Here is a 144179-nt window from a genome sequence, read left to right as displayed (position 1 = left end):
GCAGTCGGCGGAGCTCTGCACTACAGACAATAAAAAGGCACGTAAATGTCACATTTTATAAACTTAATACATTTAATATCACCCCCATTGTTGTATAAAGAAATCGTGTACAAATTATACCTATATACAGAACGGTAATTTATGCATCAATTAAACATGCCTGTACACTTCCACTGGTTCGAACAGGCTCCGTCTGCATGCCATGACTAGCGCCATCTATACGAGCTGAGGCCAAATTTAAATAACAATACGCTATTTAAATAACAGTGCAGCTCATGCTAATGAGATAGTGCCGTTTCCTACCAATTATTCCATGGTATAGAGCACAGAGCATACCTTGAGAGGACACTTGGCTCATTTGCATGGCAGTCGGACTCTCCATTGTATTTGTTCATTTGTGTATGGAGAGCAATGGCGACCCTTCATTGTATTTGTTCATTTGTGTATGGAGAGCCATTCTTGGAGTCCATGGGACACAGGCTAGGTCCTCAGGTAGAGTCAGACGCTGTATATACTAGAAACGCTCAAACGCACATTCTTAATTCCGCGTTTATTCAATGTTAGCACTAAATTTGTATTGCCCGGCGGCCCCGCGCAATGGAAAAACCTGAATTTGTTACATAGAAAGAAATGAAAATTAAAAACGTCGGGTTCCACCTGAGTACATATTAAATGGGTGTAGTAATTGTTCTGAAAATATTAATTAATTTAGACAAACATACGGGATATAATGAACCTTTGACATGACGCCATGATGACATGACTTTATTAGTCGTTTTATATCACCTATACCGTGTGTCATAATACCAATATTTTGTAATTTTATATAAGAACTAATATTTTGCATCATAAATGCGCAGTCCATTTGTACAAACGAATACTAATCTTCAAGATATTAAGCTTTAGAAGACTTCAAAATAACATGTCACTAAGCAGGTCATAGGTGCTGGCATTGTCCTATTGTACTTGTTCATTTGTGTATGGAGAGCTCACTGACCTGTATAGAGGTCAATGGGAGAGCTTCTTTACGGGGCACTTCTCCATCGGTTTCAGGGCGTAGTTCATTGAACTCAACGGGCTGGTATTTGAAGTGCTTTTATGTTATTGCAAAACGGATCGTGGCGAAAGCTAATAAATAATTCATACCAGGGTTTAATTGATCTGGGATGCGGACATTTCATTATTCGCAAACCACCGGAATTCGATATAGGTTTGAGTTGCAAAATAAAAATCACAGAGAACCTATTCTTGAGAGGGCACTCTATTCACGTGGTTTCTTTTCCAACGCTAAAAGATCACGAATTTTGGTGGTTTGCAAATGAAAAGTGTCCGCACTATCGATTGATTACGTAACTGTTATGAATAATGTATTAGGTTTTTCAATGCAATCGCCTCGACCCATTAATACATATTATCTGTATTATCAAAGTACTTGGAATAGCAATCCGGTGAGTTCACTGAACTACGCCCTAATACTGATGGAGTTTTAATGGCGTTAATCCTCTCCATACACAGATGAACAAATACAATAGATGAAGGTCAACACGTATGACCTCCTATGTGACATGTTATATGTGATGTACAAAACCTGAATATCATAAAGATCAGTATTCGTTTGTGCATATGAAGTGCACATTTACGTTGCTAAATATTACTCATTATATATTATGACAAATATTGGTATTATGACAATACGGTATATACATTGTATATAAAACGACTAATAGATCCTACTATCATGGCGTCAGGTCAATGTTCATCATATCCCGTATGTTTCTTAAAATTCATTCATATTTGAGACAAATTGCTGTGCCCATTTTAAGGTGCACAGGTAGATCCGTGTTTCTTTTAATTTTCATTTCTTTTTAATGAAAGAATTAAGGGTTTCCACTGCACGGGGGCCACAAGGGTGATACTAATTTTAATGCTATATTTTCAAAACGAATACGTGTTCCCGGTTGGCTCTATAGCGATTTCATAGAAAAGGTATTTCTAGTACAATGCAGTGCCGGACTCTAGCAGAGAGCGTAGCCTAAGTCATTATAGACTCCAAGAATGGCTCTCCATACACAAATGAACAAACACAAAGGAGGGTATAGTCTCCTCCGTGGCCAGCTTAATTTCGATGGAGCGAAACCAAATTGGCTGCGGAGGAGACGGGTAATTTTGCCATGCAAATTATTCAGTGTCATAGCCCTGTGAAAATGTGAATAAGAGTGTCATCCCCTTGGTATACAGTCACCCTGACTCCATTACATGGTCACTCCGACAGTTCGGAAAGTATATACCTAAAGGAATAGGAGACTTTACCATGGAATAATTGATCGGAAGAGGCACTTCCTAATTAGCATGAGGCCGCACTGTTATTTAAATAACGTATTGTTATTTAAATTTGGCCTCAGCTCGTATAGCTGGCGCTAGTCATGGCATGCAGACGGATACTGTTCGAACCAGTGGAAGCGTACAGGCATGTTTAATTGATGCATAAATCACCGGTCTGTATATAGGTATAAGCTGGTATATTTTGTACACGATTTCTTTATACAACAATGGGGGTGATATTAAATATATCAAGTTTACAAAATGTGACATTTACGTGCCTTTTTATTGTATGTAGTGCAGAGCTCCGCCGACTGAAGCTATAGATGGTGCCAGCGTGGCCGTCCCTGGCTGCATGTAGAATTCAATTCCAATAAATATTGAATTATATCAGATTCATTTCAAGCAAACACCATTGGTCTACATTTAAAAGAAATGTTAATTCCCAAAGATATATAATCGAGTATCACAATGTCATTATATTATGTCAAAACAGCCGTAGATCTTAAAATATTCAAGGACATTGGTTTCGTAATTCCCACAACAGCGTTTGGTCAGGCGGCTGACACTGAAAAATTTGCATGGAAAAATGACCCGTCTCCTCCGCAGCCAATTTGGTTCCGCTCCATCGAAATCAAGCTGGTCACGGAGGAGACTACCCTCCTTTGTGTTTGTTCATTTGTGTATGGAGAGCCCTTTTGGAGTCCGGAATGACTTAGGCTACGCTCTCAGCTAGAGTCCGACGCTGCATTGCACTAGAAATACCTTTTCTGTGAAATCGCTATAGAGCCAACCGGGAGCACGTATTCGTTTTGAAAATATAGCATTAAAATTAGTATCACCCTTGTGGCCCCCGTGCAGTGGAAAACCTTAATTCTTTCATTAAAAGGAAATGAAAATGAAAAAAAACACGGATCTACTTGTGCACCAATAAAATTGGCACAGCAATTTGTCTCAAATATCAATGAATTTTAAGAAACATACGGGGTATGATGAACATTGACCTGACGCCATGATAGTAGGATCTATTAGTCGTTTTATATACAATGTATATACCGTATTGTCATAATACCAATATTTGTCATTATATATAATGAGTAATATCTAGCAACGTAAATGCGCAGTTCATATGCACAAACGAATACTGATCTTTATGATATTCAGGTTTTTGTACATCACATATAACATGTCACATAGGAGGTCATACGTGTTGACCTTCATCTATTGTATTTGTTCATCTGTGTATGGAGAGGATTAGCGCCATTAAACGCCATTAAAACTCCATCAGTATTAGGGCGTAGTTCAGTGAACTCACCGGATTGCTATTCCAAGTACTTTGATAATACAGATAATATGTATTAATGGGTCGAGGCGATTGCATTGAAAAACCTAATAAATTATTCATAACAGTTACGTAATCAATCGATAGTGCGGACACTTTTCATTTGCAAACCACCAAAATTCGTGATCTTTTAGCGTTGGAAAGGAAACCACGTGAATAGAGTGCCCTCTCAAGAATATCAACTCTCTGGTTTGGTGATAGACCTATGAATAAGGGATTAAATAGTCTTCATTTCTGATCGGTCAGATGTGGTGTAAAAGGTTTTTGTATTTCATACCTTAAATTTGTCTCGAATTTCCATCGCATTTTTTGACAGCAAGTCCTAATTTCGACATTGCTATTGCAAAAAGTCATTCCCTTCTCAAATTAGCAGACTTTCAATAAAAAAATAATATCTGGTGCCTAATGGAAATACCAGTCCGCCATTACGGGTGCAGAGGTCAGTGGTCTCAGCCCGTATAGCGGGCGCACTTTCAAGCTTGGTACTCGCATTGAACAGACAAAGTTCGCAAACTGAATGGCGGCTTTATTTGTCAACCCTAATTAACATGATCAAGGGGTCGAACATCAATATTCATAACCGATCGATAACTGGACTCATTTTCTACCAAGCAAACCAGCTGGATTTGTCATTGCTTTGCGTGCTTAATATAACAACCGTGAGTTTAGGGTCACCCCCTTGGACTTTACTTTGAGTTTCATGCCATATAGCCGATCGTCAGACGACAGGTTTTAGAAACTTAGGCTGAACCACCATTCCTTAGGAATGGGAGAATATACATTCCATGGTGCCAAGAGCCAAACTATTCTAGAGTCTGAATCTCTTGAAGAGTCATACATTTCTTGTCTCCGTCGATGACTCTGTATGTAGAGTCAATTGTCTCCACAGGTAGAGTCAACTGACTCTCTTGTGACAGTCAGGTGACTCCGTTGGAGAGTCAGTGCTAGTTTACTCCACTTATAGAGTCACTTGACTCCATTCTCAGTGGCGTACCGTGGCCGCCCCAACCACGGGTGGCTGAAGAAAATTCAATTTTGCCGCCCCTTCCTCAACAGCCCGAAAAGGTTGACCCAATGTTTTTCTCGGTCGTTTGAAAAAGTGAAGAGCAAAAAAAAAAAAAAAAAAAAGGGTTTCAGGCGCTAGCGCCCTAAAAGCAGCACATTTTGATATATAGTACCATTTTTAAATTTTTTTTTATGCTTTATCAAATTTTTATTTACTAATTCTTTTTGCCGCCCCTTCTTTTCCGCCGCCCCTGTCTTCTTCCGCCGCCCCTTCATTTTTGCCCCCCCTCCTTTTACCCCGAGGGGCTGGCGCCCCAAAAGCCCCCCCCAATACGCGCATGATTCTGCACTTTATCTGTGATCATAAGAGCATAAGAGGGGCTTACCTACCACAGCGATAAATAAAAAAGGCCGCCTTCTTTTTTCAGGCATTATTCTATATGCTAAATGAGTAAATACATGGCCCAATATAGGTATGTACACCTATATTTCGATTTAAAAAATAAAATAAAAGGCTCTCCTCCTCCTCTTTTTTTGTTTTGAAAACCCGGACGATAAACATGTTTTTTTATTCGGTCTATATGATGAAGATGATGTCAATGATGATGATTATGATTGATTGCAGAGGTGGTGGTGGTCAATGATCATGGATATAATTCGGATGATATAATGACGTATCATGAAAATGGCTTTTTTGAGATGTGAAGTGTTTGCAACTTTTAACTGTTTGTCGTATCTTACCTCAATTAAAATGTCCCCTTTTTGAATAGGTATGACCGGGGGTGAACTTCTTGGGATTTCGCGATATAGACCCAAAATGGGAATATTAACCCAGGTCTAATGGAGAGTGTTAGGAAATTATTTTTTTTATTATATTCTTTACTTTGACACCACTTTACCTTATTGGCACTTCGAAATATGAAAAGGACCCCAAAATATGAATATTGACCCATGTCTTATGGGAAGTGTCGCCCCCGGTGGGGAAATCATCTTTATTATATTCTTTACTTTTATCTTTTTCATTTGAAACCACACGGGGGATCATACCTTCTTGGCATTTCAAGATATGAAAAGGACCCGAAATATGAATATTGGCCAAGGTCTTATGAGCAGTGTTACCCCCGGTGGGGAAATTATTTTTATTATATTCTTTACTCTGTTTTCTTTCATATGACACAACTTGGGGGTCATACCTTCTTGACATTTAGAGATATGAAAAGGACCCAAAATATGAATATTGACCCAGGTCTAATGAGGAGTGTCACCCCCGGTGGGAAAATTGTTTTTATTATATTCTTTACTTTTATCTCTTTCTTTTGACACCACTCGGGGTCTTTCCTTCTTGGCATTTTGAGATATTAAAAGGATCCATATGACTATTGAGTTGACCCGAGTGTCACCCCGGGTATATATTTTTTTTATATTCTTTACTTTTTCCTCTTTCATTTGTCACCACTGGGGGAGGTCATACCTTCATGGCATTTAGAGATATGTCCATTTCAGACCAAAAGATTAGTCAATTACATAGTAACCAAGTAACCCAGCGAACACAAAAATGTTCTTAAAACGTTTATTTGAAACGTTTTAATAACATTTAAATGTCGGGTATATAAAGATCATGAATACGTTTTTAAAAAGTTATTGTAAAATATTCAACAGTTAAATAACATTCCGTTAGAATGTGTTACATTACGCAAAATGTTTCATGAATGTTATTAAAACGTTTTTATACCCTTTATATAACCCGACATTTAAACCTTTTCTGTAAAACGTTGTGTTTGCTGGGAAGCTAGTAAGCTCTAGAACCATTTCATGGTTCAGCAAAAAATAGATATTTAAGTTACATTTAATGTATAACTAGAGCGGTTACCGCACCATAGCAGAACCATGTGGCTTCAGCTGTATATTGTGGTATACCACTATCACCCGGGGGCCGGGTCATACCTTCTTGGTATTTCGAGATAGGGACCCAAAATAGGAATATTTACCAGAGACTTATGAGGAGTGGCACCCCGGTGGGGAAATTATTTTTTATTATATTCTGTACTTTTTATCTTTTTGACCCCACTCGGGGAGGGGGGTCATTCATACCTTCTTGACATTTCAAGATATGAAAAGGACCCACAATACGAATATTGACCCAAGTCTAGCGAGGAGTGTCACCCCTGGTAGGAAAACTACTTTTATTATATTCTTTACTTTTATCTCTTTCATTTGACTCCACTCGGGGGGGGGTCATATCTTCTTGGGATTTCGAGATATGGAAAAGGACCCAAAATAGGAATATTGACCCGGGTCTTATGAGGAGTGTCACCCCGGTGGAGAAAATAATTTAAATACATTCTTTACTTTTTACTCTTTCATTTGCACCACTGGGGGGTCATACCTTCTTCGCATTTCGAGATATGAAAAGGACGCAAAATATAAACATTGACCTAGGTCTTATGAGGAGTGTCACCCCCGTAGGAGATATTATTTTTTATTCTATTCTTTACTTTTATTTGGCACCACTCGGGGTCATACCTTCTTGGCATTTTGAGATATGAAAAGGACTCATATGAATATTGACCCGGGTCTTATGATGAGTGTCACCCCGGGTGGGGAAATATTTTTATTTCATTCTTTACTTCTTCCTCTTTCATTTGACACCACTCGGGGTGTCATATATTCTTTGGGATTTCGAGATATGGAAAAGGATCCAAAATAGGAATATTGACCCGGGTCTTATGAGGAGTGTCACCCCCGGTGGGGAAAAATAATTTTAATACATTTTTTGCTTCTTTCTCTTTCATTGATAGCACTCAGGGATGTCATACCTTCTTGGCATTTCAAGATATGAAAAGGACCCAAAATATAAATATTGACCCAGGCCTTATGAGGAATGTGACCCCCGGTGGGGAAAGTATTTAAAAAAAATTAGATTCTTTACTTTGTTTTCTTTCATTTGATACCACTCGGGGGTACATACCTTCTTGACATTTTGAGATATGAAAATGGCCCATATGAATATTGACCCAGGCCTTATTATGAGTGCCACCCCCGGGCACTCATATATATTTTTATTATATTCTTTACTTCTTCCTCTTTCATTTGACACCACTTGGGGTGTTATACCTTCATGGCATTTAAAGGTATGTCCATTTCAGACCAAAAGGTTGGTGTTAGTAAGTACCACACACACTTAATTAATATAGGCTGATATCATTTCATGGTTCAGCAAAAATGTTCATAAAACGTTTATTCAAAACGTTTTAATAACAATTAAATGTCGGGTTGTACAAAGATCATGAATACGTTTTTAAAAAGTTACTGTAAAATATTTTGGGCAAACATTTTTGCAAAATATTTTGTCAACAGTTAAATAACATTCCGTTAGAACGTGTTGCATTAAGTTTTCAAAAATGATTTATGAATGTTATTAAAACGTTTTTATACCCTTTATATAACCCGACATTTAAATCTTTTCTGTAAAGCGTTGTGTGTTTGCTGGGAAGCTCTGATACCATTTCATGGTTCAGCAAAATATTGAAAAATGTTTTTTTACGGCTATCGTGTCATGCAAAGATTTGCTTGTAAATTATACAGAATGTGTAGATGGGCGAGAAAAACTCACCTGCCTAATTTTAATTTTGCCAACAGAGCGTTTTTGACTTGCATCATTTTTTGTGATTGGAAAACGACATAGACCTTGTACAGGGAGTGTTTCTGGCATGCTGCCAAGTTCCTCAAATCAGCTTAATTTATGAAAACAGATAATTTGTTTAAATGTGATTTTCTATCCTTTATACACACTGTATAAATCTGGATTTTGATTTATTTTATTGCAAAAATGCTATTTTATAAGGACAATGATTTTGGTCTTAACAAGAAATTGGTCTTAACAAATGAGATATTTAATGGTAATGTTAATATCTTCTTGGGATTTCGAGATATGGAAAAGGACCCAAAATAGGAATATTGACACGGGTCGTATGAGGAGTATCACCCTCGGTGGGGAAAATAATTTGAATACATTCTTTACTCTTTCATGGCTTTACGAGATATGAAAAGGACCCAAAATATGAACATTGACACAGGTCTTATGAGGAGTGTCACTCACGTTGGGGAAATATTTTTCATTATATTCTTTACTTTTATCTCTTTCATTTGACACCACTAGGGGGTCATACCTTCTTGGCATTTTGTGATATGAAAAGGACCCATATGAATATTGACCCGGGTCTTATGATGAGTGTCACCCCCGGGTGGGGAAATGATTTTTCATTCAAAAGTGACATACGACACATGATACGTGTGCTATTCATATCCGTATTAGCCACACAGTCATCATAAGTCATGATATGGACTCAAGTCTAGCAAGTTGTACCCCGGTATAGCATAATTATCGACATACTTTTAAAGTATGATGTTTTGCATAGACTTTTTGTATCGAGTTTGGTGATAATATACGTGTTCGTAACTATAAAAATATTTGTCAACTTGTGAATCAAATGTGAATTAAGAAATATATTGCATTATATCCTAACAATTTTGATTAACCTTTTGCGTGGTTCGCAAATAATTTGAAGAATTTTTGCAATTTTTAGGAAATATTCCACCCAGTTATGTATCACCACGTGGTCATTTTAATTCAAGGGCTTAGACCACTAAATCAGACTTCTGCCAGCTTCTGCCCAAGTTTATCAGTCATATAGTGCCATCTTTACATTCAAAATGTGACAAATTGATATAATATTAGCAATTTTAGTGTTCAAAATCGTGTTTAAATACAATTTCTTAATGTGAATGTCACACAGGTTAAAAAGAAACGGGAATATTCGGGCAATATTTAAGACTATCTGCGCATGAATACACAAGGGAAAAATGTAGTTAGCAGTCGTCAAATCGGTCTTTTATGTATCGCTGATTTTCTCAACAAGTAGCCGAGCAATGTTAAAGCTAATGCATACCATAGTATGCAAAATGTTCTTCTCTAAGATGATATACATAATTTATACTTTAAAACTGGGAAAATATCTACTTTTGCACATAAACGTGAACTCTACTTTCATAACTTTGCGTGTATAAAATCAATGCGAAGAAGGTTTTTGTGGTGTGTTCTCTTTATCATCACACAGCTTGTCTCCCTACGCAATGATGAAAAATTTCCACACGACGGTGACGCTGAGCGAACGGTAGTGCGTTGTTTTGCAGTGTATTCGAAAACATTTCATTTTCTCAAAATTTTTGAGAATCTATTACAGTCAAGCCAGAGAAGTAATTGGTGTGGTTGATGCATTCCTAGCCAGGTAAGCGTTTGAGTTTAATTATTAGCTATTTTAAGCTCACTATCATGTCATGACATGGTACATTGTGTACAGCTATGTACATGTACAGTACACCCATCGTATGGCTCGACATTAGGCTACACAATAATTGTCACACTATGTCAGGCTGACGAGGCTGTGTCAGTGTTCATTCAATTGAAAATGTGTCCTTGCTCGAGAAGTCAAGTCACAAATTTGTGCACCGCAGTGACCGATGAGCTTCACATTCGATATTCGAGGCTACAATGTACACTGGATTTCAGAGAACAACGGCAATCCCTTGCTCAGATTGGTGCGAGCGCCCTGTTAATGATCGACGTACGCGGAACTTTGTGTTCACTTCAAGGGTGCCGATCTGCGATGAGTAACGATATGATGCACAATCAGCTAATCAGATTATCTGTCTGTTGCTATGATTCAGCCAATCAGTACCCCACCTCCGTAAATACTCAAGACTGTGCACACGCTCTCAAAATGTAAACAAGTGACATTCATACATTTGTGCTATATAACGGCGCGCGCGATTGGTCGAGAGCCGGGCATATTCAGCGTTCATACATTCACACTATGTAACGGCGCGCGTGTGAGGTCGAGAGCCGGGCATAAACAGCGTTTATGCCCGGTGTCCCGGATGTGCGATCGCCAGGTAGGAAAAATGAAGGAAAATCATAATTTTTGATGTACGGTAATGTTGCTTGTACGTTTTTGTTATTATTTTTATGAAATAAGAATCACAAAATGTACTGGTATGAATGAAACTGGGTTCATTCATATATTTTCATGACTAAAAACCATTTAGTCATGAAAATATATGAATGAACCCCTAATTCATGCCCGGCTACTTCAGCGTGATGATTTCGGTATAGAAAAGAATGCAAGAAAATCGCGTTAAGAATCTTACATCTTATTTTTTGTTATTATTTGATGAAAAACAATCACTGAATGTTTGGGAAGGTATTAACGGGGCTTATTCATATGCCTCAGGCATAAACAATCAATCATGCGGGCCCTCAAGTTCATGAATGAACCCCTAATTCTTCTCTGACAAAAACTTTACGAGACCATTGCATTTGAAATCTAAGCATGAATGCCATGTACATGTACATTTTACTAAGCGACAGTTCAAAATAGCCAATTCTCTTGGTCAGGGTTGTTCCATCCATTGCACTTATTGCGATTCTGTCGGTCAACATGATGTCACTTTTGCCATGATTGGGCTATTCCATCTCGCCCCTAGTGTGACACAAAGGGGACACTTACCGTTGCACTCAATGGGGGAAATCACAAAACATGCAACAAATAAATACTCTTGATGAAATAATTTTATTCTCGATTTCTTATCAGGGAAATCAACTTTTAAATAAATTACCATACTAAATTAATTGGTATTTTCTGTGCTGAGAAAATTTTCTTGAACTGAAAGGCCCTGTACAAACCAATAGGGATTTCGTGAGGGTGTCCGCTTTGACAGACGTGGGAAGAAGTACATACTTTTACTAAATTCCAAAAGTACGGTATGTGTTTTTGTATACAATTTACAAAATTTATGTATATATACAAAAGTACATACTTTTGCAACATACTTCCATGTGTGTACGTAGTCGTTCTCCTGCATGCAATTTTTACATACGGTACAGTAACCACCGGGTATAAGCCCACCCCATTTTTGAAGTGAAATCTGCCATCTAGGGGGTGGGCTTGTAAATCTGAGTGGTTACTGTATATGCTAAAATGCATACTTTGCATAATTCAAGTATATACATTTGTATATTATTGACTGAGAACTACCTCATGTGCTGTGTGCAAAACTACAATGTACATAGTATTTAATACATACCCGGAACTTTGGCAAAAGTATGTGGTTTTGCATATGTATGCAAAAGTATACAGTACTTTTGCAAAATATGCAATATTATATAGGCCTATACGCCATATAATGCAATTTCTACATACATGTACCGTATAAGCACCCAGGGCACTTAACAAAGTCATTTTGGGAGGACAGTTATTTTTAACCTGTTTTACCTAATCTTTCGCAAGGGGCGTTTATTAGAGACGAATTACGTATGTTATAGGTCCTGAGACGTTCTAGTAGCTTTTCTGGTGCAGAAAATGCATTGCAAGTTTACACTAGACTTGTAGTCCTCCAACTATTTCACTGTATTGATGACTTGACGTCTAACTGTCACTTCAACATTACATGTAATGTTACCCTTAATTGAAAATACCCTAGGTGGGTGCTTATTGGGGCATGGGAGCTATTGGAACAAATTTATACGGTTTATGCAAAAATACATGCTAGTTTTTTTTTGTTTAGCCAGGGCTGAGTATCCCCATTTTGAAGGACTTTTTTTTTTGCACCAATTTTCGCTCAAATTTTGGGACTTCAGGCAGAAATATGCCTGTACAGTGTTATGGGGAAAATTTTCAAGTTGATAAAAAATGTTTATGTCAGATTCAGTTTCTACACAAAATTTCACCCTAGAAAATGTTCCTTTTAATTAGGATATCTTTCACTTTATTTCCACCATTCTGGCTGCCAAGCGTATAGTCAAAGCTTGAATGCTGTTTTATGAATATTAATTACGGTACAAATCAATGCATCAACCAAAAACACGATGGCAATGGACTCTAGCATCGAATGCGTAACTATGTGCCAATTTGAAGATTCCACAGTTCACAAGTAACTCAGTTCAGGTCACGAAGGCGAAGCCCCGGTGGCGAAGCATATCAGTAATGCTAAGTGCACCTGTAGTCGTTCTTCTATAGCCACACCACATGCAATCTATTCAAAAATGCATACTGTGCAAAGTATTCAAAACTGCCTTATATCTGCATACAAAACCATGTACAGTTTGATGTACAATGTACTCACTACTAGCCTGTATTTATTTCATATTTTTTGCTCAGGTACACCTGAGTGAATATATACATTCAGTTTAGACCTTGACCTTTGAACCTAAGTAGCTCCAAGTCAGGCTTCTTCTGCAAATGCTTTTGCTTTGTCTTCACTAGAAATATTTTATAGTATAATATTTGATAGGATAATGCCTGGTAATGGAAATGCAGACTATAAATGCTAGCTACCAAATTAACCTCACTCCCTATGACATAATATATATGCAGCAGTGAGATATCTAACTTGAGGTGGACATATAATATTAGCCTCATTTCCCATGAAATTATTTATAAAACTGTGTTCTGTAACCCATAGTGGAGGGTTTTTTTTAACCTGGGGATGATATTAATCATAGGTGTTGACAGATTGATAGTGGTCTGGAAGTTCAAGTTAGTAAATTACATACTGCTCATGAACTTATCAGATTTTGTTTGCCAGCTAGGTCAGTGTACATGGCCAATACAATGTACAATACCAAATACCCATGAACTTCTTACTTAAATTTGCATTGAGAGGTAAGAAGGCTTGTTCTGACCAGGGTATGGATTTGATATAATCAGTCCAGCATTTAACAACATTATTAACAACATTGAATTTTAAGGCCAAATGTTTACCTTCTCCATTACATTGCACACAGTATTTTGATGCATTACCTGAATAGGTTTAGTTTCATTATTACCTTCAACTTTTACTTTTACTCTCTAGTTGAAAGTAAGTGGCACTAATGAGGTTTTCAGCATTTTAATAGATCCAGTTTTAAACCTTTAACTTTCACCTCATATCCCTGCTTTTACCCTCTTTCAAGTTGAAGTCCAGTGCATAATGAATATCATCAAAATGTTGTTTCCCTGTTTATTCTTCTAGATATTATATTAATACATATTCTAAGCTAACTGTATTCTAATTCAATATTTTCTAAAATAACACATTGCCTTTTGATTTATTCTAAAGACTATGGTAAGTTCTGATGTTAAAGCCACAATGTACCATCTTATACATGTAATATGAAATTGGTTAATATTTTTCAAACCTGATTTTTTGGCATATTTGTAATGTTTACACATGTCACAACTTGCACCTAAATGGAATCAGCCAAATTGGTTGTGTTTGTAGGTCAACAGAACAAAGTTTGACATAATGTCATTTATATAATTCAAAGAATTGTGACATTATGTCCTCCTATAGAACTGCGTGTTAAATGGCCAAAATAACTAACCAGCAGGGTTTCTTTCATTTTACCTTGTTATTTCAGCTCAAATGGGACAGAAACCCTTCCGATAATTATTACTAGCATTATTTCAGCATTTTGAGTATAAAACAAATTAAAAATTTGAAGGAAATCATCTTTAATTAGAGCCTTGTTGTTTTCATACAATTTTAATTGAGTTTGTATTAAATTATACAAGTTTTTGGTTATTTCATGATCCCCTCCAGCTTCATCATAATTTTGCACTTCCCTACCAAAAACAAAACAAAAATACCAAAAACAGACTAAATGGGATATTCTTATCATTTTGGACAATGCTATAATCAGCCTTCTGGAACGTTAAAATTTTACTGTATTTTCTAAAACTATTTATGAATCATCCAAATCATAAGAAACCTTATCATTATCTATCACACATCATATCCTATGTACATATCCCAACAGGCTCTACATTAGTAGATATGCAGTCTCTAAATATTGAAGAGCTATCACCTAGTGGAACGTATTTACCCTTTTAATCAAAATGCTTAAGGATCTTCACAATCTGATATCTTAATCTAATGTAGGCCTACATATAAAACAATATCATTAGCCCTAATTATAAGAAACGCGACATTATTCAACACCAACGACCTACTTTGCACAACCATGTGTTCCAATCATGCCTGAGCACTCCCTTTTAAAGGGGTTTTTATTATACGGTATACATGTATGTACAATTACTTAAGTGTGCAAAAGTACATACTTTTAATACAAAATAGGCATATTCCTTTCCGATAGCCAAAACCCATGATTAGCGTTAGGGTTAGTAGGCCTACATTTTCCTTCATTGGGGCATGCTTAACTCTATAAAATCTTACAAAGAAAACCACTGCACATGTATGCATTGTCATACCCCGGGAATCGATGGCTGATGGGCCAGTGACACCACCGTAGCTACAAGTGGGTGTCTAAGGTTCGAATCCCAGGTTGCCAAGTGAAAAATTTGTTCATCTTCTCCTTTTTTCATTCCTCTTCTCCTTTAATTTCTAATAGCCAAAAACCATATTTAGCATTAGGGTTTATATTCATAAATATGCCAATAGTATATGATGCAAAACTATACAGCACATCGGGCCACCATGCATATCGCAATATACCAAGAATGAAGTTGATTGGTTGTTGCGATGTTGCGTTAAATCTGCAGAGTGGATTATTAATGAAAATGTGGGTAAAATATGCAATAAAAGCTGCTGAGTAGATTTATGAAAATGTAGGCAAAATATGCAAATTAGCTTATTAATATTCATAAATATGCAAATAAAACATGACATAGAACTATAATACAGCACATTAGACCACTATGTCCTATCACCATACCAAGTTTGAAGTTTAAGCTGCAGAGTAGATTAATGGTTTTGCTTCCGCCCGGAAAAGCCAAAACAAACAACCATTTGGATGATAACACAAGCTCCACATATGTGTGGAGGCCAAAAATTCTAATATGGAGTCAACAGGTTTACAGAGAGAAACTCCTATCTTATAGCTAGGCAAATCAAACAGTACGGTGCTGCTCAGAGATAAAATCAAACATGTATGAATATAGTTAAAGGCAAAAAAAATGAATGGAAGACTACAAACTGTGGATGGTAACATAAATATATTATGAGAAGTTCTTCTTCAACCTATTTTTTTTTTCTTTTCCAGATTTTGCTTGCTAAATATATGAAAGGAGATTACAACAAGAGTGCTGTAACAGTTGCAAAAATACTCTTCTGTTCTCTCTGCCAAACCCCACAAGAGCTGCAATCAGACAATGTTGTACATTTTACAGGTGTTTGGCTCAGGTAAGGTGTTCATCTAGCTCTATGAGCAGGGCTGCAAGCGGTCCTATATTTCCTATATTTTTAAGATTTTCCTATATTTCCCTAGAAAGTTTCAAAAAGCCCTATAATCCCTATATTTTCATATTTGGAATGTTTTTTGCTGAAGGTCTTTGTATTAAATATAAATGCCTCCCTGGACCCCACCAATCAGGTTTATTTGTATCCATTTCTATAATTCCAGGTTGCATTTTTGCCCTGCAATTTCAGTTAATTCTCTAACTTCTTGGGGCTTTGACATATGAACCTACACTAGACCTTTTCACAGTTCATGTTGAGATTTTGCATATAAAATAGAGATAATCAGTGTGGTGTTGAATGCTGACATCTTGAGCTATCTTGTGGGTACACGCTGCGATGGCCGTTCGTCGTTCGATCTCCATGAGTGAACAGCAAAATCACCGTGTTGATGTGTGGTCGTGCGTCTTGAACTCGCCACTCAAAAAAGGTGGCAATGTTACATTTTCCCAAATTCGACTCAAATTAAATGATGATATCTCTGCCAAGCAAGAAGTTATTGTCACGCTTGTGGTCTCATTTTATTGCTAAATAAAATGCACTTTCAACCCAGTAAAAAGAATTCTGTTAGCCTGTTTAATACTGACACTGCTTCATAGAATTCAGAATGGGCAGAGTGGCGGAGGTGGGGGATGTGGAGGTGGGGGATGTGGCACACACAAACTCTATGGGATTGATATTTTTAGTGCATAATCTGTTTCTGTAAAGACTGTAAATTGGATTTTTACTCTATTTAGCATCTAAAAGACTCATGAACTTACAGCTAAACAATTCTACTTATTGGTTTAGTCTAGAAAATACAAACTTTTCCATACAAAACTACCCGTTTTCATATCAAACACTGTAGGGTGTCTTCAAAATCTAAAAATTACTGTAAAATTTTAATTACCCGTACTGACGCGAGTATAGTCCCACCCCGTTTTTTGGGTGAACATTTTTCAAAATTGGGGGTGGGACTATACTCGAATTAAAAAAAAAAATTGAATTTGAATGCATTTTGAAATCATTAATAGAGTATGACATGAATACAAAGTATCAATTTTCATATTATAAATACAAAACATCTTGAATTTTTTTTTTATTTTTTTTTTTTAGGTCAACCATGAATGATCCTACCATGTAGGTCTAGGTCCTGGGACACTCCAAAGCCGAAAAAATAAATAACTTTTTTTTTTTTTTTATAGTTTCACTCCCCAATTTTGATAATTTGGGAATGGGACTTTACTCGAAGGTGGGACTATACTCGCGTCAGTACGGTACTTATCCTACCACAGTCAAAGTATAGATTTTCTGAAGGGGAATTTGATGAGGAATCTAAATATGGACTTACTTTTTCTGTATGGGGTAAGGGCAAAATGTTTCAGTTTAAAATATGTTGAATTGTAAAAAAAATCTAACATACTTTGGGACACCCTGTATTCTGAGATTGCCAGACAGCTGTGATTTTGGTTTCTTCTAAAGTCAGTGGGCTCCCCCCATTTCGCATTTGTTTTTAAATTTCTCGTGAGCTTTGAGACAAACCTTTTTTTTTTTTTTTTTTGGCCTAATAAGCATGCATTTAAAGTAACCCATTTTTTATCTGAATCTTTTTTATTCCACCCTGTATAACTTGAAGGTCACCCTCTATAGTGAATTGAAGTGTGTGTATTTGAATTGCTTATGCCTTCAGCTTTCCAAAAAAATGTATACTTTTGCTAGTTTAGGGTTGATAATTATGGAGATAATTAGAAACACGATTGGTGTAAAAGTCATAATATTTGTGATGTAACGTTAAGGGTGGCGAGTCCAGGACACATGGCCGTGTGGCAAGCTGTGACCTGCGCGTAGTGTCTGATGCATGAACACACAGATCAGTTGTACCCACAAGATGGCGAAATTGGCTGACAGCCTCTATTAATCCCTATATAGTTAAAACTATTTCTTGCAACAAGACAAAATAATTTGAGACTAGTTTCATCAAAATCAGAGCAAGTTCCATTTTAGCCCATAGCGGGGAAAAATTGGACCTATGACGTCCCAATTTTACTCTTTTGCCCATAACTCCATAACAGTACATCATAGATTGGTCAAAGTATACCTTTTTGAATCAGAATTACCAGTGAGTCACGATAGTGTGAGTTTTGAACTGAGTAATTTTGAACTTGACCCTTTGTGCAAAGTTCAATGACCCTTTTCTACTACATGTGTATGTAGAATGAGAGTAGGCCCTCCCTACTGTTAAATTGCCTCCATAGCCAGATTAATTAGCACTATAAGGCCATGTGTTTTGAACTCGCCACCCTTGGCGTTACATCACAAATATTATGAATTTTTACACCAATCAAGTTTCATATTAGAATATCTCCATAACTATCAACCCTAAACAAGCAAAAGTATACATTTTTGGAAAGCTGGAGGCAAAAGCAATTTAAATATACACATTTCAACTCATTGTACGGGGTGACCTTGAAGTTATACAGGGTGGAATAAAAAAAAATCCAAATAAAAAATGGGTCACTTAATGCATTGCTTATTACTAACTTGCAGTTATAAACTGAAAGTAAACAACATTGATTTGGTTAGAGGTTAGGGGAGCCTACTGACTTTGGAAAAAAAAAAATCACAGCTGTTTGGTAATCTTGGAATACAGGGTGTCCCAAAATATGTTCAAATGTTTTTACAATTCAACATATTTTGAACTGAAACATTTTACCCCTAACCCATACAAAAAAAAGTAAGTCCATAATTAGATTCCTCATCAAATTTCCTCTCAGGAAATGTAAACTATGACTATGATAGGATAAGTAATTAAGAATTTAGGGCAACTTTTAGATTTTGAAGACATCCGCATTGCTTACTACAGTGTTTAGTATGAAAACAGGTAGTTTTGCACATAAAAGTTTGCATTTCATAGACTAAACCAATCATAAAGAGTTCAAAATGATTAAAACAATTAGCAGAATAAATAATTTTTCAAAAGAGCTCTTAACCATGTCTGTAGCCCATATGGATGCAAAGATATGATCAGTTGATTCAACAGCGCACACACAAAATCTTTATTTCCCATAGACTTTGCACATACCGCCACCGCCTCATCCGCCACCGCCTCATCCCCCACCTCGGTCATTCTGAACTCAAACAACTCTAACTCCACTATCTTAGCTGATAAACAATTCTCCTTTGGAGGTCTGTTAGGGCACACATTTAGCTACAACATGACACCAAACACACTTCAATACCTGTTTAAGCAGAGATATAACAATTTGAAGGAGTCTCAATTTGGAAAAGCGTAACAAAACCACCATTTTTGGGTGGCGAGATTCAAAACGCTGTGGCCATAAATACTATTCATCTGCCAAATATGACAACTGTAACATGATTTGCACGATTGTAGTGCATGTAAACTGAAATCTCATTGCACTATTTATTTCATGTCCTAAACCATAATCCCCCGAAGCTGTAAATAAAGTTTTAGCTCATTTTGGACTTAGCGTACATTATTCTCTTCCAATTTATTTAATATGGATTCCCGGAAGTAAATGACTGCCCAATTTACCCTTTACTAATCGTTTGTTTTATAGGTATTGTTATATGCAGTATTTTTAACTTTTTATGGCCCCACTGAGCCCACCATATGCATATGGGTGACCCTGCCCCGCTTCACAAATTTGTTTGTCTCCTTTACTATTGTAAGGCTTGCAGTCCTGAGATTAGGTTTGTATGTAGCCAAGACACATGGCTTTCATATGGCTCAGTCAGGTCCCTTCTAACCTTAAAATTGACATCCCTAGACTAGTCAAAAAAAGGGCAAACACTGCTCGGTCACCCCTATTGCACTATTTGAAGTTGCTTTGTCCAATAAAGCCTTGAAATTATTGTAATATTCTTATTCCAGTTATATTAGCAATTCTGTAAACAATATTATCCGGATACGCAACACAAATATTCTTATGCATGTCATTTTAAGTGTCCATGTGCCATTTTCGAAAAACTACTATATTCACCTAGTGAATGTAATACAAAAGCAACCCGGTTCCAAATGCTTTTGAACTATGTTTATTGAAACAAAAGAAAGGAATTCCACTATTGCTGGAGTGTGGCTAACATGCAGTACAAGCAGATCAGGAAATAAAGTTACATTAATTATAACTGTTCCAAAATGCTAATAACACATTCATGAGTATCCACAGTCAATTGTACAAATGTATGTATTTCTTACTATCTTCTTTTTCTGTGACTCTTTTTATCCATAGAATCATTTGATGCCCTCGTTGATGCTACAAGGGAACAAGTGACAACATCTGCAGCGACACAGTCAGTCATGTTAGCAGAGGGGAAACTTTCTCAATCGTCAACATCCACAGATGCGTATAAAAATGAATGATACAAGCTGCATAAATATGATGAACAAATACATTCACTTTATCTATTTAGAAATGAAAGGCTTTTAAGACCAGCACATTTACATGGATTTGTTTCAGTGAGTGGTCATTTCATATTACCAGTGTTAGCAGAACTCATTGTAAAGCTGACAATGTGGCTATAAATTCAAGTCAAATCCCTACTTTATTAGAATGAGAAGCATGTTCTTAAAACATATGGAAACTATATTTGGCAAATAATGTGAACTATAATATAACCTTTCTTAAGATTTTGTGAATGATTAGCATTGTTCGAAATATGCCTCAAAAGTTACAGGCCAGCCGGGCTTGACCTTAAAAGGTTACCGGCCAGCCGGGCCGGCAACTAGATGCCAGTCAGAAAAGTTACCGGCCAGGCCAAAAAGTTACAGGCCAATGGCCTGCTGACTGGCCCTATTTCGAATGCTGATGATTAGCCAAGTCAAGTCCAGACAAGTCAAGTAATACTTTATTATACTATTCAGCAAATTACTTCAGCGGTGTCGATGTCCTTCTGCTTTGTCTGATTATCACATAAAAACTACAATCTTAGAAATAATTATTCGAACACTTTTAAGGGCTTATTGGAAATGGTCGCCCTCTCTTCCCCTGTATAATGTTTGCATGCCCAATATGCTCATCTTCACCATATCTTCTCCCAACATTGTTTGGTGGGGAAAGGGAAGGTACGTATGCTGAAGATGAACATTGAGATAACACTACTATAATCCTTAGTTTCCAGTGACTCATATAGCGTGCGCACAGTACTAAGAAGAACAGGGGAATTGGGTGTTCGAACACATTTTGTCCGGGATTGTAGGTCACACGTTGCTACGCAGTTTGACTAGCGAATGAGGTGCCAATGTGATTCTAGAGTTCAGTCTTTGATCAAGTAATCTCAGGGGCGTAGCAAGAGCATCGGGGGGCCTATGGACAAGGAGCAGTACGGGCCCTTTTAACCAGGACGGGATTTAGCCTACCTTATTGGGGCCCTGGACCAGGCCAAAATTTGGAGGCCCCGAACTCACATGCCGAGGAAGGTATATGCACTCAAGTCAGTGGCCAAGTTTTGGTTTAACTGGGGACTAACATATTTTGTTGAATTCAATTTCAGACTATCTTGGCCCCAGATCAACATAAATTTTTGAATTTGAATGAGCGCGAAGCGCGGAAAATTTTACAATTTTGCCCTATTTTGCCCTGGACCCGGGCCCATCTTGCCCAATGCTATAAAAATCCGGCCCTGCTCTCCATTATCAGCCCTTATTTAATTTTTCGCTTTTGTGCTCGGGCCCCTGAACCCTCGGGGCCCATGGACTTAAATCCATCCTGTCCCCCACTTGCTACACGCCTGAGTAATCTTCATGTGTATGCCAATTGAGTTTGTCATCAAAATAAATAAATAAATTTCAGAATTTATATAGCGCTTTTTCCAGAGGATTCAAAGCGCTGTAATTTCGCCGTGGTGAATCATCACAATCAGATCGCATCAACTAGGCTAGTTGCAGCCGAACCTGGCGCAAACCTATCCGCACTTAGATTGTAACATCCACCCATTTTCTGCAGCTCCCCAAATTCCATTGGGTGAAGGAAGTTTTTGATAACGAAACAACTAATCACCGATTTTGAAAGCAGGAGGAAACCGGAGATCCCGGAGAAAACCTGCGAGAGCAAATATGGATCGGGATAAACCAAGTGCACGAGTCCTTGGGCCGCGCCGGGGCTTGAACCCGGGACCTCAGTGGTGCAAAGCGAGGGAACTACCGCTGCGCTAACTCGCCCTCCCTCAATCATAGTGCCAAGATATTTATATGAGGACACATGCTCCACATTACTACCCTTCACCACTAGGGTTTGGAGTTGTACTTGACGTCCTAAAATCAATTATCATTTCCTTAGTTTTGGAAACGTCTCAAGCTATGCAATGTTATTTTGCGTATGTATACGTGGGAGCACGTGTGGCCGAGTGGATAAGACGCCCGACTCATAATACATAGGTTGTGAGTTCAAGCCCTTTCGTGCTAACGTGTTGTGTCCTTGGGCAAGGCACTTTATCCTCATTGCCTACTTGGGGATGTGGTTGGGTTGGATTGGATGTTTGTATAGTTGTTTGTTTCAATGTTGCAATATTGGCGCTGATTAAGCTGCTGCCTACAAATTGCATTGTGTCTGTTTAGGTGTGTTTAATGTACAATTCTAGCAATTTGACCTGCGGGTCACGATTAGAGTTTGAAATAAAACCTTCTTTTTTTTTTTTTTTTTTGTATACAACATGTCACATTATCCAATTCATTCCATGGCATAGGTTTTTAAACCTTTAGACACATCTGCTTCTGCTTGAGAACATATTACTGTAGCACTGAGTAATTCAATTTGATCATTTATCTTACAATTTAAAGCTACTTCATGAAAGTTGGGAATTCCCTTTACCGTGTAATCACAGTAAACAAAGTCAGGACTATTTATGTACTCGGAATCCCTAGAATGTAAAGTGGATATTACATCATTTTGGAAATTCCCCAGGAAGTGGTGTAATATGAAAGGTTAATGTTTAAAATTAGTCTTGGGAATTTTCAGATTACATCTTATTTTGTAAAAGAGTGCTATAGAACGGGACATTTATTTATGTTTATGTATCAGAAGATTATCATGTTTTACTTTCATTTATTCAGATACTGTTAACTTTTCAAACAGTGTGTTTTCTTGTGCACTCTGAAGTGAATTTGGGTGAAAGGTGTGTTTGGCCTTGACGACTCGGTAACAATATTTGACTCACGTTGCAGTTGAATCGCACCTGCTGTCCCAAATCTACAGAGTGTATACACATTATACACACATACAGATAATACAACTTCTTTTGAATAAATTAATGTAGTTTTAGCCGACAGAAAAAGCATAATATAAAAAACATGTTGTGCATCTTCAGTGTTTTAAGGAAATCCATTCAAGCTATTTTAAGTTAAGAGCAGTCCTTCTAATTTCATGCCATTGCAACTCAAGTTTTCAAATTTTTGTTAACTGCTCTGAAACATGGGAAGCATCATTACATAAAGGGTTCACAAAAAATAACTCCCCCCTTAAAATTACAAAACATTTTTTTGCTTAACTTGACATACATTTCGTTGATTTGAAAAATTTAAAAACATGTGGATAAAGGAATTATTTTCCTACCCTCCCAAAGTTCTTTTTAATAAAAATCTGTTTGTTTTGGCCAAAAATAATCACATTTTCCAAAAATGATGCTTTCAGAAAAAGTTGAACTTTTCCACATCCTATACATGTAAATGTACAAAAACATTCTCGATATCAATGTTTTGATTGATTTAATGGTGTTTTTGTGTTCTTTCATTTTTATGTATACGATAACCCAGTCACCCATACAATCATCTTGCAATTTAAAACAATGATTTATTGACATGTACGGGGTATTTCTAGAAGCTTTTGAGCCGCTGTGTCAAAAATGGTAAAATCAATTACAAAACATTTCTTTGCATAACTTGACATTCATTTTGTTGATTTGAAAAATGTATAAATCTGTGAATAAAGCAATCTTTTTTTTATCCTACTAAAGTTATCCCTTCTCAAATTCCTTTTTTTTTTTTGGTAAAAAATAATCACATTTTTCAAAAATAATGCTTTAAAAAAATTGCACTTTTCAACATCCCATACATGTAATGTACAAAACTTTCTCGATTTCAATGTTTAATTGTTTTGATTTCCTTTACCTTTCTGTCTCTGATCCCTTAATCACCCATGTAACCATCGTTTAGTGCAAAGTAATGATTCGTTGAAGCTAATTTTGACATAAATGAGGATGTTGAAAAGTGCAACTTTTTCTAAAAGCATCATTTTTGGAAAATGTGATTATTTTTGGCCAAAACAAATATATTTTTAAAAGAAAAAAACATTGGGAGGGTAGAAAAACGATTCCTTTATTCACAGGTTTTTAAATTTTTCAAATCAACGAAATACATGCCAAGTTATGCAAAGAAGTGTTTTGTAATTTTAGGGGGAGTTATTTTTTGTAAACCCTTTATTTAACACTGAAGATGCCCAACATGCCACAATTACCATGATTACATAATCGGTTGAAAAAAACATTTATGAGGGGAAACTGTTAAAAGTTGTGTTACCTGTATGTACAAGGGCACTTCGTGAATACACATAATCTTGGGCCATGTAAAATCACGGACGTCACTTCATTACCAAATACAAGGGGAAACAAAGTATTACCTGCAATTTTTGTCACATTGTGTCGATCAACAGTGATTTGAGAAATAAAAGTTATTAAAACATAATGTTATTTGTGAAGTGTTTACTTGTGTGATTCAATGAGTAACATTACAGCAGAGCATACAAGCTACCAGTTCCTGGTTATTTGAATACTGTTCTACTTGTCAGTGCTTTGAAAGAAATGAATAATATAGCTGGCTTAAATCTTTCAAGTGGAAAAATGCACAAGGAACATAATTTGTGAGAAGTGCAACTATGGATTAGCTCACAGATTTATTTGGTGTTTGTTTAGGCTAAAAAACGGCAAATTCATTTTTTAAAACTTTTTGCTTACACAAACGAATATATAAGACCCCATTTTTGCCAAAACCATGCAAAATTACATACTTTTCCAAAAGTGTGTGCTTTTGCTTATACAACTTAGTATATACTATATTAAAGGAGTATTTCGTGATCCTAGCATCCTCTTTTTATGACATTTTTCAGTACATATCCACGAAAAAAGCATATTCCCAAAATTTCAGTTGATTCCGATATTGCGTTTGCGAGTTATGCATGATTATGTGTATTACACTGCTCCATAGACAATACGTTGTAATTTCGTTCTGGTGCACCAGAACGAAATTCAAATTTCACGATATCTTTGCTAAACGAATTAATCTGCAAGAAATATTTTGTACATAAACATTATGTAGCCAGAGGTTTCCAGTGATATAAAAATCTCAACTTTTTTTGAGAAAAGTGGGGGATGAGGCTGTGGATCACGAAATGCCCCTTTAATAAACGTATATAAGACCCAATGTCTTACAGTACATTATGCTTTCGGTGGTGGTTTATGCACCGCTTTTTACCCCCATTTTTTGCCAAAACCACATACTTTTGCAGAATATGTCATTTTGCATGATTATGCAAAATTACATACTTTTCCAAAATTGTGTGCTTTTGCTTATGCAACTAAGTATATACTATATTAATAAATGTACAAGACCTAATGTCTTAGTACATTGTATTTCTGGCGGTTGTTTATGCCACCTCCCCCCAAAAAAAAAAAAAAACACTACATACTTTTTCAAAATATGTCATTTTGCAGGGTCATAATGGTTATACAAAATTACATACTTTTCCAAAAAGTGTGTGCATTTGCTTATGCAACTTAGTATATTCTATATTATTGAATGTATATAAGACCTAATGTCATATAGAACATTATACTTCTGGTGGTGGTTTATGCCCCCCCCCGTTTTTGCCAAAACCACATACCTTTGCAAAATATGTCATTTTGCGTGGTTATATAAAATTACATACTTTTCCAAAAGTGAAAAGTGTGTGCTTTTGCTTATGCAACTTAATATATACCCCCCCCCGTTTTTGCCAAAAACACATGGGCTACTTTTTGCAAAATATGTCATTTTGCATGGTTATACCAAATTACATACTTTTCCAAAAGTGTGTGCTTTTGCTAATGCAACTTAGTATATACTATATTAATAATAATAATAATAAAAACGTATTATAAGACCTTTCTTACACATTATATTTCTGTTGGGGGTTTATACACCGCTTTTTACCCCCGTTTTTTGCCCAAACCATGTACTTTTGTAAAATATGTCATTTTATTGTGAATATGCAAAATTACATACTTTTAAAGTGTGCTATCTGCATATATTATATGCAATATGCAACTTAGAATATAATATATTAATAAATGTATAATAAGACCTTATGTCTTATAGTACATTACATTTCCGGTGGCTGTTTATGCAGCACTTTTACCCCTAATTATGCCAAAACTTAGTATACCGTACTAAATTGCAAGATATGTCATTTAGCATGATTAGGTCTATGTAAATTTAACATATTTTTCCAAAAGTGTGCTTTGCATATGCAACTTGGTATAAAGGCCTACTTTATTAATAAACGTATCTTTGGCCTATAATAGTACATCATCGTGGTTTATGCACCCCAACGTTTTTGCCCCGATAGTTTTTTACCCGTAGTCTTTCACACAGCGTGCCAAATCTAATTAGTAAAATTGGAATGAGAAAAGTATGACATGTGTAGCCAAATCTCAGTTTGGAAGGGATACAAGCGAGAGATGAGACTGTTTTGAATCGTTTCAAACACCAAATTGCCTGGAATACCTCCAGCTACCGTGCAAAAAGCTCCGTGAAATGAATGTTCATACATACTCACGATATAACGACGTTTCTGATTGGATTTGCGCTCTTTTTTGCTGGTCATAAATACCGTTTATGACCAGTACGCAGGGCATAAACAAGCTGCGTCACGCAGCGTTGGAACCGAATTAACACGATCCACGATTTGCTAGTGTTGCGTATACGCGCATGTCACCGCGCCCATCTCACGCGGGCGCAAAAGATGACGCGTATCACGCGTTGACTCCCGGCCGTTGACCTCATGAGCCGAGCTGCTCCTGCAAGAGGCCTACTCATTTTCTTCCAATTTATGAAGGAAAACGGTATGGAAATGTTATTTAAACTTGTAAACCCTTATTATTTTCATCTGTATTGAATTGCTAAGAATGTTTGGTATGTATGAGCGGGGTTCATTCATAGGATTTCAGGCATGATCGCTGTTTATGCCCTCGGCTCACGCCTCGGGCATAAACAGCGATCATGCCCTCAATCCTATGAATGAACCCCTAAGTAACGGCGCATTATTAAGTGGTGTGCTCCCGTTTTGGTAGTATGCGCCCTGATTCCCTATAGCCAGCCCGTGTGCTTTCTATACAAAACATCTATTTTTGTATACGTACTGTAAAGTACGGTAAAGTATGATGTTTTGCATATGCAAAACTACATGTTTTTCGTAAGTATGTGTTTTTGCATATGCAAAAGTACATACTTTTATAAAGTATGTAGTTTTGCATATGCAAAACATCATATTTTGCGTAAGTATCTGCTTTTGCACGCAGCACCGGGAGTTGTACCCATTCGGTAATTGTACCCAATTTACCCATTGAATGAGATACGCCAAACTAAAATTTCACATTAATTAAGGGATCTGGAATGAGCGTTTTGACAGTATTTTTTGTGGGACATGAGAGCACATCAGACATATCGAATTGCATTCTGAATACGAAGAATGTCTTTCTGATATCAAATAATTTTCATTTTTGAAATTCACGATATATATAATACAAATTTTATGACAAATTATTAAAATTTGACATTTTTCACATTTTGATATTTAACAGTCCTCGAAGTAAATTTTTTTATAAATCTAATGATATATTCTTAAAGTGTATGTAGCTAGGAGGAAAAGCCGACGATCAATTGAAAATTTTGACCTTTCATGTTGAAGATATGGATTTTTTCCCCAAAAACGCCTATTTTATAGGGTGTTTTCTGGAAAAATCCATATCTTCAATACGAAAGGTCAAAATTTTCAATTGATCGTTAACTTTTCATCACACCTACATACACTTTAAGTATAAAGCATCAGATTTATAAAGTTTACTTCGAGTACTGTTAAATATTAAAAATATAATTTTTTTTATCATTTGCCTGTGTATTACATTGCAAATTTTTTTTTTTAAATCAAAATTATTTGATATCAGAAGGACATTCTTCGTATTCAGAATGCAATTCGATATGTGTGGTGTGCTCTAATGTCCCACAATAAATACTGTCCGCACGTTCATACCCCATCCCTTAAGGGCTCTGGTATGACCGTTTGGACAGTATTTTTTGTGGGACATGAATGCACATCAGCTAGGCATATCGAATTGCATTCTGAATACGTAGAATGTCCTTCTGATATCATTAGATGTTTTTAAAATTCGCGATATAATATAAATTTTATGACAAATTATTTCATCCCAGCTGCATACACTTTAAGTACATATCATTAGATTTATAAAGTTTACTTCAAGGAAAAATATCAATTTTAATCATTTGCCATAAAATGTGTATTATATGATCGCGAATTTCAACAAATCAAAATTATTTGATATCAGAAGGACATTCTTCGTATTCAGAATGCAATTCGATATGTCTGATGTGCTCTCATGTCCCGCAAAAAATACTGTCCAAACGCTCATACCCCACCCCTAGTGACATGTTTGTCTTGAATGTTTTTCAGAATTATACAGCGTGTCCCAAAAGTAACTTAACATTGTGAATTGGCCATATCTCAAATATTTCCTACTTCATACCAAAATGGAGAACATATTCATAGATTGATCTTTTAGAATTATTCTGATACCAAAAACAGCATTATTGATGACCCTTTGACTTTTACTGTGCGACTGTACATTTGTGTGTACCAAACCCACAAAAGCAAGCTCGTGTCAGCTATCGTGTGTTATTTGTTCAAAAACATGAATGATGTGCTTCCCTGAACAATAGAGTTGGTTCACTCACTGTGCACGCTACATTTAGGTATGAACATTCATGGATTACATGGTTTAGCTTAAGCGTGACTGCTGTTTTAGATTATAATTAGGGTATATTGACAATATTAAACTTTACTTTAAAACAGTTGAAGTGAAGATGAATTTCCTATAGATCAACGGATTCAGGTCGTATGGTTCTTTATCTTTGCCGAGACAAAGTCGGACAAACTCACTGAAGAAATGTTTAAGGAACAGTTTAATGTAAATTATGCACTACCCAGCCGAAATACAATCCAGCAACTAGTGCTGAAATTCCTATCAACTGGATCTGTTCACGATCTACTTCGGGCAGGACGTGGAAGATCGGCTACAAACATTGATGTCATACGAAGAGCAGTGGCGAAAAGCCCAAGGCGATCAGTACGTCGACTTTCAATGCAGAACAACGCACCGCGTACAACTGTTCATCGAATCCTCAGAAAAGATCTTAAGTAGTTTCCATATAAAACCCAGATAAAACAGAAAATACAGATTACGCATTGAAAACAAACAAACAATCAATCAAACAAACACAGCCAAATTAAACAAAACATATTTTAAAATGATAACACGTTATATCGTGTTCACGTCTCAAATGACGAGACTTATTTTGCTTTTATAAAAGTGGGTTTTACGATACGGTAGATATCCATTAATTTCATGCCAAAGGGTCATGACCACATAGGCATGTTTGGTATCATAACATTTCTAAAAGAAATATCTACATACTGTGCAATTTTTGTAACAACACTATTAACCCAACGCAAGTTATGGCAAATTCACAATGTTAAGAGACTTTTGGGACACCCGGTAGAACTTATGCGGCCCATACACAATCAATTTGATTGATCAATATTGGAAACCCTATGCAGGATTGGATACAAAATAATATTTCTCTTCAATATTATTGAAGGAATCTAATCTAGTTTGATTTTATTGACGGTTGGACAATAAAATCACTATTATTGTTCGTGTGTACAGTGCACAAAGATAGATTTTGTATCCACTCTTGTATTTAGGGTCTTTAATATTGATCAATCAAATTGATCGTGTATAGGCTGCATTACGCTCGTATAATACAGGGTGGGCCAAAAAAACTTTACCCAACTAAAAAGTTTCATATGTCAACATTAAAAAGTATGCTTCAAATTGTTTTTACATATTCGTAAAATCGTAAAGAACATCTTCTTAAGAGTATTTGGTGAAAAAACTATTCAAAAATGTATTAAATTAAAAACGTTACGCTAGTTTTAAATCAAAGGGTCAAAATTAACTTTGTCCGCGCGAAGGCTTAGTGGCTGTCGCTTCACATCACTTGTAGTGTAGTCAAAAACCTCAATTCCGTGACCATTCTCTGACAAGTAAGGTTTGACGACTGATTTGACTTCTATGGACTATTTAGAAAAAAATTAGCCCCATGTCCCTCGCGAAAATCCCGGCATTTTTCGCTAGAGGCCAAAATCCAAAATGGCCGCCGCCACCATTTTGAAAAATTAAGTTTTGAACCAGAGCACCTATAGGCCTGATCATGTAGAAAGACACTTTTTCGGGTATGTCGAGCACAAGGATTCCGATTCTGACATTATTTTGACATAACGGCATCATTTTCACCTGGCCGGCACCATCTTGAAAATTTTAGTTTTGAACCAGAGAACTCGTGTACAAAGACACTTTTTTGGATAAATCGACCCCAAGGATTTCAAATCTGACATTACTTTGACATTACGACCTCATTTTTACCCAGAAATCCAAGATGGCGGCGGCCGGTGCCATCTTGAAAAAATAAGTTTTGAACCAGAGTACCTAAAATCGTGTATAAAGACACTTTTTCGGGTAAGTTGACCCCAAGAAATCCGAATCAAATCAGTCGTCAAACCTTACTAGCCAGAGAATGGTCACGGAATTGAGGTTTTTGACTACACTATTGCAATAGCGATAGAGAATGAGAACCAATTAGTATACGCACACATTTGTTCAGCAATTTTATAAACAATTTAAATGCCAAGCTACGATATTTCGTCATGATATGCAGCTTTCATGCTATGCTGTAAAGATATAAAAAATCTTCAAATATGCGCAAAGCAATTGGAACCTCAGACCTCATTTTTGTCATTACGAAATTTTGAAGTTATTGCACTTATTGCGTTCTTGGTATGTTCAGCAAATTGTTGCGTCGAGAACTGACTCTGGGGTTAGCTGCAAGTTCCCTTTGAACTGCTGCAACATTTGCAGCTGAACGGCCAGTTCTTGGATGTCCACTTCGTGCTTCCCCTTTGCATCTATTCATCACACTTCCGAAGTTGTGAGCTGTTGTGAAAGTTGTTCATATGTAGAGTTATGGTAGGTTTCGGCGTGACTCTTACGTTCAGGAAACGAATCCGAAATTGACGCTGCACTTCCAAAAAACTTTCTGTTCTTAAGTAGGCCTATACCTCTGCCATAAAAATCATCTCTTCTGTTGTGAATTGCCTTATATTGACACTTTGCAAACCTATTTAGAAATAAGCCACGCAGTCACAAAATGCACGAAGGCCTATTATTGTTACAGTCGTACTTGACTCAAGGCCAAAATCACCTTTTACCCGAACTCACACGAATGCACAACACAAATACACTGTTTGATTAAGCTAACAAAATCTAAGTCTTTAATTGAAAGCACGTTATGGTTGGTACAATATATGACAACAAATGCTCATACACAATAATCAAATATAAACACTCTTTATCTATTTAGTACTTAGCCAGCATTCTTCTTCTTGGTGATCATAAAGTTCTTGCAATGTTCTGGACGACTGATGTAATATATCCTTATTCACTTGTCCTGCGAAAATCAGTGAAGTCCTTTGTACACTTGCATTGATAAATATCCTTGTGAATAAAATCCTCACACAAAACTCTTATCTCCTTGCGCCGTTCTCCAAACGCCTAACTCCTTGCGCTGTTTTCTCCAAAATTGGTGCTATTTCCACCTTTCACGCAATATCTTCAGGAAGCAGGACTGCGATGCAGTTGTCCCTACTTATATTGACAGCTGTGTTGCTCCTTTAACCAGACTTCAGCAAATCGGCAGAAGAATATATATTCCTTTCTTGGAAGAAATACGTTCTTTGACGTATTCTAGATCTTCTCCGACAACACCGGCAGGCAGTAGTGCATTGACTACTTAAATTAATTCTGGTTCGCAATTTCCTTTCTTTGAAGGAATTGGACTGTAAGCATATTAGCTAGCTAGCCCAGATCAACACTACAAACTGTGAATAATAATGTGTTTACATTCTCTTATATATCAAGCGCTGGGAAATCCCAAGCATTAATAGCTGAATGTGATCTTGGGAATTCCCAAGCCTTAATTATAACATTAACCTTTCTCATTACATCACTTCCTTAGGGGCATTCCATGACATCATTTTCACTTTACAACCTCAGGGGACTTTCCAATTGTGCAACAAACTGAAAAGGGGAATTCCCAGCTATCCATTTAATTTGCTGAGAGGGGAATCCCTAAAATGTCACCACTCATGTAATTTTGTAAACAAAGATAAATAATCAAATTAAATTACTCAGGGCACATCACACTATTTAAATTCAAAAATTGCTCCAGGTGAATCCTTTGTAATTGTGTAATTGTAGGTCAATGAGAGGAGTGAAGTTCGAGTACTTGACAAGTAAGCGCGGATTAAAATCGATTGAATTTCGTGTATGCATGTAAAACAATCATCACTTTTCAAAGACAAGCCAAACGTGTTTACTAATTACATGTACTAGCGATCACCCGTCTTGCGCGGTCAGAGTCTTTCGCGGTTTGTAAATTTTTTATATTTTGTGAACATGTAAATGTTTTATTTAATGTGATTAATGGTATGAGAGGAGATTATATATATATCATTACATTTAGAAATATAATATGTAGTATCCTTTCCATATAAATGAATGGCTTGAAATTGCAATTACATCGTGATCGAAGCAAGTCTTCTTGCCACCATATCATATCCACCGTGAGAAGTCTTGCCCCATGCTGGCCGCCCTGATATTTAAGATTTGTATGCATTTACAGTACTTTTTAGCCCATTTTGGACAAATTTGTTGTACCTTTTGGCCATTTTGTACCATTTTCGTCCAAGTTTTAAGTTGTCCCCCACCTTGAAATGTACCTTGCTGCCCCCTGCAAAAGTCCTGGCTACATCACTGAGCGGATGAACACAATTTTATTTAATTCCCTCTTGGCCCCCTGTGGTATGCTGGCTGACAGATATTTAGGATTTGTACTTTTTATTTGTTAGCCCATTTTCGATAAATTTGTTGTACTTTTTACTTTTTAGCCCATTTGTGACAATTCCCCCCATGAAATTTGCCTTGTACCCCCTCTCTCTCTCTCTCTCTCTCTGAATAAGTCGATCCTGCCTACACCACTGTGCAGATGAAACAATTTTATTCACATTTCCTTACACTGTTTCATATTATTAAGTTATGATCATACAATGCTGATAACAAAAGCATTACCACAAAGAGCAGAGTAGGCCTATTCATGGTAAATAAAATTCAGTGGTTTGAGAGGCAAATAGGCAATTGCACCATATTATAATTAGCACAATTAAACTATAATACCCTCCTCACTTTGCTACACCAACAGCCCTTAGGGACGCATCATTAGATTCTCAGGGTGGGGTATGAAGATTTTGAAAACAAAAACTTCACCCACTACTTGAGCAAAAAACAACTTTCCCCACCAACACTAAAAAAAACCTTTTCCCCACCTAACTGTGTATAAATGCATGAAATTTAAAAAGAAACTTGCCGCCAGGCGGCAAAAAAAAAAAAATCGTCACCAAAAGCAATTCGCCGACAAAAATTTCTTTCCCCGACCCTAACTTCCTACCCCTCCCCACCGAGTATCAAATGGTGCGTCCCTTATAGGTATGAGACGTTCATGATGGCAATCTTGACCTACAAAAAGGACATTATGAGATGTTGACAATCTTCCAAAAAGGACATTTCATCCTTTTGAGTAAATGTTGACTTTATTGATGTGTGACTAATTAGGTGTTCATAAACAGTCCCTGGTATTATATAATACTGTGTGATTGTATAACAGATAATTCAATGGCCATCCAGACTACAGGCATAGTATCTTCACACCAATGCCAAAACAGAAGGCCAATTTCAGGCTATGTCAACATTAGTGTATTGTGGTAGCATGCAGCTGCGCTGCCACTGCCTTTGCCCTGCCTTTGAAACTAATTAACATAATTTGACACCCTTAACGTAAACAAAAACAAAATTGGACGTTTTATTGGGGTGCGGACAACCTTACTCACATAGCGCAAAAATCCGTTTTTCGAAATAATGTAAAAGCGTAGAAGTTTTAGCCTTACCAATTCGCCAAACTCAGTAATTTATTATAGATATGCCAAACGCATGTGTTTGCCTCAGTTCTCTTAGCAATTCGAAACATCCATTGAGTTACGTGTGGACAAAGTGATTTTTAACCCTCGGACGTAAAACTAGCACCATTTTGTTAATTTAGCTTCTTTTGCTTTCATTTTTTCATCACAAACTCTTAGGAAGACATACATTTAGAATATGTAACAATATCATGAATAGCTCTTCCACAATTCAAGCAAGCACCCTCTGAAATTAGGTAAAGTTGTTTTTGGCCCACACTGCAGATCATAAACTTAACTTCTCTCATTTTGTCTAAAATGACTGATACGACGGTTTATGTCATCCGAGCGATGAATTATAATGACAATAATGATGATGAAGATGGAAGATGATGATTTATTTATTTATTTATAACATTTGGCACAAGTCCAGAGAGATGCAATATGATCAGACAATAAATAAGGATTAAAATCGAAACATTACTTGAAAATACATATAAGCAAGACAGTATAAAATAAAGCAAAAAATAAATGAACGGAGAACTTGTTAGAGGAGGTGGGAATGAATGACCAATTTAAAAGCATAGAGGGAAGAAGCATTGACAATAGCCTCAGGGAGATAATTCCAGATGGAGGAGGCAAACGGATAAAATGATCTGTGGGACAATGAAAGCCAATGAACTACAACATCGCGGGGAATTGAGGTTTCGTAAACCAGGTCTGGGATGAGGCTGGAAAGGGTTGGGAGAAGAACAAAGGTTGGCAAATATTTCAAATAAGTTCAAGTTCAATCAAGTTCAAGTTTTTTTCACCATCATCATATCATATATAGTAATAAAATATCAAAAAAATGACCAGGGAAAAGGATGGTAGGACAATCACAAAGCTCGAAAGATGTGATCCCCTTCAGTGCAAAAGCAAAAAGATGCCTATACCCAGCAAACACACAACGTTTTTAAAACATTTTAAACAGGTTATATTTTGGGCTTTTGGTTTTGGTAAAAATGTTTTAATAATATTACATGTCGGGTTAAATAAAGGTCATGAAAATGTTTTAAAACGTTCTGTATGAAAACACACTACAAAAATATTTTTTAAATGTTTTCAAAATGTTATTGAAAAATATATTCTGCAAACATTTTTTGCCAAATATTTTGTCAACACTGAAATACGAGGGGCGGTCAATAAGTTCGTAGAACAAGGTACTTGAAAGAGTATGATGATTGATTATGGTGGTATCATGTGATCATTATGATGATGATGATGATTATGATGAAAATGATGATCATGATGATGATGACATACCTGCCAACATTCAAAACCCAGAAAAAGAAGTAGATTGAAAATCTTTAAAATATATGACCTGTATTCACTTTGTAAAGATATTGACCTCTTTCCCTGTTTGCTAAACTAATGAGGTAAAGTGAAAGAAAAACTCATCTTGGCCGCTTAACTGTGCTGTTCAACGGGGGATTTTAAGTCATATAACTTGCTCATTTGTCCTGAAAATACAATGTGACTGAATCCAAGTTGGGACATGTCTTGTAAACATATATATGCCAAAAAATCAGGTTTGAAAAAAAATTGACCGAACTTAGTTTAAAAGATCGTACGTTATGGCTTTAATGCTACAAATCATTTTGATTTGAGCTAGCAAGCTAGCTCTCTTCCTGTAAAGACGCTATTATATTTGGCTTGGTAGTTTTGATATTTTGCTATAAAAAAAAAGTATAATTTGATTAATTTTTATGCTTTCTGCCCACTTGTAATTAGATTCAATCGTTTGCTGTATATATATTTTGTCATTGTTTGCTGAGGAAGGGCAGTTTATCTGCTCGAAATGTCGGTAGTATTTTTGTTTTACTTTGTCTACTATCCCTGCTGTGGTTTTGGATTTTCATCTGGTCTTTGTCTTGTTGCCTACACCAAGGAGAAGGAGACAAATTCGCGCGAAGCATGCAAACATTGAAATTTGAAAGTGGCGTTTTGCTCTCAGATTAGGTTTCTCTAAATAACTTCCGCACGAAGTGCAGACAGTCTGCCAATTTTAATACCAATTTCAACCTAAAATGATCAAGTATGAAAATTGAATGGGACAATACGCGTGTCTGCGCGTGAAAATGTGCAATTCGGAAAGTTAAGTAGCGAATTTTGCTCCCAGATTAAACTTCTTGGAATAAATTAAAAAATTGCCAATTTCAAGCTAATGATCAAATATGAACATGTGCGCGAAAAGTTGCAATTTGTCGGCTAAAATATTAGCCTAAATTTGGTCAGAAACACTAACTGGCATACAGGGGGACTGCATGGACTAGGCCTATACCCCAGAATTTACGCTAGACATACTAGACAGGTTCTTTATTCCTTGACTGACATTTTACTGCGGTCTTGCTTCCATGGAGAAATGTGCCCGATAGATGGGCTAAATTTTGAAAAACTTTACACTGTCTGAGAATAGCTATAATCAACACCATAAGAGGGTTTGGGTCCGGGTGTGGGCGTATTCGTGGGGAAACGCTTTTCAAGTCTAATCTCATCATAACAACTCCCATCTAAAAGAGTTCCCACGATTAAGCTGCACCACCCTTTTTCTCAAAGTACCTATGACCATTGTGGCAAAAGCAGACAGTAACATAAGGGACCGTTCATTATTTAAAGGGGCCGGGAAAAACATAGGGGTCATGTAATTTTTAGTTGGTCAAATAGGGGAGGGGTCATGTCTTTTTTTTATGGATTAAGGGGGAGTGTAAAAATGCATTTCCAAACCCCATAAATTCATCAGATATCAAACAAACTATCCAGATATCAAACAATGTTATTAATCACCATCTTTAATAATATCAATCAAACTCTACGCATGTGCCACTTCACTATGGAGTTCCTCAAGGATCCGTGCTTGGACCTATACTCTTCACCATCTATTCCTCCCCTATCGCAAAACCTTGCTCGGAAACACGGTTTGTTTGTTCATGCGTATGCAGACGATACACAACTGTATATACCCTTTGATTTATATGATCCAAATGATGAAATGTCATCTCGCAAACAAGCAGAAGCTTGTTATCTTAGAAATAAAGTCATGGATGTCAATGAATAAACTCAAACTAAACGATGAAAAGACAGAATTTCTAATCATGACTTCAAAATATCAGCAGCATAAAATTCAAGATCATTCCATTCACGTCGGTACCGCTACAATCCATGTTTAAAAAAGTGCCCGTAACCTGTTTTTGATGATAATTTGTGTATGGATCAACATGTCAAACGAATATGCCAGTCTGTATACTTCCACATTAGGAATGTAAATAGTATTAGAAAAATCTTAACAGATGAAACTGCTGCAACCATCATTCATGCACTTATTACATCACGCCTTGACATGGAAATTCTCTTCTAACTGGCATCGCTGACCGCTTACTTCACAAACTTCAACTCGCACAAAATGCTGCTGCTCGTATTCTTACAAAGACAAAAAAATTTGATCACATAACTCCTATATTAAAAGACCTTCACTGGCTACCTATTCGTGAGAGAATTTACTTCAAAATACTCATTTTAACTTAGAAAGCTTTGAATGGCACTGCACCAGAGTATTTAATGAATTTTCTTCTTCCTTATATTCCGAGTCGCACACTTCGGTCTTCTGATAAACAATTACTTGTCATTCCACGGGCTTCATCTACATTTGGAGATCGAGTCTTTTCAGTTGTTGCACCCACGCTGGAACTTGTTACCTCTGAATATAAGACACTGTGATACTTTTCAGACTTTTAAGAACTTCTTAAAGACTTATTTATTTAATAAAGCATAATATACAAAACATAACGTAAACATAAAACATGATGTAATGTATGTATGTATCTTAATGTTTAATTGTACTTGTACTTATATGCATGTTAATGTTTAATTGTACTTATTTGTTTTTCATGTCTGCGCATGTGAATAGTTCTACTAGATTGATGGCGCATTACAAATGCTTATTATTATTATTATTATTAGGCAAAAAAAAAAGGTTTGTCTCAAAGCTCACGAGAAATTTAAAAACAAATGCGAAATGTAATTTTTTTTCCACAATTGTTTTATGTCAAATCGTGGGATTTTAGACAAACCTTTTTTTTTTTTTTGGCCTTATTACAAATACAATCTGTTTAATTAATGGTACACTGTAAAAGTCATAGAACGCTTGACACTAGTGTTCTGTCTGTTTCCAAGATTAGTTATGAAAAGATGTCTGCATATCCATACTAAAATTTGCCTTAAATGGTGTCTCCTTACGATATACCTAGCACTATCACAAAAAGGAAACATTGTTACATTAATATTTGATTTTGAAAAATAAGACAACAGTTTCAAAACTTAGAACACATACAAAACACCTTTTGAACACCTGACACATGTTCTTTTTTTCCTTATGTCTATCTTTGTTTCATTTGAACACTGGTGTTCTTGTAGTTTGAACACTGATGTTCTGAAATATTTTAGAACACTTATTACACATGTGTCATGTGTTCAACTGTATCTTATGAACACGTCTCAGGTGTTCACACTATAGTGTTCTCTAAATAAGTTGTTCCATGTGTTCTATGACAGGCAGCCAAATTGGAGATGGAGAAAACATTGGTATGGTGGCACTGTTATGAAACTGCCTGGATCCGGGGAGGGGGGTAGGCTAAGCTTATGATTTCATCAACATGATCAAAGACCCATGTAATTCAACACTTGTATAATTCATGCATTGCATTTGTGGTCATGTTTTTCCTGCTTCTGTCATATCTGTGTGTCTGTCTTGCTGTCTGTCATACGTTTAGCATACCCACTCCCACCCCCCACCCCCCTTTACACACACACAAGGTAAGTTTACCTGATCCAGGGACCCGTGTCATGAGCTCCAGCAGGCTTTATGTTTGTTTGTTTGCGTGCATTACCAAATTAATTTCATGTCTCAGACATTATAGGCCTACAGATGGGGATCAACATTAGCAAAATAAATTGATTTTAATTTGTTCCATTACATGTGCTATCTACAGTAGATAGCACATTATTTGAATTTGGTGCCAAGTTGAATTTGCCCCAAATATGTCAAACTTGTGATCGGTTACTCAAAGTGAAGTTTATAATGTTAATTAGTATTTAAACTCTTAATATCTCCTGGGGGCTCTCGTCCTGATCTGAAGTGTTTTTACATTTTGGTAAAAGTTACCCACCTATAAATCAATATTAAAAACAAAACAAAATTGTGCAGATTTTGGGAAAAATTTGTGCCAGATAATAAATGTAGGCTTGAATCTAAGCATCTGCCAAGATTGGGAAAGATTCTGGCTTTTATTCAGATTTTTCATGTATTTCTCAAACCGGCTGCTTCTAGGTAAAATCACAAGTGCTTCTATTTTGAAAATTGGGTGAAAAAAGTGTATTGTATTCGTGGTCCAGTAACTCAAAAATTCAATGGTCACCAATGTTTATACTTGCTTGTTTGTTTGTCAGTCAGGAAAACATCACTTTGAAAAATTGAGTCGCTTCGTAAGGTAGGTAGAGCCATTTGAATAGAGGCCATTTTGTACACAAAGTATAGGGAAATTTATTACTATTGTGCACCCTGAAAGACTAAGCCTGAAGTGCTTTAATTACAGTAAAATTTAAGTTTTTATAATAAATCCAGAGATCTCCAGGTTTATTCCGAGTAATGGCTGAGATATCTTGTGTGCATCCGACACGACACCCGCCCCCCCAAATCCATGGGGGTCCGACCCACCCTAAAATCATAACGCATTGTAGAAGAAAAAATAAAATAATAATTGCCCTGCGCATCTTCCTTTTTTAGCATGAAAAATACAAAGTTTTTGGCCCAAATACTGGTAGCATTGCAAGCGCACTGACCCATACAGTGGCAAACCACACCTTCATTTGGGGCAACAAAATAGTTTGGGGCTAAATATTTTCATGCCCGCAAAAGAGTCTAGGTAAAACCAGAGCAAAATATGCTTGTTCCCGACCCCCTAAATTGCAATGCTTCTGCTGCCACTGCATAAAGCTCTTTTATAGATGCCTTCTTTTTGAGCACAACTCGTAACACTTCTTTCAGTGGTGCTTGGTAGGGTAACAAAAAACCTTCTTTGTATAGGTCATTAAGAGGCATTATCTGTTAATTTGGAGAATTTTTGAAAAAATTTTGCCACCGTCAAAAAATGGATGTCCTTTATACTTTCATATTTGATGGAACTTGACCTGAAACAAACACACATGAAATAAATTTTGGAAAAATATCCCCGTTGCCATTGTAACAGCCAAATTTCCATTTTAGGCATATTTTCACAATTTTTGCATTTTTTAGCAGTCAAATTGTCCAGTTTTGATGCCAGTTTTACTAATATAGGCCTACAGGATATATATATAATATTTTCTTTATAAGGCCAAAAAAAAGGTTTGTCTCAAAACTCACGAGAAATTTAAAAACAAATGCGAAATGCGATTTTTTTAAATTTTTTTTTACCGACTTTTTTCATGGTATTTTGAAAAAAAAAGTCTGATTTTCGCCGATTTTTTTCTGGAAAAACTAAAAAAAATTATTATTTTTTTTTTAAATACAAAAAAAATTTCAGCATGTCTTTTTTGATTTTACAAACGCGCGCCCAAGCTTTGAGACAAACCTTTTTTTTTGGCCTAAGGTATCAATAGGTCAACACAATAGGTCAGGGTGGGTTATACCATTTATTTGATATAGGGATGTTTTTCAATTTTTTCAAAGTATGAAAATATACCAACTTTGTATAGCTCATAAACCATATGGCAGTGCTCCGATTTCAACATCGACCACAGCATGTTGAGATGATACATTGGTCTTATGAAAAATTTACATTTGAGCTTGGGGAAAAACATCTGTTTATATAGTGTTGCCAGACATTTTCCTATTTTTTTCTCATCTTAAGGGATCTAAAATGAGCGTTTATTGCGTTTCGACAGTATTTTTTGTGGGACATGAGAGCACCTCGGACCTGTCGAATTGCATTCTGAATACTGAAGCATGTCTTTCTGATATCAAATAATTTTCATTTTTGAAAATCACAATATAATACAAATTTTATGACAAATTATAAAAATTTGATATTTTTCAAATTTTGATATATAACAGTCCTCGAAGTAAATTATATAAATCTAATGATATATTCTTAAAGTGTATGTAGCAGGGAGGAGGAAAAAGCCGACGGTCAATTGAAAATTTTGACCTTTCATATTGAAGATATGGATTTTTTTCCCAAAAGACCTAATTTTTGGTGTTTTGGGAAAAAAATCCATATCTTCAATCTGAAAAAAGGTCAAAATTTTCAATTGATCGTCGGCTTTTCATCCCACCTACATACACTTTAAGTATAAATCATCAGATTTATAAAGTTTACTTCAAGTACTGTTAAATATCAAAAATATCAATTTTAATGATTTGCCATAAAATGTGTATTAAATTGCGAATTTCAAAAATCAAAATTATTTGATATCAGAATGACATTCTTCGTATTCAGAATGCAATTCGATATGTCTGATGTGCTCTGATGTCCCAAAATAAATACTGTCCAAACGTTCATACCCCAGCCCTTAAGTTAAATGATGTGAAAATGAAACTTCACCCTTTCAAGGAACATTTTTTTAGAAAGAAAGTTAATTTCATATCAAATTTGATCAGTTATTATGGTTAGAGTTGTTCTAAACCACATGAGTGTTGCCATAATTGGGGTCTAATTGTAAGATATGATATTTTTCAGCTTTTTACAAGTCTTAAAAATACTAAAATACAATGGCATGCATTCCTAAAATAAAGATGTGAAAATGAAACATCGACCGCATCATGTTGAGATGATACATCGGTCTTATGAAAAATTAACATTTGAGCTTGGGGAAAAAATATCTGTTTATACAGTGTTGCCAGATATTTTCCTATTTTTTTTCAAAATTCAGCACTAGTCTCACCTTAAGTTGAAAATGAAAGTTTATTAGAAAGAAATTTACTTTCATATTAAATTTGATCAGTTGTATATATAAATGGTCAGTGTTGTTCCAAACCACATGGGTGTTGCCATAATTAAAGGCTCGAATAGCGATGTTTCACATATTTTTTGTGGGACCTGAGAGCACATCAGACATATTTTGAAATTTGCGATATAATACAAATTTTATGGCAAATGATTAAAAATTGATATTTTTGAAATTTAACAGATCTCAAAAGAAAATTGTATAAATCTAGTGATATGTACTTAAAGTGTATGCAGCTGGAATGATTGAAAAGCCGTCCATTATATGAAAATTTGACCTTTGGTATTGAAGATTTTTTTAACCAACACACCTAAAAATGTAGGTCTTTTTGGAAAAAAATCTATATCTTCACTAAGAAAGGTCAAAATATTTAATTAACATTAATTTATTGATTAATGGTCGGTTTTTCATCCTAGCTACATACACTTAATACACATCATTAGATTTATTTAAAAAAATCAATTTATAGAATTTGCCCTAAAAATTGTATTGTATCGCGAATTAAAATAAATCAAAATTATTTTATATCAGAAGGACATTCCTTATATTCAAAATGAAATTCGATATGTGCTCTCAGGTCCGACAAAAAATACTGTGCAAAAGGTGGGTGAAAGACCCCTTAAAATATAACACACACAAAAAAAAACATGTATACTTTAAAATTTTCATAAAAGGCATAAAATTATTACCAATATACACATATTAGCTAGGCTAAAAGAAATTTAAATAACATAAGATTATTACATTAAAAAAAGATGCATATAAGAGTAAGATAATGTTTAAATTATCCACAAACCAGCTATACTTGCAAAAAAGATATGGGGAAGAAAAGGGCAACAAAGTGCAAACTAGATCCAGCAAATATCTCGAAAGATATAAGGATAGTCAAGGACAATGCACAGAACCAGACAAGTGTCCAGTTACGAGAGTCAAGAGTAGTCATGCTGAAGAAGAAATGACCATTGAAATATTGCATGATACTGTTGCTTATTCTCTGTCATTCAAGCATCCCCTGCTCATTGATGACATGAATTTGTGTGAGCTTGTGAAAAGGAAGCAGCTAACTAAGGGAGTATACTTTAGTGGGGGGTTGGAAAATATTGGGGGGATCAAAAAATTGTGGGTCCTAAAAGGGGGGGATTCCGGGGTAAAATGTACGAGAAGGCATGTACATTCCAAATTTTTTCCGCGCTCCGCGCGCCTGAATGTTAAGTATTCAATTTTGTAATCTCAAGCTACAAATCAACAAAATGTGCGCACTTAACAATTTGGGTGTAACACTATGACTCCAATGAGTAATAACTCCAAACGGTATTTTTAGCTAATGACCATAGGGGTAGATCCTGGGGGATAAATCCCTCCAATATTTTGATAGGGGGATGGGCCATACAATCATCCCCCAATGTTGATGCCTGTATATGGGTTTCTAACCAAAATTAACCTAGTTTTGAACTATATTTCACTACTTTAGCTTCAATATGACAATTTTTTAGGCGCGCTTCGCGCGCATTTGTACGAAAAACTTATTTTGTCGGGAAAAGGTTCTGGATTCACTGGACTTCTTGAAATTTTCTCCAACCCCAATGTCAAAAGAAAAAATTTATGCCACTGTTAATGATGTATATTTTTGGTTTCTTTTTTAGGACAAGGAGGGGTCAAAAAAAATTTAGACCATAAAAAGGGATAAAAAATCCACCCTTTTTAGGAGGGAACAAAAAAAATTTGACGTCCGAGGTTCCAACTTTTCCACCCCCCCACCAAAGTATTTATGAACACTCCCTAAAATTAAGCTTTCAAGACTGAAGGAGATTTATATGAACACTTTTGCAGATACTTCGGGGTTAAAGCAAAATAAAGAAAATCGCCAAATGTTGATAAAAGTTGTCTGAGGAAATATCCGTTTCAAGTAAAAAAAGAGGACTACTGGGCACAGTACCTCTGACTTGATGCCGGAGGGGGTTCTCCCTGGTTGAAGGTATACGGGGATGTGCCACGGTTTTGGGGCACCTTAGCAATTTTGGTATATTGATTGGTGGGTTTCCAGTGGAGCAATACGCCCAATTGGGCGCATAAGTGCCCATAAAAGCGCCCAATAAGGGCAAATTTGGGTGCTTTTTGTGAAAAATTGGAATACAGATGGGTGGCAAAAACAGCAAAAAGTAGGTATAGAGACAGTGGGATTAAATTGGGATGAGTGTGGGTTGTAATGTATGATGCAAAACGTTAGTTTGAAAAGGACTCCTGTCAAAACAAAATTATAACACTGACCATCAGAGGAGAGCTACTTGAATTTAAGAATTTTTTTAAATTTGTATTACGATATACCGGCAGTGTAATAATAGCTAGTTGGATAGTGGTTGAAGTGAACATAACAACACCTATTAGCTATAATGAATCATTTTAAAGTTGAAAATATATCCACATATCTCTATTAACTCCATTTATGACATGATTCATGTGGTTAATTCATGGAAGCGATTTAAACAATTAAACCTAAAGTGAGACATGCGTTGAATTTTGAATATAATTATGTGATAACATCTGGAAGGAAATATAAATTCACTAAGTGTTTTTAGGTTAATTTTTAACCTTAATATACAACAATTTTAGGGATGTGTACTATTTTTAAAACTTGTGAAAAGCTGGAAATATCTAAATTGTCATATTAAACGCCAGCTATGGCAACACCCATATGGCTTAGAATAACACTGACCGTCCCAGATGATCAAATTGAATATGAAATTAACTTTCTTTCTAATAAAATATGTTCCGTATGAAGGTAAAGTTTCATTTTCATATCATTTAACTTTGGGTGAGACTTGTGTTGAATTTCGAAAAAATAGGAAAATATCTGGCAACACTGTATAATCAGATGTTTTCCCCAAAGATCAAATGTAAATTTATCATAATGCCAATGTATCATCTCAACATGATGAGGTCGATGTTTCATTCTTACATCTTTGTTATAGGAATGCATGCCATGATATTTTGGTATTTTTAAGACTGGCAAAAAGCTGAAAATATCCACATCTCACAATTAAACCCCAATTATGGCAACACCCATGTGGTTTAGAACAACTCTGACCAGAATAACTGATCAAATTTGATATGAAATTAACTTTCTTACCAATAAATGTTCCTTGAAAGGCTGAAGTTTCATTTTCACATCATTTAACTTAAGGTGAGACTTGTGCTAAATTTCGAAAAAAATAGGAAAATGTCTGGCAACACTGTATAAACGGATGTTTTTTTTCCCCAAGCTCAAATGTAAATTTTTCATAAGACCAACGTATCATCTCAACATGCTGTGGTCGATGTTGAAATCGGAGCACTACCATATGGTTTATGAGCTATACAAAGTTGGTATATTTTCATACTTTGAAAAAATTGAAAAACACCCCTATTTCAAATAAATGGTATAACCCAACCTGACACCTGGTGATTATTTTTAAACTTTCAATGCAGCATCTAAGTGTTGACCTATTGATACCTTATAAAGAAAACATTATATATATATCCTGTATATTAGTAACACTGGCTTCAAAACTTGACAATTTGACTGCTGAAAAATGCAAAAATTGTGAAAATAGGCCTTTTAGAAATTTGGCTGTTACCATGGCAACAGGGATATTTTTCCGAAATTTATTCAACGTGTGTTAGTTTGAGGTCAAGGTCCATCAAATATGAAAGTATAAAGAAAATCTTTTTTTGACCGTGGCAACTCTATTCTCAAAAATAACAGATAGTTCCTCTTTTCTTGAATTCTATTGTTGTGGGGGTACATATTTTTTTGGTGGCAATAGGGGGGTTATGTAAATTTAGATGCTGCTAATGGGGGGGGGGGGTTGTGTAACTTTATGAACTTGATTTTAAAATCCAACTGTCCCTAATTTAAGTGAAATATTTATTAGAAAGTACAGAAATTCGAGTCAAAGGCTATCTTTCTTGTATTGTTAATACACGTCTCTTTTCTTTGATTTTACAGGCTCGCTACTCTCTTTTGTTTGTTTTTAATGGGCCGTAAAAAGAGCAAAAAGATAACTTAAATGGACCCGTAAAAAGTAAGGAAAAGATACCATAGTGGGCCTGTAAAAAATCAAAAAAAGATACCATGGGCCCGTAAAATGAAGAAAAGAGACTATAGTCGACTTTTAGTGGGCATGTAAAAAAAGCAAAGAAAATACACCTTAATGGACCCTAAAGATAAAAAAGAGACCTTAGAGGGCACGTAAAAAAAGAAGAGATACGTTAATGGACCCGTAATAAAAATTACCTTAAAAAAGGGGCAATGGGCGCTTTGATGTGATGTGCTGAAATACAGGGGGCGTAAAAAGTACAGAAAAGAGACCTTAATTAGCCCATATAAAGCAAACTAAGATGCCTTAAATTACATGGTATCTTTTCTTTACTTTTACGGCCCCCTAATGTCCATTTTCTTTGCTTTTATGGGCCCCAGGTACCCCGTCAACACTGGCGGTACCTATGCATTGAACCATATCATGCTGATCACTTGCTAAAATTTGATTTTAGAATTTTACAATTAAATACGGCATATCTGTGGCAAATATGATTTGTTTATAACCAAGTATTTCAATATCATCAATGAAAAAGATGATATCTTCATTTTTGAGGCCCCCTAACTTTAGGGGCCTAAAACTAAATCATTCAAACTCATTACGTGAATCATTACTTCCAAATTGTTATACATGTAATTATCTTTTAGAAAAAAAGGAAAAGCTACCTGCAATGTTCAAATTTGGGAAAAAATCAGTCCATTTATGGAGGGTTAAGTCAAATTTTTCTTTAACAAAACTGGTATGCATTTTGGAAATTCCAAACGCCGGTACATGTGCTGATCGTGGATAGGCCTATTCTTTGTTTCATTGTATTTTACAGGCTGATAAAGTAATGGCTTATTGTAATGAAAACGTATGCCAATTAGACAAATGTGTTTAAAGGTCCCGTATTACCCACACCTACGTTTTCATATACATTTTAACACTGTCCCATATTACCTTCATGTGAAGGTACCATTGTTATGACGTCAATTATTTAAGAAATAAAGGGTAATGCATGATCCTTTATACGAAAATAATGTCGAGGCAGTAAAACGTAAATAATGGGTGAGGCGAGCGAACCCATTATTTAAACGCTTTTACTGCCGAGGACACATTATTTTCGTAAAGGATAATGCTGCACCCTTTATTTCTATTCTATTACCACAAAATAGTGCGATTTAAAGAGAAAATATCACATTTTTTGCCCAAATATTTCAAGTTGTTTACCTCAAGGTGGAGCGCCTACGCGTATCCAAAGCGTATGCACATTCCAATAACACAACCTAACATTCCATTCTCCCCTATAAGCAGGTATGCACATACAATAACACACCCCTGGCATTCCATTCTCAACTACATAAGCAGGTGTGTTGTGCGCTTTGCTGTGCGCTGTGATGATAGAAGAACATAAAGTTTGTTGCCCTGGTCACTTTATCGCTAATTAATGGTCCGTCATGTGATGCGTTTCAACAAATCACAGTGCGCGATTTTGAATAATGGGTCGTGGGGGTAATAGAATTGTCAATAACCACCTGCTAAACATGTCATCAAAAATCAGATCTTCAATAAATAATTAGTCATTCAATTAGTAGTCAATTAGTAATGCACGTAAATGACAAATTAAATCATGATAAATCGCGAAGTCAAAAAATTCGTCATTAGTCATGCAAATGTAATTTCTTATTTTTTACAAATTAAATATTATAAGTCATGAAAATATGTTGAAATTATGCAAATTAATGTGAAATGATATTACTTTTCTTTTAGCATTATAAATACATAATTTCAGCATTATTTTCTGTGAATAAAAAAATTATATCTTGTATGACTAATTTTAGTTAGTGGAAAATAAGTCAAATTAGACCTTTTTTGACTAACTTAAGTTTAACAGAGAAAAGGTCGTTGAGGTATTGCCCTGTGCTTGATCGGACTATTTTGATTTTTTTTATTTAACTTTGCCGCCATCTTGGATTTGACCCCCTTAACCCCATCAAAAATTTGGCAGCATGGTTCATTTGATTCATTGGATACCAAGCTTTATAGCTGAATACGTCTTTCAAGTGCCAAAATGCGATCCAAAAGTGCGTCTTTTTCCGTGTATTTCAATGGTGTGTTTAATGGTAATGCGCTCTATGGATTTCAGTTCAAAAACCAAAATGAGCATGCAAGTCCTATGGGAGGCGTTTTTGTGACGTAAGGCCCTGGACTATAATAGATCAGGCACAGAAATCTGTGACAATGTGGGCGAAGTTGGATTTTCGCAGGAGAATTCTGCAAGAATCCTTGATTCGTGCAAATGATAGAATTCCTCGATTTATGTATCCACCTCCCGCTGCCCAAATTAATGATAAAACAACAAGGTAGATAATGATATAGCGCCCTGCTCGTCGAACCGATAAGTCGTCTGCTCAAGGTTGCTTGTTGCCGGTTCGTTATAAATCAAAACCTGAATGCCCGCTATGAAATAAAACACGGTTCTAAAAGCAGCACAAAATCTCACCAAATTAGCCAAGAGATCTACTCTTTAGTGTATATATAGACGAAGTTGAACAAATCATGTATTTAAACGCATTAAATTTCCCAGTGTATCCTCATTTTATGTAACTTATTGCTGAATTAAAAAAAATGCGAGTACATCCTCTGAATCTAGTCCAAACTAGGTTTCGTCAGTGTTGCCTATTATATCTCTACCACTTTTTGGCTTCATTCGCCGTTGTGGTAGCAATATAGGCAACGGGACGAATGAACTAGCTTTAGGAGCATGCTTAATTACCTTTAATGTTTTGTTAAAACAATGGTACACAGTAAAGATGAAAAACATGCAATTAATTTAATTTTATTAATCTATACATGCTAGAGTGAATTCTGTTACCAATTTAATAGTATTTGGTGCTATTTTTGTTAGGTCCCTGCATTTCGTAACGGGTTGCTCAGTTTGTGATTTTCAATGAAATGGCAACGAACTAGCTCGAGCTCAGCGATCTATGTTTAATACTGCCTTCTATCACAGTTACCAAATCTAATTATTGCGAGCGGAAGATTCACAACTTTTCTACCGTAACCGAGGGGCTGTTTTTGATGTTAACCCCACCCACCTCAAATCAGTATTATTGTATAATTATATAAACGATTGAGATCAATTATACCATATGGGGGTTCAGTTGCTTCAAGAAAGAGTATCAGTATATATTAAGTATAAGTCGAACCGGGAGTGAAACTTGGTGCTCCATAGATGGATAGCCATGTTATTACAAGCTGGCAATCCTTTGTTTCCCTATAAATCACTCTGTATGGAATGGGGTGTTGCCAAAAATACACATTTCGTTTTTAATAATATTTTGGTCACTTTGCCCAAAATGTGTGATTTTTAGACCTCTTTTACTAAATACTAGTAAGCAATGTAGTGTACTTAGGACACACATTTTGTTAAAGTGGCAATAAAAAAAACCTGGTAAAAAACACATTCAAAAGTGGTTGTTGCTGGCCTTTTTTTTTCTGAAACCCACAATTTTGTACATAAATTTTAATTTTATTTAATCTTATATTTTCCTTATAGTTTGTAAGAAGCTGGTAAACCATTTTTTATGCACATACTTATAGGCCTACCACTTGATATGTCATAATAAAAATGTGTCTAAGCTAACAATTATTTTGCGTACAATACGTACATAGTTGATGTGTAAAATTTTACACAACTTGTGTATTTTTTTCTGTGTGTGTATCGATATAATCATTCGCCCACCAAGTAATTAGGGCACAGATGGGACAAGAAAGTAAGAAAGAAAAAATATGTCTGGTTATCTGACCCCCCTCCCCAATAATATACATGAAATGCTACAACTTTCCAATAACCACTTGATCATGAAAATCAGACACCTTTTTTTCTTTCTCACCTTGCAGTCAGTCTGTGAGTACCTTCTCCACGTACGCCATTTTGCACATGAAGCTAATTTCACTTCTCGATTAAATTTACCACAATGTTGCACCAGGATTATGTATTTTGTGCATGTCGATTTATAAAACATATTACGTAGAAAAACTTTTCTCCAATCAGTGATGAGCGAAGTATTTTGGGGTGACATTTTACTTCACTTCATGCAATGATTACACAAACTAAGTAAACTAGCTTTGTTACAGTTCAAATATGTATTTGAAGCATTTTACAAACTGTTATCAAAATTTTACATATATTATGTATAATTTTATTTTATATCATGTTTTTTTACATAACATGTGTGTGGACGATTTTCTAGGTAACTCTGGAAAGGTATCTGGCACTTTTCTTCTGTTTCTTGAGTGTTAAGATAGAACGGCAGCATCTATGATACAGAACCTTCTCAGGAAGTGTATCTTTTTGTTCACTATATTTGAGGATTGGGTCAAATTGGTTCTGGCTACATACTTGCCCGGTGGGTGGGGGGGGTGGTACTCAGTACAAATGACCATATGGGGACGTGCCGCAAATATGGGTAGCATTTTCAGCCTCTTGGTATATCAATGACCCCCTTTTCAAAGCCTTTGGTATATGAATGGGTCCTTTTTTCAAAATTTTCTCAATTTTTTCGGAGCCAAAATTGTCAAAATTTTCCCAAAATTTTGGGAAATTTGTAAAAACTAAGACAATTTGGGTTAAATTCGGCCGAAAATTTTGACTTTTGGTATATCAATGGGTCCAAATTTCTTGAAAAATTGGTATATTTATGGGTCCACTTTCAAATTCTCAGCGCACGTCCCTACCAAAACCAAACTTGAGTACCCCCGGGCATACTTGTAAGAGTCTTTGCCAGTACATGTACTCAGCATCCTTTTGTTCTTGTTAGTTCACTATATGGGGTCTTTTCGTGACAAATAATACACTCTTGCATGTCAGTTCTTGACCTCTTGACTCCATGTCTTTAGTCTTGATCTTTAATAATCTATTTGGAACACACAAATAGTAAAGAGCAAAATATAAGGCATGGTAAATATGAGAACACAGGAAATATAAGGGATGCGTATTCTGCGATTGCAAGAAAAAAACACCCCAAATATCTTTTAAACAGAATTAACAACTATAAGAGATTAAAAGGTAACATTCTAGGGTGACAGAATTACAATCAATGACAGCATATATTAATACCGGACATACTCACTTGAATTTGTGTCTAAAATGTGGAGATGTCCTTAGAGACATGCTTTTGGTGTCTTCCTGGGGAAGCAATACTGAAACGGCTTCACAGGACTTGCCTTGCTATGGCATTATTTTACATTCATGACAAAGTATTCAGACTCATACGCACACAAAAGTACACATACTCATGAAAAGTAACCAGCTTGCAAGTCAGGATAGAGAGAACAATCTTAAAAGTTCATGTAGACTTACCTTACTCAATCCTGTTGATGACTTTTCATGCATTATATTGGTCATGCGATCATACAAGTCTGCGATTCGTTCTGGGATTCCATCCTTGCCTTTTGTTTGGGTCCAATACCAACTCAGAAGTAAAACTACTAGAGGTGTGTGGGTATCTATAGTCAATTTGTTGCTATCAATGTACTCCAGCAAAGATTTCCCGAGACTCTTGGTTTCCTCATTCAACCCAAAGAGCTTTTCTATATACTCTTTGACATCTTTCCTGGTCATCTTCTTCAGTTCTAATCGCTTGTATCCAGGGACTTTCTTCAGGATTTCGTCTTCTCTCCAAGGTCTTGTCGTAACAAGTAGCCGGCATTCCGTCAAGACATCATTTTTCATGATTTCGACAACACCAATATCATCATCCCTTAAGAAAATGTCCTTAGGGGCTTCATCAAGTCCGTCAAAAATGAAAAATATGGACTTATCAAGAGATTGGATAACTTTGCGAATTTCGGAGTCACTGATTTGCATGTTTTTAAGCAGCTTTTTACGAATTTCTTCTTCAATGCTGACTTTGCGGTTAACTGATGCTAATTCTAAAATAAAAAGCAGCCGAATATCTTCCATGGTTTTCCCACAGCACCAGTCATGAGCTAGTTTTGCACAGAAAGATGATTTTCCTTGGCCAGGACTTCCAACTAAGAGAAAACGTGTGTGCTTTTTATCTTCTTCAAGCTCAAACAAATCCTGATAAGATTTCAAGCTCTCTCTGATAGGTTTTAGTCCCGACTCAACGATGCGATCTATGGTAACGGGTATATAAACTGTGTCGAAGTCTATACATTCACCAGTCTGCCACGGATACATTTGCTTCTTGCAAATCGTGTTCTCATAGCGCTTTCTCAGCTCTATTGCTATCTTCTCTATCAAACCTATAAGAGAAAGATTAACATTAATATTATCATGTATATCTTTCTGTTTAAGGATTTGATTTTCATTTTTATTGGCTTGGTTGTTTTTTATTACTTTACTTTCCTTACTTCTTCTCTTTTTTCAATGTAACATTTCTTTTTGTATATTTAATGGCTTTTTCATGCATTAGCTCAGCTTGTTCTAACCCTAATTAAATATTATATACCTGTGTATGTAGGGGTGAGTGTGTGTAGATGACATATCATAAGATGTACTTCTAAAACAATATTGTTCTTTATAATTATATCATGTTTGTAACTACGCCATTTGCAGGCGCATGTGCATGTGTGGGGTGTTTGTTTGGGGGTAGTGGTTTGTAAACACGGGCAAACAAGGACACAATTTGAAGTCTCTGTGGGGTGTGAAATGGCATAGAATAAGCATATAGCAGCTGTTCTTTGACCGGGCTGGTACCTAGCCATAGTGAAAAGGAGGGCATTCCATCATATGGTATATGCCTCTACCTTTGCAAATGCCAAATGTAGCACCCTAGCGAAAGAGCAGGCAGAGTGGGAGATACGACTATGTTCCATGCTCCAAAAATAAAATGTAGGCCGGACCAGCCCAACATAAGGCTGGTGACCCACCTTAATGTTTGTCATATCAAGATCTCACTTGACTGGGAAGTCACTGATGGAGTGCCCAGTATGTAAGCAGATCATAACTCCTTTGAAAGTAGCAACTATCAGTGGTGTAGCGTAGGTCATCATATTGGAGGGGCACCGACTATGATTGGGGGTGCACTGGGTCTGATTGGGGAGGGGGGGGGGGGGGCGCACAAGCCGATTTTTGGCAATTTTCCTTTGGGATTTTAAACATTTTGCAATCGATGGGGGGGGGGGGCATGTGCCCCCATGCCCCTATGACGCTACGCCAATGGCAACCATGAAAGTCAATCCCCTGAAAAGGCCATGTGTCCCGGTGGCTGTTACTCGGTAACATAGCGGCCGGGGTGCGAATAATCCGCCTTTTGATTCGTTGCCAACTTTTTCATGTAAAGAAGACGACAATGGCAACCACATTGAGAAGAAGCAAGTCATCAGACACGTAAGTTACCCAATTATTGTGACAAGATGATTAAGTAAGCCATCAATTAATATGACCACTGTTAAGCCCTCCATCAAGAAAAACATAATGAGCTCCAGTACTATCAACATAGGGACATAGAATGTCAGAACCCTGAAGAACACAGGGCACTGGGAAATGTTTCTTGAAGAGTCCAGGAGATTTGATACAGATTTAAGATTCACTTGATGAACAAGGATAATATGATCAATACGGATGAATTCTCAGTCCTGTTATCCAGCAGAAAGGATGGAATCAGCAGAGAAGGTGTAGGAATACTTATCTCACAATCTATGCTACGTTGCCTGGAGAGTTTTGAGTAAGTATCTTCCAGGATGATAACAGCAAAAATCAATTTGAAAAATGGCATCCTCAACATAATCCAAGTGAATGCACCAACATCTGCTCATAGTGAGGATGAAAGTGAGTTTTATGATGCCCTACAGCTATACTTATTATCATGGGATACTCCAATGCTAAGATTGGAAAGGACCACAATCTTTGGAATCCAACCATAGGGAGATTTGGGCTTTGGTGAAACTAACAGCAGAGGAGAGAAATTGCTTGAATTCTGCACCAATCACAATCTGGCTGTAAGTTACACCTTCTTCCAGCAAAATGAAACCAGAAAATCTACCTGGACATCACCATGTTGTAAATACCAGAACATGATTGATTTTATTGTCACACAAAAGGGTGATCTGAAGAAAATCCTCATTTGTTGGTCATACTGTTCTGCAGACATAGGTTTTTACCACAACTTAGTCTTTGCTAACTTAAGTCATCAACCATCATCAGATCTCTTCCAAAGAAATTTCATGTTCCAAGACAAAGTGACACCAAAATCGCAAAGGAATTTTAAGCTAAGATAGGTGGAGCCTTTGAATCCTTGCTCCATGTGGAAAATATTGACTGAAGAGCTCTGGTCTACATTCTGAAACACCACCAATCAGATTACAGAAGAGACAGTGGGATTTAAGAATGTCAGGCATGTCCCAGGTCTCCCTGATGAAGTTAAAGTAGACTGTGACCAAAGGAGAAGGATATGATAGCTATATGCTCAACGATCCCTCATCAGCTAACAAAGCCACATATGGAGCATCAAGCATTGGAAGAGGAAATTGCATGATGGAAGTTGAAGTTGCGAAGATGGAAGAAGCCCACGCAAGAAATAAAAGCCATGAACTCTTATGAGTTAGAAACTTGGGCAAAGACAGAAAGAAATTTCCAGCAGCAGCCAATGATACCCATGGCACTCTAAAAACAGCCCAAGCAGATATCATGAAATGCTAGCAAGAATTCTTTAGCATAACATCTTAACACTGAGTTTACAAGAGGTACTTTGGTCCTGGACTCAGTCAATACCACAGTCTCCTACCAATGAAGTCCTACCTAGCCAGCTGTTTACACTAAATGAAGTAGACAAGGCAATAAAGAAAAAAATCCGAACAACAAAGCCTGGGGTCTGGATAAAATCTCAGCTGATATACTTGCAGGTGACAGTTCAATGAGGTAAATGTTGTTAAAGATTGTAAAATACAGCATGGAATCAAGGCAAAATTACCAGTGGACTGGAGTGCTGGCCTTATTACACCAGCAGTATTTAAGAGAGGTGCTAAGTTGGACCCAACTAACTACAGAGCCACCATGCTTCTCTCAATCCTAGGTAATGTTTTCTGCATGATGGTCCTTATTAACAGAATACAGGACACCATTGAAGACAATTTGTCTGAGTCCCAGTGTGGACCTGGTATTGCCCTATATTGCCCTCAAACTACCAATTGCAACATATGGAGCAGAGTCTTGGGTCCACAAGATCTACTAAGCAAAAACCCGGAAGTCTTTGAGATGTGGTGTCTCCCTGTGAGGGGGGGTGTCTCAAGTCTGGTTTTGGTAGGGGTTTGCTGCTGAGAATTTGAGAGTGGACCCATCAATATACCAATTTTTCAAGAAATTTGGACCCATCGATGTACCAAAAGTCATAATTTTCGGCCAAATTTAACCCAAATTGTCTTTTTTTTTAATTTCAAAAATGTTGGCTAGATTGAGGCAAAATTGGGCTATTTTCCGGAAAAATTGAGAAGATTAAAAAAAAACAGACCCATCCATATACCAAAATTGGCTTAGAAAAAAAGGGTAATTAATATACCAAAAGGCCGAAAATGCTACCCATGTTTGCAGCAGGTCCCCTATGTTCATTTGTACTGAGAACCGCCCCCAGTGTCTCACCACTCCGTACTTGGTATATCATCTTAGAGATAGGATGAGAAATGTGTCAGCTTATAAAAGCCATATTGTAACATTTTTATAAAAAATAGATCAGAATTTCTTTTCCATAAAATGTTAGCTTTTACTGTCAGATACATGCATGTAACCCTTTTAATTTTGAGCCGAACAACTGAGGTAAAGCGAAGAAAATTGGAATGTATTGTGTTATGAACATCGTGTATGTGTTCGACCAATATTTCCTGCATTTTATTCAAAATCTCGAATTTTGACAAAACTACAGCACCTAGAGTCTTGATTTTCACAGGGTAGTTTAATTTAGTACATTATAATTGTATAAAAACAGACTTTTGAAAAATATTGAGGGTGTCCTCATCAGCAAATGTTACAATATGGCTTTAGTATGACAGAAGCTGTGTACAAACAACATCTCAAGTGGTTTTCACCAGGATTTAATTCACACAACCAAAAGGAAGAGGACGTCCACACTCCGCCACTGCATTGGAAGCGGATTGGAAGGGCAAGGCAGAAAAGCATGCAAACAGCAGACAGGAATGGAGGCGGCACTCTCACAGGAAAAACAACCAAACAAACAGTAAGATCTACACCCATAAGTCAAAGTAAGTAAGTCAAGTGTAACAGTCAGTGGTGGTGGAAGTATTCAAATTTAGGGGGAACAAGCATATGCTGTGCCTTTTTAACTGGGACATTTGCATAAGAAGTGCACAAAAATGTTTCAATTTCAGACTGCTTTTGCTTAAAATTTAGGTAAAATTTGGTGTTTGATGAGTCTATGCATACAAAATTGTGCAATTTAAAATATTTTGGCCCACAACACTGTTTCATGTTAAAAAGGAGGATACACAGGGCCATTAATTAAATTCAGGGGGAAGTGTCCCCCTATGACCTCCCTCCACCCATGATAACAGTGGACATACTGGATGTAAAATGACATAAGTTACAGCCATTGACCAGTGTCGAGTCTACATCTGTATAGTGAGTATACAATTGGATAGTAAACGCTCAAACCCCGGGCTCAAACCATGTCCATGCTAAGATATAGCCATTGACCACAGCCATGCCCATGCTAAGATACAAAACCCAAACATGTGTGTCCACAGTTGGCTAGTGTACAAATATTAACTGTCTACGAGTGTGTTGGATGAAATTATAATCATGATATGAAAGATGGATTGTCAAGTAAAATGGAATGATCCACCTTGTTTTATATTACTCATACATAAATTCTATAACTTTTCAAGAATATTTCATACTCATTTATTAACACAGCAATAAGTTTTGCTGTGACATAACATATTCAAAATAATTTACCCATAACTAAATCGGTGAGTCTAAGAGGCAGTATATGCATGTAGTGCACATGATGTGCGTGCCACGCATACTACGTCTGGCTAAGGTGCAAATATCAAAACGTGTTGCACGGTGATGGTTGATGGCAAAGAGATTGAATGGTAATCAACCATTGGACTGTCTATAATTTATGTATGAATGACATAATAAAAATTCAATGGGGGTTGACATCCTTGTTTGCCTGTGCTTACACGTTGGGGTGTATATGTGAGGTGGTGGGGGTGGGTGCATATGTGTGTGCGTTTGTTTTCACAGACAAACGTGGACCCACTTTATGCCATTTCACTCATAAAGGGCAGACCCATGGAAACAGAGGATGTCCATAGTCGTAAGAGAGCGTTGGGCAGAAAAAAACCTCCTATAGCCCATGTTCAGGAGCCAAAGACACACAGGAGGTTTTTCCTGCCCAACAACAATATCTTCCCACAAAAGTGCATTCTTTCAATAGTGAAATGTTAGTATGTAGAGGTCCATTATTATGCTGTTAACTATATAGGATGGTCATAGGGTCCATGTTTGTCAGTGAAATGCATTTGCTATTGGGGCTGCATGTTTTGTGCAATCTTATTCTTACCTTCATTGCTTTCTGGATCATGATCAGTTTGTCTTGTTGGCGGTTTACCTGTTTACAAATAAGGCAAAAAAGGTGTTTCCTTTAAAGCTTTACTTCCCAATACCTAAGTTATAAGTTCACTTCTTAGTTCTAAGGAGAGGAATGGCAGTGTGAAAACCTTTTATGCAGCTTTTCTTTGGCATAATTTTGAATAACACTTGTCCTATTGAGGCACAGTTTGAAACAGTGTTTTTTTTAAGAAGGGGTTGTTGCAACCCCCATTGCAACCCTAGTCTGGATTGTCTATTAAATGCCCTATACTGTTATATTTGGTATCAATGTATACAATGGAGTCTCCTCTTTATAGTGATACCACAATAAGTACACAATTTCCCACTTAAGGTGGCTGTGACGGCATGTGAGTGCACCCTTGCAAAATTGAAAAATCCCAGATATATACACTATAAAGTATAATAGGCCAACAAACTTTCGATTTTCACCAGACCTTTTACTACTTATGAAAGGGAAAGGTCTATTTAAATTAAACCAACCCCCATTAGACTCAAAGTTTGATGGTTGGCATTACCCCAGGGTAAAGTAATGTGTTAAAACAATCACTAAAATGATTGCAAAGGATTGTCCTACGATTATGGCAAAGGATGACATACATGTAGGTAAAGAAAGAATATGTCAAAACACAAATATGGTTTACTACATAAAGGAAGTTGGCCATATTTTATCAAATGCTATTTCTACCTTGGTTTATTGACCTTGACCTTTACTCATATTTATTTATTTATATTTATTTATATTTACAACAATTCGATCGGAGACCAGGCGAGAACCCAATAGTGCCTATGTACTAAATTAAAGGGTGGCCTAATTACACCAAACACAAATAAAAGGGACAGACATAAAATGGAGAAACCAAATGGATGAGAAAAAATAAATCAAGACAAAACAAATGAGGTGGAGAAGGAGATGGCTAGCACACCTGGTCATTAATGGCAGATTTGAAGGCAGCCAGGGATGGAGATTTGACTACAGTGTCAGGAAGGTAATTCCATAGCGTAGGTGCATATGGGAAAAAGATTTTTGAGACAGGGAGAGACGGGAAAACGGAATAACAAGGGCGCAGCTGTTGAGATTCGAAGGCCAGGCGCGGGTGCAGTTTAAATGGGTTTGGCGAAGAGCATAGCTTGTGAAGGATTTTGTACAGGTGGCAGAGTGTGGCCAGATCACGATGTTTGGAGAGGAGGGGGAGGTCTACTTTTGAAAGTACTTTTGGACGAACAAGAGCCAGATATAGAGAACGGCGGATATGGAGTGGAGCATTGTGAAAAGATCTGTGAAGGAAGCCTATTGTCCTATGAGCTTTCTTGCAAATGCTATCAACATGAACTTTCCAGGAAAGATTGTTACTGATCCAAATGCCAAGGAATTTTACAGAGTTTATTTATTTATTTATTTCATTCTTATTTAACCTGGGTTAACCTTTCAATGCACTAGCATTGTTCTCCCAAGGTGCCCAGGTTAACTCTTTCGATACGCTGTTGATTCATATAGAGCTGCATCTGAGGGTAAGGTTCCTTTTTGGTTGATATTATCATGGTCTTGGTTTTGCTGGCATTGGCTGAGAGATGGTTGGAACAGAACCAGTTATGGATGGCATTAATGTCCTCTTGGAAGCCCGTCAAATCAGAATTGCAAGTAAGAGGCTTATAAAGTGTGGTGTCATCTGCATAGAGCACCAAGGCACTCCCCATCTATGGAGTTGTGTACTTAAGTTATCCATAGAATACTACCCGCTTTCAACATATGGCTTGCAAAATCCAAGTAAACATCTTTCAACCCTATCGCACATAGTCAATGAGAAATGTATGGCATTTCCATTGATACCGAAAATCCATTTTGATGTAGAAAAGGGGCCACAGATACATGTAGTGTAGTGTTCAAAATTACAATATTGTCACTGTTCTTATAAATTCTGTACCTTTGTCAAGTTGTTCTTTGATCTTTGGTAGGTTTCCCATCATAGCTTCCTCAGTCTGCACATCATAATACAGCAGATTGTTAATCTGCAACCCCAGCCAACCAGTCGCTGTGTGGCGGTCATATTTTAATATGACTATGGGTCTCTTTAGAAAGAATGCGTACTGAGCTTCTGTATTTAAGAAAACATATTGTACAGATAGAGTGAGAAAAGAAGCATTTTTAAACCTTAATAAGAATACCACTCGATGGGGAGCTAGCACCAATGCCTTTGCAGGTTCCTTAGATTCAAGATTTCCCAAAAATTAACAAGTGGCCATAAGCACATAGGGGTGAATCAAGGGTCAACAGAGGGGTCAAATTTCAAACTTGCTCAATTTTTTTAACCATACCAAAGTATTACTCTCATCTTAAGGACTCAGCAAAAGATATAGTTTGACTTATCTGCGACGTACTGTTCTTGAGTTATAAGCAAAGAGGTCAATTTGTTTGGCCACACAGGGGTCAGAAACTAAACTTGCTCTGATTTCAATGAAAGATGGTCTCAAATCGTTCGGCATGTAAATTTAAGTGAAATAAGGAAAAGTTTGCACTATCTAGAGCATTTCATTACTGCCAAATTAAACAATAACATTGCAGCCTATTTATCCTCACTCAGTTTGCAATGTTTCTTAGTAACGAAACATCCTAGATGGTGAAACATTCCTTATTTGACTTGATTTTGCATAACAAACAATTTGAGTCTATTTTCGCCAAAATTGGAGTACTTGGTACTACATTGGTACTACACCCCCTGATAGATTTTGTGACTAATTTTGCATTTTGCTCAAAAATAACTACACACTGTAAACAAAAGTTAGGTATATTATATGGGCAAGGAATCCAATTACTGCACTGAAATTTCAGTGATTCAAGACAAGTGGTTCATTATATATGTTAAGAAATGAGGTACATTCTAGTGGTACCTCTTTTCTTATCATAAATAACGTACCACTGTCTTTGTGTCTTCAGTCACTGAAATTCCGGTGTAGTAACTGGATTCCTTGCCCCTATAATATACATAACTTTTGTTACCAGTGTGTTATTATTGAGATAAAAAATAGTCTCAAATTTATCAAGGGGTGTAGTACCACCTTAAGTTTCTGACCCATGTGAAGCCAAAAAAAACAAAAAAAAAACACCTACCATAGGCTATGACTTTTTGCTTATAGCTCAAGATAAGATAAACTATACTTTTTTTAAAAAATCCTTTACAGGGGAATATGGTTTAAACATAATTTGTTGAAAGTTTTTGAAAGTTGACACCCCACATGTTGACCTTTGATTTACCCCACTTTTTAATTTTGAGAACATCTTGAATGTGTTTGGGATCAACCATCTAACCCAAAAAGTAGGTTCGGGTTAATCCGGGAGGGGTGCAAATAAAGTGGTGTTAGCTCCCCGTCTACAGGTTCATTAGTGACATGGAGTGAAAAACTTGCAATTTATACCATTTCAATTCAAGGAACCTTTTGCTGAAATACCAAACTTTTCAAAATAAATGTTGTTTGGTGATCTCAAGATGTTGCTAAGAGCTCCCGATATAGAAGGCAAGGCAGGAATACACTTGAATCATGGGCTGACACAGGGGGAAAACAGGAAATGTCCAAAAATTTATTAAAAAGTTCTATAAACATGCTCAGAATTGACATGACAAGATTAGGCAGTTAGCATTTTTGTGCAGTTTTGTTAAATGTTTTGTAATGTTGTGCAATTTCAGGCACTTTCGTCAATTTTAGCTAACATCGGACATACTCCATATCTGTTTGGCAAGATTTTGTTTATTTTCTGTTCTAACCCCCTTTTGTCGATACTTATTCTGTGACCAATTCGTGGAGCGCATTACTGTTAGGCATTTATATCTCCTTGTGTCAGATATAAATCCTGGGATATAAATACCATGAAAAGTGTACTAAAAGTGAGCAGACCTATGGTTTTGTTAATAACTCGATTACATGTACATCATCATTACCTTTTTTGCAGTTGTGACTTGCTTGGTACTTCTCTGAAACACACATCAGAATTACATATGCATTTTCAACTGCTTCCGCCATTCTGTCATCCATGTTACCATCTGTATAGAAAAGTGTCAGTTGTTACTTTGGTATATGATGCTGTGTTTGGGGTGTTATTTTGCTACATTAGTAGCTATTAGTCGATTCAATATGTGTTGGTATCCTTACACCTCAAATAATAAAAATAGAATTAGTTTAATTTTTCTATATGCACCCTATGCTTCTCTTGAGGGGTCGGAGGTCATTATAGAGCCAAAAACTACAAAATGGTCCTATATCATGTTGTAATGTATCTCAAATTGTTCCTCTCAACGTTATTGTAGTGCATATTCCATATCATGTCACAGGAGGCCATAATGTGGGGTGGAGTGCCGGAGGTCCACTGCTGTTTATCAGTATTAAAGCGTGCATCACATTCTGATTTTGGCAAATAAACACATCTGATTGGGTCTCATGTATGGCGTATATTCATGTGGTTATGAATAATTATCAATTATTATCATTACTAGTATTACTATGGTGTCTCAAAATGGGTGACACAACCATTTCAAAAGGCATTGTGTCAGTAAATGTCTGTATTGACGGGTGTTATTTGGCAATCTAATATGGTCTAGTAAAACGATGGGATGATGCTAATCATTATGATAAATTCATAGGGAGGCACTGTACCAGTGTCGAGGTGCTGAAAATAACCCTTTGCCAGCACCTGCACCAGTAGGTGCAGAAGCTGGATTTTTCCCTCATGGATTTATCTATGGGGGTGCTCCCAACCTACTCATCTCTACCTATCACTCCTTCTATAATCTTTTCTTGCTACAATTTTTTGCAATCCAGTTAGCAAGGATAGGTGAGTCAAACTAGTTGGCTTGGTAGGATGGTTAACATCAGGTTTTGTCTAGGACAGTGGGTTTTGTCCTTAGTATAGGGTATAGCGCCTGATCCCAGGGGCGATTACCGACTGTAATATCATTCTGGGGTACAGGATATAGATCCCCAGTTTGATGGTGAAGGCGAGCGCCACATGGGCACCTTCTTGTGTGCCATCCCCTGTATACCGTGTTCAGTTATACTGCTTATAGTTGCAGGAAGTGTGGACGATAACTGGTATTGTGTCTATCCCTTTCATCTTTCTCTCTTTCTCCCCAATCATAGAGTAAAAGTAGGTTTTATTAACATCTTGGGATGTAAATAACATCTTGCAATCAGGATGCGGTAACCCTATTAACCTCTACTGACAACACACATCCTGCCAGCGCGTCAGTATATGGCAGAAACCCCTCATGAATTATGAAGTACAAGAATAAGGAAGGCTGTAGAACCCAGGGCCATAATGGGTACCATCTAGAAGGTTCGAAATCGCCCAGTCATAACTACTCAGAGGCAAGACCTCAGAATGAAGTTCTGCAGTCAAAGCTCCAAGGCGGGGAAGAGTGGAAGCTTCAGAATGGAGAATAGTAGGAAGACTGGACAAGAGTTATTTGTTTACACATACAACACAAGAACAATCAGAACAGAAGAGTCTTTATAACATTTGTTGGAAGAGTTAGAGGAATTCAAGTGGGACATCATTGGTTCAGCAGAAACGAGGAGAGAAGTGGAAGGTTTGGAAGAGATTGTAGGAGGAGCTTGGTTGTACAACAGAGAAGCAACAGATGATGACAAAAAGGCAAGAGGAGTTGGTTTCCTGATACATTCAAAAATCAAAGACTACATTATAGAGGTGAAGAGTTACACAAATCGGGTCATCTTACTCAGACTTCAGCTAGCTGGAAAGGAAGAGATGTACATCATTCAGGTATATGCACCAACAAGTGACCATGATGATGAAGTGGAGCAGTTCTATGAAGATATCACAAAAGCACTGGAAGAGCACAAATCAAATTATACTATAGTTATGGGAGACTTTAATGCTAAAGTTGGTAAACAACAAGAAGGTGAAGAAAAAATCTTGGGAAAATTTGGAGTTGGAGAAAGAAATAGAACGGGTGAGACCATGATAGAATTTGCTGCCCAACACAGTCTTGTGATCACAAATACCTGCTTCAAGAAAAATGTGAATAGATACTGGACTTGGGAAAGCCCAAATGGCCATACCAAAAATCAAATTGACCTTATACTCAGTAGTCAGAGAGGAATTGTGAAAAACTGTGAAGTCATCACTAGAGTAGATATTGCTAGTGACCACAGAATGGTGAGAGCCTGCATTCACATCAGCAGAAAGTTAGCCAGACTTAAATTCATCAAGAGCCAGAGAAAGAAGAAAGTTAACTTGCTTAAACTAACAGAAAGGAAGGAAGAATTTCAAATCCAATTGCGAAATAGATTTCATATCTTGGAAGATGAACATCTCAACATAGATGACAGATGCAGCCTGATAACAAACATCATCCTAGAAGAGGCAGCATCTGTAGCACCTCCAAGTATAAGCTCCAAACAGAAGACAGAGGAGGATATTGAAATCAACCAATTGAACTAAAAAAGAAAGCAACTCAGGGAAAAAGATAACAAGTCAGCAAGAGAGAAAGTAGAATATGCCGAACTTGTTAAAACAACCAGAAAGAAACGAAGACAGAGAAATAGTAAGAGGAAGGATTCAAAACGTACTGGAAATGGGAAAAGGTCCCAAAGAAATTAATAAAAAAAAGTCGAAAGAAGGTCAGAATCCAAAATCTGCACAAAAAAGATGGTTCACCAACTTCAAATAGGGAAGAAATCCTCAAAATATGTTCAGACTTTTATCAAGAACTATACAATTCACACACAGAGGCCAAGAGCCAAGAAGCCAAAATAACATCACCAGAAAACTCAGAATTACCAGACATCACATTTCGTGATTAGATGAGTTAACAAAGGATATTCTCGAGGAGGGAGGAAGTGAAGTAATAACCCATCTAGCAAAACTGTTTAACCAAATCATCACCAAGAAATGCATCCCACAATCTTGGAAGGAAGCAAAAATCATTCTTCTTTACAAGAAGGGAGACAAAGCAGACTTCAAGAATTACAGACCCATTAGTTTTCTCTCACATCTGTACAAAAATTTTCACAAAAATTCTTCAAAATAGACTAAAGAAAGAACTGGATGAACATCAACCACAAGAGCAGGCGGGTATTAGAGAAGGTTTCTCAACCATGGACCACCTACTTACAATAAACCAACTCAAAGAAAAGTCGAACGAATACCAACTTGACTTATGTATTGGATTCATTGAATACGAGAAAGCATTTGATTCCGTAGAACACCAGGATCTTTCCAAGCACTGAGAGAAGGGTATGTTTGTATTCTGGAGGATATATACACAGATGCAACATCTCGAATCCATCTGGATAGTGACGTTTCTGAAATTGTTAAGATATCCAGAGAAGGAGATACGTTGTCACCAAAGATATTCACAGCAGCTATGGAGGCTATCTTCAAAAAACTACCTTTGGATGAAAGAGGAATCAATGTTGATGGAGAAAAATTAACAGACCTCCGATTTGCAGATGACGTTGCCTTTACTACCTCAACAGTGAAGGACATGGAAATAAAACTTAACTAGAGCAGTTCTCGGCTTTCGCGGTTCTCTGCATTGGCGGTTCTCGGTACATACGGGTTGTGGAAGTAGCCATGTGTGATTCTGGTTGGTGTGTTCTGATTGATTGGTTTAAGCATTCGTGCTGTCTTGGTCGGCATGTGATGTTTCTGTTCAGAACCTTGTATGAGCCCAATGTGTATTTTTTTGCGATGTTGTTTGTCTGTCTGTGCCATTTGAATATTAAACCAATGCAAGAAATTGATTATCAATTATAGTTTGATTTTGAGATGGATACTATGGTAGAGGGGAAATCCACTACCCACATCACTCTATCTCTACCACCTTACCCTTATAGGCCTATCCCACCCTCAAAAAAATAAAAAAACGCTCCCTAGATATTTTTATCTAGTTTTTAAAAATTAATAAAAAAATTTTTTGGCCAAACAATTTTTTTGTTACGTTGCACGAAAAAATTTGGGCCAAAAAACCCGTTTTTTGGGATTTTCTCCAAAAATGAGCATTTTGGCCCAAATTGGACCTCACAGATGAACTCATCAAGTCATTTCCATTCTAAAAATGTATATTTTTAAATTCTTTAGACTAATAATTTAGCAGTTATGAAGCCCGAAAGTTTCCATAATTCCAGGGTTAAGACCACCCTTAAGGCTCTTTTATAACGGGAAACAAGTTTATTTAACGAATTACCGTATTCGTCCGAGTATAGTCCCATGTTCGAGTATAGTCCCACCCCCTTTTTTTTTTTTTTTTTAAGTTTTTATTTCGGTTTTGGAGTGTCCCTGGACCTAGACCTAGATGCTAGGATCATTCATGGTTGACCTAAAAAAAAAATTTAAAAAAATTTCAAGATGTTTTGTATTTTTAATATGAAAATTGATCATTTGTATTCATGTAATACTCTATTAATGATTTTTTTTTTTTTGAAATTCGAGTATAATCCCACCTCCCAATTGTGACAAATTTTCACACAAAAAATGGGTGGGACTATACTCGGACCAATACGATAGATGAAAAAATGAAATCTTTTTTAGGCTTATGATATATAAAATAAATAATTTTTAATATTTTATTGACTGCTAGCTTTATATTATAATCATAAACCCTCGGTGGTCTTGAAGCAATGTCGTTGCATGGTTTTGAAGTTATATTGGGCCTATAATTTTAACAGCCCTCATGGTCCTAGAAGTCAATATTCGTTATTCCCGGATAAACTTGATAAGAGTTAAAATAATTGTAATATAAAGTTTTCTTTTTTTTCTTTGTCAATACAAAGTTTCCATGTGGCATTTTTTTTGTTACTAAATTTAATTTAATTTTACAAATTCGGCTATAGGCCTACAAAAGAAAACAACGAATATTAAAATAATTGTTTTTATGCACATACGCAGATAGATATAAATACAAAATCAAAGGGGAGAAACAATACTAATTTGTTTCTTAATAAATGTACATCAGGCAACTATGACAGCCAAAAGACCTCAAATCAAGCAAAGAAAGGTACTATTTTTTCATGTATATTTCAAAGGGATGCTTAATTTGTGGTGTGCGCCCTTAAGGTTACATTATCATGGTCGTGTATTTCTTTATTTTTGTTTCAAGTGTATTATCATGATACACATTTTTTTATATTCTTCATTATTTCACTTTCACTTGAGTACCGGTATTACTTTATTTACAAATTTATCATCATACACTTCACGTTATATGATTTTTTTCAGTGTTTTACCTAATTTTAAGTAATTCTTTATTGGGGTGCATGCTCTTATATAGGTCTATTTTGTTTGTTTGTTTTCATCATCAATTTCTCTAATCATTCTTGATAGATGGTTGTGTTAAATACACTAATATTGCTTTATTTTTTGTTTTAAGTGTATAATTATCATCCGGACACATTTTCAAATCAAGTTTTATACAGGCCTAATATGACTTATCATTCTTGACAAGATAGCACATGCTGCATAGGCTGTTTATTTACATGATGTCACATGCTGTATGCTGTTTATTTATTTGGGCCTAAATTATTTCTTTACTTTTCTTTTAAGTGAACATGTATATCATGATAGCGCATTATATGTTTTTATATCAACCGTGTTGTCTTTTTAAAGACAGTTCCTGTTTCACCGCTGACCGCTTAATTATGTCAGCATTCACTCGTGTTTGCTCTATTTATTATCAGGTCAGTATAGGGTTGCCAAACCCGCAATTTAATGGCCCAATATAGGACGACTTTTGAAGATTTTCTACGGGACAATATCCTGTCCTATAAACACCAATAATATTATTGATGGCTAAGAAAAAAGGGCTACTTTCCGACATTGGTTAAAGCGAATTCTGGCAGTTTCTTATCCCATAGGAACCAATGGTAAATAATAAAACAAACTATTGGGCGACTTTTCAATTATTTGACCAACCATTTGGGCTGGCAGCTTAACACAATGTCAAAATTTGTCAACATTCGCTCATATTTGCTTTGTTATGTACAGGCGGCGAATGGGATGATCGAGCCGGCAACTTGTGAAACCGCCCGGCCGTATGGCATTTTCCATATACTTGGTTAGTTTTGTGGGGTTCATTATCGAACCCCAACAGTTTTAGCTTGTATTTATATTATTTATTAACATAGGCCTATTTGTTTGTGATATTTCAAGCGTTTTAAAATTTCAAAATAATCCCATTCAATTACACAGATGAAAATTTACTGAATTTAGAGAATGCACAGCGACCACCACCTGGTTATGTAAACTATAGTTTGGTTCGCTTAGGTCAGTATAGGGTTGCCAAACCCGCGATTTAATGGCCCAATATAGGACGACTTTTGAAGATTTTCTACGCGACAATATCCTGTCCTATATACACCAATAATATTATTGATGGCTACGAAAAAAAGGCTACTTTCCGACACTGGTTAAAGCGAATTCTGGTAGTTTCTTATCCCATAGGAACCAATGCCAAATAAGAAAAAAAATATTGGGCGACTTTTCAATTATTTGACCAACCATTTGGGCTGGAATATTTTTTGGCAACCCTGGCATGTGATGCGCATGTACCAATTTCCGGTGACACAATGTTTTGTCATGTAAAACCAGTTTATTAATTGCAAATTTTAAACACTAAATAAAAGTACAAAATGCAAAGCCTGGTAGGCCTACTATTTAATATTATTGTAATGTAAAAGTAGAAAAATTCGACCTTGACACACACAAATTTTCCTTAAAATGAATTTATTATTATAGAATATAAATATCAATGTTAAATAATCTCCCCAATAAACAACCCAATAGCCTAAACCCCTTGAATAATTGGTTGTTAAAGCCGTGTTTTCACAACCCAATAACGATGCGTAAAAAGCAAATCGTTCATGACTGATCTTGCTATAAAAGCGCGGCATGCAGGCATGCACCAACTAGAGAGAGATATCGGCAACTATAGAACAATAGTCCAAGGTGCCAAAGTGTTGCTTGAACTTGCTTCTATAGGTGTATTTGGTCTATAATAAGGTACCGTTGTGCTCATTAAAAGCCAGTTTGCCAAACCTCTCTTTTTCACGAATTTCTCATTAATTATGTACTCGTTCAAGTTCAAAATAAACTGGTGTCTAGCTTTAATGACAGTTAACACACCAGGAAAATTTGAGATCATGAATCTACCGAATAGCACGTGCAGCTTGCGAACAACATATAGCTGTCGCTATCTCTTTGTATTGCGCTTTTGGGCTCATACAATGACTTGAATAAAGAAAGCAAGAAGGTGGTATTGAAAATGCACAAAGGAAAAACAAAATATATGACAAATATGGCAACAGATGAAAAGATCATCATTGAAGATCAGAAAATTGAAAGAGTTGAGGAGTATAAATATCTGGGCCAAACACTGAGGTTAAAGGATTGTTCGAAGGAAGAAGTATTGAGAAGGATAAAAGCAGGATGGAGTTGCTTTGGAAGACATAAAGAAATCTTATGCAACAAAAATATACCCATGTCACTCAGAAGGAAAAGTATATAATCAATGTGTCCTTCCAACAATGACATATGGCTCTGAAACATGGTCACTAACTAAATACTTAGAAACTAAACTACAATCCACTCAAAGAACAAGGAACGGCAAATGTTAAACATCTCACTGCGAGACAAAGTAAGGTGCTCAACCATCAGACAGCTGACCGCTGTTGCAGACATTTTTCTAAAAATCAAACAATCAAAATGGAGATGGGCTGGACATGTTGCCAGAAGAAATGATAACAGATGGACAAAGAGATTATTAGAATGGCAACCAAGAATGAGAAAAAGAAGAAGAGGTAGACAGAAGAGGAGGTGGAGAGATGATATAACATCATATATTGGTACAACATGGGCGAGAGTAGCATTAGATAGAAAGGTATGGAGTGATCATGAGGAGGGCTACATCCAACAGTGGATTTACATAGCGTAGATATATAGAAATTCATACCCTGTAACCGCGGTGATTGGTGCACCGATAAATTACTATCCTTTAAACATGTTTCCCTTTTTGGAAACAAAATCTTAAAACATGTTTCACATTTGTGTACATCCATATCAAAACGATGCACTTGTCGGCTGCTACATGTGTCTCATTTCGCATAATAGCTAAGAATAAATACCAGACTCATCTCAGTTGCAGGTCACTTCAAATCATCCCCAAGTCACATTGTTAAGGAATGTTCTCTGTATTCCTAAACTATGTGACTTGGGATGATTTGAAGTGACTTGTTCTTAGGAGATGAGTCTGGTATTTATTCCAAGCTATTATGTGAAATGAGACACATGTAGCAGCCGACAAGTGCATCGTTTTGATATGGATGTACACATTTTACTAATATATAGCACTCACCCATATCCACTACGTCCATCCATACCCGATAATTATCTGCTATTAGTTCATCCCTCAGCTTTATCATTCGCTGCTGGCACGGAAAGCCTTCCTCCTTTACCCCCCAATTATATGATATCATCACATGACCTAGGACAGTATAAAAAATTACAAAATGAAACTTATTAGGATATACACTAAATAAAGTGTTGCTGAAGATTTGCCAGTGATATAACAAACAAAACTTGAGGACCAATGTTAGACACCTGTGGAACGCTGCTGTGTGTCTGCGAAGACAGATCCTTTCACATAGAACTGGCTGGTTCTTAGCATAAGTATGACCCAAACCAAAAAATAGCCAATACCACATGAGGCAAAATCTGTGTGACAAGAGGAAAGGATAATCAGGGATGGGGTTAGAGTGGAGCGTGATGGGGGAATAAATGGTGAAGTTGTGAAAAATGCTATTTAAAAATGAACCCAAACATTCTCATGTTCACTTTAAAGGAACTATCAATGATTCCCACAAAATTGTAAACATAATAGTTGAAATTTGTTAAGATATAGCTTAAAAATTAAGATGAAAATAAAGGATAGCTCATTAAGTTGAGATAATTATCTTACTAAGTCAACTTCCTAGGGTCACGAAGATGAGATGACAAGATTCCTGAAACAGTCAGTAATCATGTGACAGAAGATGCCAGCTAGTACATTCCAACGCATGGAAAGAGGAAGCCTGGACGAAAACAATGGTCACTTCCAGGAAAGCTGGACTGAACAAAATCTTGTAACATAACAGAAAATCTTGTAACATAACAGATTTCCTATTTAGGTCATATAATACCATTTGCATTTTTGTTTTCAACCCCACTTTTACAGTATCTGGATTACATATATCCGCACTCTCTACTAGCAGAGTATAACCCATACACTAGCCATGGTGTCTGCCATAATGATGCCGGTATTTACCATAACTTAAGAACACATGCTTATCACTGTCTCTGAGAGGATACCGCTTGCATGCATCCATGATAGCCCTCATGTAAGTGTCACCACTATGCTTATCTAGCTGAATCAATACATCAACTACCACATACAAATAAGCAGAAATTGCTTCAATTCCTATACATAGTTCTATACCACTTCCCCAGGGGAATGTTGAACCACCAAGCCAACCTTTAACAATAGAGCAGGTACAAGCAAACACCTTAAGCTTGTCAACAATAATAATCAAACAAAGAGGTACAGGGCAACCTACTTTGTTGCAAACTCTCTGCAGTTGCCTCAGCAGATAGGCGAGGTCTGCTTGTTCTCTGTTGACAAGGGGCAGGGTTCAGTAAACGGCTCGTTTCTGAGCCCAAAAACATTTACATATAGGGGAGGTCTGCTTGTTATCTGTTGACAAGGGGCAGTCTTCAGTGAATGGCTCTTTTCAGAGCCACTACTTATTTACTGTTCTCTGTTGACAAGGGACGGTCTACAGTGAATGGCTCTTTTCAGAGCCACCATACTGTTATAACAGCAGATAGGCAAGATATGCTTGTTCTCTGTTCACAAGGGGCATTCTTCATTCAGTGAATGGCTCTTTTCAGTTCCATCAGTAAACAAGTGGCCTCCTACATGTCTCAATCTTTAAAGGTACTTTGTCTTGTAGAAGTCAGAGTTACTCCTGACGAAAGCTTCACAGTTCCAAACTTGGCTGATGGTGAACCATCTAAAGAACTAACTGATCGTTATGAAGTCCAGTCGTAAAAGCCTATCCCACAATTTAAACATAATGATGTCTGGTAACCTAATAACAGAAGATTAGAGTGCTGGTCTTATCCCCTGGTGGTCAAGAAAGGTGATAAGCTACAATGGTGCAAACAGTCTGGGAACACTTTGCTGCCAATAACAGAATATTGCCACTCTCTCTCCCTTGTGGAATTTATAAAAATGACAATGTCTTCAGCAATTTTCCAAAGTGTTTTAACACTGAATGATAAAAATTATTTTAAAAAATAAATGTTGGTATTTATACAGCATAAACATGTGCTTATGTATCAAAAGGCTTTATATTTATTCCGCTGTTGTAGAATACGTCAGCTGCCATAAAAGCCGGAGGCATGCTCATACCTTTGGGCAGAGCTCATTGGACAATATTCATAACAGCTCCCTTTTCACCCCTGAGTAGAAAGAGGCAAGTAAGGGAAAGTGCCTTGCCCAAGAGCACAACATGATGGCACCGCCGGGGCTCAAACTCGCATTCCACCGATTGCAAGGCAGAGCCCGTACCACTGTGCCCTTGATAGGGAGAAGGGAAGGGTAATCATAGTCCATGTCATGTCCATGATCATGCAAAACTCTGCATGGAATTTCAACAAAGTGTACAGTGTTCCAAGAACTTTTTTCCAAGATTGTAGACCCAGCCAACTAAAGAACCATTTCACTTCTTATGGTCTTGGGTAAAGTTCTCAGTAATATCTTGGAGATCCACATTAACAAGCATCAATGTGTACGTCCGTGGCCTGCATTGCATACCAAACAGGCTTAACGTGCAACAGCACTGCATGGTTAATGTATAAAAGCTACATTCTCTCAGCATGACTTTTCATTGCGTCTTGTAACAAAATGTGTAAGCTCGCTTCCTTTCCATTTATGTGCTACGGTTGGTTTCAAATGTTGCAACACTCCCACTATGGGACATGGACAAAATGGGACATTGGCCAAGTGGGACGTGGAGCATGAGAACATGGACCAAGTGGGACATGGGACTAAGCGCTAATTGGCCAAGTAGGAATTTGACAATACAGACTGGACTAAGTGGGAATGGGACTAAATGGGACATGGGCCAAGTGATATTGGAACTAAATGCGTTGTGACCAAGTGGCTTTGGACCAAGTGGGAAAGCACCATCCACATAAATGGAGATTAAGTAGCCTGTGTGGAGTGCCCCAATTGTTGCTATAATATACCACATAAATCCCGACTTATTATTTGTTTTTACGTATGTTGGCAAAATGAAAGACACTAATTTTACAGTAATTTTTACAGTGTAAATCATGATCCTACCTGGCTTTCCTGTGCCATCTTTTCCATCTTCTTTCTTGCTTTCAGCTGTAACATGGATAACATCTGAAAGTGGAAGACAAATAAATTTCTTAACTTTAAGTGGTATTAAAAACCCTAATCCCAAGTTTGATCCAAAGTTTCAATCCCATCTTTATATACAGACTATTTTCTAAATGCAACAACTTTTGTAGCTAATATACATTTGTTGTTGGGTATGCTTAATGGGCATTACTAGTGATATTATTATGTGCGATGATACCGTGATAATGGGGGACTCTATGTGTACTTCCCTGGCCTGCATTCTGGCCTGTGTTCTAAACAGGCTTTATGTGTAACATGGTGAAAGTGTAAAAGCTGCTCTTTCTCAGCCCAACTTTCATTGCGTCTTGTGATACGACAGCGCTTCCATTACACAGTTGCACATACATGCCCTACTGTTAATTTGAAATGCATAACACTGTGAGGCATGGTCCATCCTGGGACATGCCATGTGGGGCATGGGACCAAGTGGATCATGGACCAAAGGGGACATAGACCACTGGGACATGGACCAAGTAGACATGCACCAAGTGGGATTGACCCACATTGGAATGGACCAGGTGTGAATTGGCCCAAGTGGGACATGGAATATGTGTGAAATGGCCCAAGTAGGAATTGGTGTAAGTGAGATCGGACTAACTGGGAATTGGAAGAATGGGACTAAATGTACATATTGGACTAAATGTGGTATAGATCAAGTTTGAATTGGCCCAAGTGGGACATGGAATAAGTGTGAAATGACTCAAGTAGGAATTAGACATGGACCAAATGGGACATGGACCAAGTGAGATTGGACTAAATGGGACATGGAACAAGTTAAAAATCACTGTTCACACTGATGGGGATTTAGCAGCCACATTCTTAAAACAGCGATTGGATCAATTCTCTATGCAACTGTCACACCTATATAACAAAGTATTCCAGCCATCGTATTGTCAGCATCTTACTTGTCAATAGTCTATGAGCAAAGTAGCAGAAGGAATTATGCCAAAAACCTTAAGTTCAACTGGAGCCTGCTACAAATGAGGCTTTCCAGTTGACACTGCTGATATATTTTCAAGCCCTGATGAGGGATGACACACCAATCATCTCTGATGTCAGGTATGCTACGTATGAAAATGCAGTCAGAGAAATGCCCAAGGAAGTGTTGCTAAATGTGAACTATGTGGATACCAAGTTGAGTTTTATTCACATAATACTATCCGACTGAAATTTGAGAAGGATGAGGCCAAGAAGAAATACTCCGTCTCCAATTCTCACAATTCCAGAATTCTTAATAAAGTATACATTATGATCCCAGTCATACCTTGCTTTTCTGAAACATCTTTTTTGTCTTCCTTCTTGCTTTGAGCTGTACCGGGTTCAACGTCTGAAAAAGAAAGAAGTTGTTCCTCAGTTTTTCTTTAACGTTTATTAAAATATTCATTGACGTAGCCAGGGCTTTCCTGGTTCAGCAAGAGGCACACTCAGAGCAATAAGATGAGGGGAAATGTGGAAAAAGAGAAAGGGAAGGAGTAAAAGGGGTAGCAGCGAACAGGGGCGTAGCCAGCTTTCTTGGTCAAGGGGGGGCAAAAACAAAACAAAAATCCCGATTGCATCATTTTGACCCAGTATTATCGGAGGGTATTATACATGTTAAGTCTTTGAGCTTCCAAATAAGGCCTTAAGACAATGTGCACACACGAAAAAACTGGTATTTTACACTATTTTTGCTCATGATCTGGGTGAAAAGGGCTTCATTGGGACAATGTGTGCGGGTAGCACAGAACATTTTTGTATTTTACACTATTTCAGCCCATAATCTGGATGAATTTGGATGGAAAACAGGCTCCTTGCCCCTTTTCTTTTCCTTCCCTATTTTCTCTTTCATTTTTTTCTTTGAGGAGCACTTTTCTCTTTCATTTTTTGTCAGGGGGCACTCTGTCCCCCTCACTGGCTATGCTTCTGGCAGCGAACAAAAAAAGGGAACAGGACAGGTGGAGAAAGGAAGAAAAACAGGGAAAGAGAAGAGGACTTTTAGAAATTTAATGTACTCATTTTGGGCATATTCCATCCACTCACCAGTTGGCAAGTTCTTCCCCGATTGTGCTGGTTCAGTTGAAGCTGGTGGTGTGGGCTGCTCTCCCTCTTGTGCTGACTGATGTGTGGATTCAGCAGGTTCAACTTTGGGCTGTTGTGCTATTACATATAACAAAATGTGAAACATAGTAATTGTATTTTGTTGAATGGTATGAATGTTATACTCTACTCTTGAGCGTAAAATTTCACAACGCCCCATCAAAATGTTAACAAATTAGCTTCCAAAGATCAATCTTTGTGATTATATAGGAGTGATCATAAATGAAAGAATTCAGAAGAGGTAAGAGGCTTACATGTATGCTGAAAATGGAAATTTCACCATCTTAACATACATTTTAAACTTAACTTATATATATTCAATCCCAAAATGTCTGTTATTTATTTGTAAAACGGAAAAATTTACTACCTATTGCAGGAATTTATTGAAACCATATGGTGAAACTAAATTTTGAAAAGGCTAATCTAACTTTGTTACTGTAATGGTCTACATAGGTCATAAAAGTGCTGATGTTCATGATTTTATATTGAGTACGATTCAAAATACTGTTTTTTGTTCATTGTTTCATGCATGAAAGGTAAATTAGCTAATGAAGTCCATTACACCTACAAATTGCTTTCTGCTAATATGTAAGAGTATTAGAAAAAGAATAACTTACTTGATGAATCAAGCGATTCATCTTGAACTCTTTGCTGTGGATGTACAACTTGAATCGAAGGCTTCACTCCCTCATCTGCTTCCTGATTTGTTTCACCTGATGAGCCTAAACATGCAAAATATATATCAAGAATTTTAAAAACCATAAAATGTGTGTAATTAATTACAATAATATAGTAATATATTAATTATATAATTAATTTCGCTTGAATAATTATTTAATTAATAGTAATTAAGTAGGGCCTATATAATTTATTAATTAATTATTATATATTGATTAATTTAGAGTTAGACATCAATAATAAAATCACCTTCCTTTGTCTTGTATAGTGTGACAAGAAGCAATTTTACCAACCTTTATTGTAGTTGTGTTTGTCCTCGATAGGTTTTACTTTTTTGTCATAGCAATCGCTTGCATGCTTCATCAGCTGTGTCCTAAACGCTTTATAAGCCAATGCTAAATCAGGTTTCTTTTTCAGGAAGCCAAACAACTTCTTCAGCTGGTCTTTCTCTTGTGTTTCATCTATTACATCTCTTTCTGAATCATCTATGATATCTTCAAGCTGGAGATCATCCAGTACTTCGTCAAGTGGTAGGTTCTCCTCTGCAAGACCCCTTCTTATCTCTATGAGAATTTTGCTTAATATACCTTTATCATCCATGATAAGAATCTGCAACAAAACCAAAGAAGCAAACAAAATTAATACTTTTGAAGGAAGAATGTCCCAGGTTGACAGCCTCGATCATCATTCATGGTCTTTTTTTGTCTACCATATTTTTTTTTATTCAGAAGCACGCCATTTACTTGAACTTAGAAGTATTGGCTTCACAAATTGTGTATAAGACCTTTCAAGTAGGGTCGGTCAATAGGGCTTTTTTTTGGGAGGGGGGTGGAATGACCCAAAAACTCACCAAAATCTGTGTTGGGTCGGCATTCATTAGTACAGGAAATTTTTTCCCAATTGTTCAAAATCTGGAATTCGGTCGGGCCCGTGAAAAGGGTTTTCTTTTTAGTCGCCTAATGGGTGTTTTTTTAAGTAACACATTGTGTGCAATGCAGCGCGTAATGCAGCAATAGACCTTTTTCCGCAACGTCATCAGTTAAAATTGGGTCTAAGAGACAGCCTGTGTGAAAACACAGAATTCAGAGTGATCCATGTGCAAAATGCAAAGCAAATGCAAAGATCTGTTTGCGTGACACACTGCAACCTGCGTGTGTGACCAACACGAGATACGCTTTAAGTTCGTCATGCCACAATGCAAATAAACAAGCAATGAAAATGAGGTACATTATTTTATCAAATAGGAATAAAACGTTTTCATATATTTTCCATTTCATATGCTCAAAACATTTGAAGAACCTATTTTGTAAAAATGTAGGTGAAACTTAAAGAAACAAGAATTTGTCTTTAAAAAGACAAAGTTCACGAATCAGGTGTATAGTACTTTGAGCTACTTTGGTTTAAATTTCAATATTCATATAACCTACTCTGTACTGATTTAACAATAAATAAGTGATTTGAGGCATGATGATACTTGCATCTTGACATTTTGCATTTAGGTTTTTAAGCTACCTACAGGAAACAAATAAGGCTATTACACAAAGAAAATTATATCAAAATGTCTACTGTATCAGCCCATCAGATGCTATTTTCCGTTGGACACCCATTCCTTTTTAAAAGGAGTTTTATTTGGAAGCAAATCTCTTAAATGTGTTACAGGAACACTGCATGTCAAATTCCAGGGTCAAATTAGTTTGTTGAATAGTTTTCTATACAGATGCTAGATGCCTTATCACTAAAGTAAACATATTACAATACATTTTGGTCTTGCTAGCTTTTGTCAGGGATATTTGTCTCATATTCCAGCTTTATGAACACCAATTATTATTTTGTAACAGAAAATATATTATACATTGGATATGTTTATACACACATTGCTTGGTTATTACAAGAGTCAATAAACATTCAATTAACTATAGAGATTGGACTGAATTTCGTGCAATGTAGTTATTTTCTGAAGTAAATTGCCTATTGCAGCTTGCTGAATAGGTTTCTATACAGAAGATATGCCTAATCACAAAGAAAACAAATTATAGCTTATTATACTGATCATAGTGAACCTGCCTAGCTTTTATTATCAGCATATGACGGCTGCAAGCCAATTGCAAACATATTTAGTAAAAAAGGCTAAAATATTCCTACACTGAGCAGTCTCACTCAAGGTTAAATGTGCTAAATAGTCCTTGTTATGGGTAGCAGGATTCGATAAAGGTATACAAACGAATTATTTCCTAGCCTCTTAACCACATGGTTGGTGGGTTACAATAGCTATTCAAGACACAGGGTACATAAGGGATAAACTGTGCATATGAGATTTGGGTGCAAGTGGTGTTAACGTTCACTGAAAAAAAAAAAAAAATAAGCAGCAAGGTGTTTTTCACATTGTGTGTCTTTATTGTTTGCATCTACACCCAACATACTACAGGCTGTCTCTTGACCTAATTTGGATTAATTGTAACATCGTGGAAAGAGGTCAATACGTAAACCATCGTATAAGTAAATGCGTACATGTTTACATTTCATTCTTTTACATATTTACAGGGTTATTCATATGATGCAATACAATCATCACATTGTTTTATCTGGGAATTCCCAAGATCATGATAGATCTGACTGACTTTGTCTAATTGCAAATCAACTTGGTAATATGTATATGAAGCCTATTGTTGAATCCGATATTGTAAAAATAATTGATAAATTCAACATAAACAAAGGTGGAGGCCATGACAATATTGGCAATCTAATCATTAAAAAAGTGTGTAATGAAATTGCCAAACCTCTTAATATGATATTTAATTTATCTATATCTACTGGGATTGTTCCTGATAAATTAAAAATAGCAAAAGTCATACCATTATACAAAAAAGATGATCCTGAGGCATTCTCAAACTATCGTCCAGTTTCTCTCCTACCGTGTTTTTCAAAAATTCTTGAAAGGTTGGTTTTTAACAGATGTACGGATTACATTGACAATAAGCAAATCCTTAACCCCAAACAATTTGGCTTTCGGTCAAAACATTCCACCTTTATGGCTATAGAGCAAATGGTAGACAAAGTTACTGCAGCGGTTGAAAGAACCGAAACAACTATTGGAATATTTCTGGACTTATCAAAAGCCTTTGATACAATCGATCATAACATACTCTTACATAAATTAGAACACTATGGCTTTCGTGGTATTGTGTTAGAATGGTTCAGAAATTATCTAAGTAACAGAAAACAATATGTTTATTATAATTCTTATGAATCAGAATCACACAATATTATATGTGGTGTTCCACAAGGATCAATCCTGGGGCCACTTCTATTTATACTCTATGTTAATGATATAACTAATGCATCTAAAGTACTCGAATTCGTCCTTTTTGCAGACGATACCACCATTTTATACTCCCATAAAAACGTAGAACGCCAGACAAACCTTGTTAATGAAGAGTTAAAGGAAGTAAGCAATTGGTTTAAAGCTAATAAATTGTCAATTAATGGTACCAAAACAAATTACATGATACTTGGCACACCCAAAATGACATCGATGAATCAAGACCTGCAAATCACACTAGATCACACGGCTTTAGAAAGAGTGCATCAAACTAAATTCCTTGGTGTACTAATAGACGAATGTCTCACTTGGAAATGTCACATAGATTGCGTATCTAGAACAATTTCAAGAAATGTCGGTGTCATGAATAAATTGAAACATTTTGTTCCAAGTCGTATTTTATTTACACTTTATTATACGTTAATATTGCCTTATTTGAATTATGGAGTACTTTTATGGGGAAATACATGTAAAACTTACTTAAATAAAATTGTAAAAATTCAAAAATGGGCTATTAGAACTGTGGCAAACGTTCACTATAGAGACCACACAGTGCCATTGTTTGCTAATTATAACATATTAAAAGTTGAAGATATGTACACACTGGAATTAGGTACATTCATGTACAGGCACTCTATAAATGAGCTGCCCTCTTCATTTGATAATTATTTTACCAAACGTTCTGACATACATAACTACAAGACACGATATGTAAATGACCTAAATCTAACCAAAAATAAGAAAGTCTTTTCTGATCATGCTATACGTACAAGAGGTCGCATTCTTTGGAATTCTTTAGATAAAAATCTGAAAGCTTCAAAATCTGTTAAACATTTCCGTAATCAATTCAAAACAAAACTGATCTCTAAATATAATTAATCTTTTTCGTGAGCACCCCCTTTCCCTTGTCTTTTGGTTATGTTATGTAATGTTGATTTATTTTGTTAATTTCATTTGATTTCAGGGAAAGGCTAACTTTCAGACCTTTTTGGTCTTCCAGCCTTTTCCTCCATATGTACCGTGTTTTTATATATATTTTTGTAATGTCTTTGTTTTTATGGAAATAAAATATGAATGAATGAATGAATGAATACTTGAGAGGGAATTCCCATCTCTCAAGAAATAGTTTTGAATGTCAGTTCTTAACCCTAGTCCTACGGAGGGCCCCTAGGGTTTTTCATCCAACATAAAAAGTCAGGCATGTTTATGCCAAAACAACATACGCTAATTATAGATCCATCCCTTGAGCTTGTTTTAGTCATAAAATTATTACCCCAGCACCTTATTTACCCTGTAAGACCGATCATCAAAAATGACCATAGAGCAGGGGTTGGTGACCTCAACCATAGGTTTCTAGAGTAAAATCCATGATTTTTACTTTGCTCTTGTCATATTATTGCGAAAGATATCAACTTTTTATTTGGTAAAATAAGTAAAATGCCAATGTGAATGTGAATGCCCCTGGATGTTATCATGAATAATTATATTGCTTAATTTGTATGGTTACTAGTAATACAGCAGGCAATTACAACTTAATGCTGTTTTGTTGCCTTTTAATTTTACATGCTTACTCTCTTTATGAACACAAAAGTGTTAAGAGTGGAATGAAAAACAGCTCTTTTTTTAAGTGGTAAATTTCATTCTAGAAGGATTGTGACAGCTATTGTTCACTCTCAAAAGAGTGGAATATTTATTTATTTTATTCATAACATTCGGCCGAAGCCAGGCTAAGCCCAATAGTGCTCAGAGGCTACTGAATTCAAGGGATGCCAACCAGACTTTACGGGACAGGGATATGGGAAGAGGTCCGATTTCTGATGCAGGAGGAAATCAGAGCACCCGGAGAAAAACCTGCGAGGACGAGCATACATCGGCAACCATGCATATCCATTACCAAATGAAAGTTCATTCTTTTCAGATTGATTTTACTCTAAACAAATTGTGCCTATAATACCCCTTGAAAGAGTGACTTATTCACTCATTTACATTTACAGAGAAGAATCTATATAATAATACGGGTAGTATGTGACTCTGTCTGTGAGTCTGCCTGTCCGCCTATTTTCTCGGAACTGTGGGTAGGTGTGACTTGATCCGAGCCAGACCAAGTTTGCATTTGTTAGTGGATTACTACCCCAGGGACCCCATCCTGGAGTCTTCTCTCTTACTCCCCATAGGTTGCTAGTCTCTCTTATTTTCTCAGAGACTTGGGTCGCACATTCGTCAATTTTGGTGGGTGGGTGCATCTTGACCCCAGACAACAAATTTGTATTGGTTAGTGGGTCAATGTCATCCGAGGTCATCCAGGGTCATCTGAGGTCAAATTAGCAAAAACTGTCATATGAGCATGAAATTTGGTGGGTACAGTCAACATTTGAGCCAAATTTTTGGAAGGTCATTTCAGGGTTATCCGGAGTCACCCAGGGATCATCTGAAGTCAAATTACTCAAAACTGTCGTAAGTGCATGGAACATTCAACATTTTGAGTCAAATTTTGGAAGGTCATTTTAGGATCATCTGAGGTCAACATTCAGAGTCAAATTTTTGGAAGGTCATTTCAGGGTCATCCGAGGTCATCCAGGGTCAAATTAGTAAAAAGTGTCGTATGGGCATAAAACTTGGTGGGTACAGTCAACATTTTGACCCAAATTTTTGGAAGGTTATTTCAGGGTCACCAGGGGTCACATGAGGTGAAGTTACTAAAAACTGTCGTATGGGCATGAAACTTGGTGGGTAGTCTACATTCATAGTCACGTTTTTGGAAGGTCATTTTGGGGTCATCCAATGTCACCCAAGGGTCGTCTGAGGTCAAATGACTAAAAACTGTCATATGGGCATGTTACTTGGTGGGTAGTCAACATATGGAGCCAAATTTTGGAAGGTAATTTCAGGGTCATCCGAGGTTATCCAGGGGTCAAATTAGTAAAAACTGTCGTATGGGTATGAAACTTGGTGGGTACAGTCAACCTTTAGACCCAGATTTTTGGAAGGTCATTTCGGGGTCACCAGGGGTCATCTGAGGTCAAATTTGTAAAACTGTCAGATGGGTATGAAACTTGGTGGGTACAGTCAACATTTAGAGCCAAATTTTGGGAAGGGCATTTAGGGGTCACCAGGGTCATTCGCCTAGTATTATAATAATGTACTTACTTTTGCCGTGATCAGTTGAACTCCAATGAGCTTTCGCTTTCAACTGCGGCAATTTGTGCTTTTGCTCTGTAGTCTTCCTTTAGGTTTGCTTGCTGTTAAAATGTTTGAAAATACAGGTTTGATATTATGTTATAGTATTAAATAAATAATAAACAAATGTACATTTTACACAAGAATCTATCAAATCAACTGTATTATGAAATCCTAAATACCTTGGTACTTTATCCTGCTTCCCAAAAATATTGTTCAACAGGAAATATAAACATTGGACAAGGTGCTATTTTGTACATTTTTTCAGTAATCCTCTTTTGCAGCAAACAAAAAGCAAATAAGTCAATTAAATAATTAGAGTTAATAATTAAGTATAGTTGACCTTTCTTACCTGCTGTACTTGAAGAACTTGATATTTAAAACCATTGGGACAAATTTCATAAAAATGACCAAAATCATCCTATGCCACTAAGTTTTGTGACCGACAAGTGTTCAAACTTGCTTGTTAAATACAGTTCAGGCCAATAGTAATAGGGGGGGTCATTAGCACCAACTTTTTTACCCATCTTAAAATATGTAGATGAGCTATCTAAACATGAAAACAACAATGAATTTTTTTTAGAAAGTTTTGACCCCCCTGTACATACCCACTGAAAGTTTCAAATTAAGGTTGCCAAATTCGGCAGACTTGCATTGCTTTTAACACAGGGAACTCAGTGACCTACACACTTGTATTGCTATAACATGGGATATCGCTGATGAAATGGTAATTTTAGTGTCCACAATTGTTAGTTCACATATTTGAGCAGTTTATGGGTAATATCGTCGGGTGCATCACATACTGGTCTATCTTGGATTTTTGACTTTTCTGAGAAAATTGGTATATAGTTCTTTTTTACGGAGCTCTTCCAATTCAACAAATTACAGACCTCAATTTTTCCTAAATAATTAGTTATAAAATATTAAATTTGAACTATCTATGATTTTTTACAAAATCGTATTTCACATAATGATCTATCTCGAAAAAAACACGCATTTATAGAAAATCGCAATTGAAAATCTTCGTATTAAGTTAACCTTTCTATAATTTAATTAGACTATGGATTTTCATAAAAGTGGTTTTAAATTAAAGCATATACTTGTAAGATTTATTTAAGTGGAATTTTTAATTATATTTACGTATGCCATACTGCTTAAACCTACACGTAAGTTGTAGTTCTGTATGCGAAATGGTTAATTTCCCGATGTCGTATTTAAAGTGCATCATATACTGGTCTATCTCGAGAAGCTTCAAGATAGACCAGTATGTGATGCGCCTAAATTCACGCTACCGTTCAGCGAAATCGAGATAGCCCCAAGATAGACCTGTATGTGATGCACTTTAAATACGATATAGGGAAATTAACTATTTCACATACAGAACTACAACTTTAGTGTAGTTTTAAGCAATATTGCATACGTAAATATAATTCAAGATTCCTCTTGAATAAATCTTACAAGTATATGCTATAATTTTAAACCACTTTCATGAAAATCCATAGTCTAATTAAATTATAGAAAGGTAAACTTAATACGAAGATTTTCAATTGCGATTTTCTCGAAATGCGTGTTTTTCGAGATAGACCAGTATGTGATGCGTCCGACGATATGTACTTAATTTTATATAGTGGCATAGGGTGGTATCAATCGTGGGGGGGGGGCTGTGTAATATTTTCCACATGTAGGCAGCAACCTATATGGTGAGTAGTATCGACTGCAGTTTTTTGAAATCATGTTTTACATCATCAGCCTTTGATGTGACATTTCAAATAAAGTTTCAAGGTGAATAAGTGATTGCTGATGGTTTTTTAAAATGCTTCATAGGAGAAAATATCACTTGTTTTTGGCATGATTTAGCTGCAGTGTTCTCTATTATCTCGTTTCTTGTCTACACCACCTGCACTTGTAAAGGTTCTATTCATAGTTTTGAGTGAGTGTAAGTCCTTAATTCTCCTACATTCAACTGCATGCAATGTTTGAGATCTCTTTAACTCCAATGCCTTGTCCTCCTAGCTGTTTCATGTTCCAAACCTAAGTTATAGGCCTATTATGTTGTACAATTCGCTGTTCTCTTTGAATGAGCCTGATGGTCCGTTTTCTATTAATAGGCCTACATGACTTAAGTCTGCTGATTCAGCAGTTTTGTACTTACTTGATTTGATGAGTATATTTAGTTATTGTTCAGGTGGTCGTGTGTGGGGCCTACATATCGAAGATCCTACTACTACTGCCTGCCAAGGGATTCCTCCAGTAAAAAGGAGGTATAGTTGGATCATCATGCGTTTCAAGTATATGAATAGTGCAAAACATGAATAGGCACCAGTCCATAACATAGCAGTACAGTGTACTACTATGATAGAGAGAAGCTGGTTCATAAACTATGAACTTGGGTCTAGAGGGGCTAATCAACTCAAATCTGTTTCATCTTCACATTTAAAATGTATATCTGTAGACTTAATATAAAACAGTGCAGACCATCATGCCTCCTTCAAAGAGTACAGCATAATTGCACAACATGATATTCCAAAAATAATTGGAAGTTCGGACATGAAACAGGATCGAGGTCCTTTAAGCCGAAGAGATCTCATACATTGCAGTTGATATTAGGAGGATTACGAGTTACATTCGGAACTCAAAACAATAAGTGGACCCTGTACAAGTGCAGATATGGACAAGTAGGCCTATATCGAAAGCACATTGAAATTGATGACACTCAAGGTATACTGCATTGATACTGCATTATGCCGAAAATTATTTTAGACTGCTGAAGGATTATTTAAAAAAAATGCCAACAATCACCTCAAAAACCATGAAACTTTATTTGAAACAACATTACATCGTGTAATCATTGATGATTTCAAAAACAAAAAGGCTGGATTGCATGAAAAACAATATTTGGTTGATTACGTGTTTCCAGGGGAACTAGTAGGCCTATTATGCCCCCCTCCCCAGAAATATTAATTGACACCCACCCCCCTATACAAAAATACATATTTTATTACCTAAACTGCTCAAATTGTAAGCTAACAATAATGTGGACACTTAAATTATCATTTCATCAGTGATAAACTATGTTATAGCAATACATGTCTGTCAGTCAGAAATTCCCTGTGTTAAAAGCAGTGTAAGTCTGCCGAATTCGGAAACCTTAATTTGAAACTTTCAGAGGGTATGTACAGGGGGGTTAGCAGTTTGGAATTTTTTTCTTTTTTCTTGAATAATTATCTATTAGGGTTGGTACATATTTTGAGGAGGGTAAAAAAATAATAAGTGTAATTTTGTAAAATACTAGCCCCCACCCCTACTGAAAAAGTAGTGAATTCAACCACATAGGCTTTTATTTCCACAAGTTCTTTTTAACTTCCCTTTATTTGAACTTAAAATGTTTGAGATGACGCCAACAACCTGTGCCTCTGGAGCATAATTTGTTTTGTCACTTCAAAGAGGCACTAGTCGTGCCATTTATTATGCAAACTTATGCCGGCTCGGATTGAGTGGTTGAGTGGTGTAGCCGGTATTCGTTTACCAATTGTTGATTCAGATCTCAATGATTCACTTGATTCTTTCTCTTATAAACACATCCAAAAAAGAAAGTTCTCAGTACTTTGAGGGTCCATTACTTCGAGCACAATGAACTTAAAGCAATAGAATTGATATAAAAAAAATTTGTTTGCTTCAAGTTAATTTTGCTCAAAGTTATTGCCCCTCAAAGTAGTAGGGACTTTCTTTTTCTGGATGTGTTTACAATTTCTAAGGTAGATAGGTAGGGTGAAGTTATAGAGACCAGAAATACTAAATTCAAATATCAAGCTAAGATCAGGCTATACATGCTAGTATAGTGGTTAGTAAAGTAGTTGTGCTCCAGGATAACAGGTTTGTGACATAATCTCAAATATGTATTGTGGCACTTACCTGTTCTTTTCAGGTAGTATGTTCTTTGAATTCCGATGGGAGAGGGCCTCTACATGGAAAGAGGCCCTCCCAGCTATTACTGATTAGCTTGTATCATGTAGGTCAACTGTTTTGGAAATATAAAAAGAGAAAATATTAATCTTCATATAACTCATACAAATTTTCTTGTCATTTGATTGGCCAACTACTATTGATTATTTCTTCTATTTTTAGCGGCCAGCTGCAAAAGGACTATTGCACTCCGCGTCCGTGCAATATCTATTTTTCCATTGCACGGACGCGGAGGTACCATAGCAACGCTGACAGACACGCAAGCATATAGCGCGAGGTTTCCACCTCGACTCGCCAATTATAGGTGTGGGTGTTGCTTTAAAAATAAATATGCATTTAGATATCTTTCAATTTATTTTGTTTTCCTGGTGATTTATAAAATTAAGTGGAAGGGAACTTATTTATGAGTTATATAAAACAAATATTGAATGTTTTTATTCGTTCAATGGAAAGAATATTTTTATTTGGACAAATATGAACTGTTCCATTCAACTCGGCAAAGCCTCGTTGAATGGACAGTCCATATTTCACCTCATGAAAATATTCAAACATTGAAGTCATAAACATTCAATATTTGTATAATAAGAGTCTTTTCCTTATCACCAAAATAATAAATAAAAGTTAAAGTTGCACTGGCTCGTTCTTAAGCATATTGAGCATGTTCTTCCCCAATACTTGACAAGTCACAATCTCAATTTTGAACTGAACCCGTAAACTAGGATGGTTTGTGCATTTCCTTCCTATCTTTTCATTTTTTTTGTTTCTTTCCCTTTTCCTCATGTTCACTTTTACCCCTTTAAACTTTTGTGTTATATCCTCTTTTGGTTTTGTGCAAATAGAACACAAAATATGGGTAGGAAAAATTGATTATATATATGGAAATAGCCGTTTTATTCCTTCTTATTTTAATTTCTGACTCGGGGTGGGGTAGGCTTGCTCAGGCTACTACTCCTGTAAAAAGTACATGGCGCCATTAGGGAACAGAAGGCCTGCATCCACACCCTATTTATAACCAACTGCAAATCTATGCTTATTGATCAACATTTGTCCTTGATTTGATCATAATGATTGTGATCTTGATTCATGAAAGACATGAAGTTCATGAAAGACACATTTAATACCGAGTTGGGTGAAAAACAAAAATCACTTATTTATTTCTTCTTCAAGGACAGGCAATCTATGAGAAGCACTGTTCTCCCTTGCTGTCCAATTAGAGTGAAAATATTATACTAAATTTCTCTTACATGTGCTAATCCATGCTCTTTAGTCTTAGTACAATCATTGGCATTTGTTTCTTAAGCACCTAAATGTACATTAGATTACATGTATCTTTTATATATGAAGTTATCAACTATACACATGTTGAGCTATGTTTGGGTACGTGGCAATGACCTTTGCCACGAATGTGGAAGAAATCCACCATCGGAGGATCACCACGCAGTGAGTGGCAAACTTTCAACGTCAGATGAGCGCCAAAGCAGTGTGTGGAAACGGAAACCTGTACTTTGCCTTTGATAAAAATTATGCTAAGATGGAAAGCTCAGCCACCAAATTAACCCTAAATGCTACTATATTCAGGCTATTGTTGGGTCAGCAATTTCTCTTTTTACTTTATTATTATTATTTTTTTATTATCAAAGAGATACTCAGAGATGCATACTTTTTTGGCAGTTTTAGAATATTTACTAAGCCCCCCCCCCCCCGGTGCATGTTTGGCCTCACTGAACAGAACCAAATATTTTGAAAATCAATAATAATAATAATAATATGGACATTAATAATGCGCATCTGTGCAAATTCAACAGGAAACATGATCTGAAAAACGGACGTAACATTTCAGTTTTCTTCGTATTTTGTCAATAATTATTTCTAAAAAGACAATGGCTTAAGGGTATCCTACAAATAAACCAAATCTAATAACTTACCCCATTTCACATGGACAAGGACCTGAAGACACGTGTGGTATGTCTGTTCTGTGTTGGTTCACGTCCCTTTCCTTTCCACTCTGAATTAAAACAAAATCAAAGGAAACTTCATAACTTTATTGTCTTCACTACATTATTTCTGTAATAGCCATTATAGCTTTTTTTTTCCAACATTCCGTTCCAGTAAAGTGTCAAGATACATAATAAAAGTGAGCATGTTAACATTTCCGTGGTGACTAAACATTTCTTCATAGAATTCTATTTCTAATTTGTATTCATTTTTAGAAATGATGAATATTGGCTCAAGTAAAGAACCTATGGTATTCAGAACGTCAAGTTATGTTGACAAGCAGAAATACAGGCATGTAAATATGTACAGAAATAAGAAATTTTGACCTTGACCTCTGTTAACTAAGTTTGCCGACAAGATCCCAAAAATATTTTGTTGAAAAATGAAACTTGGAAGTGTTGAACTTCAAACATGGGATCTCGATTGTGCAGCCAATTATAAGGGTTTTTACACATGCATGACATGGGCGCTTTTCAGCAAATACATGGGTGGGTGGTGACTGGATCGAGTGCAATTGGATGGTGCTTGGGAGGGTCTACCATAAAGATTCGCCTAATGGCGAACTTAGGCTCCGTTGCCTTGGGGTAAATTTCAGGTGAAATAGAGAGCTCACTTCTCTGAAATCCCAACAAGAATTAAGGTTCCATGCCCGTATTTGCTGGTGGGAATTTTACTGTTAGGTTTTGCCTTAAATTCCATTTATGTCAATGATATATCATCAGCACTGGACAAGTTCTTATTACATCTATCACATTAGACCTGCAATATTGCTCTTTTTTGGCTATGTAATTTTTTTTCTTTAACAATGAGTGAAACATATAATTATTAGGAAATCACAAGTCCAAACTTGGTAAAGTGAAGCCCAGCTACATATCCATGTATATGGACAGAGTAATCATCCACAATGCGATAGCTCTAAGTATCCAGTTGCATGGACCATCCAAGTTTATTTCATTCCAATTTCATTTCCCTATAAATAAAATAAAGGTCTGAAAAAAATGCTGTGTGACTAATTCTTTGAGACCACACTGTTATGCCAGGTGGTCCAGGATTTATGAAACGAGCATCAGCCTAAAATATAGTAATAGTTCAATGAACAGAAACCTGCAGCGCATAGAGTGCTGCATAACCCATCCTGTGGGATGCTCAAATGCATATCAAAAACTGTCCATTTTCACAGTATCTGATCAAGTTTGTTTGTACTTCATCGCCTTAAACAATTTAAACAATTTAATGAGAACAGTAGTATGTGAGTTTGACCTTAAAAACACCTATTTGGAACCATTCAATGAGAGTGGCCCAAAACTTTAAAAACAAGAATGATCAAAATTGACAGTACAGGGTGTCCCAGAAAAAATTACCTGGCAAACTAATTTGGCCATAAGTTAAGAATTAAGCAACCAAATCGTAAAATTTAAAAAGCAGCGTGTAGCCCATTTTATTTTGCATCTTATATGTCAATTTTTTTGGAATCGGTTGACCAGTTGCGAAGAAATGAGCGATTACCTAACACATGCACAAATTCACTTCATTCCAAGTTTGCAAGAAAGTTCACTCAACACAATGCACTAGTGGTTAACATGCCTTATATTTTGTTTGGTGAAATCCTTCTTGTTCTTCTAAACAATCTGTTTCTTACAAACAAACTTTACAATATTAAAATGAAACCTTGCATGATACTCAGTACTTGTAAATATCTTTCTTTGTTTAGAAAATATTAACATATTGGACAACATAAAGAATGAATTCGAGCTGGTTAAAAATATCGGTTTTCTTTCGTATTTTTGGAATATTTCCAATAAAATGGTAATACAAACTTCTTAAACCTTGTAGGGATGGAAGGAAATGTCCAGACGAGTAACCCTGTTAAATGAGGATTTGGACATTATGTTGTTCCGCCTTGCACTCATTTTGGGATTGCGTTGGAAGGCTTGTCTGATAGCGGCTATGTTGTGCAAAGTACGTACAGTTCTTGGTCTCCCTGACCTGCCCTTTATTCAGTGACCTGTCCTTATTCAGGTTGAGGCTCGTACTTTTCTCCTGATACTTTTTGAAATTGTTCCTAATTATTTGTTCACAAGGAGGCCTTCTGTGATATAGCCGTCTGAAATCTTGCTGGGTCTGCACAGCGCTGTGTGTTTCTGCATATCTTAAGACAATGAAGGCCCTTTGACGGGCAGTAAACTGTTCGCCAACCATGTTTGACAAGAAACATTGAAGCAATGGGCATAGACTCCACTTCTATAAGTGAAGTACAATCTGAGTTTGACAGCTAGGTCTATGTGCTGGTTGTCCAGTTATTATCATGTTAATTAAAAACCCATTGTTAAACCATCATTTATAAAATAATGCCCACTCCAACCAACCTGTCGGAATATCAAAAACCCGTGTTGGAAGACGGGATGAGTTGTTGGGCTTGTTGTTATTTTTTGAGATGTAATGTCTTCATTCATCAGCTTTACCCTTATTCATTGACTGAATTCAGGTCGTCCACGTTCAAAGGTGAAAGCATGAATAACTAAACATTATCGATCATAAAATAGATACGAGGACTAGATTTAATGAGATACACAGAACTTAGGAAGAGGTGAGCGAATATGAAAAAGGGCCTGTTGATCAAACTTGGAATGAACTGCATTGACGCATGCATTATGTAATCGCTCATTTCTTCGCAATTGGTCAACCGATTCAAGTAAAATTACCATGTCAGATGCAACATAAGATGGGCTACACGCTGCTTTTTAAATCTTTTGATTTGGATGCTTAATTTTCAACTTACAGCCAAATTAGTTTGCCCGGTAATTTTTTCTGGGACACCCTGTATACGGCTACAAACAATAAATTGCAATATTAATAATACAATTATCAAAGTTAAAAGGAACTTAAATTCTCAAACATTAAAAAAAATAAACATTAAAATTGCAAAATTATTGCGAGTGGGTCAGCGAGATGACTGTGGGTTCTTGCAATTTTGCCCCCTTGGAAATTTTGACCACATCTCAGAACGAGATATTTTGGTGTATGTATGCGTGGAAAAAATTCCTTTTCAGCAAAAAAAATTGAAATTACTGTGGCACATGACCAAGACCAACTGGGTGTGGCTGGGTATTGAGATAATTAATATATCATGTCACACATTTTGATCTACAGAATCCATGTCCTTTGTGGCCATGTCTTTTATATAATAATTGTGACCTTTCATTTTATTTACTTTAATGAATTTGAATGATAACCACATCAATTTGTCATGACACATGTCAAATTTGACAATATAAAATTGCTCAAAATGTCCCTTTTGTTTTATTGCACCGCTACCAATTCATATCAAATTGCTTATAAACATACCTAAATGATAGCATTTGATGTGACTAATGGTGTAGTCATACAAAGAAACAAAAATCCGAGTACAGTATATCCTCTAATAAACGCCCCTCTTCTAATAAAAAACCTTTCCATCTTTTTCGACAATTTGAATTAAATATACGCCCTCTAACTCCCCCTGAAACAAACAACTTTCATGCTATATTGTAAGCTTACCACGGTCCACACACAATTGGAATGGCATGGATATTGGCGAAAATTACAATGTACATTATATACCCGGAAATGAACCAGAAGTCATGGATCTTTTAAGATCACTCCGAAATGGCAAACTATGAACTTAAAAGTTCATAGTTTGCCATTTCGGAGTGATTTTTTAGCTTACCTGATGATTTTTCATTGATTTTTCTGTGAATTATTGTTGTAAAAATGACCTCTAATAAATGCTCCCCATCCAAAAATTTCACACCTGGGGTGTTTATTAAAGGACATACGGTATTTATTCGCATATCAAGTAGTTTAATTCCCAGGAGGTTCGTAGACGCCATTAGTGTTAAAATGGCATAAATCTTGTCAACCAATGGCGTACATATAGTTAATTATACCTACAATTAAATATAGCAACAGGTGCAGCAGTGCTTTATGCCCTCTCCCCAAAAATATCTACTTCAGATGAATTCATCAATGAGTGCTCTCTACCTAAAATGACTTCATCAATGAGTGCTATATACCTAAAATGACTTCATCAATGAGTGCTCTCTACTTAAGATGACTTCATCAATTAGTGCTATCTACCTCAGAAGACTTCATCCATCAGTGAGTGCTATCTGCCTAAGATGACTTCATCAATGAGTGCTATCTACCTAAGATGACTTCATCAATGAGTGCTATCTACCTAATGACTTCATCAACGAGTGCATTCTACCTAAGATGACTTCATCAATGAGTGTTATCTACCTAAGATTACTTCATCAATGAGTGCTATCTACCTAAGATGACTTCATCAATAAGTGCTATTTACCTAAGATGACTTCGTCAATGAGTGCTACTTACCTAAGATGACTTCATCAATGAGTGCTCTCTACTTAAGATGACTTCATCAATGAGTGCTATATACCTAAAATGACTTCATCAATGAGTGCTCTCTACTTAAGATGACTTCATCAATGAGTGCTATCTACCTAAGATGACTTCATCAATGGGTGCTATTTACCTTAGAAAATGATTTCATCAACGAATGATATCTACCTAAGATGACTTCATCATCAATGAGTGCTATCTACCTAAGATTACTTCATCAATGAGTGCTATCTACCTAAGATGACTTCATCAATAAGTGCTCTCTACCTAAGATGACTTCGTCAATGAGTGCTATCTACCTAAGATGACTTCATCAATGAGTGCTATCTACCTAAGATAACTTCATAAATGAGTGCTCTCTACTTAAGATGACTTCATCAATGAGTGCTATCTACTAAGATGACTTCATCAATGAGTGCTATCTACCTAAGATTACTTCATCAACAAGTGCTATCTACCTAAGATGACTTCATCAATAAGTGCTATTTACCTAAGATGACTTCATCAATGAGTGCTATCTACCTAAGATGACTTCATCAATGAGTGCTATTTACCTAAGACGATTTCATCAATGAGTGCTATCTGCCTAAGATGACTTCATCATTGAGTGTTATCTACCTAAGATGACTTCATCAATAAGTGCTATTTACCTAAGATGACTTCATCAATGAGTGCTATTTACCTAAGATGACTTCATCAATGAGTGCTATCTACCTAAGATGACTTCATCAATGAGTGCTATCTACCTAAGATTACTTCATCAACAAGTGCTATCTACCTAAGATGACTTCATCAATAAGTGCTATTTACCTAAGATGACTTCATCAATGAGTGCATTCTACTAAGATGACTTCATCAATGAGTGCTCTCTGCCTAAGATGACTTCATCAATGAGTGCTATCTACCTAAGATGACTTCATCAATGAGTGCAATTTACCTAAGATGACTTCGTCAATGAGTGCTATCTACCTAAGATGACTTCATCAATGAGTGTTATTTACCTAAGATGACTTCATCAATGAGTGCATTCTACTAAGATGACTTCATCAATGAGTGCTCTCTGCCTAAGATGACTTCATCAATGAGTGCTATCTACCTAAGATGACTTCATCAATGAGTGCAATTTACCTAAGATGACTTTGTCAATGAGTGCTATCTACCTAAGATGACTTCATCAATGAGTGTTATTTACCTAAGATGACTTCATCAATGAGTGCTATCTGCCTAAGATGACTTCATCAAATGAGTGCTATCTACGTAAGATGACTTCATCAATAAGTGCTATCTACCTAAGATGACTTCATCAATGAGTGTTATCTACCTAAGATGACTTCATCAATGAGTGCTCTCTACTTAAGATGACTTCATCAATGAGTGCTATCTACCTAAGATGACTTCATCAATGAGTGCTATCTACCTAAGATTACTTCATCAACAAGTGCTATCTACCTAAGATGACTTCATCAATAAGTGCTATTTACCTAAGATGACTTCGTCAATGAGTGCTATCTACCTAAGATGACTTCATCAATGAGTGTTATTTACCTAAGATGACTTCATTAATGAGTGCTATCTACCAAAGATGACTTCATCAATGAGTGCTATTTACCTAGTACCTAAGATGACTTCATCAATGAGTGCTCTCTACTTAAGATGACTTCATCAATGAGTGCTCCCTACTTAAGATGACTTCATCAATGAGTGCTATTTACCTGAGATGACTTCATCAATGAGTGCTATCTACCTAAGATTACTTCATCAACAAGTGCTATCTACCTAAGATGACTTGATCAATAAGTGCTATTTACCTAAGATGACTTCGTCAATGAGTACTATCTACCTAAGATGACTTCATCAATGAGTGTTATTTACCTAAGATGACTTCATTAATGAGTGGTGTCTGCCTAAGATGACTTCATCAATGAGTGCTCCCTACTTAAGATGACTTCATCAGTGAGTGCTATCTACCTAGTACCTAAGATGACTTCATCAATGAGTGCTTTCTACCTAAGATGACTTCATCAATGAGTGCTCCCTACTTAAGATGACTTCATCAATGAGTGCTATTTACCTGAGATGACTTCATCAATGAGTGCTATCTACCTAAGATGACTTCATCAATGAGTGCTATTTACCTAAGATGACTTCATCAATGAGTGCTATCTACCTAAGATGACTTCATCAATGAGTGCTGGCCGTGTGTCCTGAACTCGCCACCCCTAGCGTTACATGACAAATATTATGAATTCTTACACCAACCGGGTTTCTAATTAGATTATCTCGACAATCATCAACCCTAAACTAGCAAAAGTATACATTTTTGGAAAGCTGAAGGCATAAGCAATTCAAATATATAGGCCTATATTTCAACTCATTATACAGGGTGACCTGCAAGTTATACAGGGTGGAATAAAAAAGATTTTGATAAAATATGGGTCACTCAATGCATTGCTTATTACCAACTTAAAGTAATAAACTGGAAGTAATTAAACAACATTCATTTGGTTAGAGGATAAGGAGAGCCAACTGACTTTGGAAGAAACCGAAATCACAGCTGTTTGGTAATCTCGGAATATAGGGTGTACCAAAGTATGTTAGATTTGTTTACAATTCAACATATTTTGAACCTAAACATTTTCCACCTAACCCATACAGAAAAAATATGTCGATATTTAGATTCCTCGTCAAATTTCCCTTCAGAAAATCTATACTTTGACTATGATAGGATTAAGTAATTAAATTTTTACAGTAACTTTTAGATTTTGAAGACATCTGCATTACTTACTACAGTGTTTAATATGACAACGGGTAGTTTTGTATGGAAAAGTTTGTATTTTCTAGACTAAACCAATCATAAATGATTAAAAACAATTAGTAAAATTGTTTAGCTGTAAGGTCATGAGTCTTTTAGATGCTAAATAGAGTCCAAATCCAATTTACAACCTTTACAGAAGCAGATTACGCACTAAAAATACAAATCCCATAGAGTTTGTGTGTAACACATCCCCCACCACCGCCACCCTGCCCATTCTGAGTTCTATGAAGCACAGTGTTAGTATTAAAAAAGTTCAAGTATTTCTTTTTACAGGGTTGAAAGTGCATTTTATTTAGCAATAAAATGATACCACAAGCATGACAATACCTTCTTGATTGACAGAGATATCATCATTTGTTTTGAGTCGACTTTGGCGAAATGTAACGTCGCCACCTTTTTTTGGTTGCGAGCTCAAGACACACGACCTGCTATCTACCTAAGATGACTTCATCAATGAGTGCTCTCTACTTAAGATGACTTCATCAATGAGTGCTATCTACCTAAGATGACTTCATCAATGAGTGCTATCTACCTAAGATTACTTCATCAACAAGTGCTATCTACCTAAGATGACTTGATCAATAAGTGCTATTTACCTAAGATGACTTCGTCAATGAGTGCTATCTACCTAAGATGACTTCATCAATGAGTGTTATTTACCTAAGATGACTTCATTAATGAGTGCTATCTACCTAAGATGACTTCATCAATGAGTGCTATTTACCTAGTACCTAAGATGACTTCATCAATGAGTGCTTTCTACCTAAGATGACTTCATCAATGAGTGCTCCCTACTTAAGATGACTTCATCAATGAGTGCTATTTACCTGAGATGACTTCATCAATGAGTGCTATCTACCTAAGATTACTTCATCAACAAGTGCTATCTACCTAAGATGACTTGATCAATAAGTGCTATTTACCTAAGATGACTTCGTCAATGAGTGCTATCTACCTAAGATGACTTCATCAATGAGTGTTATTTACCTAAGATGACTTCATTAATGAGTGCTATCTACCTAAGATGACTTCATTAATGAGTGGTGTCTGCCTAAGATGACTTCATCAATGAGTGCTCCCTACTTAAGATGACTTCATCAGTGAGTGCTATCTACCTAGTACCTAAGATGACTTCATCAATGAGTGCTTTCTACCTAAGATGACTTCATCAATGAGTGCTCCCTACTTAAGATGACTTCATCAATGAGTGCTATTTACCTGAGATGACTTCATCAATGAGTGTTATCTACCTAAGATGACTTCATCAATGAGTGCTATTTACCTAAGATGACTTCATCAATGAGTGCTATCTGCCTAAGATGACTTCATCAATGAGTGATATTTACCTAAGATGACTTCATCAATGAGTGCTCTTTACTTAAGATGACTTCATCAATGAGTGAATTAATAAATGTGTGCTATCTATATAAGATGAATTCATCAATGAATTTTATCTACCTTAGATGAACATGTGTGGGGAGTAGTGTCCTTTTTGGCAGTTTTAGAATATTTACATAAGAAATAACTAACCCCTACAAAGAATTTTCCATTACTTCTGATTAATTAGTTATATAGTTCATTAACAAGCATCCAAGCATGCAGCATCGACTGTCAATCCAAAGATCAAAAAAATTTGGCTCTGGTACCTAAAGAGGGGTTATGATTCCCTCACGCCATGATGAGTTAAATATCTTTGTGCAATTAAGTGACCGTCCACCACGAACCTCATTGAAGTCGGCAAAAACGGCAAAAAAAGAGTTTTAGTGTAAAATGTGCATGGAAGTTGTATTCATATGTGCATGAATTGCAAAGTTCAACCAACCATAACTCAGCTTCTGGACATTGTATAAAGGCAAATGATATTTCATTTCAAAGCGTATGAAATATACTTTCTAAATATGAAATAAAACAAAATTGGCCGAAGGCCGACTTTACAACAGGTTCATGGTGGAGGGTCACATAATGTGCCTGCTTTATCGCTTGTTGTGCATTGGACATTGTACTGTTAATGCCTAGATATACTTGATATAAAAAGTCACTATTTCAGAAGGGGTCATTGGGCCACTAGAAATTTGAGGTTCTCGTCTTGCGTGGTTCTCGTCTTGCATGGTTCTCTGTTGTTGTGATCATTATATTCACAGAATATTGGTTAGTCGGGCTCTCATTCACGCGCGGATGGGAAATAGTGTTCACTTTATGTTTGATACGGTTTCTAGACTGAAATTTTGCGTAGAACACGCTCCCGTAGTCCACTTTAATTAAAAATGTGCCCAAAGTGCTTTTTCCGGGGTGCCCATACAATGGGGGTCAAAATTACTAAAAATGTATTCTAAAGCCAATGGTGGTGATTTTGGTGTCTAAATATATGTTTATGGACATGAGAAAGTCATTTAGACAGTTTACGAAATCCAAAATGGCTTCCTTATGTTCCAAAATTCAAAATGGCGGCCAAAATGGTGAATTTTAACCAAATTTATTTGAACGGCTTTTTCAGGCCGATGGTGGTGATTTGAGTGTCTATGAATATGTCTGTTGACATGAAAAAGTTAGTTACATAGTTTATCAAAATCCAAAATGGCTGCCTTATACAAAAAATTCAAAATGGCCGTAAAATGCGAAAATTATTCTAACTTATTTGAGCGGCGCTCTTGGGCGATGGTCGTGATGTGGGTGTAGGTATATGTTTGAGGACATGAAACAGTCATTTATATTGTTTATAAAAATCCAAAATGGTTGCCCTATGCCCAAAAATTCAAAATGGCGATCAAAATGTCGAATATTATTCTATATCATTTGAACGGCATTCTCAGGCCGATGGTGGCGATTTTGGTGTCCAGTTATATGTTTGGGGACATGACAAAGTCATTCAGCTAGTTTACAAAATTAAAAAAAGTTGCCCTATTGTCCAAAAATCAAAATGGCGGCTAAAATAGTGAATTTCAATAAAAAAAAATCCTTGAAAGATATTCTTAGGCTGATGGTAGGGATATTGGTGTCTTGGTATATGTTTGTGACATATAGGCCCCTATAGTGTACATGACCAAGTCATTTAGATAGTTGACGATATCTAGAATGGCTGCCCTATGCTAAAAAAATCAAGTGGTGGCCAAAATTGCAAATTTTATGTTGATTTTATCTAATTATCACATAGACACCCCAGCTCTTGGGACTTTTTTTTTTTTAAATTTTTTTTTTATATTTTTTTTCGCCGTGTTTCAATATAATCACTTATAAATGGAGCATAGATGCCAAAAATATTCAAAATGGCATCATTAACCAAATGTTAATACTAACTAACACTATAAGGATCACATTTGATGTCCATTGATCTATTATGATTTAAAAAGGTAGTCCAAAGACGATTGAAAATGTTGTATATCCCGTAAAATGTAAACTATATCTATCTCTAAATCTGGGCATTTGAAGACCATCATTATAATAATCATAAGAACTAAGTAGGGGGTTGTACCACCCTAAAGGTTTTTCATACGCCATAAAAAAAACACGCATATTTACGTTTAAACGACTTAAGCTAATCGCAGATCCATCCATTGCGCTCATTTTGGTGATAAAATGTTTGCCCAAGCACCTTACCGGGGGTAGGACCGACCATCGGAGGGGGGGGGGGGTGCGGCCCATCATGATTTTCATTTCTGTAAAATTATTCCAAGATATATTGACTTTTTACATGTTAGTTTGATTGAAATAGTCATTTCCTTTTATATTTATGAGAAAATTCGGTGAAAATAGCATATTCGTAGATTTTTTGGCCGAAATCTATTTTGCCTATACTTTTGTATATCATATATCATTGCTCAATGGATACTCGCCTTCATCAGAAGGATATCAGGTCTTGTTCAATATTATTACCAAACAAGCGAATGTGATGGCTTTCTAACAAATCCAGCTTTCGCAGTTACCTACTGACTCCAAGGAATAGTCGATATATATACTGTAACGCGGAGCGTTATGAATACCTTACCCCCCTCTCATGTATTTCTTAAGTGTCCCACGCTTTACTTCCATGATCAGTCTAACTAATTGATGATGTAAATCAGTCTAACTAATTGATGATGTAAATCAGTCTAACTAATTGATGATGTAAATCAGTCTAACTAATTGATGATGTAAATTGTTATCTAAACATGCTAAAAGGTTAATCTCTACAAAGCAGAGATTTACCTTATCCCCTAATTATGGGATCTATCTGATCCCCTTATTGTTATACGATATTTGCCTAATTATGTGATCTATCTTATCCCCTTACTGCATACTATCGTTGCTTTTCATGGTAAACCTGTGAGAAGTTTCCCACGCTTTACTTCCTTCTTCTGAAACTCTTAACTAATTGATAATGTATTAAATCCATTAACAGGTAAATCTCCACAAATCAGAGATTTACCTGATCTCCTTACAAGTTATTGTTATATGTAATCTGGCTAATTATGTGATTATGCAAAGCCAGATTATACCTTGTATAGGCCTATACCTTTTAGTGCCGGATTATACCTTTTAGGCCAGATTATACCACCCGGTAAGCTGGTCAAGCTTACACGATGGTATGGCCGGAATGTTATGGTTAGTTAGAGATAATATTAGTAAAGAATGACTTTGGTTAATTAACATGACAAATAGTATAAAGAATAATTAACATGATAAAATGATAATGCAGTCTTTGAGAGATGACACGTCGCCATTACGTAACTATATAGCTATATTAGCTAATTATGTCGACGTGGCATCCCTCCAAAACTGTATAAATATGGGTCACAAACCCAGTAGAAGACACACTTGTATCTTGGATCCTGATGGGATCACATCATGCTAAATAAATGGTATTCACACGTATACAGTAAAGCCAAGTCTCTCTGTGTTTGCTTCGTACCATGGTTTCACTAGTAGCCACTAGTCAGTAATTACTAACTGAGTTTCCCCTTCTCCACAATGTCCCCACTCGGCATATAAGCGTTATAATACTATCATGGTGATAAGCGGTATGAGGAAGAAACGCCTAAAAGTTCATTCCCTCGCAAAGGCTCCTTGACCATGCAGAAAATCCAAGAAATGTCATATCCTTCGAGTAATATTCGTCGCAAATCATGGCATGGCACTGCTTTTATATCCTCTCAACTACGGCTGGTTGCTTGAAAACGGCATCCCTGGACGAAGGCTCAGCACCCCTATGGTTCTACGATTAGCCCAGTTTGCCTTGGACATGTGCTGAGCTACACCCGTTAAAAATGATGAGTAAAGACCAATCTGTAATTATTGGATCATAGCCTCTATACCTCAACCAACAGCGGTTCGGAAGAGGAAGTAACATACTGAGAGTTGCATTTACACTCGATTTTTGGCTGACTAAGGTGAGTGTCAATTGGGAGAGGAGAGTACAGATATGATGAACAATAATTTCCACTTTTAGTAGATTGGACATCATATAATTTAACTCATAACAAATCAAAAGTGGAAACATGTATACGTTTAACCCTAGAACTACTAAGCCATATTTTGTACCACGGACTACGAAGGGGGGGGGGGGGAGGTGTTGCCCCTAAATTTCAATTGTATTTGGTACCAATGTATAACTATGTGTCTCGTCTATCCAGTGATACCAAAAGAAGTACAAACATTCCCCACATAATATCGCTATGACGTCATAATGTGAGCACATCCTTGCAAAATTGAATATATGAATGTACAACCCACCCAAGTCCATACTTTGGCCAAATTGAGTTAAGCATGGAATGCTTATACATATGCCTATCATATGTATAAAAGTTGAACCGAAATCAACCCTCTACGTCTGTACGTGCGTCTATTGAGCATGTGAAATCCAACATGGCCCGGTATGCATGATACACATTTGTTTTTTAGTTTTCTCAAAATCACTTTCGGTGGGTTTTGTATTCATGTATTCAATTCTGGTTATTTACAAAAGTGTAGGCAAAATTGATCTTCTTCCAAAAATTCTACGAACATGCGATTTTCACAGAATTGTCTCCTAAATATAAAAGAAAATTACTATTTCAACCTAACTAACAAGTAAAAAGTCAAATATATCTTGGAATAATTTTACAAGAGTGAAATTAAAATCATGGATTTTACTGTAGAAACCTATGGTGGGCTTCACACCCCCCCCTATGGTCAATCATCTTTGATGGTCGGTCATACCCCCGGGTAAGGTGTTGGGGTAAAAATTATATCACTTAAAAGAGCGTACAGGATGGATCTACGATTAGTTTAAGTCGTTTGGGCGTAAAATACGCGGGTTTTTATGGCGGATGAAAAACCTTAGGGGTGGTACAACCCCCTACGTAGTTCTAGGGTTAATCACTTTCCTTAATTGCTTTATAAGGATTATTATATTTAATATTATGGCCGCCAATATCTTCAAATACCCCGGTTTAAAATCATAATAGATCAATGGTCATCAAATGTGATTATTTGGTTAATGGCTCCATTTTGAATAATTTGGGCATCTATGTACCAAGTACAAGTGATTATATTGTGACACGGCGACCTTAGATTTAAAATTAAGTCCCTAGAGCTGGGTGTCTTTATGATAATTATGTAAAATCAATATAAAATTTGAAATTTTGAACACCACTTGAATTTTTTAGCATAGGGCAGCCATATAAGATTTCATCATCTAAATGACTTGGTCATGTACACTATAGGGGCCTATATGTCACAAACATACCTAGACATCAATATCGCTACCATCGGCCTAAGAATATCTTTCAAGTAATTTTTACTAAAATTCACTATTTTAGCCGCCAATTTGAATTTTGGACAATAGGGCAACTTTTTTGGATTTTGTAAACTAGCTGAATGACTTTGTCATGTCCCCAAACATATAACTGGACACCAAAATCACCACCATCGGCCTGAGAATGCCGTTCAAATGATATAGACTAATATTCGACATTTTGACCGCCATTTTGATTTTTTGGGCATAGGGCAGCCATTTTGGATTTTTATAAACAATGTAAATGACTGTTTCATGTCTGCAAATATATACCAACACCCAAATCACGACCATCGGGCCGAGAGCGCCGTTCAAATAAGTTAGAATCATTTTCGGCATTTTGGCGGCCATTTTGATTTTTTTTGTATAAGGCAGCCATTTTGGATTTTGATAAACTATGTAAATAACTTTTTCATGTCCACAGACATATTCATAGACACTCAAATCACCACCATCGGCCTGAAAAAGCCGTTCAAATAAATTTGGTTAAAATTCACCATTTAGGCCGCCATTTTGAATTTTGGAACATAAGGAAGCCATTTTGGATTTCGTAAACTGTCTTAATGACTTTCTCATGTCCATAAACATATATTTAGACACCAAAATCACCACCATTGGCCTTAGAATACATTTTTAGTAATTTTGACCCCAATTGTTCGGGCACCCCCCGGAAAAAGCACTTTGGGCACATTTTTAATTAAAGTGGACTACGGGGCGTGTTCTACATAAAATTTCAGTCTAGAAACCGTATCAAACATAAAGTGAACACTATTTCCCATCCGCGCGTGAATGAGAGCCCGACTAGGTGGGCATCAAGTTTATTTCTGCCAAATTTTAGCTCAATTGGAACCATTGTAAACAAAAATTAACACAAATTACCTTTTACCTCAAATAAACGAACTCTGCTTGATTTGTAAAATGTTTCCCCTTCCTGTTTATGCCCAACTTTGAGCCCAAGCAGAGCAATTTTAAAATTTGACACTAGATGACCTTTGACCTGGAATGACTTCTGCTTGATTTGCAACATGATTTCCTCTACCTCAACTTTTGAGCCCTATCAGAGCAATTTAAAAATTTGACCTTTGACCTCAAATGATATTTGGTTGATTTTCAACATGTTCCCCTCCTCTTCAGGTTTATGTTCACCAACTTTAAGCCCAATCGGAGCAATTTTTAAAATTTGACCCGGCCCTTGTAGTTTAAAATTTACCCCTAGATGACCTTTGAACCCAAACATCTTCAATATGATGCCCCCACCAAGAGATTATTGTAATCAAGTAAAGTTGACATTGAAGTCTGGTTTTCAAAGGGTATCCAAGTGAATCTAAATCAACAATGACCTCATTTGACCCCTAACATGACTGTGCCCCCCATCGATCTAAAAATTTAGAAAATCCCATAGGAAAATTGCAAAAAAATGGTTTGTGCCCCCCCCAATCAGATCCGGTTCCCCAATCATGACTGGTGCCCCCCAATATGAAGACCCACGCTATGCCATTGCTGGGCATACAACCCCACAACTATACAATGCTGCCATAAGGCCTCTCCTTCAGACGACATAAAATGGGGTCATCAGAATAGTTGCATTGATTTGGATGTTTTGTTGAATATGTAACATCAAAAAACAGGTTATGGTAAACAGGGCTCAATGGACTTTGATGTTTTCTGCAATGTAACCCATAACAATTAAAGCATCTGAGATATGACAAACTATTCTTGTTTAAAATGTTTTTGTAAGCAGAACAATCTGAGACTATTTTTTATCAAAATCCTAAAATGTGTAATTGTGTCTCCTGTGGAATGCAAAATTTAACATTACCTTTTTGCCTATAACTCAAGCACTGTGCACCTGAGATAGTTCAAACTATACTTTTTCTGAATCCTTATGATGAGAAGAATGTATGCAGGTATAATTTTGACCAGATTTGACCAACTTTGAAATTTTGACCCTGCAAAAGCAGCCATTTTGGATTTAAATCAAATTAGGCACTGTTCCACTACTTGGATTATCCAGGACTTTTGATATGTTTTGGTGTGAGCTTTTGAGAGATAGATGCATGTGAAATGGATTCTGGTCCAGTTAGTACTGGGTTAACCCAGTTTTACCCATAAGACTTGCTTAAAAGCTTATGACATTATATTCTTTTCACAAAGTTATGCAGATTCACCCATAAACAACAGTAAATTCTAGGGATCATGTCAAAAAGTTTGTTTTAACTTTTTACTGAATCTAATCATTGAATGAAGTTGAACTTTGTAACATTATTATACAGTGCCTATCAGTGACACGGTTTGAATAATGTGCTGTCAAGCAAAATGAATATAATGGTTCTCTATTGAAATAGGATTTCTGTTGACATCAAACATTTTTGAGCAAAATGCAGTCACAGAATAGGACATAGTGTCACGTATGGTGTCATGGTACGAATAGCAGGGTTGGATAACTATTATTGTTATAGCCAATTAAGGTACGTTAGCATTAATAATGTGTGGGACCTGGAGAATATCAATCTTTTTTAAGTTTCCTCTCAGATTTATTAGTATGATATATTTCAAACTTATTGCAAACTTGTTCCAAAAGATGAAGCACCATTGCTTTGAAGCGATAATTAAAACTTTAACCTCATAAAAATGCTTTCCATGTCAAATACTAACAAACAAACAAACAAACAAACAAACAAACTTAATAAACTAAATAAACTAACGAAAAAGTAAACTAACTCAACTAACCGTAACTATATGGCACAAATACACCTCTTGTACCTAAACTCAACCCAGAAAGTATCGAAACGATTATAGATGGTCAGATATATCGGGAACTGAAATATATAGCAAAAACCTATTTAATGTATATAAAGCGCAGCTTTCTCCTGCGCATTTTGATACCTCTTTTGTTGTTCTACGATATCAGTTGGTCGAGTTATGGGCGCTTGAGTGGCTTCAAGTCGGATTTTGAAAGTTGCACTTAGCTCCTATTCAAGCCAAATGCGTTGTACTGTGACCAATAAATGACCATTGCTTTGCGGCGACGAATCCAGGCAGTGATAGACAGTGATGGTGGGCACAACAAGTATTGAGATGTCAGCAGAAAGAACTCACGAGATAACTCAGAGATAAGTAAAGGGTAGCAAGTATTGAAGTTGGAAGTCGAAGGAGTAAAATAAAGTAAAGTTTGTGGTTAAGTAAACAGAGCACATCGGTGTCCTTTGTCTTGATTTTGTGTGTGGGGTGTGTGTGTACATGACGAACGCATTTGGCTTGAATAGGAGCTAAGTGCAACTTTCATAATCCGACTTGAAGCCACTCAAGCGCACAAAAGAGGTATCAAAATGCGCAGGAGAAAGCTGTGCTTTATATATACATTAAATAAGTTTTTGCTATATATTTCAGTTCCCGATATATCTGACCATCTATAATCGTTTCGATACTTTCTGGGTTGAGTTTTGTTGAAAATAAAGTGCCACATGAGTTGCAGCAACTACCCTTTCCTAACACAAAGTAGAGGTTTCAAGCCCATTTCCAAGAAATAAAAATAACAAAGATGTGTTTGTGGTGTCGCTGTAATGACAATGCATAGTACATCAACTGTACAGTACTCAAATAACTTACAGGGTGTCCCAATAAAAATGTCTGTGGGATGTTGTGTTGCAATTTTCAAAATAAAATGAAAATACTCTAAATATAAGAAAATACTAAATTCCCTTCCAGAAATGTCAAGCCTATTTATTTGTCTACCTTATGTGAATTTTCCACTGGATTTGGTGCACTGCTTTTAAAACCAAAGCCCATGATGTAACACTAAACATTAAACACTCATGGCATGATTGAACAATGTTTGCAAATGTTCTGTTTGGAAAATTAATGAGCAGACTCCAAGAAAATTTTCAGAGAATTATCTTACAGATGTGCTATTAATATAATTATTGCCATCAAAATAGATTTCATACATCTAGAATTATTTGTGAACAGAATATTACAAAACACTACAGCCTGACTGGGTACATCCCCTCAGAGGGACATGTTGGCACTGGGAGTTGGCAGCACAGAGCAAAATGTTGGCTAAAGATGTGTATTGTTTGATTTAGGATCAATTGAATGTTAACAACTTTTACTAAGTCATTGTAACTCCCAAAATGGAAATCATTTAAAGCACACTAAGTATAAGTTAAAGCCATGTGTGATTTGCTCCACAGCGACACCCTCAATTTTTCTTGAATTTCTACTTTTTGCATGATTTTAATGCCCAATGGTGCACTAAAATACCACACGAAATATTAGGTCTGACATGCTTTAAATTACAGTAAATTTTGTGAGCTTTTTATTCGCCATTTCCCCCATAGAGCTCCAAAGTTAAGTGGTTTGGTTTTCTTAATTTTACCTCATTATTTCAGCTTTAAATGATCAGAATAAACCTCCTTGACAGTTGTTACTAAGATTATGTAAAAATATTGGGAAAAGAATAACAAAATCAAAATTTGACCAAAATCATTCATAATGGCTTTAAAGAAAGAAATAAGTTTACCATTCATGAAAACAAGTTTGAAAGTGTGTTGGAAAACGTACCTTACCGTAAAAGGGGATAACATTGGCATGAAGTAGGCCTAATTGATTTACCTCTATTTCACATGTAGAAAAAATATTTGCAAGCAAATAAAATCACAACTGATAAAATGGTTTGGTATAATGCCCTTTTACCACATTACACTAGTGGTGTGCATAAATTGAAGGTTTGGTCAATAGAGGAGTGAAAATCAGGGAAATTGATTGGTTGCTCACAACTTGAAACTGGGCTTTCATTTGAAGTTGGTAAAAAAAGTCTTTAATTTATAAAATAAGACTGAATCAAACAGTATGTATCTGGAGGAAAAGCCAACCACCACATGAAAATTTTGATGTATCATATTGAAGATATAAATGAAGTTTCCAAAAAGACCTACAATTTATAATCATATTCACAATATTCAACCAATTGTAACAAATGAGGTGTTAAAATTACTCTAACTAAATTTGCTTTTACCCGGTGTTTTCAAATACCAAATACGACTGATATAGTTTTTAAGTTATGTATGAATATTTATAATGGCCGAGCTACTTTTTGTGAAGTCTTTGGTTACATGCGCTACATAATTTCATGTTTGATAGTCTGGCAAGGTATAAATGGAATCATTGCCCCGTCACTATTTGTGATACACCCTTTTTGCATTCACACATCAATGCTCCTAATGAATGCTTTACATAATCAACTGTTGTTCACCCACACAAATACCCTAACTGCTGGGTCAAAGTCGTATGCTTTTTTTCATACACATAGTGGGAACGTTAACATTGATACCAAACTCATTCTGCTTTAATAAAGCTTGTGTTTCACAAAATAGAATGATTTCCATTTTGGGAGTTTAACATTAAGTAATTGGTGTCAACAGCCAATTTGTCCTAAATAAAACCATACAACCTTAAATACTCCTCTTTAACCCTATAAGCTCAGAGTGGTTTGGTCGGAGGTAATTTTTGCTGCCCGCCCCGCCCTGCCAAAGGGATGTACCAGACGGGTTAGTGCTAATTAGTGAAGAAAGTAGTGGGTGTGTAACCTGTATCACAATTGGCAAAAAGTAGTTTTTGCTTAACTTCCTGCAGATGATGTCACACTCACACCTCTCCCCCACATATTTACATGTACATATCTATTGTAATAATAAGAACATCACAAAGTTACATGAAAGTTGAAGGGCTAGGTCCAAAAGGTACAGTAATTATTCTAAGCATAACGTTTTGGACAAAAATGTAACATTAACTATATTACACTTGTTACGCACATTCGTTATGTCATATTCAGTAGAATATATGTAAAACCACTCAGCAACAACCACAGTATGTACAGATATGTTTGTTAACATAAGTTTTTAAACTATTCTGCAAGTGTTTAATTTGTGGAGAACAACGGAAGTCAACCTTTTCCCCAAATTCTCTACATAAATTACAGTGTAGATATCAAGAAGTTAATTATTATTTTTTTAAATAAAATAAATAAAGGGCAAACTTACCCGTGTGTTAAAAGAGTCCAGTTCCCCAAGCGTCCTTTCCTGGCAGGTATATCTGGTGAAAGTGAGCAACGCCCAACAGTATGAATATCTTCCACAAAACTTAATTACTGCATTTAGTTGTCTGTATGAGAGCTGAAAATAACGACACATAGCATATAAAGTCACTATCAGTTGCATGAATACATAGTTCTACGCATGTCTGATTTACCATTTTATTATTTTATTCATTTATGGTAGGCAGGACTTGCTGCAACAGGTGACTTCATGGACTAATGAGTAGCACAGTGTATCCATGCACTCATCATGCATGTGTATTTTTATACATTGGACTAGGTCATCAGTTTCTGTGAATATAAACTCCATTTCAATTTTTTAAGGTCACACGTAAGCAAGATGCAATTCAAGTTCAAATTTAAGTTTATTCGTTTTATCTTTATTCAAACTAAAACAAAGTTTCATCTTCACAGAGCTTGATAACATATAGCAAAAGTTAAGAGATGATCTAGAATGATGTACAACATCTATAGCAGGTGTACCGTATGTGATAAGATGTGGGTGCCTCAACAAAACGCAGAGTGTAACATCCAAATATCGCAACAGGGTTGATTCCGTAAAAATGGACTTTTTAAGTTGAATAAGAAGCATGGGAAATACTATCATATAATGACAGTTTGAAATTTGGAAAAAAAAAGTTTTATGGGACCCTATATTATTACCTTTAACAAGAATAGTCTTAAAAAATACAAAGTTCATGGATCAGGTGTATAGTAATTTGTTCCAACTTTCATATCTAACTAATTGTGCACTGACTTGACATTAAATGAGTGATTTGAGGGGGCATAATGATCCTGACTTTGGAAAATAAGGTTTTTTTTAAACCTCATTTTGCATTTAGGTTTTAACCCACCTACAGGAAACATTTTTTTAGCCTTATACTGAACTTTATTCAGGGTGTGCAGAAGTTGCTACAGGCCCAGATTAAAACATTCTAGGCCTATAATATGACACCCATGATGCATTTAATGACATTTATAACTTGTCAGCAAGATACAGAAACATGCAGTATGCAAAAGAATCCTGTTGCATTTGTAACTAGGTTTCAAACAAAATAAGCTTTCTAATCAAATATCACTATATATCATTATTCAACTATACCATGCAGATAAGGCCTTGATAAGATGTAGCCTACTCATACAACTTCATACATGGACACTTATTTTCAATACTACTACTACTACTACTAATTGAAATTTAATACCGCGCCAAAAACCAAAACAATTTGCACTAAGGGGCATGAAAACATAAACAATGGATGAAAACAAGAATAATATAATACATAAATCATAACATCAGATAAAGTCCAAAATCAAGCAAAATGAATACAGTTACTGATTGAAAGCAATATTGAAGAGATGTTGTTTAAGCAGTTTCTTGAAAATGTCAATTGAAGAGGCGGTTTTGATATGTTCTGGTAATGCATTCCATAGTTTTGGTCCATAACATGAAAATGATCTGTCTGCAAAGGTTGAATTCTTGGTCTTGTGCTCAGTGAGTATGAAAGAGGCAGTCGAAGTTGAACGAAGACGACGATGAGATGTTGAAACATGAAGCAAATCTGAAAGGTACTCCGGTGCTGTTTGATGAAGGCATTTGTAGACGATGACGAGTATCTTAAAGTCAACGCACTGCTTAATTGGCAACCAGTGAAACTCAACGAGGTCTTTGGAAATTGAGTCATATTTTCGCTTCCTAGTTACAATACGTGCTGAGGTACGTTGGATGTTAACTAGCCGTTTCAGGAGCGAAGCACTTATGCCAACCAGCAAACTATTACAATAGTCAATTCTCGATGTTACAAGAGAGTGGACAGCCATTTTGGTCGATTCAGTTGTGAGCATCTTGCGAGCACGACCAATGTTTCTGAGATGAAAATTTGCTGATTTTACAATCTTGGTCACTTGAGCAGACATGCTCACATTGCAGTCAAACATCACACCAAGATTTCTAACTGCGTTCACCTGCACTGGGACATTCACACCAGCGATGTTAACTGAGAAGAGATGAAATTTGTTCAACTGGGCCTGAAATCCACAAACAATAACCTCTGTTTTCTCTGCATTCAATTTCAAGAAGTTTCGCGACATCCAGTTTTGTATATCGTTAACACATTTCTCAATAGTAGCAGAAGTTGGACAGATAGATGCATAAATCTGTTTGTCGTCAGCGTAAATATGCAGAGCTAAATCATAGTCGCGAATGATGTTACCAAGTGGCAGAGTGTAGACTAGAAATAACAAGGGCCCTAAAACTGACCCTTGTGGAACACCGTAATGTAGAAACTGAGCACAAGAGAATTTTCCATCGATGCATACACGCTGTGATCTACCAGCTAAATAAGATGTGAACCACTTTAGTGGAATGTCACTCACACCTATAAGGTTTTGCAATCTTGAGAGCAGCACACGGTGATCAATGGTATCAAATGCGCTACTTAGGTCCAGCAGTACAAGAATGGTGATACCTTGTTTCTCCATAGCCCACAGGATGTCGTTGTGGACTCTGATTAGCGCGGTTTCAGTACTGTGGAATTGTTTATAGGCAGACTGAAAGAACTTTCGAAATGAAAGGGAGATTACTCACAGGGCGATAATTCTTGAGGATGTTGCTGTCAAGGTTAGCCTTCTTTATCAATGGAATTATGATGGCAGTCTTAAGAGGCTTTGGAACGATACCTTCAGCAAGTGACATATCAACAATAAATGTAATGGCTGAAATAAGCACATTGAGGTGTTCCTTGACTATCCATGAAGGAAGCGGATCTAACAGACAGGACGGTGAAGGAGATTTGGTTATAATCTCCATAACATCAGCTTCAGAGATAGAAGTAAATTCATTCCATACACTGGTACCCTGTGACTCTTGCGAAGTGGAAGCATCAGGTGGAAGGGCAGATCTTATATTCTCTATCTTAGTCATAAAGTAATCCGCAAACCGATCTGCCAGGTCACCGGCAGAATCATGATCAGGGCCGTTCCTAGGGATTTTGCCGCCCTAGGCAAAGCCTCTCCCTGCCGCCCACCAAAGCATACCAAAAAAGTGTTAAGGGGGGTTACCCCCTTGAAAACTCATCAGTTTTGACCTATTTGTATAGGGCCCACGACCGTTTTCCTCAGTGTCGTAGATTTCTTTTTGATATTGGGGGGATGGCGTTGGAAAACATTTCTAAGTATAGTGAATTCAGCAAGTTGAGGACATAAGTTTTGCCATTTTGAAGCTAAACTGTTCAAATATGGTGGACAATGGAATAGATTTGTGCGAAGCGCGAAAAAAATTGCCCTTTTGGGACTAAAATGGCCAAATATGAGGTTAATTTGTCAGAAACCCACACACAGACGTCAACATTGGGGGGGTGATTGTATGGACCATCCCCCGTGGCAAATTATTTTGGGGGATTTATCTACGCCTATGGTTTTCCTTCTTTTCTGTATTTTTTATCCCACTTTTTGTTCTTCTGTGGCACTTAGTGTTTTCTGTTTCTTTTCTCCACTCTTCATCTATTTTTCTTTTTTAATTCTGTTTTTTCACATCCCATTTTCATCTTCCTTTTCTCCGCCCGTTTCTTCTTTCTTTTTCTCCGCCCCATTTCTTCTTTCTTTTTCTCCGCCCGTGTCTTCTTTCCTTTTCTCTTCCCCGTTTCTTTTCTTTTTCTCAGGTCCCCCTTTCTCTTTTCGCCCCTTTTAATTTTTCCTCCCATTTTTTCTTTTTATCCGCCCTCATTTTTTCTCCCCTTTTCTTTCTCCATTCCCGTTTTTTTTCTTTTTTTGGCTTATTTTGTACGCCCCTCTGCGTTTGCCGCCCTAGGCGACCGCCTTACCTGGCCTAATGGTCGGAACGGCCCTGATCATGATCAGGTAGTCGCGATGGTTGCTTACTGTGTAGAATATTGCTAATAACAGAAAACATTGATCTGAAATCATTGCCACATTCATTGATCTTGTTGTTAAAGAAAGAACATTTGGCGTGGTACAAAGCAACATTGTACTCATTTCGAATGTTCTTGAAATGCTCTTGAAGTCAACAGTTAGACCACTTGAAATCCATTTCCTTTCTGCTTTCCGACGATCTCGTTTCATCTGATGTAGCGAATCTGAAAACCAAGGTTGCAGATCTTTATGAATGACAGTCTGTGTGCGAAGTGGAGCATGCCTGTCCAACAAGCAAGAGAGTGATTCATTATACTGTTCGACAGCTTTGGTAACATTAGATGCCAGTGAAGAACATACGTTTGAAGATTCAATGTCCTTCTTGAAATTCTGTGGATCAATTGATCAGAGTTTCCTTGATGTTATAGTCTTTCTTGGAACAGACGGTTTGCTTACATTCAAATCACAAGCAATCAATGCGTGGTCTGAAATGAGATCTAACACACAGTCGATTCGACAAGACTGTCCATTTCACGAGAAATTATTACATCCAATGTATGACCACATCGATGAGTAGGTCCAACTACTGACTGGATCAGTCCAAGACTTTCAATCAGTCGATTAAACTTCCGCGATCGGGTCATCTAAAATATCAAGGTGAAGGTTGAAATCCCGACAATCACTAAATCACCCTTGGAGATGGAGCAATCTTGAAGAAACTGAGAAATTTCTTCAAGGAACATCACAGTAGTGAGTTTGTTTACGCGTGATGGGTAGGGCCTATAAATGTTAACAAGAGTGAAACACTTTGACCCATTGGTAAACACTAGCTCGCAGTATTCAAAGGTCTTTATATGGCGATCACGATTGTCAAATTTTGAAGCAACTTTCATGTCTTCTTTAAAAACAACTGCAACGCCTCCATGAGAATCGCCTCTACCGCGAGGAATATTATAGATGTCATATCCCGGTGGGGTAATCTGAGAAACAATGAAATCATCAGATGCATCATCTGCTAGCCAAGTTTCTTGCAAAGCAAAGATGTCAATATCGTGCTCTTCAAATAAATCAGTGATGATTCCACGGGTTGCTTTCAGTTTAATTCCTTGACAGTTCAAAGAATACAGTGAAATTCCATTGGTAACTTTGGATGCAAGTTTCTCTCTATATTTTCTACCACCTTTATTTCCTCTTTTAGTGGGTTTACAGTTTGAGATTCCCAAATCCAGCAGGGTGTTGAAAACAGGTTTGGGAAGTGGATGATGGTGATGAGTTGAATTGTCATTGATTGACAGAAGGAACTCTCTGGTATAGTTAATTACTCCTTGAGTTGATTGATTTGATTGATCCATGATCAATGAGTGATCAACTGTGAAATCAAACCAATTACAGATTGATAAAAGGTAGATCCCAGTTCCAAACCCAATCCAAGTAAATGCATACATAGTTCAATGTAGACTAAGTGTACTATACTGAAATGTAGCAGTAGAATCCCAGATGAATAATCGTAAAATTGGTGGCATACATCTTTCCAAAATGCAACAAAATGTTGTCTGTGATGTCTCTGATGTTAGTTAAGTAGAATAAAAGACTTCTCATCCAATGAAAATGTCTTCAGCTTGTGTAATTGATGGTAAAACACAGAGCTCCACACAATGCAGCCTCACAGCACAGAGTGTATAATATACACAATAGACCTTTACCTGGGCTATGACACTCTATTCACGTGGTTTCTTTTCCAACGCTAAAAGATTACGAATTTTGGTGGTTTGTAAATGAAAAGTGTCCGCACTATCGATTGATTACGTAACTGTTATGAATAATTTATTAGTTTTTCAATGCAATCGCCTCGACCCATTAATACATATTATCTGTATTTATCAAAGTACTTGGAATAGCAATCTGGTGAGTTCACTGAACTACGCCCAAATACTGATGGAGTTTTAATGGCGCTAATCCTCTCCATACACAGATGAACAAATACAATAGGAGAAGGTCAACACATATGACCTCCTATATGACATGTTATATGAGATGTACAACAACCTGAATATCATAAAGATCAGTGTTCGTTTGTGCATATGAACTGCATATTTACAATACTAAATATTACTCGTTATATATTATGTCAAATATTGGTATTATGACAACACGGTATATACATTGTATATAAAACGACTAATAGATCCTACTATCATGGAGTCAGGTCATTGGTTCATCATATCCCGTATGTTTCTTAAAATTCATTCATATTTGAATTTCTGTGCCCATTTTATAGGCGTACATGTGGATCCGGTTTTTTTTTGTCATTTTCATTTCTTTTTGATGAAAGAATTAAGGTTTTCCACTGCACGGAGGCCACTATGTGATAAATTTAATGCTATTTGTAAATGAATGCGGATTCCCGGTTGTTGTTTTTCCACAGTGTGACAACTGTCCACCCATCCAGACAACATCATCACATAATAAAACGTCTGTATTTTTACGATGAGTAAATATTAAACTGAACTTTGCCTTGGAACATTGTGTAAGACGGTGTAAGATTTTGTGGGCGCCCTCAACATTATTATCCTCTTTGTATCCGTAAATGACATGGCATAGACTGTGTGAATTCTATGAAGACTAGGGGCCTACTTATACATGGGGTCATATCCATGGACACAAGTAACGATAATTGACAACACGACACGCGACTGTATTTAGGGAGGCTAACCACTAATAATTAATAATGCGGGTAGGGCCTACTCCTAGGCGACTTCGTGTGGGCAAGGACGCTTAGGACGGTGACCAAATGAGTCTCAAATTTCACCGGGAGGGGAGGGGCACTCAAGTATGATAATGTAGGCCTATACGCATGTGTGGCCAACTTTTTAAACACCCCCTAAAACGAGTTTTACCCTACCAGCAAATTTAGGATCAATAGGCCTAAGCTAACTTAATACACTAAAGGAAGTTTTGGATGAGAAAACGGACATTTTGATGAGAAACGGCCAAAATGGTGAGAATTTAAATTTTCTCATTCTTTTGGATTAGAAACTTCCTGGTGTGTGTGTCAATCATTATTGTCTTATTAAAATCCGGGACTTTGGTTGACCTGTGCTAGACTCCAGCACATGTTAATGACGCAAAGACAGTTGTGGTAACACCATGGTCGCAGACCTGCAAAAAAGCTCAAAAACAGATAGTAATGAAACCAGTTTTTATTTTCCTTGCTCTAGCGAGTTCACAGAGAAGGTGTTTCTAGTACAATGCAGCGTCTGACTCTAGCTGAGAGCGTAGCCTGAGTCCAAACGGACTCCAAGAAGGGCTCTCCATACACAAATGAACAAACACAAAGGAAAGTAGTCTCCTCCATGACCAGCTTGATTTCGATGGAGCGAAACCAAATTGGCTGCAGAGGAGACGGGTAATTTTGCCATGCAAATGAGGTGAGTGCCCTCTCAAGAATAACTACTCTCTGCCTTTACTTTCACAAACCGGAGAGATAAGCCTTGATAAGATGTTTACTCATAGTTCTTAATACATGGAGATTTATTTTCAATAGGCCTAAACTTTCACAAACCAGGCAGATGAGAAAAAAAAACATGGAACTTGTCATTAATATTAGGGCTCTAATTATTAAGCGAAAATAATTATACGCAAGCATTACTGGGAAAAGATGTATTTCATTTCAATGAAGCATGGAGATTAGGCAAAAAAAAAATTGTTTGTTTGTCCTCCACCGCCCGCTCCTCAGATGAAGGCCTGACCAATATTTTTTTTTTTTTTCAATTTTTTTTAAAAATAAAAATAAGTAAAATTCAATTTTTTTTAGATCGTGAGTATCTCTGGACCTAGCTAAAGCTAAATACTAAGATCTTTCATGGTTGAAAATTAAAAAAGCCCCCCAAAAACATTTTGTGTCTTCAATATGCAAAGTTATAACTTGTGTTCATGTCATAGTCTATTATTTTTAGTGACTTCAAAATATATACATTGGATTTGAAATCATTAAAAGACTATGATATGAACACAAATTATAACTTTAACTGCATATTAATGAAACAAAATGTTGGTTTTTTAATTAAGTCATCATGTGATTGGCTAAATTTTCTTAACTGCCACTGTCTCAATACAAGATTAGATAGGCTAAATAATTCTTGTCATGTGGGGCAGGATTAGATAAAGTTAAACAAACGAGGGTATGAGATATTAGGAATTATTTCCTAGCCTCTTAACCACAGGGTTGGTGGGCTACAATAGCTATTCAAGACACAGTGTATGATCTGTATCTAAGGGATAAACTGTGCATATCATTGGTCGCAACACATAGTGGCGTAGAGTGCTTTTCCCAATTTTTAGTTTCACATAGTGACATATAACTTTAGAGCTAGCTATATCATATAATATTTATTCCTTTTTAACTATGAAAGATACAGTTTGACAGTTTGAACCTTAAGGTGGTTTTTACGGCTATCGTGTCATGCAAAGATTAGCTTACAAATTATACAGAATGTGTAGATTGGTGAGATAAACTCACCTGCCAATTTTGAATTTCCAAAAGAACGTTTTTGACTTACATCATTTTTAATGATTGAAAAACGCCATAGACTTTACACACAGAGTGTTTTTGGCATGCATGCAAATCAGCTTAATTTATGAAAACAGATCATTTGTTTAAATATGATTTTCTCTGCTTTATTACACACTACATAAATGTGGTTTTGACTTATTTTATTGCAAAAATGCTACTTAATAAAGACAGTGATTTTTTTCCAAGATATTGGTCTTAACAAATGAGATATTTAATGGTAATGTTAGTACTTTTTTCAATTTTCTTGACTTTTTCTAGAAACACTAAATTACCTAAATTCTAGAATTTTTTTTGAGCTAACTATAGGTCCAATTTCAACAAACAAGGTGTCATATGAAAGGTAATCAAATTTAGAAAATTCTCTCGCCAGCTTATTTAAAATAAGTGTTTATATTTCAAATTATAGGTGTTTCTAAATTTCCCTAAAATCAAAAATTTTTCTAAATAATTAAACACTTTATTTAAAAAAGCTGGTGAGAGAATTTAAGTATTAAGCTTATACACCATCCCTGCAAGTTTGGAAACCATAGTACACTCCATGTAGGCCAAAAAATTATAATGTGGAAAACTTTAGGTAATTTTCAAAAAATAAAGAAATACATAAGAAATGTTAAAAAATTTTGAAACTCTCAAAATAGATGGAGTGAAGACTTATCTTAAGTTTGTTCTAAGTTTTAAATTTTGCTATTGGGACTATTTTGCTACAAGCCTGATTAGCCATTCATACTACCTTAAACTTCAATTTCAAATGGAATCGGGCCACTAAGAGATAACAGTGGAGGAGTATCAACTCTGTTATTAGTAACATATCCTTCAAAAACGTTTTTCTCAGAAACGTATCGTGTCCTTCACCTACGCCACTTTGTGTTGCGACTGACGATGGGTGCAAAAAAGTTATCATATCCGGTAATTTTCACAAAAAGTGGGTTTTAAAAAAATACATGTTGTTATAACTTTAACTTTCATTTGGTATTTCATGTTAAAAAGGTATAATGTACCAACATCATGAGGTCAAAATACGGACATTCAAATAATGTAACATGGACAACAAATATGGGCCCTTCCAGTAGCGTGGCCAGCCTTTTAGTGTGAGGGGCAAAGCCAAATTTTCATCCCCATTTGTCAATATTTTTATGACACTTTAATCATTGCCGTCATTCCCATTTTCATCCCTGAAAATTTCTGTAGGGGATTGCCGCCCCCGACTCCGCCACTGGGTCATTCTACGACTCCAACTTTGAATATGTAAATCAGGTAACTTGTGGGGTACCCAAAATTCTTCCCTACTACAACATCAAAATTAAGCTGCTCTAATTTATATTAACTTTTTACACTCAATTCAAAAAGAGCCCAAATTTATTATTCTGCGATGCTTAGAAATTATCATTTGCTTACAGTTGATCTTGTGGCAAACAGAAACCAAAACACATTCTCTTTCATGCCTCGCATGCACACATCTTGTTTATATTAACCCTATATATACACATTTCAAAAGTTTTGTTCCAGGCAAATATCATTTTGGCATGTCATGTTATTTTACTTTACTATGCAGAATCCCTGTTGTAATCACAGTAAATATTGTTATTTTAATCCAACCATATTATGATGCAATATATTGGACAAACTTTGGGTCTTTTTATCTTTTCAGTTTCCGTAAGTCTTTTGTTCAGATACGAAAACGCAAGGGATTCAGTAAGTTACTGTTATCTGACTTCATTGTTAACTCTAAACAGAGAAGATGTAGTACCAATTAGCTTATTTCAATAGGTAATTGCTTATGTCAATAAAACCAGGAGAGAAAAGATTATGTTAACACCAGTGTTTTTAATGGCCTAGCGCCCTCTCGTCTTTAACATTGGTATTTTAATTTGACAAAATGCATGCCAATCCGAATGACAAAGTCCACTTTTTTCTGTAAAAACGTTGCAAATGAAATAAGCCCTAAAATCACAAAAGGTCCGCTTATGAGCCTGTCGAACCCCAAAGCACTTGTGCATGGCCACAGTGTCGCCCTTCCATCAATGTCTATCTCCCTATTTTGTTCCTCCTGCCCCCCCCATGATCAGTCTCCCCACTCCCTCCCCAGTCCCTACTCTCTCCTCTCGAGTTCTTCTCTTTCTAGTCTTTCAGTCTCTCTTTCTTCCTCACCCCTCCCACTCTCACTTGTTCAGTCTCAAGTATATCTCTAACTCCCTCCCTCCCTCCCTCCCTCCCTCTCCATCCCTTGCGAAATTTATCAGTATGAATCCATGACTGAAAATAAGCTATGCAAAAATATAAACATTTAAAATAAACCCGAGCCTTGCATATAGACCCAACCAATTATCAGATTAGCTTGCCACTGGTACGAATGAATAGAATACATTATCTTTGCTCCAATGCAATTCTTTTGTATTGCATTTCAATATAAAACATGATTACCTAATCACCATTTGTACGCGCCTCATTGGGAGATATTTGACTATTTTAGACGCTCGTTTCATCGCCAATATGGAAGACTTTTGCTTATAACTTGGCAATATGGTTAGTATATATTTCAATGCAAGACAATTTTTACGAGGCACTTACGTCTAGGCGTAAGTGCATATACACCAAACACAAGTCAATTGAAGCCGTACAATTTCCCGCGAATTTAGGACCGTGAAATTTAGACTCTTCTTTTGTCTAGATTAGCACCCAACCGCACATCTCAAGGTTTTATGTCAAAAATCAATATAACTTACCAAAACGAAAACTGAAATTCACGAGCTTCAAATTTTCAATAACTAACAAAAGGCTAGAATAAAAGATTGATCACACCTGGGAGACTACCACTTCAGAATAACAATGACTTACAAAAACGGATACGGTTAAGGAAACAGAAACTGAAAAGATAAAACGACGGTTTCCACTTTTGAGGAAAAACAAGAACTATCGCACATGAAAAATCAGGACCCAGATGCGTCATCTGCAGGTATTTCACATTTTTTTTCAGTTGAACTCAAAGGACTTTTGACCTCAGTATGTGACATTGGGTACGACCAATACATGAAGGTACCCATAATGCAGCTATGACTCAAATTTGGTTGCAATAGAATTGGAACGATTTATATGAGACCAAATTTTAACTAAAAACCTTACATTGTCGACAGACACACACCCCCCCCCCGACCAATACACACTGATGGACACTCCCCCTGACACACGACTCTTGATGCCATAAGGTATTTTCCTATGGACGACCTGAAAATGATGCATGTAGTGATTAACCCTAATGCTACTAGACTATACAGCACAAAGCGACTGCAAGATCATGCATCCCACATGAGCCGATTGCGCAATCCTGCCAAACTACACGCACAAAAATGTTGGTCAGTCAACGGTCACACACATGGCTTGCTATATGGCACCTGAGGGGTCGGTGGGTCAAATCATGGGTGCAGAGCGGTGGTCATGGGGGTGTAGGGAGTGTGACACCCCCCTGGTGATGGCTAAAAAAGGAAAAAGAGAAAGAAAGGAAGAGAAAGAAATGGGGAAGAGAATGGAGAAGGAGAGAGAAAGAGAGGGGAGGGAGAGGTAAAAGAGTGGTGAGGTGAGAGTATGAGATTGTTTCTCACGTCATGTGAGAGAGAGGGAAGGGGGCTAAAAACTACAATCAACCACAATTAGTTGGTCATATAGGCCCTATTTGGCCTAAAATGATCTTGTTTAGATGATGTGGTCCATGATAGGTGCATCTGTTGTATGAAATAGTATTGTATTATACCATATAGACAAAAAACTATGATTTTGCAAGATTTACCAAATATGTGTGAGTCCCATCACCCCTCCGTAACGCACCCTTCATTAGCACCAATTTATATCGCCCTGGAGCAGGGTGGCAAGTTCCCCTCCCATGCTCAATTGACAGAAATATTGGGACAAAATTAACCATTTGCATCTTCCTTTTGGTTTATTTTAGACCCAAAATTAACACCCTTTTACCTAAAAGGCCCGTTTAGCATTAAAAAGGACAAATATTTCCGAACTTCGCACACATTTATCCCGGTAAGCCAATTCTCAGAGCAGATCAGGTGCTGACTCCTTCACCCCACCAGAGGTGTACTGACCGGGGGCAGGAAGGAGACAAGTTTACTCCAATGGCTCGAAATACCGGGCATTGAAATTGCAAAATCCGGTTAGGCCATTTTAGTAGAAGATCAGTGGGACGATTTGACAATTTTACACAACACTGAGGAGGCCAAGGTGGGCCCCTGGACCATTTTGAGCACATGAATCGCGCTTGAACATATCGACACATTATTAATACTAGCAAAAAATGTCCATCACCCCCCCAGAGAATATCCCCCAAGAAAATGGTCTAGCGACTACCCTGCCCGGGTGGGGAAAACAACTTTTATCTTCATCATATTTGCTTCCACTTAGGAAAAAAGCAGAGAGGGCATTGGTGTAATATTGGTGAAAGGAATGTACATGGAGACACATAAATATGATATAAAGTATCAGAGCTTCAGTTTAGTTTTATTCATCTTGGCGGCCATGCTCCAATCTGCCCTGAGTGTTGCCAGTTCATTGTATATACGAGTGTGAGTGTTGCTGTTGCTATGTTGATAATGCTGATACTAGATTTAGAGGATATTACATCTCCCCCTTTTTTTTTTTTTTTAAGATAATGCAAAGTTAGTACAACAATAACAGATGTTGCATTTGCCACTGTGTTTTGTCTGTAATTGGCAGATGTGAAAGTTTGATTAAAACATGTGCTACACTACTAAAACTTGCATGGTCAACATGCTTAACTTTTTTTTTTTTTTTTTTTTTTTTTCCATTTTTATTGCCCTGTACTTGGGACTGGTGGGTGGAGAAAAGTTACAGAAAACCACCAGCCCCCTTCTTCATGTCAGCCATACAATATTATAAACAAATATGCAATTATTCCTTTAAGCCCAAATTAAAGTTTGATATGCAGCTACACTTGTAATTATTGACACCCACCACTCACAAGTGCTGTGGTGTATACACCACACAAGCTGAAGCCAGGACATAAGAAAAAGAATGGTAAAAAAGCAGAAGCTGAACCAGGCCTGACAAAAGCACAAAACGAAGACCATCCCAGCACTCACGGTCATAAGCGGTGAGTGTCAATTGAAATATAAATGAGACATCACATTCAAAAGAGAATCAAATTCAAGGCATCATAATCATATGGTTGAACAAACACTCGATCAAATCTACATACCCAGGGTTTTTTAACAAAAAACAACAACAGACCCATCCCCAGACAAGAACCCTCCCACGATCCCCACACCACATTCACACAAAAACAGAACAAAACAGAGAGACAAACAAGAATGGTAACTGTTCCCTTTCAAAAAACAGACCAAGATTCTGTAGAAATATCTATGGCTGATGCAAAAAAAAAACCAAAAATAAATAAAAACATTTGAATACTTATGCAAAGAAAAGAAGGAGATTATATTACTCTTAAGAAATCGGATCAAAAGAAAATTACTTAAAGTGCTTGGACAATTTGCCTCTGTTTTCAGCAATTTTTCTCTCTGTATTAAATTTAATCTTAACCAAATTCTTATAGGCTTGAAAATTAGGAGCAACTTTCTGGAACTTACATCTATGAATATAAAATTTCATACAAAGGATGAGAAAATTAATAGTATTTTTATGATCAGAATCTTCAATGTCCAAACCAAACATCTTCTGAAAATTGGAAAATTGCAAATTCTCACCAGTTTTGCTTTCAATTAAGTCACACAAATTATCCCATAGAGGAATAATTTTATCACAATCACAAAATAAGTGGATAAGAGTCTCATCAAATTTATCACAAAAATAGCAAAGTGGGGAATCAATTCTACCAATCTTATGAAGAAATTTGTTAGTGCAGACTGCCCTATGAAAGATTTTGAAGTAAAAAGCGTTTAGTTGGGTTTCAACACTACAAGAAAAGTTATTATCATGAATTATGCACCAATCCAGAACATTATCAACATTCAGGGCATCAAACCAGTAATTTTCACATGCTTAACTTTTGTGAAATGCTTGGTATAGCAGCAGCTAGGCTAAAGTAATACATATTCATGTAGATGTAACACAATGTTGCTTTATATACATATGCAACGTAACAAGTTTGTCTCAGTTTCTTTTATGAACAACATTTTGTTTGCATTTTTGTTTCGAACAACACTTGTGTTCCTTTTTGTCTTGGTTTCTTTCTTTTTTCTTTTTAATGAACAACATTTTGTGTTCTTTTTTGTTTTTGTTTCTTTATTTTTGTTTGTGTTCATTTTGTTTCAGTTTTTGTTTTTTTTTTATTTTTTTTTATGAGCAATCTATTTTATTGCGTATGTTTATTTTTATATTATGTAAAATTTTGTTCCTGTATTTTGTTGTAATAACTGAAATTGTTGTGCCGTACTGAAATTTTATTTTAAGTGCTTATGTTCTGTATCTTGTATTAGTAAGGTTTTGAACAATAAAAGAATCTTGAATCTTGTCTTGTGCTTGTACTTACACATCTTGTGTATGAGTCTTCTATTTTATGGACATCCTATGTGTCACTTTCCTTTTTTTTTATTTGTTTCATGAACCATTGATCATGTAAGTTTGAGTTCATACTCGTATCGACAGCATGTGTGCCGTTGTTTTATACGTTTGCGGTCATACTTTATGTCGACAGCCTGTGTGTCGTTGTTTTAGACAGCCTATGTGTCGCTTGTTTTAGACAGCTTGTGTGTCACTTGTTTTAGACAGCTTATGTGTCACTTGTTTTAGACAGCTTATGTGTCACTTCCTTTTTTTTAACATTGATCATGACAGCCTGTGTGTCATTGCTTGTAGATATTGACAGCATATGTGTCAGTCTGAGTCTAGCTTATGTGTCATTGATTTAGACAGCTTATGTGTCTTTGTTTTGGACAGCATTTATGTGTCACTTTCCTTCTTTTTTGAACATTGATGATAATGCAGGCCTTGCCGTCTAGATTTTAAAGGCGAGTGGTCAATCGCTCGCTAGCATGATGCTAGGCGAGTGGTCGAATCACTCTCTAATTGTATAGTGGTGGAATCACTCTCTAAGTCTGCACGATCATTCATACCAATATGAAATACTTACGGGGAGTTGAATATCCTCTCTTTCGTTTTCAGGAATTAAGGCTAATTTCATTACAATATACCGATTGGATGAATTGAAGTTCTGAAACTTGAATGCAAATTGGGTAAAATTGTGATTCGCAGCGAGCGATATTTAGTGTATATGGCGAGTGTAAAAACGCTTGCTAGAAATTGAATTTGGGCGAGCAGTGGCGAGCGAGAGCGATCGCTCGCCTCAAACGGCAAGGCCTGATAATGACAGCCTGTGTGTCATTGCTTGTAAATATTGACAGCCTATGTGTCAGTCTAGTATTATTGACAGCTTATGTGCCAGTTTCTTCATGAACAGCCTTTGTGTTCCGTTGCCAACTTTCATAAACAGCATGCACTTTGTGTCTATGAGGCCTCTGACCGAAGCCTTGCTTGTAATGTATGATTTTATGAACAGCACTTTGTGTTCTCTTTTTTATGAGGCCTATGACAGTGGCCTAGTAGTAGTATGCGTTTGAACAGCACTTCGTGTTCAGTTTGTCACCTTTTCATGTTTATGTATAGGCCTATGACAATGGCCTATTATGGTAGTATGAGTTCGAACAGCACTTCCATGTTCAGTTTGTCACCTTTCATGAACAGAACTTTTTGTCCATGAGGCCCTATGACATTGGCCTGTTACTTTGTAATTGTAGTTTTCCAGATTATGGTCTCTCACCTCTCTGATGGTTGACATGTATATTATGTATGGATTATTTTGAGTATTTGTCTAGATGCAGGTAATTTGTACCCTGAATGCTGCTGGATCGTTGTTTAGATTTGCACCTCCATGCTTCTGCTGCATCGCTGCAGTCGTAGTCCGAATTCTCACGCTGCAGAGCGGGGAATCACGAGATTGTTTAGCTGATGCGTTTTCACTACATTTTCCGGATATCTCATTCAATCGCCACTGATTTTCAAGGTTTAAGCTTTTGCGTCTATCGCCTTCTGATAACGCTGAAAATTGTTCTGCAGGTTCCTTAGGGAACAAACCAAAAGATCGATGACGTCCTATAAATGTAACTAGTTTCGTTTCTCGGCCGACTCCCTCCCTCCCTGCCAGAAACGTAATAATGAAATGTTGAAAATTGTGGGTCGTTTTTTAAAGGTATACAGATAATAATGGAACATTATGATAGGGTTACCCCTATAGTATCAACAATGTAGATGGATAAATAAAGCAAACATGTTCACAAAACCTGTGACATAAGTACACCTGCTGATTTCTAAACACTTTCTCAAACTTGAGAAAAACATCACTAAACAGAAACATTAAACATAAAATACCATACTATACAAATGACGATGTCTCGAAAACTGGGACCTAAAATACATACTACATGGGCACGGTATTGTTATTGGGGGATTTGGGGTTCCCATTTCAGTCACGTTTTGGGGGTCACCGTCTGCTTGTTCTGTTAAGAAGTGGTAGTATTCAGTGGACGGCTCTTTTCTCTTTTCAGAGCCAGCAAACCTTTTATTTTAGCAGATAGGCGAGGTTTGGTTGTTCTCTGTTGACAAGGGACAGTTTTCAGTAAACAGCTCTTTTCAGAGCCACCAAACCTTTTACTTTAGCAGATAGGCGAAGTCTGCTAGTTCTCTGTTGACAGGGGCAGTCTTCAGTGAACGGCTCTTTTCAGAGCCACACAATCTTTTACTATAGCAGATAGGCGAAGTCTGCTTGTTCTCTGTTGACAGGGACAGTCTCAGTGAACGGTTCTTTTCAGAGCCACCAAACCTTTTACTTTAGCAGATAGGCGGAGCCTGCTTGTTCTCTGTTGACACAGGGCAGTCTTCTGTGAGCGGCTCTTTTCAGAGCCATCAGTCGCCAAGGGGCGCATATCTCATTTTAGGTACTTCGTCCTGAAGAGGTCAGAGCTACTCCTGACTAAAGCTTGACAGTTCCAAACTCGCTATCAAACTTACTAATTGAGATGATATGTTTCTTCCGCAAGAAAGTCGTATCTGAGCAGATAATAATAATAATAATATACGGCGCTTACTATAGCGCAATACCAAACATGTTCATTGCGCTTTACAAAATAAGAACTTAAACACTACATGGTCTTATGCAACAAGCAATATTAAAAACTACACACAAAAAACAACAGATTAATACAAATGTGTCTTGAGCGAGCATTTGAAAATGTCAACAGATGGAGAAGATCTTATTGAGAGTGGTATGTTATTTCAGAGGCGTGAGCCAAGACACTGAAGGAGCCATCACCGATAGTTTCGCTTATAGGACGCCATCGATCTTTTGGTTTGTTCCTTAATCCTTCATACTGCCGCCATTGTAATATTGGTGAAAGGAATGTACACGGAGACACATAATATGATATAAAGTATCAGAGCTTCAGTTTAGTTTTATTCATCTTGGCGGCCATGCTCCAATCTGCCCCGAGTGTTGCCAGTTCATTGTATACGAGTGTGAGTGTTGCTGTTGCTATGTTGATAATGCTGATACTAGATTTAGAGGATATTACAATTGGGATTAAGCAACCAACAATACGAGTAGGCCTCAACTAATAGAATGCAGTAGCATAGATTCTTTTTGACATTGGGGGATGGGGTTGGAAACCTGAGGTATAGCACCTTTTGGCAACAGAATAAGTTTTGTTATAAATGCGCACCAATTATGTGAAAAAAATTGCCATATTGTTGCTAAAATAGTGAAATATCGTGCAACAGTTGAACAAATGTGTGCGAAGAGTGCCAAAGTTGGTACTTTTTAGGCTAAAATGACCAAATATGAGGTTAATTTTGTCAGAAACCCACATTATAGGCATCAGCATTGGAGGGGGGAGGGTTGTATGGACCACCCCCTTATCAAAATATCAGGGGGGATATTGTAAACACTATGCTGAATGAAGACACCACAATGGTGTAACCTAATTTTTAGAGTGAATGTCAAATATGCAATATTTACATATAACATTAAAAAGTAAATGGAACACAAACTTAATATTTTCTCTGGAGAATACATGCAACAAGACTACTATATTCAAAATTTGTATCATAAAAAATATGCATCTTGCCATACCTCAATGCTGTATTTGGAAAATGGATCATTTTGATATAGAAAGTATTATATTTATCATGTTTATTGCTTTGGATGTTTGCATCACAAAAGCTAATTGTGACATCTTTCTTGAGACCAACAGTTTTTGAACTATCAATCTAAGACTCCTTGAAAATCGAAGGTTGTCATAACATGCATAATTTTGGTAATTTTACCAATTTTGCTTCAAACCAAAAATACACATTTTTACATAATTTGTATTATTTCCTTGCATTAAAATTGTTCATTACAATTGACGTTTTTGATATTAAATAAAAGTCTTATTTGAAGGCTGATGGTTTCAGGAAAATAATGTTATTGATCTGATTGACTATTGTGATATCAATAATATGCCTGGTTCAAATGTTTTACATTGAAAAGGCATTTGATCAGTGGCGTACCGTGGCCGCTCCTACCCCGGGAGACTGAAGAAATGTAAATTTTGCCGCCCCTTGCAGCAACAGTCCGAAAAGGTTGACCCAATTTTTTTCCAGCCAGGACGGCTCTCGAAAATCTAAAAAGTGGTGGGGGGGGGTAGGAGCTGAAATTTTTTCACCAAATTTTTTTAACCGTTTAATTTAACAGGTGTTACACCCCTAATTACCCCAACGGCGCCTTGCCGCCCACTAAATAAACAAGCTGCCCTTTGCCATCCATTAAGTCCCGCCCTTTTTTACTTTTGTTCATCTTTTGCCGCCCCTTTATCTTCCGCCGCCTTCTTTTTTGCCGCCTGCTTTTTACCCCAGGGGCTGGCACCCCAAAGCCCCCCCAAAATACGCCAAGATGTTGATAGTGTGGAACACAATTATCTCTTTGAGGTTTTGATATTGGTGAAACCTTCATACAGTGGATGGGGGCTTTATACTCAATGAATCCAGCTATGTCATTAATGGATTCCTATCAGAAGCCATCCCAACGACTGATGGCATTTTTCAGGGTTGTCCGAGTTCCCCACTTTTGTTTTTATATGCCATTGAGATCGTGGCTATTTTGATTCATAATAATACTAACATCAAGGGCATTATTATTGATGATTTTGAGAAAAAGGTCAGTATGGTGGCTGATGATACCACTTGTTTTATTCATGGTAACCTGCTTTCCTTTGAGACCCTTTTTGATACCTTGGAAAGCTTCGCTATCAGCTCTAGATACAAATCAATTTGACTAAATCTGAGACTATTCATGTTGGTTCTCTCAAAGGCAGTGATTTTAGACCTTTTAAGGACAATGGTCTGTTTTGGAAGTCAAACACTTTTAAAAGTCTTGGTATTAACTTTTCTCTGAATACAAATTATACTCTTTATGAGCTCAACTTTGTTCCCAAATTTCATCAACTCGACCAGATCGTGAATTGCTGGAGAATGAGAAATTTATCTCTGATCGGTAAAGTAAATTGCTTCCCCAAATGCTTTACCTATTTTCTTCAAAATAGTAAACACTTTATTTTTCAAATTTATCTGGAAAGAAGGGAATGATCGCATCAAGCGTAACTTGATTTTACCCAGGGAGCAGGGATGGTCCACCTGCATCGGGAAGATATAAAAACCTCATGGGTGTCAAACAGTTCAGTGGGGTCAAATAAACACCCCTAGGGTGGACACGTAAAGAAATCTTCTGCACGGGGCCTACAACACGGGGGGTCACATGTGGGGGGGTCCATAGTAATTTTTGCTCAAAGTATATCAGAAAGTGGTGTTCGTTTTGTCAATTTATCATCCTGCAAAGAGTTACACTTGATTTAAGGTGTACATGTAGGTCTATACTAACCAGTATATAGTAACGGATGATTAAAACGCTAACATGGTTAATGAGGCTATATATATCATCGTGTATATTACTATCCCCATCTAGAATACTAGAAAATGCTAAAGGTGCCTTAACACTTCCAGCTATAGTGGAATGTTTCATTCTTATAGGAACTACTTTCTGTAAATCCTTTGTCAATATGACCATCATCTATAATATATGGATGATACTACATGTACATTCACATGCACATCAAAGCCAACTTTGTACCTTATCTTAGAGCCCATTAAACGTACTAAGCTTAGCTACATTGTGTTATCATGGCAATGTTGAAGTCATATAATAATATCCTATTGGATGTCTTCTTCAGATCCACTTTCTTCTTCATCACTTGACTCCAGTTCACCTGCCAGTTCCATTCCAAGTCTTCTTGCAGGCAGCTTTGCTCGACTACCGTCAGGATGTCCTCTGCAGATTCCGCCGATATTGCAGCGCCTGGATGCTTTTGAACACTTGCAGTTTCTCTCACCTGCAGGAGCAGTTGGTTCCTTTTGACACATTTGGTGGCCATGGTGGATTTCACATTGCTTGTGGAACTACAATCTCCCCCCTCTAAAGTACATCCGCATTCCTTTGCAATGTATGTTGTTTTGTCTATGATGCATGCATATATAATTATGCTGCAGGTGTCAGGTGAAGGCGAAATGCATCCTCGGTTGGGTGGTAATCTCTCTAAGTTAGTAGTATCGTTTTTCAGAAATTTGGGAGCCCTGAGCTCTGTAAGACTACAGGGCGATGTCATTGCTGGAAGAGTAGACTGAAATGAACAACTGCCGCGCCTGGTCAATGACGTCATCTGTCAAATGGTGGTCAGCCTCAGCAAAACTAGCAAGATGATCCATTAGAACAGTCTTGCTTTTCTCTAACCATGTATAGGTTTTCCTATGAAGAAACGGTAGCTGGTCGTAATGTCTCGGTCCACTGATACTGTGGATCAGTGGAAGGGCCTGACACCAGGGGTAGCGCTAACTTGCGCCATGGGGTCATAGGCGCATTCTTTTAGCTTTTGGCGCAAAGAATTACCATTTAGAGGTTGCTAAAGGGTCAATTTAACCCTTTATATCTATTGTTTTGGCTCCATAGTTTTAAAAAATGTGCAATTTTTGATCCCTTGTTTGAAAACCTAACACTACCCCTGCCTTACACAGATCTGTATCTAGTTTGCCTGCTATTTCATGGATAGGGAGATAGCTCTCCTGGTCAGTTTTCATCCACAACTTGAACCCCATTTCCTGAAGCATGGTCTTATAAGTAGTAGATGGACAACCCAACAACATCAGTGTCATTGGTGTAGATTACTACCCACTTCACACCTCCCAATTGAGTAGCAAAGACAGCGTGTAGCAACATCCGTGTATCTGCTTTTTCATGAGTTGACATTAGTTGCTTAACTCAGAAAAGATGTAAGGAAGTAATTACAACTTCTCTGCTCAACTGCAATCTAACTTCCATTGGTCAACAGGGTGCATTTTTGTTTAACACGGAAACCTCCTGCAAGAAACAACTTCATCGATCCTAGACATGGGTTGACCATCTCATCACTGACCCACTTCTCTCAGAGGTACACCGCAATGCTGATTTGTTGTTAGATACGCTGAAAAAGCTTTGGGATCAGGCGCACAAAATTGGCTGCTCACTTCATACACTTTTCCACCTGTTTCAGCCCATCTGCAGACTTCAGGCTGTTATAATCTGTCGCAACAGAAGTGTATGCTCTCTGTACGTTGGGATAGATTGGACATTAGTGATCTGTATTGGCCAGCAATATCTGGAAAAGGAGCATCTCTGTCAAATGACCACTTGTGAATGGTGCTAACAATGGAATCTGTGGGGCGCCAGATATCTTCAGCAGGTTGCACTCCAGTCTCCTCCTTTAGGGCCTTCACAAAGCAGGATTTTCTGTATTGACCCAAGCTCTCAGACTCAAACTCAGGGTCCATGCTTGCTTGTGGTCAGAGAGAGAGGTGACCAATACTGAGAGACGCAGATATGATGCTGCATTGCTACATTAGGCTATATGATCACCGGCATGTCAAGGATCTGTTCCTGCTGGGGGCTCAGAGGGGCTTTCAGGGTTATGCGAGGGTTTAATGGCTAAAATCGCCATAAAACGGCTGATTTTACATGATTTTTAACAAAGTGCGGGGGGCTTCAACCCGCAAAGCACCCCCAGACACGCCACTGATGATGGCTAGCTGGGTCAAGGACGGTTGGGTAAGGTCATTGGCGTCGGGTCTCTGTTACTATAGGCAGAGGGTACTCAGGATAGAAAAAGGTGTCAATTCTAAAGTAGGAGTGGGTCTACAAGAACGTGAATCGTGAAGAGGATCTAGCTACTTGTTATCTATCCAAAAACATGGAAAGAATGTGAAACAGCACATCAGATCAGTGTATTGATTGCAAAATTTAACCAAATATGATACCACACAGGCCATATATATGCGCAGCTCTACTTCATCTGATAACCCCCACCCACCCATTATCCAGGGTGCCCCCACCCCACCCCCACATGGTGGCCCAGTCCAATCAAATGTATGACATAATTTTAATCATTAATTTACTAATCTTTGTGCAAATGAAAGGCGATTTTGTCACATTATAGTGCACTATATTAAGTATTACGCTGCAAAAATGGGTTTCCGGGGGGCAAACTTTGACCCCCCTATAACACCCCCTGTGCAGCTGATTTCAAAACGTGTCCACCCTAGTGATGTAGCCTATAGTCCATAGAATCCATCTATATAGGACACGTTTTTATATCTTGCCAAGTCAGTTTGCATCAAAATATGGGGGTTTGCTCCCTGGGTATTTATTGTGACTATGAGAAAGCTGGCTTGAGAAAGGTGGACATTGAAGCATTTTCACAAGCTCAATAACTTTTTTGGGGAAAACTAGTGTCTGCTTGGAAACGTATTGAACTTAACATTCTCAGTAAATTCCATGAAAATACATCTCTCTTTATGGAGAGCTGATGCCCCCAAAAGCTGTTCTGTCCTCTCTGCAAAACTGCCAGCTCTCTGAAACCCTCAGGACTTGGTATATTTACAGGGATAAAATTAAGCATAATTTGAGCTTTGATAAGTATCTCTTGCAGGATGTGCTGTGGTGGAATAAAGATATTCGCCTTAAAAGTAGGAGGAGAGTATAATTCCCTAATGAATGATATTGTAACGGGATTTCCCCTCTATAAATAGCGTGTTTTTCCACTATTTTGCAAGCCAAATAATCACGTGTTTTGCGGCCACATCAAGGTATATTTTGTACCACACTTAAGTTGTTATTGTAAAGTTCTCCATTGTATTCAGCGAGTATAAGCACCGTCAGTCAGGAAGCGGCTTCGCCCTTTGTGAGGATTTGGAAATCGCGGACGCTGATTGGACGGAGGTCAGCTGATCCAACTTTGGCGTGGGTTTTCATGTGGGCGATTTGAGAAACTTCTCAGATCAAGACGAGAGACTGATTTAGGCAGACCAAGACTGATGCAAGACGACTAGACCGACCGACTGAGTGCAGACCGTGTGACATGATGGATGGGGGAGTGGAGAACGACCAAGATGAAGACAATTTCGACGATAAATTTACCTTTGCGTGCTTTTCTGAAAGAAAGACGAGAGTTTAGAAGAGATGGAAATTACTGGCAATATTTTCGTGGAATTGGAAAAGACCAAGTAAATTGACAGCAGCGAATGGACGATACAAATTACCCAGTTGACGAGTTTTAATTATGACGACATTTCACTTCAAAGTATGCTGAGAAATGGAGAAAGATTCACATATTTCAGTGGATATTATCGCCTGGATTGGATTACATCTTCAATGGAGTTTTGGGCAGCTCATGACGTACGCAATGGACATGGTATTTTAACGAAGTGATTAGCAATTAGCGAAGACGTCATTTTCTTGCATCGCAATGGACATTTCACAGTTAAAAAGCTGGCCAGCAAAATGTCGGATTTATTAATTTCTTCGAAAGTGCACTCGCGACAACGGCAGACAAGCATGATCAACAGGCGACGACATGGGACATGGTGTGTATATTTTTAATGTGAGTTTATGATTTTGAGATGCATATCTAAATGTAAACAAACAATTTGTGCTTCTTGTGAGGGGGGATGAGTTAAACAAATGTTACCAAATTGGGATGTGTTTTGAGCAATGTTTTGGGTTGTATTTGTTTTGAACATTGTTTTGAGAGTCAAAAATGTCTGAAATTGGGTCAAAGTTCAAGTTCAGGTCATTGTTTGGCAGGGATTGGGACAAAACCTTGTGGAAAGTAAAATGGGTTAAAATATTATGTTTTGTAAAACAAGCAGCACAGATGATTGGAAAATGTCATGACATTTTGTGTACAGAAAGTCAAACTTTGTGTAAATAAGCTATTTCATCATGTTGATTGACATTTTGTGGCTAAAGTATGGTGCGCCAAAAGCGTCATAATTGCGATTTTGAGCATGGTTCAAATATTGTGCACTTTGCGAAAAAGTAGGCCAGGTTGAAATAATGTGTGACTTTAAATAACATGTAGTTGCATAATTTACCAGATTTGTGCATGCTGATTGCGTAATCATATTTCAGGTTTGGCTAAATACTTTGTGTAATATTACATAGTGCACCATTTGATTCAAGATTTGTAGGCCTATAAAAATATGTGTTGATTAAAATGTGTATTCATGCTTTGTAAATAACTTGTGTACAAGTAAGAAACCATGTTGTGTACTTTGGCAAAACACTGGTAAATACGATTGTGTATTTATAACTTGGTTATGGCAAGCCATTGCTGACAAAATTAGCATTGAAATTGATGATTGGTGTGTGACAAAAATAGATCATTAACAAGAGCACCAAGGGTACTGTAGCTCAATTGTTATTTGAAATTTGACGTAAATATAATGTTCAGATATATGTATAACCGTTGAATATATCAAATTGGGTTTTTTTAATATACTGGTATTTAATTGTGTTTATAACATTTCTTTATTTATTTATGTCAAGAATATTGCTAGTTGGTTTTATAAAAATGAGTTAACTCTCAACATTAACAATAAAACTAAATAATATAGTATTTGGTGCATCTCACATTCTTACCAAGTTCAACAATATGACATGCTTGATCATACAAATGAATTCAAGTATCTTGAAACAAAATTTTAATTTTACGTGGCATAATGTACATGTATATAAAGGTCATTTATGTGCAACAGGGCCCTCCACCTTTGTTCCATAACCATTAAAGACTTAATGTACGATTTCCGTCAAATTTTAATTTTGTTATTCTTTATTCAAAATGTTGAAATAATATTAGTAATAACTGCCGGGCAGGGTTGCTGTCCGTTTTAAGTTGAAATAACGAGGTAAAGTGAAAGAAACCCCACTAGTTATTTTGACTATTTAACATGCAGTTCTATGGGAGGACATATTATCATAATTTTTAAAATTATGATAATATGTCGAACTTTGCTCTGTTGACCTACAAAGACAACAAATTTGGCCGATTCCATTTAGGTGCAAGTTGGGACATGTGTAAACATTACAAATATGCCAAAAAATCAGGTTTGAAAAAAATTAACCAATTTCATATTATAAGATCGTATATTAAGGCTTTAAGGTATAGGAAAATGTTTTTTGCTATAGCCCCCGAATGAAATGTATTTAATTATGTTTGTTCTCACTAAGGTAGCATTGTGTGTGACTTTTACAGCCGAACTAAGTGCTATTCTTTTTTATGGTCATTTTAGTGACTAAAATGGCCCAAAATGAGGGTTTTTCAATATTGCTGTCCATTTCTAATCATCACCCCATAGACTTTACATGTAAAACAAAAACGCCCATAAAAATTGAATAGCACTTAGTTCAATTGTAAAATTCTCACAAAATGCTTTTGAGTGATTACAAAAATAATTAAATACTTTTAATTTAGGGGCTAATTGTATTTCTTGTGCAATGACATATAGGTCCTTTCACAATAAAATGTCCATCTGAAACAAAGGTGGCCTTAGGAACAACAGCATAGCCAGCATTTTAGTGTGCGGGAGTAAAGCCAAACTCTGTCCCCATTTGTCAATTTTTGACCTTTTTCAGTCATTTTAATGACATACTCTGATCCCCATCCCCATTTTCATCACTGGAAATTTCTGTGTTGGGGATGCAACTTTCCCCCTACATGTAGCTCCCAATGCCACTGCTCAGGAGGGAGGCAAGGTGCTGAGGTTATTCTGCATATAAATTGTTAATGAATAATAAATAAATGAATGGGCACCAAATATCTTCAGGTATAAACTGACAGGAATATTAGCAGTAATAAATATTTGTCTTTAGGCATGTCCACACAGAGGAATTTATGCTTGAGCAAAGGGGCTCTCGGACAAAAACTTGGGGGAAATCTACCATGTGAACGCTCTCAAGGATTCCAATTGTAACTAAGTTTACCCCAAATTTATCTGTGTCTGTTAATTAGTTAAATAAATGTAGGCTTCAAGACATCCAAATTGCACCTGCATTGCTGAAAAGCCACCCATTTTTTTTTTCTTAACCATAGGCCAAAAAAAAAAAAAAATTGTTGTGTTGCCCTCAACCGCCCGACCCTAAATCTGAAAAATCAGGGATGGCATTTTTTTTTTTTGAATGATGATTTTTACAGATTTGTTCAAAAAATCAATGTTTTTCACTTTAAAGAAATCCGACCGTCCGACCCAACTTTCCCATTTTCCCACTTGAGGGCAACACAACAATATTTTTTTTTTGGCCATATCTGTTTCTGTACACAGGAAATTGTTGAAAGTCTCAGGGAAAATCTTCAAAAGTAACCCAATTGGGCTACCAAACCATGAGCTTGGCAACACTGATTACTTTGTCCTTGTCTTGAACAAACACTCTACTGTTGACATTAGGTTTTAGTAGTTTATGCATATTTAATAGCCTTGATCAAGTCTTTCTCCTTACTTTTTCTCTGTTCATGCTCTTATGAGGAAGTATACCTTCTGGGCATGGTGTGTATTTTGCTCAAACACTACCCCTGAAGTGCACAGTATGCCTGGGGTAAAGTATGATAAGAAAGTCCACAATCTAGTAATTCAAATGTCAAATAGATTTTCACAAAGTTATGATGGTAAATAAATATCTTGAAAGAATAGATAACTTCAAAACATTAATAATAGAAATTTTTGGAAGATGTGGCAAAGCTTCCATGAATTTTACATTCATTAACTATGGATGCCAAAGGACTTGAAACAAGTCTAATATTTAAGAGCTTTAGAATTTTACAATCTCACATAAAAAATAATTACTATGTAAAACTATCCTCACAAATATCTGAGAGGTCTCTGCAAAAATACACATGCTCCAAATCTAAACCTCCATAAAACACAGTAACATCATTGGCAAAGCTAAAATGTTATGAATGGCCAAGTGGTCCAAAAAACGTGTAAGACAAACGTGTAAGGTTACACGTGTAAGATTGCATCTTATACGTGTAAGGTTGCATCTTACACGTGTAAGAATGAAGCGGGATTTTTAAGTTGACGAATCACAGAGTAAGAGATCACAAACAACCAATCATCTTACGCGTTGCAAACATCGACCAATAATATGTAAAGACGTGTTTAGATTTGTAACACCCATGACTTCTTATACGTGTAAGATTTTGAATTTAGTGATGGACGATACGCGATATTATTGGCGGCGTACCGAGGATAAGTATAGAGCTCGTCACAAACATCGTAAACAAGGCATTTTCTAAATTTGTATGAGTGCTGCAATGTCCTGTATTGTATGCCGAAACTCTGTCAGGAATTGTTCCGATTGTTGGACCGTCACGGTCACAGCCCAATTTATCTCACTTTCTGGTTACTTTTTCTCAGATATCTGGAGTCAATTTGTACTCAATGTTAATTAATTTCAAGAGGTCAAAGTAAAATGATCACGTTCTACCGTGGTATATATCGATATCGTGGCTGAGATTATTTGACGCTCGTCGTATGTTTTAGCCAAACTTGAATACCGTCCATCCCTAATAGGCATTTCTTACGCGTGTAAGAAAAGCTATGTCGAGATTTCATTGGTCAAAGATGAATACACGTAAGATGATTGGTTGTTTGGGGTTTATATACATGGGTTCTTTAGTGATTCGTCAATTTAAGCAACCCGCTAGGTTCTAAGACGTATAAGATGCGATCTTACACGTATAAGATGCAATCTTACACGTGTAAGATGCCATCTTACACGTGTAAGGTTACACGTATAATCTTACACGTTTTTTGGTCCACTTGGCCATTCATAAAATGTAAACATGTAACAGATGACTTATATTCCTTAAAACACCAAGGTTAAACCTGGTGTAGCATGTAAGTAATCTAGGAATGAGATTATTCTTGTGAAACTGCACAATTTTTTTGTGACAAATTGCTCGAAAAAGCATACTTCCTGCCCATTTTTTCCCAGCAAAATAAGTAACTTTCATGAACAAACTTGCAAAGATCGCCACCTCAAATTACCAGCTCCATTACTCAAACGATGTAGCAAGAGAAAGTAAAAAACCATTGCAAATTTGTATGATGACAATAGGTCAATTTGCCTTGCAAATTGAGCTAAAAATGTGATGAATGATGCAGCCATTGTTGAAATATTGTACAAGTGTGTATAAAAAGCTTGTTTTATATAAAAAGATTGTCTTTCAAGTGGAAATCTGCGCAGTGGTGCAGAATGTGTTGATGTGGCTCCCAGCATCAGCTCCCGAAGGTTGTGCGCAACATAGATTTCCATGAGGACATTCGTTAAGCATGTGTATTCAGTGTGTAGGCGTAATATGGTTCCAAAAATAATGCTTGCCGTGTGCGTTCATAATGTTATTTTTGTGAAATAATTGTAAGATGTAATATTGATGTTGGCAATTGCGCTTTTGTGGTTTATGCATTTAGGAGTTGCAGATTAGGCGAGTTGTGAGAGAGCTTTAGTGAGAGTTTAGAGACGCGAAGGTTTGAGGCGCTCAAATTGCGAAGTTAACATTGTGTACAGTGTTAGAGTCGTAATGGATTGTGTGGTATTAAAAGATTTTACATGTACGTGAAAGAGTCGTAATGTAAATGTATTGCATGGGATTGTGGATTAAAACAGTTATCATGGTACGGATTTAATAAGTGAAAAATGGTTTGATTCATGTGTTTGGCAAACTTTCGGGTCATGTGACCATTAAAAATGCTTCAACCTACGTGTTTTAATTAACTTTCAGGTGTGACATTAAACATGGTTCGACCCACGCATTTTTGCCAACTTTCGGGTGAGACCATTAAAATAGTTTAGGCCCAGGTGTTGCGGGTAAAATTATTAAAGGAAAGAAGGTGATGAAGTTTCGAAACAAGGGTTTCGGGCAAGAATATTGGGAAACGAGGAGTACAGTTGTAGTGAAGCCATATTGAGTACAAGAGCAAGGTAAAAATCAATTGTGAGGTTTGGCATTTCAAATAGTTGTGCATGAAGTTAATAGTGCAGTGACCTTTGTTTATGTATTTACATGTGTCAGGTGCTTTGATGAATCCTAAAAAAAAGGTACCATGTATTACTTGTCATTGTGTAGGATGCTTTGATGAACCATATAAAAAGTATTCTTTGTAATGTAAATTGTGAAACCTTGTGTAAAATGATGTAATGTGTCATAAAATAAACTATGGCAGGCCATTTGGGTCATAATACAGGTATGGTAGGCCATTTGCATCAAAACAGCAGATAAAAACACACTGTTGCTAATTGTTTAATTAAACAGTTGTTCATTGTAAAATCAAATCATTCCTTTCAGCCAGGTATGGTAAGCCATTTGTGACATAAACTGTTATTCATGTAGTAGATTAAGATGTATTTCGTAGAGTAAGAACTTTCAATAAAACTTGTTAACAAATAATAATATTCATTGTTTATTGTGTTTTTAAGCCTGACCAGGATTCCTTTGACGGATACCTCGGTGTGTTCTGCCACACCAACTTACCCTGATGGTGGCAGTATTTTTGTTCGCATAAATCTGCGCTTTTAGAAACCAGTTTTCGCTACTTTTTATTTTTCCCCTAAAAGGAGGGGTGGCGCTGCTCCAATTAATTTGGCAAATCCGCTCGGCCATCAAACAATAAAAATAAGGGTAAGCCAGTGACCACACCCCTTGCGTTCCTTTTACAGTATCCTTCTTGACTGGTTCTACAATCCTCTAAAGCTGACAAGATAACTTATCATTGCTACTCTGTTCTTAAATCTTGCAGTAAAGCTGAACATGCTGAAAACCTTTGGACACAGTCCTGCGATATATCTGAGGATGATATTGATTCGATATATTTCATGCCAACAATTTCAAATGTTGTTTCAAATGGATACTAAAATCAAATCATTTTACTTCAAAATATTCCACAGGGCTATTTGTACTAATGAATTGCATCAGATTGACCAAATCATCTCTCTCAATTGCTGCTTTTGTGAGAGGTCTACTGAAACCCTTGTGCACTTATTTTGTGATTGTACTATTATCACTCCTCTTTGGGACGATATCTTGGGTTTTCCTCAATGATATCACTAAGGGGAATCAAACCTTTTCCACATTTGAGAGATTATTTGGAGTTACTAAGGGCGTTTCTCCTCATAGTACTTGCATTAACTTTTTATTTCTCTTTTATATTCATAAATGCAAATTTCAACAGGTTGCTCCTTCTTTTTAGAACTTGTATAATTTTGTTAAGCTTAAATTCAACATTGAGTACAAAATTGCTGAGAAAAATGGCAATCTTGTCATCACTTTAAAAAAACATATCTTTCAACACTGGTAAAATTTGATTGCTGCTTTTTTTTCAAGTAAGTTTTATTATGTTCATAACATGGTTGGCTAGTTTGTTTGAGTGTGTGAGTGAATGAGTGAATGAGTCGTTTTTCATGTTTTGATTTTTGGTGTTTGTGTGGGCTTGTGTGACTGACTTTTGAATTGTACATGTTGTATGGGAAGTCATGCCCGTTGGCAGTGCTTAAATTCCCATCATCACTTCTTGTATCTTCTCCATCTGTATCATGTGAAGCGCTACTATAATGGCTCCCTACTTTGAAATGAAGTCATTTTTTTTTGTATGTTGTGTGTTTGTGTTGTTCTCTGTTGGCTTTTGTTAGTAGTCAGACTTATGTCATTTTTGTAGAATGACAATTATCAGTGTTTTAGTCTGCTCCATTCTCTCTTGCTCGTGCTTTGTACACAAAACATTGCTGGTTGGCTTCAATTTTTTTTTGTTCTTCTTTGCCATTGAATATTGAATATGTTCTGTTATTTTGTGAAGAATAAAGATGGCTACCTGTCAGCCGGAAAAAAATAATGTTGCCAGTCTTCAGTTCACCTTGGATCAATTGTTTTGCACCTTCATCAGCAGACAGTATTACTAATCAACACCTTTTTCATTTACATGCATTTAGTCATTTGTTAATTTTCTTACATCCACATTTTGAAAATGTTACTTTCCTTTTGCAGTTGCTTGTATGTGAGTCATATGTTTTGATTTCTTCTTGGCATATGAACTATAGAATTCTCTACTTGTTACATGAATAGGTGATGAAACAAACAAATTGTATGGAAAATAATTCGTGAAATTTCTGGTGCCTTTTTATTTCTACATGATCAACAGAGGCCAAAACTGTGGGAACCAATCATAAAAAATCAATGTACCGATACATTCCTTTACGGTAAGTGACTTTACAGTTGACATTATATTGTGTGCATTGAAAATCTTTAACTTACCATGCCGTCCAAACTTGATTAACTTATTTTGACAATTAGATACATTTCAATCCCACTAACAATCATTAAAGGTACACTGTTATTTAATAATATTTGAAAGTGAACAATCAAATTCAGGATTTCAAAACAAAGTACACATGGACTAGCCCCAATTCCTGGAGAAATGGCTCTATATAATTATGCTGTCCTTGCACATGAAGAAAAAAAACTGTGTGGAAAAAAAAAGTGGTGATTTCACTTTCACATGCCATTCACTAGATTTAGTTAACCAATAATATTTCATCTAATACTAGACTATTATTGGAGCCATACCTGCTATACGGCAATCATGGACATGAATATTAGGATGCCAAAACACTGCACCTGCCTAATACCCTAATTTGTATGAAGCTTGGTGGGGCTGGCAGACCATGGCAAGAGGCTGCCGTCGGTTTCCAGACCCCTGGAACTGGGAATTCAATTCAATTCAATTCTATTTATTTCCATCAAAAACATACAAAGAATACGTAAACACCATGATAAAAAAAACCACAAGATTGAGGAGATGCAACAAAAGGCAAATGTGTGTAAAAGTGTTGTACCATCTTACAAAAATAAAACACACACACATAAAAACAAAACAAGATTTAAGACAAGGCTCCAGACTTCAGCTAAAGCTGCACAGTCATCGAAATATAATCATATTTTAAACACAATGTTTTGGATGAATACTTTTTTCCAGCACTTCTTTAAAGTTTTCATACTGATGCAAAAATGTGACATTCCTATGCAAAATACTAAACACAGCCAAATTAAAAAGTCACCACTAGTTCCATCCCCATTTAATCAGAGTATGATGAGTTTATGGCAAAATTATTTATAATTTTCTATACACTTTCCTTCGAAGGTTGATACCAAAACTGCCAGCCAGTGACCGTCTATTTCACCCCAAAAATAGCCGTAAAACATAATAAAACATATTTTATATAAGCTTCAGTTATAGACTTTTCCCCCAAATTAGTTCATTTTATTTTAATCTTCCTTGTATCGTGTTGATTTTCTTCTTTTTCTACCATATGGATCTTGTTTCTTTTTCGAAACACAAAATTCTTCCCCAAGGGGTAAAATTATCCCCTCCCCTTTGGGGGCGAATAACAGAAGAATAGACACCTCTGTTTCAATCACGACTATGTGGACCTCATTGAAGAACAGATTATTACTAGTGTGAGTAACCAATGTTAAAGAAGAAATAAAAGAAACAAACCACATCACTTGTCTCAATTTTATTCATAGTGCAATAAAAGAATGGAACAAACTTCCCTCATATGTCGTCCTAGCTATAAATGTCAACTATTTTAAAACTCAAGTGAAACAGTATGTAAATTTTGAACTGTATTTTTCAAAAATTGTGAATGTATTTTACTGTTTCTGATTGTTAATATTTGTATGGGCTTGTTGCAATTTGTCAGTGAATTTTATTGTGATTGTGATCAGCAGCAAAAGATATTGGTCTCATAATCAACAGACCCAAGACAGAATATGTGAAGCTATAATTATGTGTACCCTGCCCGAGGTGGTGAATAATAGGGGCACAAATTTTTTGGCAGGCCAAAAGGAGGCTAAGCATATTTAGCAGGTCGAAAGGGAGGGCAAGCAATTTTTAGCACAGATAGTTTGGGCACTGTTTTGATATCACACCCCCTTTACAAAAAGGTCCACTTTTTAGGATTAAAATGTCCAAGAAGGTCCAAATTGAAAAGAAAAAACTAACAAAGTGACCACTTTCTCATGGTAAATGGTTCAAAATTGTGCCCCAATGTCCATTTTTTGCATGCAAGCAATTTTGTGAGGGACAATATACGTACCATATTTAGTCTAAATAAACGTCCTGGGGCATTTGGATTTTCAAAAAGAGGGGGTTATTATAGTATAAATTATCAATGAAAAAACAACATCCAGAACTTGTGAAATATGGTTTCAGACTTAAAATACAACACAGAGGTGCTTATATAGGGACCACATATTATCGGAAAATAATAGAAATTAGATCTGTTAAGTGCATTTTTATGCAAGAATTAATCAAATAGGTTAAATATATGAACAATCTACTATAATGTGGCAATAAATTGGATGGAAATGTAAGTTAGAATAAAGGATTTGTCCATGCAATTTCCCAATCATGTCATGCCAGTTTTAAGCTTACTTACAATGATTACATGCTATGGCATAGAAATTTCTGCATTTCGGTCACTTTTTCTTTGAAAAGAGATGGGGTTTTTTTATAGAATGGGCATTTAATAGAGTAAATATGGTATTTCCATAATGTAGCTTGTAGATTGTCACACATTTTGGTGAGAAATACTACAAACTGCTTAGTTTCAGTACTTAGCAAGTCAGGTATCAGGGGCGGATTTAGAGGGGGGCGCACCCAGTGCGCGCCCCCACCAATTTTTGTAGAGCAGGGCCTGACTTTGTGTATTTTTGCAGAGCAGCGCCCAACTTTGTGCTAGCGGTGGTGGCTCGGCGCCCCCTCTATTGAAAATTCCTGGATCCGCCCCTGGGTATAGCTAATAGTCAATACTACACATTGCTATCTTCAGTAGATAGCACCTTAAAGGAGTATTTCGTGATCCTAGCATTCTTTTATGACATTTTTCAGTAGATATTCACGAAAAAAGCCTATTCCCAAAATTTCAGTTGATTCGGATTTTGCGTTTGCGAGTTAAGCATGATTATGTGTATTACACTGCTCCATAGACAATGTGTTGTAATTTCATTCTGGTAGCCAGAACGAAATTCAAATTTCACAATATCTTTGCAAAACGAATTAATCTGCAAGAAATATTTTGTACATAAACATTATGTAGCCAGAGGCTTCCAGTGATATAAAAATCTCAACTTTTTTTTTGATACTGTGGGGGGGATGAGGCTGTGGATCACGATATGCCTTTTTTGCTGTAGCTTGTAGATTAGCACAAATTTCACTGATTTTAGCTGATACCAGTTTATTTTGGTGAGAAATACTACAAGCGGCTTAGTTTCAGTACTTGGCAAGTCAGGTATAGTCAATACTACACATTGCTATCTTCAGTAGATAGCACCTTAATGCAAAACATTGCTATTTGCTGCAGCTTGTAGATTAGCACAAATTTCACTGATTTTAGCTGATACCAGTTTATTTTGGTGAGAAATACTACAAACTGCTTAGTTTCAGTAGTTGGCAAGTCAGGTATAGCTAATAGTCAATACTGCACATTGCTATCTTCAGT

General features: G+C 36.6%; 1 protein-coding gene and 1 long non-coding RNA gene across 2 annotated transcripts; one reads left to right on the top strand and one right to left on the bottom strand.

The window, feature by feature from the left end:
* Window positions 1–9636: 9636 nt before the first annotated feature.
* On the top strand, window positions 9637–20829 carry LOC140167160 (uncharacterized). Its single transcript, XR_011860969.1, has 3 exons — window positions 9637–9954; window positions 15765–15904; window positions 20191–20829. It is a non-coding gene; the product is annotated as an uncharacterized lncRNA (long non-coding RNA).
* Window positions 20830–51243: 30414 nt separating this feature from the next.
* On the bottom strand, window positions 51244–108833 carry LOC140167874 (uncharacterized). Its single transcript, XM_072191164.1, has 15 exons — window positions 108707–108833; window positions 88632–88711; window positions 86656–86761; window positions 82714–82805; window positions 76541–76856; window positions 76187–76291; window positions 75513–75629; window positions 74758–74820; window positions 73413–73475; window positions 70383–70511; window positions 61956–62057; window positions 59946–60116; window positions 57974–58021; window positions 51790–52697; window positions 51244–51343 (listed from the first exon to the last, which is right to left on the bottom strand). Exons 5-15 carry the CDS (start codon window positions 76845–76847, stop codon window positions 51323–51325), a joined length of 2034 nt encoding a protein of 677 aa, XP_072047265.1. The 5' UTR covers window positions 76848–76856; window positions 82714–82805; window positions 86656–86761; window positions 88632–88711; window positions 108707–108833; the 3' UTR covers window positions 51244–51322.
* Window positions 108834–144179: the final 35346 nt, after the last annotated feature.

Source organism: Amphiura filiformis, chromosome 13 (genome assembly GCF_039555335.1).
Source record: "Amphiura filiformis chromosome 13, Afil_fr2py, whole genome shotgun sequence".
Taxonomy (NCBI): domain Eukaryota; kingdom Metazoa; phylum Echinodermata; class Ophiuroidea; order Amphilepidida; family Amphiuridae; genus Amphiura; species Amphiura filiformis.
This window is presented reverse-complemented; position numbering and strand designations above follow the sequence as displayed.

Bases quoted from the DNA above. Each gene is read 5' to 3' on its own strand.
- LOC140167874 (XM_072191164.1), bottom strand. From the start codon at position 76,847: ATGGATGATAAAGGTATATTAAGCAAAATTCTCATAGAGATAAGAAGG. The intron at 76,292-76,540 runs GTTGGTAAAATT...TTGCATGTTTAG, and splicing joins CAAACACAACTACAATAAAG to GCTCATCAGGTGAAACAAAT. The intron at 70,512-73,412 runs GTAGGATCATGA...ATACTGTCCTAG, and splicing joins AGATGGCACAGGAAAGCCAG to GTCATGTGATGATATCATAT.